This window comes from Gymnodraco acuticeps, unplaced genomic scaffold (genome assembly GCF_902827175.1).
Source record: "Gymnodraco acuticeps unplaced genomic scaffold, fGymAcu1.1, whole genome shotgun sequence".
Classification (NCBI taxonomy): Eukaryota; Metazoa; Chordata; class Actinopteri; order Perciformes; family Bathydraconidae; genus Gymnodraco; species Gymnodraco acuticeps.
Genome location: NW_022990559.1, coordinates 371,597 through 515,775, shown reverse-complemented (window position 1 = coordinate 515,775; position 144,179 = coordinate 371,597). Strand labels below are relative to the sequence as shown.

The 144,179-nt window shown below is 40.2% G+C and overlaps 5 protein-coding genes and 1 long non-coding RNA gene across 12 annotated transcripts; 3 read left to right on the top strand and 3 right to left on the bottom strand.

Moving 5' to 3' along the window:
- The first annotated feature begins 1,835 nt into the window (after positions 1–1,835).
- Positions 1,836–19,686, top strand: gpm6aa (glycoprotein M6Aa). Of its 3 annotated transcripts, none has more exons than XM_034227632.1 (8): positions 1,836–2,129; positions 2,239–2,285; positions 12,668–12,860; positions 13,034–13,190; positions 14,774–14,927; positions 15,600–15,676; positions 16,196–16,261; positions 17,656–19,686. In XM_034227632.1, the coding sequence occupies exons 2-8, from the start codon at positions 2,249–2,251 to the stop codon at positions 17,806–17,808; spliced, it is 837 nt and encodes a 278-aa protein (XP_034083523.1). In that variant the 5' UTR covers positions 1,836–2,129; positions 2,239–2,248; the 3' UTR covers positions 17,809–19,686. The 3 variants fall into 3 exon arrangements, with proteins under 3 accessions (XP_034083523.1, XP_034083522.1, XP_034083521.1); XM_034227631.1 differs by having other exon boundaries at positions 1,836–2,140; XM_034227630.1 differs by having other exon boundaries at positions 1,838–2,285.
- A 6,223-nt stretch (positions 19,687–25,909) lies between these two features.
- lrit3a (info leucine-rich repeat, immunoglobulin-like and transmembrane domains 3a) lies at positions 25,910–31,699 on the top strand. The gene is made up of 4 exons (XM_034227646.1): positions 25,910–26,163; positions 27,353–27,819; positions 29,958–30,263; positions 30,438–31,699. Exons 1-4 carry the CDS (start codon positions 26,048–26,050, stop codon positions 31,523–31,525), a joined length of 1,977 nt encoding a protein of 658 aa, XP_034083537.1. The 5' UTR covers positions 25,910–26,047; the 3' UTR covers positions 31,526–31,699.
- A 5,030-nt stretch (positions 31,700–36,729) lies between these two features.
- egf (epidermal growth factor) lies at positions 36,730–58,091 on the top strand. Its single transcript, XM_034227623.1, has 23 exons — positions 36,730–37,115; positions 39,874–40,073; positions 40,246–40,424; positions 40,566–40,793; positions 40,876–41,072; positions 41,580–41,693; positions 41,789–41,911; positions 43,230–43,349; positions 47,861–47,986; positions 48,187–48,323; positions 48,606–48,754; positions 49,078–49,182; positions 49,360–49,579; positions 50,099–50,267; positions 50,649–50,798; positions 50,955–51,119; positions 51,216–51,332; positions 51,923–52,045; positions 52,403–52,568; positions 53,659–53,823; positions 55,126–55,225; positions 55,519–55,615; positions 55,726–58,091. Exons 1-23 carry the CDS (start codon positions 36,989–36,991, stop codon positions 55,881–55,883), a joined length of 3,435 nt encoding a protein of 1,144 aa, XP_034083514.1. The 5' UTR covers positions 36,730–36,988; the 3' UTR covers positions 55,884–58,091.
- A 4,832-nt stretch (positions 58,092–62,923) lies between these two features.
- On the bottom strand, positions 62,924–83,593 carry elovl6 (ELOVL fatty acid elongase 6). Its single transcript, XM_034227643.1, has 4 exons — positions 83,508–83,593; positions 66,042–66,173; positions 65,430–65,581; positions 62,924–64,723 (listed from the first exon to the last, which is right to left on the bottom strand). Exons 1-4 carry the CDS (start codon positions 83,591–83,593, stop codon positions 64,281–64,283), a joined length of 813 nt encoding a protein of 270 aa, XP_034083534.1. The 3' UTR covers positions 62,924–64,280.
- Positions 83,594–92,127: 8,534 nt separating this feature from the next.
- LOC117553621 lies at positions 92,128–98,659 on the bottom strand. 3 transcript variants are annotated; one of them, XR_004570171.1, is made up of 5 exons: positions 98,597–98,659; positions 94,178–94,268; positions 93,356–93,429; positions 92,972–93,171; positions 92,128–92,885 (listed from the first exon to the last, which is right to left on the bottom strand). It is a non-coding gene; the product is annotated as an uncharacterized LOC117553621 (long non-coding RNA). The 3 variants fall into 3 exon arrangements; XR_004570170.1 differs by adding an exon at positions 95,582–95,661 and having other exon boundaries at positions 92,128–93,171; positions 98,597–98,645; XR_004570169.1 differs by having other exon boundaries at positions 92,128–93,171.
- Positions 98,660–99,702: 1,043 nt separating this feature from the next.
- On the bottom strand, positions 99,703–109,873 carry pitx2 (paired-like homeodomain 2). 3 transcript variants are annotated; one of them, XM_034227649.1, is made up of 4 exons: positions 109,464–109,873; positions 107,017–107,086; positions 102,491–102,687; positions 99,703–101,643 (listed from the first exon to the last, which is right to left on the bottom strand). In XM_034227649.1, exons 2-4 carry the CDS (start codon positions 107,060–107,062, stop codon positions 101,092–101,094), a joined length of 795 nt encoding a protein of 264 aa, XP_034083540.1. In that variant the 5' UTR covers positions 107,063–107,086; positions 109,464–109,873; the 3' UTR covers positions 99,703–101,091. The 3 variants fall into 3 exon arrangements, with proteins under 3 accessions (XP_034083540.1, XP_034083538.1, XP_034083539.1); XM_034227647.1 differs by lacking the exons at positions 107,017–107,086; positions 109,464–109,873 and adding an exon at positions 103,101–104,479; XM_034227648.1 differs by lacking the exons at positions 107,017–107,086; positions 109,464–109,873 and adding an exon at positions 103,173–103,741.
- Between the last annotated feature and the right edge of the window lie 34,306 nt (positions 109,874–144,179).

The following is a 144,179-nucleotide window of genomic DNA, read 5'->3' as shown; positions in this document are numbered from 1 at the left end:
TGATACTTATTTAGAGCCATCATTTATGCCATTGTACTAGTTGTGTATGCTTCTTCTTTTTTAAAGGGATAGTGGAAATCCGCGAATTTTGGGTTTAACTTATGTATTTGTATTAAAAATAAGCATAATAAACAATTTTTTTAAATTTCATGCGCCTAGTTTCATTTTATTTTCAATTTTACTGCGCCCTCTCAATGAAACGAAATACTTCGGGAATCGTCGGGAATCTTCGGATGATGACGAGAGCAGAGGAAGACGGGCACAAACAATGGCGGACATTCAATAGCATTTGCATGTGAATAGCCGACCTTTATTATGGTGAATAGATGTGTTTTGTATGGCTGTAGTGCGACAGCAAATGCAGAGAATGGCGTATCGACTCATGCGTTTCCAAGAAACCCAGCCATTCGTCGTCAGTGGGTGAAATTTGTTCAGAAATTTTCACTATAGGTAATACTATAAGACTGTAAGACGGCAATACTTTATACCGAGTATATTGCCATAAATATGATGATTGATTATCAGTAAAAAATTCTACGTGACACAACGACATTGGCTCAATATTGTCACCATCGTCGCTTACTGAACCGGATTCAGATTCAGTTCCTAAAACGACATTTTCGTAGGAAAGCCGAGAGGATGTTTCTGACTCGCTATCATCACTGGATACCTCGTACAATCCTTCTTCTTTGTCTGGTATATTTGCCCTTCCACGTTCATTCTGCATAGACGCCATAGTTTGTTATCGTATCGTCTTCCTGAGTTTTCGTCACTTCCGGTTTGGCTGAGTCGAACATTTCGTTTCTAAAAAACTTCGGGGAAGCTGCAATAAAGTGCTTCTAACATGCGTAAGGCAATTATTATATTTTTTTAATCAGGTGTGATTGTTTTGGTACGTAATTATGCTTGTATATAAGTTAAAACGACACTATTTGAGGTTCCATTTCCACTATCCCTTTAAGCATCATAAGGAATCTGATATTTGGGGAATTTTAGGGAGACAATAGTAAGAGTGAAAAGAGAGGATGTAAAAGTTGTTGTATATTTAGTTTGATCGTTGGATAGAGAGAAAAATAACTGAACAATCCAAATGATTTGATCCTACATAAGATTGGTTTCCAGGCGACTCGGCTGATCTGATTTTGAGATTTTACTTTTTAGATTGACGACAGATAGACCACTATACTGACATTTTGCATTTCATACAAACGAGCTGTGAACGAGCTCTGAAGCTGTCCTACTGTTTGCTGCTCAAGAAACTTCTACATACAGGAGATTATATTCAATTTGGAATGTAACATGGAAGACTTCTTGTACAGTGTAAACATTTTGCAGGTCTATAATCGAGGATTGTACCTCCCATAAATGGCATGTTTTTAGGAATTAGGAAAAGTAGTACTTCATTGGCTGTCCAAGGAGTTACATAACCATGAGCTGTAAAACCTCAACCCAGTGTACATCACATAATCCTTGAGTTTGAATCTTCAAATCACCCAAAATGGGCAACTTCTTTCTTAGCGTCTGTGAACACATTAACGGGATAGGAATCCAGAGACACCTCCTTGGCGATCGTATAATTGAATCTGTACGACTAATACGATTAGGAGAATCCCATTTCAAAATCAGATGTCCCCCCTCTTTTATTTAAGGGGAGTTAATGCTGTAGAGTCACTGCCGCAGGGGGGGGGACATGGGTTTACACATTATGTCCGAGAACGAGGGGTGTTTAGGGTGGGCAGCACAATAAGTAATGACCCACAGTGGTGAACACCCCTGTCTAAACATGGCTCAGTCAGAAGGTCTCAAATCACAGCTCAGTTTCTAATCCAAAGTTGTGCTCTGTGTTCTAGATTTGACATTTTCCACACACCTGCCTCTTAATCAGCACCCCCCGTCACACATGCGCTTTCCTGCCTACCATAGAGACCACCCTCTGCTCCATCTAGCCCCCCTGCCCCCCTCCTCCTCCACCAGGGACCAAGGAGGGTTTTAGCACTTGCCACGGCAGCTCGCAATGGACAGCATCACAAAGACTCAGTGATTCATCGCATCGCCCCGGACGCTTGACAGAAACCACAACTGACAGGCAATCTCGGTCTTCAGTAGGGACATCTAGAGAAAGTGGAAAAGTGAGACAGAGGCAAGGAGAGTGAAGTGCTTTGTGGACTATACCCCTTAAAAACAAATAAGGCTTTAAACCTGCCTATTTTCTTTTACTTTTGTTGATTTGCAAAACAGAATCAGCACAATGGAAGAAGACATGGATGAGGGGCAGACCCAGAAAGGTAAGAAAGTGTTTCTTTGGAGATGTTCTTAAATTAAACTGACTTAGGTGTTTTTTCAGTGGTGCCTCTGCAGAGCCAAATGTTAGCCTTTCCCTTTATGAATAGGGAGAGCAGCTGTTTGTGTTAATTCCTTTGTCCATTGAGTGGCAGCCCTCCACTGAAGAGTGCACGTCTATATGTGCTGTTGGGGTAGTGAGAGGGGTGTGAACCGCCTCAGCGAGGGTTGCACAGTCTTTGTTTGCTTGATAAGGCTTTCATGCTTGTCGTGATGACTGAGGGAAACACAGAGAACCAAACCGAGCTCCTGCACTCATTAATCCATCAGCGTTCACTCCTGTCCTTTGTGTACAAACACACAGACATCCTGCAGCAGTGTTTTGCCACATTCAGTGTGCATTTGATGCAGGGCTTTCCTTTCGCCATTCGTGTTTTCTTTGTGCAATTGCTATTTTTACTTCACACACCCACCACCACCACCTTGTCTCTGCATGAATGACTTAGAGTATGGTTGAAAGCCACAAAAGTAAGAGAATATTATCGTTTTCATGTGGGCGGCAACATTTTCATTATTGCTTCTATAGCTACCCCAGACAGGATGCTGTTGTCATGTTTTGTGGATCACACCTTTGTCTCTGCCCACTCCCTCTCAGGTTCACTTCATGTGACAGGCATGGCTTCACATGTGTGTGTTGCTCTTCCCTCCCGCCTCTCTCCCTCCCCCCCCAAACCTCACAGGCGTAACACACACATGAGCTGGAACAGTTGCCATGGCAGTGGCCAAGTGTAGTCATTATTTATTCTCTCTCTCTTCTCTCCCACTCCTGCTGATGACATTTCAGTAACACAGGAATAGAGGAATAGTTCACTGTGTCTGAGAGTGTAGGAGGAAGACACAGAAAGAGGTACAGAGGACGAGTCTAATTCCTAAGTGGAGAGATAATAATATGTGATAATATGTTAGTTGTTCCCATTGATTAATACGCTTTAAAATATTGCTGCATGATCATTGATGACGTCGCTGTGACAATGTGTGATGTTTGGCATATGCACCGCCAGCCTTACAGATTTTCATCTAGTACGCTACTTCTTGGTCGCCATTACTAGGTGTGTTCTCAGGCATTACTGTTCAGAAAGCAAAATCTGTCAGTCTTGGCCACTAACACAAATGCTCAGCCAACTGAAAGATGCAGCCATGCAAGCTGTGCATGCATTTCTCTTTGCCATGTCCATTTATTGAGGCCACGCTCAGGTTTGTAAAGAGTTAGTGCGCACTCATACACGGCGAGCTCTGTCGTTGGAAATCATTTTTCTTTTGAATATCTAGAAGGTTGCACAGGGCTGTAGATTTATAGTTGGTCGGCAGGAACCATTTCAGAGATGCAAAAGAGAAACGTCATTGTTTTTCTGTCACTTGATAAACTATTATTGATAGGAAGGTACGCTTGGAGATTTTAACTTAAACAGAGAAAAAAGGTTTAGAGTAAAATGTCAGATGTTTACAGAAAAAAAAGAAAAATAACCAAATACATATAATAATGCTTCTGTGTAAAACATCATTGACAAAGTTTGTTAAAAAGGAAAATCACCTTGTTAGCTCAGAAACGTCCTCAGAAATGTATGCCTACATGTTAGGACAATTCTTTATTTGTTTTCTTGAGTAACTTAAGTGACTTGCATCCAACTTTTTCTATAATATCGTTGACATACATACTATTGTGTAAACAATTCAAAACTTCAGAAAGGACCGGTTAAAATAATTGTTTTATTTTGAATAATTAATCAAATATTCTGACTTACAATGTGTAATATGCTTAAAGAAACATCCCAACGTTGAACTAATTCAAATGTTCATAACGCCAGCTAAAACCGTAGATGACACAGTGAGATACATACTCCATTTTAGATAACATTTAAAGTTTGTTTCTCGGCACTTAAAGTATGCAAATATCTAACTCAACATAAACAACAACAAAAAAGACTTTGGGACAATTAGATTTGCAAAATATATTTAAAATCTGACAAGATTTCACTGGGTTTTGGGCGTCATGCTTTTTGTTCCTGTGGGTGAAAAATGAGGGCTATTAGTAGATTTATAGACAGGGCCTCATTTTGTACCAGGAAACAATACGATCATGACATTTCCGGAGATCTTTTTGGTCGATAAAGCATGGCTCAATGAGAGACAGATATGTTCGAACAAGGCACCAGGGCTCACTGATCACCTAACCATGTGGGACTTGAAAACCGTCAGCTCCGTTCCTGGTAACTGAAGACAACAGATGATTGAAATGATTGCTCAGATGAAGCATGATGAACAATAAAGCCACCCTGTCAGGCTTCGTTCCATGTCACTATGATTTAATGCCAATCATCCAATCGTTTGTAGGGATCACTACTCATTATAAGGAGAGGTTAACCAGCTTTAAAAGTCACATAATTAACAGGAACATAAACAAGTGAAGCAATATTTTAAAGTATGAGAAAACAGGAACAAAATGATGTTGCTTTGATGAAGGCCCAAAGAAAGTCCATCGAAAAGCAAGTCAAAAGGTTGGACATTCAAGCGAACATTGCTCACAGCAAAACATCTCTCAAACACAAGCACTATAACAATATTGGTTGTTCAGCCATTACAAATTGAAAAGCTTATAAAAGTCACGCAACATTGTTTACCTAAGAGAGGGCCATTGTCCCTTGACATTTACCGGGGGCTTTATTGCCAATTATGTAGTGGGTTTACAATATATTAGACATTTATGCCACTGTGAAAAGAAAATGTAGTATTTTGTTAGTCAAAATGAACGGTAAATAAACTGCAAATAGATCACTTCAACACAAAAAAGGCGTAGGTGTCAATGAGTGCACTCGCAGCACGCTGATGCCATTCTGAGGCTGCAAATCTCAGATTATGAGTCAGATGCACCAGGTGGGCACTGCTCACTTCAGCTGCTCGCCAAGTGTAGCTGTGCACACTGTGTGCCACAGGGGCTTAATCAGCAACAGGAAGCAAACCAACACCCTATGGTGGGAAAAGGCACGCTTCCATTACTATACACACTGAGCTGAATTGACTGTCCGAGTCACTCTGCAAATAATCTCAAATTCGATAATACCTTTTAGGAATAAACCACGAACATTCTGGAGATTGTTCACGCTGGTGTTGTGAATTGTCGCTGAGTGGAAACACTGGGAATGGCGCACCTGTTAGCGTTTCCTGCGCCAAGAATCTACTCTGCAAGGCTCTGCTTGTCCTTCTGTTTGATCAGTTTGATCAGGATATTAACTTGGCAAGATGACGAGAAGTTATTAACAGAAATGTTCAAACAACATGGCCTGAACACAGCAGCAGAATGATATTACAGAAGTTGTTTCAGTTACGCTGCAATTATTAATGGTTCACCGAGTTTCATGCACTTTGAATTAAAAGCTCCAATTGTAAATGTCACATTTGCATTGAGATTAAAGCAGAGTGAATTCTCCTGAGGCTGCTTAGAATATAGCTGCTGTGGCTAGACTGTATAAAGGACTACTCTTGATTCTTTATTTAACGGGATAAAAGGGAAAATAATAAGGTATATCATTCATTATTTTTGTATTAACAACATTCATGAATGAATTCCTTCATTTCCAAATGTCTTCTTGTCAGTGGGGTGTTCATCTCGCTTTAAAAAGCTTCTCACACTGGAGAATGAAATTGGCAAACACTTCAATAGAGAGTGTCTCTCGATGGCCTGAATGCTGTTTGCCCAGGCTACACCACTCTGACATCATATCAACTCACAGTGCAGTATCATTGCTCAGTGAGTGTGTCATGCTACAGTACCTAATAGTTCCCATCTCCCTCCCTCCCCCACGCATTGTTTTGAATCCTAACCTTACCCGACCCCGAAGAATTCCAGGGAAATCCACCAATTGTTCCTATAAAATGAGTTGGAGCTATTAGTGGAAACCTTTGAGGGGTTTTTCCTAATCGTTTTCAAGCATGCTGTCAAAAGAATACATTTTGACAGCATGCTTGATGAGCTCTACTGGCTTCTTACAATGATGATATACTAAAGTCAAAGCGATATGATAAAGATATGTTGAGGAATGGTTTAGCCAATAATTTTTGTTGTCATTGTTTACTATAGGAAAGACACAAAATATGAAAAAAGAGAAAGACATGTGGATCAAGCTTAGATATTTAGGTTGCTCAAAGTAAAATGCATTTAGTTGTTTTCTTGTGTTTTAATCATGAACCAAAGACAAGCTATTAATATGTTCTTTTGTTTAGGAGTCAGGACTTAAATCCCAACCACCCATTGGTGCTTACTGTCTAAAATGTAGGCAATCAAAACAAGCTGAATTCACCCAGCTTTAAATGTCGAAACTCAAAGCAAAAAAAACACCCCTCGCCTCTTCTCTAGACTTTTTGACATTTGCCCCTCAGTTCCTGGAGTCAGCCCAGACAAAAGACTCCTCGCTGCTCTGCAGTCACGCAGGCTCTCCATCTCTGAGGGAAAAAGAAAGAGCGGAAATCAGTGGTGGAGCTTTTAGACCTGGCCCGCAACGTCCTTTCACCCAGAGGGGTTATCTGTGTAATGTGTCTCAGTCACTATTGTCCCACTGAATTTGTTGACATACAGTAACTGGGTCATAGCTCTGAAGTACCCGGTATATTCCCAGATTTTGCGCTGCGGTTGACATGGCAACCATACTGGTTGATTAAACATGCGCAGAGGAGATGGGGGCGTGCGGGAGCTGGAAAGAAAACCTGCTCGCTCCAGGGGAAGGGGGGGCTGCGCATTAAATATAGGAAAGCAACGAGACATGTATTCACCCATTACTCTCAGACTAACACAGACACACCATCCCCCCTCTGAGATCTTTACCCCCCCCCGCCCCTCCCTCGCTCTCTCTCTCTAGGTCCAGGCTCACTGCCACCCCACCCCCATTCAAAACTCCTCTGGTTACAATGAACTAATAACTGCTAGTTAAATGCGCAAAAATGGAGTCTGATTAGATGTAATGTATATAGAATATTAGATCACTTTTTTCATTTCCTCCTCTAACGCAGCAGCTTATGTATTGTCTCTGTGGCTTTAACTACATCAAAATACAGCATATGTTCTATGAAAAGGAAAGATCTATTTTAATTAGGGATGCATCAACAAAGACATATGGGACAATAGCATCTTTAAAATGCAATTATTATTATTAGTTCATTCTACTCACTGCAGAATAGCACTTATGTCAAGGGATATATCTGTCAAATTATTAAAAGAAAATAAATGATAAGGATAATAAATAATACTAAATTAAAAACACATGGGTAATCCAAGTCAGAAAGTATTATTGCATTTAATCAGGTCCTAATCTCAGCCTGCGGGGGGATGAAAAGTGACAGTTCTAGGAATATTAAGCGTATAGGTACAGTATAGTGAAAATCACTTTTGTTACTTAACTCAGTTACAGCAACTGAAAAACTGTGTCTGCTTTTGGCAGTCTGTCATTTTAATCTCCACTGCTGTGTCACACATAAACTATTAAAGAGTCATTTAGGATTAACAAAATACTGATAGGCCAAAAAGTGTTATTAACTGACGCTGTATGTATACAGTACATCATTGAAATAGCAATGATTGAACATGAAATGTCTCATAGGTAACGAATTGTGAAGATGAATTACTGATGTGTGAAAACCAAAAAATTACAATAACTATATTGACTGCTTAAATCCGTAGACACTTAACCAGACCTGCAGTCCATTTTTTGTTTTGTTTTCATTTATTTGTTGTTTTGTCTTTTTATCCTGTCGGACTCGAACCACATTGTTGTCATCTAATTTGTTTGCCAACTGCTGTCTGGCTGTTTATAAAAAAATAAAATAAATGTTTTGTTTTTTTTAAAACCAGACCTGCTTGGTAAAAAGCTCAGGAAACGTACACATCTAAGGCAACTGATTACTTTTAGTAAAATGTGGAAAGAAAATCTAGCAACATATTGCAATTATTAATACAAACAAACATATTTATTTGGGCAGGACGTCCTCCGTTAATTAACCCCAACTGTCTCCCGGATGTTAGTCATGTTTTCTTTGGAGCACGTCATAAAGCTCCAAGTGTTATTTAAGGATAACCTCATGCCTCATGCGTTGCCTGGGTCAGTGAGAGTGTGTGTGTGTGTGTGTTTGTGTGTGTGTGTGTGTGTATCCCTTTTGCCTGTCGGATATGACACTGACAGATGGAGGAGAAGTTGGGGGTGGGAGGGGCCTCGGGAGGGGTCCATCCTTTCCCTTTGTATTAGGGAGATGCCTTATGTTGATTGGACCTCTGTGTTTGGGGTCGTGTAGGCTTTTTTCCTTTTTTTGTATATGTAGGATAACATATCTAAAACCTAATAAGCAATTTGCCTATTCTGCAATGAAAACATGTATTAATAACAAAATACTATAATCCTACCTGACCCAAACACACATACAATCCTCAATTCTTTCTACTATTTTATTTCAATAAGCTTAACCAAAGTCAATCACGCCAAATACCCAACTTGACTTGCAGTGTGTCAGGTCTCTAAAAGACAAGCAGTACTACACCTGTGATCTGGATCAATTGAAATACATGCAACTCCTCTTCAAGCAGGCGTTCTTTTATTTCCATGGCAGGTAATGTTGGGCTAAGCAGAAGGCATGAATAATGAATGTGCTCTGCTGCACTGTGCCGCTTCTAAATTATGGATCAAGCATCTCCAAGCTCTCCGACTCGCCATCGCACCATCACTCGCAGACTTCCACAGGCTTGATCTGCAGACAGTTAAGATCAATGGAGAGTTACGGGGAGGAAATGAGAGGATGTGCTGGTATGAGAGGAGGCTGATACAAGTCCTCGCTGCATTAATCAGACACTATCATAACAGTCATAAAGCAATTATAGCATGGTCCCGTTTTAATTATCCTCCAATAATTGTGAAACAGAGAACACCATACTGAAGCCTTGAGTGAATATCCAACTCTAGACTCTATATGTCTTTCCCCTAGACCATAATATAATATTTACTATTCAGAAGTAAGGCATTTCTTTCCAAATACACTTCTCTCCATCGGATCCGAGAAGTTCCCCCCACCAAATTAAAAGCAGACAATCAATAAAACATAACTCTTGTTACATCCACTCACTTCTACTCCCATCACACCCTGTAACTTCAACTGTTTCCATGGAAACAACACTTCCTTTCAGTAAATTCACAAGATTACTTATGTTGTTGTTGCTCGCAAACTATTGTTAATGCATCTGACAGACAATTCATTTGATTGCCGCTGCTGTACATCAGGGAGAAGTATAATATATATTTAAAATACAGAACAGCAAATGCCAGCTTCAAATGGTTTAATTTGTCTGCCCAAATGTAAATAATGCAGACGTAATAAACCTTGATTGAGGTCACGATATAAATCATTCATATTACTCCTCAGCTTCCTCCATGCACAGGCTCCGAACATCTACAGCATCAAATGTAACCAGCATGACTCAAGATGGGGTGATAACAAATGATAACAGCTTGCTTACAAAGCAATGTTGTATTAACTGATGCGACTTTAGGTGATTTGTAAAAGAAAATGTATCTTATTTAATTCATAATAATTCCTTACATTTATTATAGCGCTTTTTCAATGACTCAAAGCGCTTTACATATACACACATTAGACATATATCATACATGCAATGGTCAGATACTGTGGACAATACCCACAGGAGCAAGTTCAGGTGAAGTGTCTTGCACAAGGACACACAACAACAACCCCTAACCCTAAAACCACCAGTTATTGCTTCCATTTGACATTAAGGAATACATATCTGCCACCCTTCAGTATATAATCATCCAGTCACTTGTCTGTTGTGCCCAGTATTTATGAGTGGACAGTTTGATCTTTCACACTTGCTTAAACAGGCACACTGACCCAGAGCATTGTGGGTAAATGTGACACTCTCTCTTATCTTGTCAGAAAACAACACCGCATCAATAAATCCTGTCACTGCCTGTTCCCGGAATTGATACGGCAACTCGAGATAATGAGTGAGGGAAGGACTAATGACAGAATCACTTTTAGTCTTGACATATTGAAAAAATAGCTATTGGTACTGTATCATGCATCTGGATTCAGTATTTCAATGGAACAGGGTTGTCTTTGAATGGGAAAGACAACAGTACATTTTCAATATAAATATGAGTACAAAAATTCACCAACTATGACAACAGATCAGAAAGCAATGCATCTAAAAGAGATTGTTAATAAAGAAGATCATAGTCAGTCCTAACGCTACTGCTGAATGACAACACCTGTAAGCAATGTAAGTAAATCAACCTTTGATTAAAGCGAAATGTAAACAAATGTTTTAGGAAACATCTACAAACTGGGCAGACAAGGCAAGTATGAGATAAATGTACGACAATACATTGGGGGATTTATAATTGTCCTTTTAACTTCTGACTATTACAATTACACTAGCCGTTGGTCTAAAATGTGTGAATTCATTGGCTGGCAAGAGTGGCTGATAGGAATCCCTGCCGTTCAAACCTACTGCAGGTCGTCACATGACTTAAGGTGTGAATTGGTGTGATGGCGCCTGAGAATGGATGTCAAGATGGCCCCCTCAGAACCTGATAGTGTGAAAGCCTTCACTAGGTGAGGTGTCTCCTGAACTTGATGTCCCTTGCCAGGTGATGTTCCGTCCCCAGGGTTAGGGGAGTGGGTGTGATGGAGAAATACCAAGGCAGTGATGATACCAAAACGGTGCAAACAGTTGTCGTCACAGCAACCCTTTTACTTAGAAAAGCACATACAAAAAAACAACTATCCAGGTGTGTTCCCCCTGTTTTAAACTATCCACTCAGCATAAATTGGGTATATTTCCTACTCTGCACAACTGAGGCCAGAACACCCCAGAAATAGACACTAAAAACAGTGGACAGAATATGTTTTGAATATAACTATTCAACTGTGGTATTTATTCAAACTGTAGCTGAGCAGGGAGGAATCTAATTGTCGAGGTTATTATCATATACATATATACTTTCTCAGCAAAGCTTTCCTGGACAAAAGAGGTAGAAAATAGAGCGGGGAGGAGGAATAGACATGCTACAGTCTGGCAGTGGATTACATCAGTGAGGATGCAGAAAATCTAGGCGAGTCTGGGCGAGGGAGCTGCACCAAGCTTCAGAGAGCGAGTGCAGCCCAGCAGGCGGACGAGCTACTTGGTATTCCACTCAGGTTCGGATCAGAGTCAGAAGCAGAGAGTTGAGGACGAGAAGGAGAGAGGGAGGGGGAGGGGGGCGGTATTTGATCAGGCTCTTGCTTTGTAACTCAGGCGAAGACAGCAGGATAACCATAAAAGAGATGATGCTAAAAACATCCCTGGTGTATGATCCTTAAATATCACCTCTACAACAACGACGATGAAAACTGAATGTGCCGTCATGGCGTCTCTTTAATAAACGAGGATAGTCGTGCAAAAGCAGATTAATGATATCACGCGCCAATTTTAAGAACATGTATTGAATGCATTGACTTAGGCTTCAGATTGTGCATTTTTAGGATGAAGCTCTCCATTGTACAGCTTTAAATTAATTATTACAAATTGATTCAAAATAGTCTGGGCTTTGTAACAAATGTGTTTGTGTGGTTAATATACTGCCATGCACAGCAAGAGCCAGTAAAGTCTGGTTTTGTAGGGTGCTTCCACACGAAAATAAAATCCACTAATGTTGTTGTTACTGGCGAATGGTGGCCCCAGTGCCCCGAAACACACACACTAATACACACAAACACACAGGCGCAACAGGGAGACTCATACATCTAAGCAATTCATACAGACACACTCGCATGCACTAGTATTTACAGACTCAGCTTCTCTGTGAGCAATCTGTGCGACAGGAGATTGAAGTTGGGGCCGAGCAGCGATTAGTCACCTTAAGGGCCCCCGGGGACAGGAAGCTTGGTCAAAAGAAGAATGGAGTTAAAGGTCAGGTCTATGTACAACGCAGGCAGAGGTTTGGGTTGTGAATAAATGTCAGCATCCTCTGTAGGGCTGAACAACTGACAGAACGTATCTGCTGCAAAAATACATGGGCAAATGTGAAGATCACGGCATAGATACAGTAGACGTGGCCAATAAAGTCTTTCTCCATTTTGTGGCTTGAATATTTAAGATTTCCAAAAAGTAAATGGCAGAACAGTGTACTTGCCCACCAGAAAAGGTATTATTGAATTATTAAAATTCATCAAGCCTGTCTTTGTGTGTGTCACTGCACAGAAATGTCCACTCATCCCTGTATTTTATTTAACGGCCCTTTTCAGTATTTTCTGACTAAAAGTGGATTTTTTGTGTTTCTCTCTGTGTTTATAGGATGCCTTGAATGCTGCATCAAATGCCTGGGTGGGATCCCGTACCCATCTCTCATAGCCACCATCTTGCTGTACGCGGGCGTGGCTCTGTTCTGCGGCTGCGGACATGAGGCCCTGTCCGGCACCGTCACCATCCTCCAGAACTACTTTGAGGTGGTGCGGAGCCCTGTGGATGCACTGGATGTCTTCACCATGTAAGTGGGAAAAGAACTTCCTGGACTTAGGTGTTAAAGAAAAACAACTCGCCCTGCACTACACTTTCCACACCCTACCAAGTCTCCAAATTCAGACATCTTATGTAGTCATTATCAAAATGTAACATTGTGTTGTTGTGGATGTTTTCAGTGCTTCTCTGTTCATTCTCCAGGATTGACATTATCAAGTATGTGATCTACGGCATTGCTTCGGCTTTCTTCGTCTACGGCATCCTGCTGATGGTGGAAGGCTTCTTCACCAGTGGAGCCATCAAAGACCTGTATGGAGACTTCAAGATCACCACCTGTGGACGCTGTGTCAGCGCTTGGGTAAGACTTTCAGGGTCAATTAAGAGTTATTTTGTTTCTGCAGTTAGTTGCTATAATAATGTCTTTTTTTGTACATAAGCTTCTATTTCAAGGAATCACTTAAGTAATCTTAACTAATGTCAGGCAGAGATGGCAAAAGTACACACATCATTTGCTCAAGTAGAAGTACAGATACTCGTGTTTAAAAATACTCTGGTAAAAGTAGAAGTACTGACTAAACTTCTTTACTCAAGTAAAAGTAAAGAAGTACGTACTGCCTTCGAAATGTAGTTAAGTAAAAAGTACCCATAGCTACCAGCTGTTTTAAAGAGTAACTGACCTCCCTTTATATTAATAGAACAATAATGTCATTGTTAGCTAATGAACGTTTCCATTGGTCCCTCTTCTTTAGAGAAGACCAGGAAATGATGGATACTCGGATCGTGTTCAAATCAATAGGCACGCAATGACTCTAAATAATAATGATCACGCCACCAAACAGACATTCAAACTAAAGTAACCAGTTTTGAAAATGTAAGAAGTAGAAAGTACACGTATTTGTGTTAAAAATGTAAGGAGTAAAAGTAAAAAGTCGTCAGAAAAATAAGTAGTGGATTAAAGTGCTGATACCAGAAACATTTACTTAAGTACAGTTACAAAGTATTTGTACTCCATTACTTCCCACCTCTGATGTCAGGTCACATCCAGGGAGTAATACTTGAAGTAGGTCTTTATCTATCGTGGCAAACACAATGCTATTTGTCCTGCTATTTTTGTATTGGTTAGAAACAAATCAATTTAGCCATACACTGGTATTTTTAATCAAAAGTAGAGCAATATTTAACAGAACCCAGTATAGGCATTGTTATTGGGTAACGTGAAATGTTAATTAATTATAATGGATTTTTAGCTCATTTCAAGTCAAGTTTATTTGTAGAAAATGTAGGAATTTAGCTGTCTTGTAAAGCAGCAAATATATTGTAGGCTAAAGCGTCTGTGCATTAAATAATGTGTTAATTTGCATGTGCCTATGTAGATCATTTCAAAGAATAAATTATGAATACCCATAATGTGTCACATGCCGGTGAACTGCTCTGAAATTATACAAAAAAAAGTTTATCAAAGTAATTGTAATATACTGACATGACAATAAAACATTTGAAACATTCTTATATGGCGTATTAGAGAGCCTGCAGCAATCCTAATAAGATTATCTTTGGGATGTAATTGCTTCTTAAATCTGACGCTCCACAGGGAGGCAGAGGAAATGAGCCATGCTGGGGTATTTGTGGTCACTGCGGTCATTAACTTTGTATTCACTAATCTTTTGCCCATGGAAATGCCAAAAAGAAAATAACACTAGTTGGATGAAATGAGCAAGTGGCGGCTTGGGAACACCTTATAACCCAAAAGCTGACAGGATCACAACAAATTATTGAAATCCCCCAAAATGTCCTGGAACCAATTGTGCAATATAGGCGACATCGGACTCATTTGAAACCATTTCACTTACAAATATAGAATGTTAAATCTAGGATATATTACATTCAAGTAGTTGAAAACAGTACCTAAAAGTGACGTGTGCTCCTCTGTTGCCATTGCAGTTCATCATGCTGACATACATCTTCATGCTGGCTTGGCTCGGAGTGACTGCTTTCACCTCCCTCCCAGTCTTTATTTATTTCAACATCTGGAATATTTGCCAAAATGCTACCACGCTGGAGGGGGCCACACTCTGCCTGGACCCACGCCAGTATGGTAAGGATGAATATTCTGTCTCCATTTCTTCACCTCCACTGCTGACCACCTCTTTTCTGTGTTGTATACTGTCTGAATTGCTGCGATTATTTCAGCTTCTCAGGGACGTTTTTCTTTCCCAACTCTTTTTCTAGACGTTAACGCTTATTTAACGTGAAGTATTCCCCATAGTTGTTTCATCTCCTTTTCAAATGTAGTGTGGATAATTTAACTTTTAAGACTCTGGATAATTGAAATGAAAAACTGTAAATGACCCAATCCTAAGATTACGACCCCATTTTTAAATCTACATTATGTTGGACCCAGTGTTACTGCACAAATTACTATCCTGTAAACTTTAATGATCCAGAATAACATTATGTTAAGCTGGGATGAAGGACCATCACATCAGTAGCTTATATGGCTGTCTCATTATTTTTAATTAGTGCCACATTTTTCAGCCCATTAGCCACTGGCTGATACTAACACGCCTCTGTGTCAACAACCATTTCAGCTGCCACCATCAGAATATAGGCCTGTGCTTTGCCTGTGTGGGACATTGACTGCATTATGTCTTTCTTATGAGTTCATCATATGAACATTTTGGCACTTCTTGCACCTGTTGTTGTTGACTGTTCTTTTTTTCCACTAGTAGCACACTAGTTTCCATGTATGCTTTGTTTCTTATTTCAGGTATTGTGCCAATTAATGAGGCGAAAACTGTGTGTGCTGGATCTGAGAAATTCTACAAGATGTGTGAATCAAATGAGGTAAAGTATACATATACAAATATCTAAAACTGTTGGATATTACTTGTGATAACATACATTTAAAATGATGGTAATACATGATTGATAAATAGGCCTACTGTAAGATGTCATAAACATTAGACAAGTGATAATGAGCAGTATGCCAGTTTGAATACAAACAACAGCCGAACAGTTGGGCAGTAATCAAAACATCTGCTGCTCCCCACACTGACACATTAAGCACACACTAATTCACACACAAAAAACACTGCCAATTTGCCCTTGAACAAGGCACTTTATGTCTCTACTCTGGAGGAGCTGCTCAGAGGCAGATAGTAAAAGATGCACCAAAGGAGCCGTTTCCTTGCCTGTAGTAACACGTGCATATTGAATTGTAAATCTTTAATAATCACATGTTTGTGGATAGAAAACAGAATTAAGTGAACGTTTACGAGCACAATTACATAGATGATTTTCATTGGCTGACACGTTCAGTAATGCTTGAAGAGTAATATGTGCTGTGATTTGTTTTTGCTACAGCTGGACATGACTTTCCACCTGTTCATCTGCGCCCTCGCTGGAGCAGGAGCGGCTGTTATTGCTATGGTGAGACACCCGTATCTCTCAAGGGATGAAAAATACGAAACGCAATTCAAAACATCTTAAATCTTTAAAATCAGCCACATAAAATAATACATTCTGTGAAATATATTTTTAAATGCGTAAGCCAAAGCTTGTACCTTGGCTTTTTTTCATATATTTTGAAAATAATGTAGCACTTATAATCCTATTTGGTGTCAGCATGTCATTTCGACAGGCGTAGGAGTTAACTGTTTTTTGAATTGTGGGGAAATGATGAGGCTGTGTTTTGTTGTGGCTGCCTGGTGGCGCGCCTGTGTTGTGTTTGCCTGAGAGAGAATAGCTGTAGATGGGAGAGAAGGCATTTTGGCGCAGTGAAAAAGACAGGGTTTGTCTCCCTCCCTCTTTCAGAGGCGCCAGGCATGTCATGGCCGTTGTCATGGAAACAAGGAGAAGAAAGGCTTTGAGATAGTTGCAAACATCACTCAGTAATTTGTGAGGAGCCATTTTCTGAGAAACAGAAAGCGTTTGTTATTCGCGGATGATGCTGCAAATTGTGGCACGACCATTTTCTGTACAAACTAGTTTTTTTCCCAATCTGAGGACAATGATGAGAAAATCCATCTCGACAGACACGCCGACACATTGGAAGAATGAGCTGCCCTCAAAACAGCTTCAAAGCCAAAAACACAATCAGTGATGAAAACATAACAAGTGTTTTAATCTTGCTAAATGGTCGCAAACAAAGCAGAGCAGCTATAAAACTGTCATTGCTTGTGAAAAGGAAATCTGTGTTACAACCTCGGTCATTAAAGCACAATACATTCATTATATTCTTAGCTGCCATGGTAACAAGTCCAAGACATTTTGCATTATGCTGCCACCTGCTGGATCTTTGGAAACGTTCTCCTTAACTTTGACACGCATTCCAAAACAAGCTTCACAATCATATTCATTGCATTTTAAATTACCATAAAAGTAGTCGGACTATTGAGAAAATGTATAAATTATATTTTGATTAGAAACTATGGAATAAATAACATTACATTGTGTCATTAACGTACATCATGTGAGCCAGTATTGCTCATTTGAATACAGTATACCTTGGATATTTGCACATTTCTGCAAAGGTGTACACATGTTTTCAGGAATAATTGGACATATTGTCCTAGTACTTAGTTTTGTGTATATTTATATTCTTGCAAACATTTATTTGTATTTTATGATAGTTATTATTTTCATAATTGTTCTATATGTGTTCCTCTTTCATAACTCTTACTCTGCCTATGTATGCACCATTATATACGGAAACAAATTCCTTGTATGTGTGAACCTACAAAGCATAAAAGGCAGATCTTCTGGGATTTTCAAAAATGTGTTTTGCATTCGTGTCACGCTTCATCCTTTTCAACACCTCACAGATCCACTACTTGATGGTGCTGTCTGCCAACTGGGCCTACGTGAAGGACGCCTGCCGAATGCAGAAGTACGAGGACATCAAGTCGAAGGAGGAGCAGGAGCTCCACGACATCCACTCCACGCGCTCCAAGGAGCGTCTGAACGCCTACACATAAAGACCAGCGTGAGGCCTGGCCCTGCCACTCCGGCCTCTCTCCCTCTCTCTCTCCTCTGTCTTTCTATCTGTCTCTCTCTACCATCCCCTCCCGAGGGGGGGCGGATGGTGCCTAGGGCCCTCGCCACTGCTGATGTCACTGGTGCGTCATATGACAATGTGGTCTGGGGGGAAACGTCACACAAACCTCCCCAGTCACAAACAGCATTTCAGATGAAAAAAAAGCCCCTTTACCTCTCTCATGGATGGTGTTATGATTATCATTATGGCAGTTATATAATTCTTGATAGAAGTTGTTTAGTGCTGATAGTAACTATAGTGTAGTTTGTAGAATCAGAGTTAGATAGCAGTAGTATTTCTTTCTTTTTTACTTTGAATAATTTGCGTACAGTTGTTTTATTTTTCTTATTTTTTTATTTGATGCTACGTGTCATTTTGCTCTCATGCATAATTTATTTTTGCTTATTTTCGAGGGGGTCAACAGGGGCTTATAAGGGTTTTCAAGCACATTTCTCGTGTCGTGTGTCTGGAGATTTCATGTTCAAAAACAATGTACTGTATGTGAATGGGTGGTTAGTTTTGGAAATGTTTTAAATGTCACAACGCAACCATAAAGCATCATAAGCCTTTGTATTCCCAGGGATCAAAACCACTTTAACATGAAAGTAATTCAATCAGTTTTTCTATTTGAAGTTATACCATAACAAGACAACACAAGAATAAATACCAAATCTCGAGAAAAGCAAGTAGTTGCTAGATGTGCCAATCCTGTTAAACAGGAAACAATGACTTTAATTGATATCAAAGAAGTGATAAGTCAATTAAGATAAATAATTGGTAATTTTATTATAATCTTGCCAATTCAATGTATTTTAGGACTGTGAAGGATTCCATTGTGTCGTATCACGAGCCACAAAAGCACATGCAAACATACTTTCATAAGCCCTATTTTATTTCTTTAAAGTGGAACTTTATGAATACAAAACTCCTGCAGAACTCTGCAATGTATATACTAATATATCAAATCATTCCTATATGTTAAGCACTGACATTTAAGGACAATTCATGTGAGAATATGGAGGTCACTGTGGGTCATTCCACTCTGCATCTTTCTGTCTCAATAGAAAATAAACACTGACAGTTGTTGGTGTAATGGCACTCCTTGGTGAATCGTCAGACGTGAGAAAAGTGTGTGTCACAGTAATTGTGTTCATGATAGTAACTATTGCTTACACATCCTGATGCCATACCACTGCAAAGGTGGCTTGTCAGTTCATCGCCTGGCAAAACCTGTTTTTGTCGGTATTCCTTAAAGCTAGTTTCATGCACTTATTTGACCATTTCTGTGCTCTCTCTAGATGTAAGCGCATTGGTGTTCAACTCAAAGTTGGATAACTGTACTGTTAGTAAAGACTGTGAATTTAGATGTTTTTCGTGGCATGGACATGCATTAATATAGTCTTAATGACTCAAAAGTGACTTTACTCCGCTTCTTTATTTTTACACTTATGACTGTCTTGCTGGATCAACCCTTTGTTTATATGTGCAGTACTAAACTTCCCACGCTTACCGCGTTATGTTACTGATATTAGAGACTGTAGTCTTTGAGTTGTGTCTATTTAGTTTGTGATGAGCTCTCAACCATGTCTTAAAACTAATACTTGTACCAACATTGCTTACTCTGTAATGATCTGATAAATGCTTTCAGCTTTCTCCTCGTATTAGTCTTTTGTACTTTCACTACGAATACTTAGTAGCAAGCTTTAAATTGAATATGTTTTGTACATTCATGTGCCATCAGCTTGAAGTGGCTTATTTGACCTGTATGATCAAATTTGCTTGCATTAATAAAACTCACTTGTGTACTTGTTGATAAATACTCGTGTCTTGGGTCCATTTTGTGTTATGTTTAGGTTACAATCACTTAGTAGTCCTGGTAGTAGAGTTTTGTAATAGCAACCATATGAGCCATATATCACTGTTATTACCTGTCCGATGAAATCCTCTGAGTCAATTACAATAAAGCGTTGGCAGCCAAAAGGGAAGACTGAGAGATGAGTATGATTATAAAAAGGCACATTAGTATATTATTTTGTAATGATACAGAAATAATATGGTCCTTTTATAATTGACGTGATACATTTTTGCGAATAATTATTTACTTGTGTTTTGTTATTAATATGGAGGTTTAAAAAACAATATTGTACTGCAAGTCAGGAAGTCAGTAAAAGCACAATAATCAATGGACGTACAATAAGAAGTCAAAGAAAATAATCTTACTAGTCTAATAAAATCAACTTTACTGTAAATAATGTGCTTAATGACTGTCCACACTGCACAGTTTCTAAGTTCACAGATGTGGTGGTGTGTTATTCTCAGGTTATACTCAATGTCTATAGGTTACTTGCGTAACCCCAGTTCTCAGAGTAACATGAAGTGAGATGTCTCACTATGGGATGCGCCTCATCGCGGAGCAAACAGAAGCATCAATCTCATTACGCCAATCCTGATTGGCTGGAGATCTTGACGTCAGCGTCAGGGAAATCACCCCCTATAAGTAGCTTGCGCCACAACGCATGCGCCATTCAAAATAAGCACCTCTTCTCGCTTCACCATAGCAAGGAGGGCCGTCTGGTGAGACATCTCACTTCATGTTACTCTGAGAACTGGGGTTACGCAAGTAACCTATAGTTCTCATTCATAACACTCCGTTCGATGTCTCACTATGGGAAATTGTTGCTCCCGTATTGCCAGACGAGCTTATCTCGAAAATCACCAAACCAACCAGAACTTAACAGGTAGAGCTCTGACTCAACCAGGTGCCCAGCACTGCTTGAGTCACACTGGGAGCAGAACGTCCAGCCTGTTAGGAGGCAGACAAAAGTGAGCGGCGAGGACCAGCTCGCCGCTGCACCAATGTCTTTGATGGGAGACATCCTGAACAGAGTCCAGAATGCAGCCAGACTCTGAGTCGAAAGAGCTCGCGGACCCGAGGGTGCCTGCGAACTCTGACTCGTATGAGCCCCAAAGCAATTGCTTCCACAGACCAGTGGGAGAGCCGTTGCTTAGTAACAGGCTTGCCCTTATAAGGGTTAGCCCAGGACACAAGGGGTTGGTCATTATGACAAAGCACCCTTGATCTGTCCCTGTACGTGCGTGAAGCACGGGCTGGACACGGCAAATCCGGCCGCTGTTCCCCGGAGGAATACAGTGGCGGGGAGGATGCCTTAATGTCAAATGTGGTACCCGAACCGACCGCCTTAAGATAAAGGCAGGGTTGGGCTTCAACCACACTCTGTTTGCCCTGGGGCAAACTGAGTGCATGAAAACTGTACAGATAGTGCATGAGTGCCACTGGCTCGCTTGGCAGCCGCCAGGGTCAGCGTCATGTCACACTGTATTTAGATTGAACCACTCACGGGCCAGGCCCATAGAGCCAAGCGCTCTGGGTGTGGGTGAAAGATCGCCCCCCCCGCTTGGGACAGTATGTCCCTGCGTAGTGGGAGCTGCCATGGCTGCCCGCACAGCAGCTGATATATCTCCGCTAGCCAGTACATAGCTGGCCAGTGCGGAGCTATCAGGATAAGTGTGTGGCGTTGCTCTCTCACTCTGGCCAGAGTTGGGGGTATCAGAGCCAGGGGTGGGAACGCGTACAGAAGGCCCGGGGGCCAATTGTGCGGTGGTGCTTTTTAAAACCCCAGCCGGCACTGCGCATGCGCGTGACGGTGGTGCCTTCACAGACCCGCCTGTAATCCGCCTTTTGAGAGATGCCGTAGCTGCTCTCAGAAGGGGAACAGTTGACGGGCTGTTTATTGGTTTTATTGTTTTTCTTATCATTTTTTTTTAGCTGCGCCCTCGGCCTGAAGCCTGGATGCGTCAGCGGCAAATGTTTAATGACAGAGGAACAAACAGATTTGTGACATGTGTTTTTGCGGACTTGAGGATGGTGTTGAGGCATCTCTCGAGGCGGCGGGAACACATTTAGAGCTGGGGAACCGTGGACTTCCAGCTCTGTCACAGAGGGGAGAAGGAGGGGCTGTCACGCCGCTCGCTTCTTCTTCCTCGCCTGCTGGCCGAAATTCTGGGTTGGCTGCGCCTGAGCTGCAGCCGGAACCGGAGATTTTCTGGGCCAGCTCGCCCTCGTCTCCAGCCTGGGCTGGGGACTCGGGGCGGGCTGCGACCTCTGCGTTTTCGGTGTTTTAAACCGAGCAGGGTTCAAGGCAGCTTGGGCGAAGGACTGCTGCTGCGAAGGCAGCGGCTGGACCCTTCGAGGGAGGCAGAGGTGGAGTGCCTCGTCCTCCCTCTTTTTCGACTCACACCTCCTTTGCATGGAAGCAAGAGCGGAGCCGAAAATTCCCTCGGGAACGATGGGCATATCCAGCACATCCTCCTTTTCCCGGTCTGGGAGGTTGGTGAGGTTGAGCCATCTCGCTCTTTCCTGCACCACCATGATCCCCATTGCCTTACCCGTGGCCTGGACGGCGCAGCGTTGGACACGGAGACAGATGTCTGTGACCGCCGCCATCTCGTCCAGAGTGGCTGCACCCGGGTTACCCGACAGGTCCTCGCAGAGCTCCGCTTGGTAAGCGGTTAGCAGCGAGGCCCCATTCAGGGCCCTGGCGGACAACGCTGCGGCTTTGTAGGACCGTTCAGTCATTGTCGACTGAAATCGGTCCGACTTTGCCGGCAGCGTGGGGTTCCTGCTTGGTGACGGGCCCATCCTCGGTAGGAGGTGGGCTGCTACCAGCGGTTCCATGGGCGGTATGCGGAGCAGGCCGAGCTTCTCCATTCCGTCACAGTCTAGGGAGGAGGCACCCTGGATTGGGACCTTGTTGCTGAAGGGCCGGTCTCTCCACGAGACCGACACCATCATCCAACATCTCCGGGAAGACCGGAAGGAGTTGTCTCTTTGTCCGCGCTGCTTGGGGAAAATGTTTCCCTTCGTAGCGGGACCTGGAGGTCTCCTTGGCCATTTCAGGCCACGGGATGTCGAGTCTGGCCGCAGCGCGTTTGCACACGGCCTGCAGGTCCATACTCAGACAGGGCGAAGCTGGTATGCTATCGTCTGGGAGAGCAGCCCTCGCTCCAGGCTTTGCAGCCTGAGCCGATGACATGAAGATGTCCTCTTCATGTTCATCCGACTCGGACAGGAGGAACACTGAGGCGTCCTCTTCGTCCTCGTCGTAATTCAGCTCGAGGACATCCTCCGCGGGTGAGACCATGGTGAGGTCTAACTGGGAGCCCCAGCTCGGTAAAGCGTGGGGTCCCGTTCCCGTGTGTCTTGCCGCCACCGGGTCCCGGCCTGCCAGGGCGCGGGAATCCGGTTCTGCGGCCATCGCAGATACTGAGCCCCAGACCGACATGGAGAGGGGTTCACTCTCTGTGGCAGATGCCCCCGCGTCTTGACTGCCGGCCGGCAGGTCAGAGGACATGGGGGGTTCCTGCTCCGACAGGCTAGCTTGGCGTGCTAGCCGTCGGCGGAGGCTCTTTACGGTGAAGCGGACACAATGTCCGCACGAGCCGGGGTTGTCGATAGCGCCTCGGGCGTGTTCCAGCCCGAGGCAGGACGAGCAGACCTGGTGTGTGTCTGTGCCCGAGATCTTCAACCCGCAGCCGCAGAGTCGAGCCACCGAGTCCCTGACTCCTCTGGTGTGAGGGAGAGGGGCGTCCATCTTGTTCGCCTCGTGGCGTGGAGAGGACCCGCTCTCAACAGGTAGGTTGGGAGAAAAAGAGGTAACCACCCTGTCCTTAATCCGGAGAAAAGGACGGTGTGGGTCTTTTATTCCCAGAGAATACTGACTGGTGTGGCAGTATGCTCCTTTTAATCCGTTCCTCCTCCGTGGGGAAGAGAAAAGAAAAGACTTCCTCGCTACCGTGGTGTCGGTAGTGAGGGAGCAAGCTAACGCTAGCTTGAAAAAATCAGACCTAGCTTACTTTCCGGGGAAAGAGAGCGGCGAGGTCGATTTCAACAATAACTAGCGTTAGTAATTACCGTCTTCCTGCGAAGAAGAAGGAGTAGCCGGCAAGCGCCCGTCGACCGAAATGGATATTTGAGTTCAGTCTGTGGACCGTGAAGCTTGTCTGGCTACCATAGAGATGTGCCCTGAAGCGAGAAGAGGTGTTTCAATGGCGCATGCGTTGTGGCGCAAGCTACTTATAGGGGGTGATTTCCCTGACGCTGACGTCAAGATCTCCAGCCAATCAGGATTGGCGTAATGAGATTGATGCTTCTGTTTGCTCCGCGATGAGGCGCATCCCATAGTGAGACATCGAACGGAGTGTTATGAATGAGAACTACCATTTTGTAGCTAAGACTAAATAAACCAGAGGCCAAATCCCAAATATTTCAAATAAAGGTTAAACAGGAATAGAGTTTCTCGCTATAGTAACAATATGGAGGATTTTCTTTCAAATGCCTTAACGTTTGCCTTTAAGGCTAAGGGTGATGTTGGATGATGTAAGTAACGTCCTGTAAACTGTACAATGCTTACATTTCTATCAACATAACCAGGGACGTGCACAGGTACGGGCCGGGCAACAGCCCGTTTGCCATTTTTGTCTGACCCGCCCCTCTGGAGAGAGCGAGAGTTTTTTTTTCTATTGTGGCCGAATCAACATGATAAACCCACAATTAATTTGTAGCGTCTCGCTGCGGGAAACACACCTTGTCAGCGCTGTCATCTGCCCCCAGTCACGTGACTTTGTTTACAATCTGACAGCTGGAAGTAAAGGAAAGCCCTCCGGCCTCATATGGCTATGGTGATCACACCAAATGCCTGCCTGGCGTTAGAGTATAGGGGACAAACCAGGGGACTTTACTTCCTCTTGACACCGTCGGTTATTTACAAAAAAACACCTACATATACATGCTTCTGTCTTTCTGTGTCTTTTACTCTGCTCCGTAAACTCCCTCAACGGGGCCGCTCTCTCTCTTCTCTTGATCGTCCTCTCACGGAGAACACTTCACTGTCCCGCTTCATTGTAGGATTTCTGCCATGTCTCTACTTTAGTTTGAGCATCTCTGTTATGAAGTTATGAAATACTAAATAAATAAATAATTAGATTCCTTACCGTTACTACGCTCATAACGAATGATAAGAATAAGAATAATATTGAACTGGTTTCATTAATTAGTAATTGTATTTAAGGTAATTAGTTAGAAGCCCTATTTTATCAGTAGCCTATGTCTGCACAGCAGTTACAATGGTCAAACTACATTAAAACAGGATTGTCCCCATTTTTTCTTTAATAGTTATAACATTAGATATTTTAATGAGATATGGACCACACAACTAAAAATGTGTCTGAATAACGAATTTAGCAGTGGACATAAAAGCCAACTGAGTATCACTTGCAATGACAGTGTTGTGTTTTTATTTTATGAACCTTTTACATTAAAAACAAGTTAGAATTTTCAAAAAAAAAAATCGGGGGGGAGGAGGCCCTTTTTCCAGTTTAGAGCAATAGCCCCTCCAAATGTCTGTGCACGTCCCTGAACATATCACTATACTAGGTAGGAGCACAAACTATGAAAGGGATACACGTCATCAGTAGACAGGTTGAGTTTGGCCCAAGCCACTGGAGCACCCAGTCAGGCAATAAATCACATCCAAGATTACACTTTGCACCATAGTGCCAGACATAACTGACTCACACATCTTATATATGGCCTCTGGCCCAATACATTTAAATTGTAGGAATGTCTAGAGAGTCAGCGGATACCTAGAATGCAATAATTGTACCCAGAAGTGTACCCAGACATTCTGGAAGAAAATAAGTGTCCCTACAAATGCAGAAGAAGATGGAGTATTTGTGTATGTGAACACAAAGTTGTAAGAGCCAGGGTAAGGACATAAACATTAGTGAGGTTGGGAACTGAATGTATTAACAAAGGCATGGCTGGATCCCCTCACGGGAAACCTCTCTCGGATTAGCTGATTAGCGACATGTTGAAGTGACTGCACCTGCGTTGTAGCCAACGTGCGTGGCCCAGTCAAACCCAAGAAATCCTCCACTAATCCCCCCCCCCCCCTCCCCCTCCAACAGTGTCAATCCGACAGGTGACCTGTTGTGTAATCAGATCCTCAGCCTGCGTACCGGTGCCTCGTATGGACTATGGAAGCTCTTTTCTTTATTCTTCATTTTTGGAAATAATTATTCTTCAGGCTCTCTATGAATCCGGATGTCTTTTTATCTGATCTCTTCTCAATGTGAGAACTGTGGGTGTTTTTGCTGAAACAATGCGTCAACTTCTATTAGTGTATGTAATCCTATGCTGCCTCAGTTTGGCTCATCCCTTCTGCCCATCCCAGTGTACCTGTGTCTTACATGGACGTACCGACGGAGCAAGAACAAGGTACAGTTAACTTTATGTCGGCTTTAATTCATGCTCTCAGTTTTTGGACACTATTTATATGCCTTCATTAAACAAATAATAGATTTCAAAACGAAATGTTCTTTACATCACTGTTAGTCTTCAACTAAGATGCTTTTTATACAATAATGACCCTTTGAATGCGCACAATAGGTATAAAGGTGACCCTTGGCAAGGTCTCATGTCATGGCCATTTTGTACTGATCATAATTCCATTGTTGAGGTATACTAGAATAGATTTACATTGTTCAATGTTCCAAAATCACATTGGTTTCTCATACAGCATCTCTGTATAGTATGTGCATTCACTCCTACACGCTTTGTTGGAGCTCCTGCACCCCCCTCCCTATGAGCCCACTGTGCTCTGATGTGTGTTTGTGTGTTACAATGGCGTTTGTTTAGCAACCAGAAAATGACACTAGTGATGACAAACAGATGAGAATGCTGCGTGGGGTCTGGGTGCCGTGTTGGCGGGACGTTGCGGGTCTCGCTGCTCCGCCCTTTGTGTGTGTGTGTGTGTGTGTGTGTGTGTGTGTGTGTGTGTGTGTGTGTGTGTGTGTGTGTGTGTGTGTGTGTGTGTGTGTGTGTGTGTGTGTGTGTGTGTGTCGTTACGTCCCTTGGTACCTGGAAGAAAACAATGGAAAAAGAGAAATCTCCAACGAGGCGGTCTGGGGCAGCATAGACAGGTATTTTCTGTGTTAGAGTTTTACTCGCTACAGGGTGTACTTTGAGGGTTTGTGACTCTGCAGACCGTTTACATGCAAACCTTCATAACACACAAGCGGGCGGGTAATAAACGGAAAAGCATGACATGGGACCTTTAAGATGATATCATATTTGTAAATAAACATCTTCATCATAGCAATTAAAACATATAAGTAATAGCTCAAAATCATGTCATTAGAAACTATCCTATTGAAAGTTATTGAAATAAATTATTGTGTTGCATATATATCTAAAAAATTGTTCCAGATATTCCAACCCCTGAAGTGGAAGTCAATCCAAATAATCACTCACTATTGAGATCTGAAAAGTGCCCTATAGTAGGACTACAGTCATGTACGACATCCATTTAATTTGAAATTGAGTATTAAATACCCTTTTAAATCAATGTTGTTATCTGGCTATACATTATGTTCAAACTATTTAACTTATGTATCTCTCGTTTCAGATCTGTGGTTTGCAATGATCCAGACATGTCTGACGTCCCAGTCAATGTCCCTGTGGACACGGTCAAACTTCGAATTGAGAAAACCATGGTACGGCGAATCCCAACAGAAGCTTTTTACTACCTGGTGGAGCTACGGTACCTGTGGATTACATACAATTCCATAACCTCAGTGGACTCTGCAGGTTTCTACAACCTCAAAGTGCTCCACGAGCTGAGGCTGGATGGAAATATGATCTCCGTATTCCCTTGGGAGTCTCTGAAAGAGATGCCAATGCTGAGGACACTGGATCTACACAACAACAGGATCACTAATGTTCCCAATGAAGCAATACCCTATCTCTTCAACATTACATACTTGGATCTATCCAGCAACAAATTAGCCACCCTGCCCTCTGATCTAATGGATATCTGGCCGCCCTTCAATGGAGCACCCATCTTTGCTAACGCCTCCCAGAAAGTTGTATTAGGTAAGGATAAAAAGGCTGTGCCAGGATGACTTGTATAGGATATACAGGGCAGGACACTTTTGGGGATGTTGATAATTACCTCAGGAACTCCCTTTCATCCCCAGCAGGTGACTACGAGGGCACTATCAAATTGGCTTATTCTAAGCAGGGCAGAGTTGACACTTGATGTAAATTATCAAATTATTGTCCCAATTAACTGTTAAATGTTTAACACACGCAGTCTGGGCAATCCAAGAGAGGATAAAGTTAGCAAAACAAAACAAAGAAACAGCATGTGCATCGTATTTCGACTACCCATGCAGTGTATTAAATGTACATAATGAAAAACATATTCATTGACGTATATTGCTCAAAACAGGATGATCTGTAATGTTTTGATAAAACATTCATCTCAATTTAAACGGTTGGTTGCTTAATTTCTGCTATTCTGACATCTCAAATTCCACTATAAGGTTTCATAGTTTTTTTCTCTAGCCAAAGTCAAGTGCATTGCCAAAATGAAGTCTTTGCTAGATATCGTTATACAAATGTCTTGGCCATCATTGTGGTAAAATAAACCGTAAATCACGGTATAAACATCGAGAACAAATGTGCATTTGTTGGCTAGCTTTCTGTTGCAAGACATTGTTTATATTGTTATAATAGTGCCATTCCTAAAAACTTTAGTGAGGATTGTAAGAAGCATATTTACATTATTTGGGTTATTTAGAGTAAACTTACATTGATACATCTTCTATTCAAAATAAGATAAAATGGGTTTAGACAATAACAAATGTTAAAGGTTTTCTCTATTTCACTTAAATTAATCTGTGTTTGCATCTTCAGAGGATAGCAGACAGCTAATAACAGAGAAGTGTTCCCTACTTGAATTTGCAGTATTTACATGTATGAGCAGATTTGTCAGTAAACATGTATTATTGACTTGGATCAAAGGAATAGATTACACGGATCAAAAACTGCAAGAAACAATACGTGTTTGTTTTTGGCATGTACAAACATGTGTTGGCATTGTCACTGACATAGCTTGTACCCAAGGACAATTACTACTTTAAGGGTTAGGGTTAGGCTACTGTAAGTACTATATTGATAGCAAAATATCAAGTTAGAGGTAAAGACGGAGGAAATATGCAGATGGGAATTTTAAGATGTTGTTTTAAAGCAGGGCAGAATGTTAAAGATAGTTTCAAATCCATAAATCAGAGCTTGTCATTATAGGAAGTATGCCAGTGTGTTGCGTGAAGGCACAGTAAAACATTAAATGTTAATATTACGTTATTGTAGAGTTAAACCAAAATGTTTGGAATATGATGGGCCCAGCGTAAACAATAATGTATGTTTGTTTATAGTGTCTGTGTTGCAAGGACAGTGGGAGGGATATTATTAATAGGCTACGTAAGGGCAAGCTAGCTTATCCGTGCGAAAAGAGCTGGCAGTGTGCTGTGGTTCACCTGAAGGAGGAACAGGATTAAGAAAAAATAACATTTGTGTGATGGAAAATCACACAAAAGCTTCTTTAAGGTAGCCTAAAAGCAGATAATGTTAGTTTTATAAGAGTGATATGCTCAACTTAACAGCTTTAATTAACATTATGTATTCTCTTTTTTGATGATACAGAACATTAAATAGGGGTTTGGACTTACAACAAAAATTCCAGGGACCACTTCAGACATGCAGAATTAAGGGTTAAAGTTGTCAGTGATGTGTTGACATATCCGCCAACAGAAAGGCTAATGGAAAGAGAGTGTTGCCGCAAACTGGATGGAGGCCAAAGTAGGCTTACTGTAGGTGCTTTGCAACGGGTTAGGACAAACTAATCGGATTAAAGGGTTTTAATATGCACAAGTACATGTGCTTACCTATTGTGTGCACAAGGGGTTTACAGCTATTTGTAAGGGAGTATATATAGGTTACGATGTGTTCATTTAAACATGCATTTCATTGTCATGTTCATTCATTTACAAAACACAAAGAGAGTTTCCGCTTAAACTGAATGTCAGTGAGACATATTTCACATGTGTTGTGTATTTCTACCTGTATCATCTTTCATTTCCAAAATAACTCAAAATGCTTTAAAGTACTGCACTGCTGTCAAACAGCAATACATTACTGTAATGGATCTTATCTGTTTTTGTCTTCAGGGCTCCAAGATAACCCCTGGTTCTGTGACTGTAAAATTTCCAAGCTGATTGAGCTTTCAAAAATGTCTGGGACGCCAGTTGTTTTGATGGACCTGTTCATGGCCTGCAGTGGACCAGAGAATCTGGCTGGTTTCCCTTTTCAGCGTGCTGAACTTGACAATTGTGTAAAACCATCCATTATGTCTTCAGCAACCAAGATCACATCTGATTTGGGAAGCAATGTTATCCTGCGATGTGATGCCACAGGGTTTCCAACACCAAGTCTTTCCTGGGCTAGTTCTGATGGCTCACCCGTCGACAACACAGGTATAATATGCTTGCTTTGAAATAAAATGTAAAGTATTTTATTAAGGGAAAACAATAGCGTTTTCAAATTAATTGCATTGAACCGTTGATATTGTTGCCAATAATTCATAATCCATTGGAAAAAAGCTTTGTAAAACTGTATCCATGTTCTTTTGTGTTCTTGTTCCACTCTAGTCCAGGAGTCACCTGGAGACGGCATCAGATGGTCCATCATGAGTTTGCACGGAATTTCGTTTGAAGACGCGGGGAACTACAATTGCAAAGCTAAGAATTATGCCGGCAATGCAGAAGCCACCATATCGGTCTCAGTTGCAGGTGACATCAGTACCACCATCGTTCCACTAAGGCTTATCAACAAAACTGAACCAACTAAACAAGTCACAACAGTTATTCCCCCAACGGACACTCCCATCTCAACCACTATGATGACAACAGCTATCCCAACAACGTCAACAACGTCAACAACGTCAACAACGGCAACAACGGCAACAACGTCAACAACGGCAACAACGTCAACAACTTCTGCGGCCCCCAAGAGGCCAAAAACGACCACAAGCAAGAATCTACAAAAAGGCCCATTGAAACAAGCAAAACCCCAGCCAGGAGGCGATGGGAGAAAGCTTGCAGCAGATGAAAAGAGCAAGATAATCGACAAATCAAAGTCTGTCAAAGACATTAAGATTGTAGAGGAAACATCTGACACTGCAGTGTTGCTCTGGAGAGCAGATGGGTTACCAAATGATGCCCCACTTACAGTGGTATACTCACCCTATGATGAGGATGACATGAAAAGGACGGTGGAGACTAAAGCTGGCAGTGGAAAAGTGCTCCTGGAGGGATTATCATCTGGGATGAGGTACTCAGTTTGCCTCATAGTAAAAGGTAGTGCGGCTGGAAAAGATCCTTGCACTGAATTCTACACATTGGACGATGTAGAGGATGGTGACAAGCTTTTCATTTTTATAAGCGGCATTGCCTGTATTTTGGTTATGTCTCTCATTGCCCTTTTATTGTACAACATTATTGATTTGTACTACAAGGGACACAACACAGAATATGACGAAGAGGAGCTTGAAAAAGACAGCTATGTCAAATTTGAGACAATTTCAATGAAACAAAGGACTTTAAATGGTCAACCAACGCAACTTTGGGCAAGTAGAGCAACTCACGAATCAGAGCGAATGCTCCTGTGCTCCAGGTCGAGCAATGACTCCCAAATTACCTCCAAGAGTGACAGTTCCCGGTGTGAGTATCTTTGCTGATGCCAGGAATCCATGGTGATTCTTGAAACGCCATGCTCGTAACAACTTATATAAAACTCTCTTTATATGCCTTATTCAATCCAGATCAAGGTTATGATATGAAATCATTAGGTAACAAGAAAACACATCAGAACAGTCAATAACCACCTTCTATACTTATTCTTGTCCTTATTAAAATGGGGCCTTATATTTGATTTTTGAAGACATTTGAATGATTTGTCACTACCGCACGGCACCTTGGAAGATATACATAGTAATACCATACAAAGAGCCTGTCTGTTAGCTGTGGGATTTTATTTGACACCCAATGCCAAAGTCTCAGATGTGAATAGTATGTGGTGGTGTCAAAGAATATCCATTATCCACTTCCCATCACATTGACAATATTATTAATATTATTATTATTATTATTATTATGTTAAGCATCAAGCTAATTGTTGCCTTAATGGACAAGTAAGTCTGGTCATTGTGTTTATTAGAATATGTGTCTCTGATAAACATTGCCAGTTCCTATGACTTGATGTATATGTGTCTATTGATGGAGATTTACATTTGTTTTTAATAAACTAAACAATTGATGAATTATATTCATGTTGTGTTGCATGCCTTATAAGAGTAGATACATAAAATAGGTTGTAGGTATTTAATGGGCACATATTTCTATATCAAATAGAAAGCCTTTAATGTCATCAAAAGCATGAATCTCAGTAAATGCAACTCAGTTGTCAAAAGACCACCCCTCTCTGGCTTTCATTGATGAACATTTAAAATCTATGTTTTTCAGAACTTTGCCCAAATGTTATTTCTCGGATAATCCCTCAGGATTTCAGCAACAGATTGTATGTCTTTTCACCTGGTGAAATCAAATCCCTGTACAGTGTTTCCCACAGAATTTGATTCTATTTGTGGGGGCACCGCACCCCACACCCCCCCCCCCCCCCCCGGCAAGAAAAGCCAAAGGCCCCTTAACCTGTTCGGGTGGCCCACGCATCCACCCCCCCTCAAATAAGAAAATACATGCGAGTTCATGGCCACTGTAGACAACGTTGTTGTTGCTCTGTGTTGCGTTGTTAATGAGTGAGACACACCGGAGTTGAGGATCTGTGGGGTTTGTTCTCCCAAAAATATAATTTACAATTTAGGCATTTAGCAGACGCCTTATTCCAAAGCGACTTACAATGACCAATTACAGGGACATTCTCCCTGAGTAACTGAGGGCTAAGTGACTTACTCAAGGGCACACTAGTAATGGTGTTCCAGGAGGGATTTGAACTCACAACCTTCCGATCATCAGCCCAACTCACTATCCATAAGACCAACAAACAAAAAACAACAAAATAAAATACTGCTGTTTTACAATCTAGACTGTAGACCATGTACTGTATAAAGTATCCACAACATGCTATCCTCATCATGTACTATTTAACATATACACCCTTCATTTATGAATGTGTTGCTAGAAGACACACACAAATGCATATCATCTATTATGAACCAAACACAAAATGTAATTCAGTAGAAATATAGATGTAGAGACAGATAACGTATTTTTGTTATGAGCCAGAACAGACATGTTCATCCTGAAAATCAATGGGTCACAGTTGTCACGCTCTCTTAACATCTTAACCGCACTGACATAAATCCTGCTCAGATTATGTGTGGACCTGGGAAACTGTTCCCATGGATACCTCTGTGCAACCAGCTGTATAACCCTTCGTTACTAAGTAATATATAATACCAGCTGTGGTGTTATTATGCAAACATTCAGATGAACAGCCTGTAGACAAGGGCTGGGCTGTTAGTGGAAGAAAAACGTTGAAAAGATAGGATGGGTTAGTAGATAGATGGAAAGATGGATACTTTTCAGAGAAACAAGGGCTGGCAGGATGGTGAGTGTGAAAAAAGAGAGAACAACACATCAATGTACAGACTGATATAAATAGATACGATCCATTTCCTCTTTAATTATTGCTACCAGGCTGTGGTCCATCCTGTAATAGCAACAATCCAGATAGGGCCACTTGAAGTGATATACTTCACTTCACAAGGGGCTGTTCAGTCACACTACAAATCTCCTGGCAACCATGACTTGGCACCATTACATCAGTCCAGTAGAAAATTGGCCACATGTAAGTATTGACAGAATATGTAACAGCAAGGCTAGAAAAAACTCATTGCTCAAAGATTGCAGTGGTTGTTGAACCATTTTGAACTCAAGGTTGTGTCTTCCTGGTCGAATGTACTTATTGTAAGTCGCTTTGGATAAAAGCGTCAGCTAAATGCAATGTAATGTCATTTTGTAACATAACAATGTCCCAAAGGTCTAAGTTTCAAAGATTTGCTTTATTGAATCAAACATTAGTTTTATAAATAGTTATTATTTACTGAAATCATAAAACAAATGGTCTGGTCTGACATGTGAGCTGAAAAACCAAATAAACAGATTTGGACAACAACATAGTAAAATAATGTTTTGTTAAATACAGACGACAGATTTTAGACATGAGTAAATATTGAGTACGGAGCCCCCTAGGGCAGTGGTTCCCAACCTGGGAATTATTATTATTATTTTTATACATATAATTGTAAAAGGCCTTGTCTCACATTACAATAAAATATAAAAAATAATTGATTGATTCATTTGAATAAAAATTCAAGTTAGTAGCTATTAAAGGCATACAAAGACAGAAATGTATAATTGTTTCTTTAATAGAAATGTTTCTTTAATAGAAATGTTTCTTCCGGTCTCAGTGGACTTCACAGTTTGTACAAAATATCAGAATGACAATACGACACCCTCTGTCCTTAGACCCCACATCGTACAAGGAAAAACTTCCGAAGAAAACCCACAGTTTTAAAGGGAAAAATGGGAGAAACCTCAGGGAGAGCAACAGAGGAGGGATCCCTCTCCCAGGACGGACAGACGTGCAATAGATGCCGTGTGTAATAGATGCCGTGTGTAATAGATGCCGTGTGTAATAGATGCCGTGTGTACATTTTTAAAACATAGTCATTGTCCATGCTGGTTTCAGTTGGATTATTTGTCAGTTGCTCCGATCAGATCGGTCTCCTCCATTTTGTAGATTATTTACGACTTTTGAATCCACATAAACACAACGGCAAAATCCGGCTTACTTTGAGCATGTGTTTTAACAGTTTAATCCCTTTGTGAATTGTTTCCACTTCCGCACCTTGATTAATTTCTTCATTCAGCTGGAATCCAAATGAATTCATCCTGAGTCCAATAACCATCAAAGTCACTCCAATAGTGCTCCTTAATTACGCTTTCATCCTCCTTTAACAAAATACTTCACATTCACCCAGTTTGTGACAGTAGTTGTAGCATTTTTGAGACTTTTAAACTTTAATTACCGCTGTTGCGTGCGCCCGCCCCCCCTGTACTATAATAATAATAATGTGGGGGGGGGGCGCAACTTCCAACAGGAGTCATCTGGGGGGGCCCTTGGGAAAAAAGGTTGGGCTATAGGGGACATGGAGAAGAACAAAAAAAAATGTGAACCAAAAAAAATGGTTTGCAAACCTTTGCGAGATCTCGCAATACTTTTGCGAGATATTGCAAAACACCTTTGCGAGATCTCGCAATACTTTTCATTTAGTACTTCCTGGTCAGTTCGGCTGCTACGGCAACACAGAAACCACAACAATGGAGTGGTTCATCGATTTTACTTTGAGCTTGGCCTTAAATATAAAGATATAACATCAGTGCTTGGCAATAGGCACGGGTTTCACACATAGACTGTATAAAGGGTTTCACATAAGTGAAGACACCTCAAGAGAACACTCAGAGCGAGGGGACATGCACGTCCCTCTGAGCTGAGTTATTGACAGATTCGAATTTCGCGGATCAATAACTCATGAACATAACGTTGTAAAAATACAAACAACTTGACTTTACAATCATAGCAAGGTAGACAACGAGCTACATAGTCGTTTTTATCAGAACAGTTCGATACGCGCCGTCATCCGAGCTAAACATCAATAATTGGTCACAATCTGCAGCTGGAGGAGGGAGAGGAGTGCTTAGGGACCGTCTACAAACTGCAACGGGGTTTTGCGAGATCTCGCAAAAGTATTGCGAGATCTCGCAAAACATTTTATTTTTATTCAAATACTTTTTTTTTTCTTCTCCATGTCCCCTAGGGGGCTCCGTAATTGAGTAATGATTTGGCATCATGACATTATTTAAATCAAGAGTTCATATTCTAAAATGCTTAGGCTTTTCCATATGCAACAAGGAGTGGAACTATTGTACAAAAGCACAGACTCTAGATGGCATTTAATACGGCAGCAATACTTAGAAATCGCTGTTTCCAAGTAACGAATGGTACCTAAAGGGTCAAACCCATGTGTGATTGGTATTCAGCACAGTGGTCACATGATGGGAAATTATAGACATTAACATGTGCATTGTTATCTGCCAGGGGCTGAAATCGTGGGAAAAGGTCACTGCCCTTCAGACTGCTCACATTAGTCTGGAGACAAGGCAACTTTCTCAGCCATGTAAATCGTCTCCTGCCCCTCTATAAGCTTACTGGTGACAATTTAGCTGACAATATCCTACTCATGGAGAGTATGAATAGAGGTTTTGGTTCCTGCAGTCTGTTAGTTGTTCTCCTGGGTAAAATTAGGACAAACTATGTGATGATTATTTACTTGTCTCCTTCATTCTCTATAAATTAATCATTCTACCGATTCGCCCTGAGAGCCAGAGGAACTTAAACAGGCGGCAATAGAGACATGGCCTTGGCGTTTTTGTCTGTTAAACTGTATGTGGCATGAGTAAAAAACAATCATGCTGTAAGTGAATGTTCATATATGAATGCTGGTATTGTTTGAAAAAAGATGGGTAATTTTTTTCCCCCAACAAACATTATATGTGTTCAGCCTAATATGCAATGTTGTTTTTGTTTGTCTTCTAGACACAAAAACTCAGTCGTTCCAGACAGACGCATCAATCATGGGTCAGGGGGTGGGGTGAAGGATAGATGTTTTTATTAAGTGGGACCTTTCTTCAGCTCTGCCTCATTTCTTGAATATTCCACATTCTGCTTGAGACACTGAGTGCAGCCTAAAGAAGATCTTGCTCCAATGCTGGACTAGCATGTGCAAAATTTACCACGGGGGTGTCAGGAATTTCAATCTTTGCTTCCAAAACAGACTGGCAGCTTTGGGGCCGAAGCGGGGAGTGAGCAGGATCCCACACCCTCTTCATTCGGAGTACTCCATCGTTTCAGTGGAGTTTTGCTTGGTTTTTAGCGCGACGTATTTTGGTATGTAAAGAACACCGACTCTTTAGGTTGAAGACTTCGACAAGGATGCCAACAGTCCATAAACAAATGTTGCTTATCTTTGGGGAATTCTTGTGTGCCACTGCTAATAGTGGAAATGCCTGAGAAAAAGTGAACGAGTGCAGCTACCAAGGCAGGGACGGAGTGCAGGATTATGTTGGCTGCAACGATCACAGCAGCGCTAATCTATTTTTTGGTTCAACGCTCTGGAGCCTTGGCCCTTGGTACAGCATGTTGGGACGAACGGCTTTCGCGATCAGGAAAAAACAACAGCTGTGTGGGTGAGTTTGGTTGACACCACTCCTGTCTAGACTGATGCTCCCTTATGGTATTAATAAAGGAGATGTTAAAACCACTGAAAGCCACTGAATACTCTGCTGTATAAGAGGTTATTTTGATCTTAGACCATGTCTGTCAAGCACTGGCTTAGCAAAGAAAAAAGTTAAGATGAGAATCATAACAATCAAAAACAGTATCTCCTGGGTTTAGTTAGTACTTCTGATACCATTTCAAAGGTTTGCAAGATTACATTATAGGGCAGGTTGGCCATGGAACTACTTCCACAAGGCACACTGGTTAAAAGTGATGATGCTTAATACTGTATATGGCAAAACACATGCAAAGCGCCACATTGCCCAGGCAGTGATTAAAATTGTTGATGTACAATCCTAAAGCAAAACAGTGTTTGTTCACGGTAACATTTTTTATGTTATCAGTCTTCTGTAACAATTGCAAGTGAATAAGTAGAGTTCAAACTTTACTGTATGTAGGGATATCTACATTCTTTATTTCAACATACCATTTTTATTTGGTGAAAAAAATATATATGATTTGCTCGGTTGGTAGAAACCCCCATGTGCACAAATTGTAGCTTTTATGTTCATGTAGTTATACAACATAATAGACATAAAAGTACAAAGTACGAAAACAACAAGTGCTATAACTCCTATTCAGTCATGGGTTTGTGATCAGTATTGAAAAAAAGCTGCAATCAAGTGAAATTCAAAAAATTAAAAGGTTGCTCACCCACTCCCAATCTAAAATAAAAGCAGAGCAACAGGTCAGTGGTAAAGTGAACTTGGCTTAGCAGACAATAACAAGCACTGTAGCAGAGGTGCAGTTAACTGCTCTGTGCTCGAGTGGGTGTATCTCAAACTGAGCCCAAGTTTTTTGAGGGATGCCACAAGGACATCAGTTAAAGCTTTCAGATGCTGATCGCTGGTGTCCAAAACATTTTGGAATGACTGCTGTCATGCAATATTGGCAAAGTTTAGATTTATCCCATTAAAACATAAATTATAATGTTTAAAACTGAATTGTACTAATGTGAAACTTTCCAATCCCCTTTGAAAAGTTCCCGTTAGCTTTCAGTGTCTTACGCACAGAGGTCAAAGGTCATGGTCAGCTACATAACATCTTCCTTTGGAGGGATTTAGTTTACTCTCCACTTTAGTAAAGCAAGACCTGAAGCTTTATGAAAAAGGTAAATTACTTGGACACACTTGGATAAATTGGTATACCTATATGTTGGTACTGTATAAATGCCAAAACATTGTCCCATTGCCAATCCCGTTTCTGTCAATATACCTTTACGGGTTTGAAAATGTATCCACAGCTGAAATACTCAAGCAGTTGCATCTTTGATCAAACAGCCCTAAATAATGTTACCACAATGTAAAATGGGAAATTAATCTCTATTTTGGTTCTAGCTGTGCATTGGGAGCAATTGTATGTATGGCTATGACTCTTCAGACTCATCTGTATTAAAAAAAAATGAACATTTTGACTGAGCTCACTAGGTCAAGAATCATGCTGACCACCATGTGAACTTGTCAATGATTCATCAGGACGCCTCCTAGCAACTCAGCAACAGCAGCCATCTTAGAGATCTCACTCCAGACATTTCTTTATATTATTTGTCTGGTGTTTCTCATTGTTTTCTTCATTCCACAGAGTTAAGAGCAGTATCCATGGTTGCACATGGCAGGGCTATTACCAAGATTGATAAGCCCACCTTCTATCTCTAATCAACCAGACAGCTAACAGAGATTGTGTTTGTGTGTTTATCATGACCAAGATAAGTCATGAAGCAAACTACATCAAAGTATTATAAAATCTAACTAACCGTTTCCAACAACATACCATTTGTGAAGGACGTCAATTCATGCCATTTATAAATGTGGAATGGTTGCCATTTATTTGCTGCTTATTTAGAAGCTTATCGTATAAATGTGGTGTACTAAATTATAGTGAGAGAAAACACTTCAGCCTTTAATTTCATGCAGAGTATTGTCAGAGTGAAAAAATAGTGCAGGAGTGATTTGTTGCGCAGGGATCATGTTGTATCCAGAAGCAGTTGAGCCCGCCTTGAACTCATTTGACAAATGTCTCTGCAACTGCAGAGTGACACAAAGAGGCAAAGAGACGCTATTGAGATGTTAAATGCTGCCGGGGTTACCTTCCTGTCCCTGGGATAACTTAGTTAAACTTTAAAAACTCTAAACTAAAAGAGGACCGAATATTTCACAAACAATAACCTGCACCTACTCAAATGTAAAAACACGATGTTGTAAATGTGGGGTTAAAAAAGGGTTATTTTACAACAGCAACCTCTTCCAAGCAGTTTAATAATATCAGTTATTTAAAGCAAATAGGCCAAGCATTCTTTATTCTCAATGTCCTCTTGTAAACTGAAAGGAGTTGCTGCTTTTCTTTGTTATAGGACAGTAAACTGAATACATGTTGAGTTTTGGACAGTTAGTCAATTTGAGTTAATGTGAAATCTTGACAAATCCTGATAAATATAAACCTAATATTAACCTCAATTATAGCTTATAGCATGGTAGCTCATTCACTGTTAAAAATGAGCTAGAAGCTTTAGGTATAAACCTAGCATGAATCAATAAGCATGCATCAATTACAAGGTTTTGGCTAGTGAAAAAAAAGCCATACATAATTTGTCATTTGCTGTTTTAAGACCCTAAAAATAATGGAATTTTTACAATTTATGAAACACATGTCATGTTTGTTTACTTAAAGCCTCACAGCCTTTCCTGATATTCGGCCATGGGAAAGCTATTCATCGGATGGACCTCGATGGGAAGAACCAGAGGAGGATTCTGGCTGGGGTGGGAAGACCGATCCTGCTCGACTTTCATTATAGAGAGGAGAGAGTTTACTGGGCTGACAAACACAGTGGGGTCATTTACAAAGCATCAGCGGGTGGAGCCCACAGACAGGTGAATGTGTAACTATTACAATGTGTAACAGCTGGCACATAGATTCCAGTCCCTTGCATGAAATGTATTTAAATTCAATGACATTTAATGAAATCTTAAGTTTTATTTTTCTTAAGACTGTACAATTATGTTTTGGTCTTGCGTTTAACTTGTTATAACATTTGTTTTTCAGAAACTTTCATCTGACAAACATATCTCCGGCCTCGCAGTTGACTGGATTTGGAACAGAGTATATTGGACAAGTGAAGAAAAGGGAAAAATCAAGGCATTGGATATAAACGGGAAAAATGAAAGGACTCTTTTAAGACACTTGACCAAACCAAGTAACATAAACGTTGACCCTACTAACAGGTATTACATTCTTACAATTTATTAAATAATACTAGATCAAAAAAGCAAAACAAATATTTGAACAACAACTGATTTGGGTGCATTTATATTAGTATTCATTTGTAAAAAAAAGTGTGCTTCCTCGGTTTGAATATTTTGCAGGTTTCTTTTTTGGCTCTCTGGTGGGATGACTCCGAGTATCCAGCGGAGTGATGTGACAGGACAGACGAAAACTACACTTATAAAGATAGCAGAAAAACTGGAAGCATTGTCCATTGACCGAGAGGAAAAAAGACTGTTCTGGGTTCAGTTTGGTCTACAAGGAAAAAGCGCCATTGCTTCTTGTGATTACGACGGGAACGTTCTGCACATCATAGATCAGCCTCTTAGGTGAGCAAATTGTATTTCCATTGTCTATTTATCACTTTATTTTTGTTGGCAAACTTGGATACAAACACTCTCTTCTGTTCAGGTCTCAGTCAATGGGGATATCAGTTTTTCTGGAGCACTTGTACTACACTGATGCTGCTACTCGGCTTATAAAACAAGTAAACAAATACACTGGCGGAGCACCACTGAACTTAAAACAAACTGCAAAACCCCCAGGTGCTATCAAGGTGGTACACCCCCTCAACCAGCCAATGACAGACTACCAATCATCATTCCCAGGTTAATGCTCAACTCTGAAACTGAAATTTCTCAATAGCACATTGCATTCAATAACTTATATCTTAAAGGTGGGGGTAATTTTGAGAAACCGGCTCGAGTGGCTAGAATTTGAAAATACACAGCCGGAAGAAATCTGCCACTTCCTTACAGAGCCCCTCCTCCAACAAACACGAACGCGCACATGACCAATGAGGGCACGAGATAAGTTTGTGCACAGATGGAAGGCTGACAGGCAGGTAGGCCATCCAGTTATTTTAGCCGGGCCGGTGAAAATGATTGGTCGTGCTTTTTACAGTACCACGGCTTCCACAGATGACATTTTGTTATGGATTTTTTGTCAAAGCACTTAAGATATTCATTGCTATCGGGATGTTAAGAGCATTCCATGGAATATAACAAAAAGTGTATCTCGAGCCGGTTTCTCAAACTTACCTACCCAACCTTTAAGTAAATCTGTCTGAAATGACCATGTTTGAATAATCTATTGCTGTTAATTCTTTCAAACAGGTTGTGACGAACAGAGTGGAAATTGCATGAATGTTTGTTCCAGTATAGTCGAGAAAGGGATCTGCCAGTGCAGTGAAGGCTTTGCTCTAAATAAGCAAGGCACTCATTGTGAAGGTTGGTATCCATGCCATGAAACCAAATTATCCAGGTAGTTTAGATATTAAGGCAGGTCACAGCAATCATTCATTGTTCGTTTGTGTGTGCCATAGACGTGAATGAATGTGCCCGTTGGAACCACGGCTGCTCTCTTGGTTGTGAAAACATCCCAGGGTCCTATTTCTGTAGCTGCCCTAAAGGATACGCTCTCCTACCGGACAGGAAGACATGTGGAGGTACAGTGGAAACATATGTTTTATTGTAGTATTCAATAATACAATGTGACATTTTTGTCCTTAATGTGAAGCTTTGCCAAGTTTAGTGCAAAGGACTTTGTAGTACAATGAAGAAAAACAATTAACCGAGTTGCTGGTGCCGGTTTTGCAGAATCCCTGAGTGGAATAACACCACGTTTTATTTATAATGTTGTGACACTTGCTCTTTGTTTTGGTCAGCATAATGAAAGCAGCTCTGGTTCACATTAGACCCTCTTCTTTTTGTGGTTGTGTGAAAGGTGGCATTTGTCCCCCAGACACTCCTTTGACCCTGCAGAGCCAATAAAAAGGCCGGGTCACGTGCTAGACGAGACATATATGTGAGCTGCCAATTGTGTGTTACTTCGTTCCAAACACTGACATTTTTTGTCACTAAAGGTCTAGTTGTGCTGAGATTGAGGGGCTGTTTCAGGTGGATGGAAGCAGATATTATAAAGAGAGTAGATCATTGTTTTCTAGGATTATACTAATAAATATGTTTGCTCTGCTCATTTAAAACCAAACAGCCAATGTTCTGGTAAAAAGTAGTATACTCAAAAGTTTGTTATTTGGAGGCCTATCTGTCTGAACAGATTCCTCATGAAATCTAATTTTTGGCACAGAAATATGCATTGCAATCATTGTTGATCAGTTATAGTTGTTCTGTTGTTATCCCTGATACGGTAGTGTTTACACAGAGATTAACTTTACAACCTTGTTAAACACATTATGGCAACGTCTTAATCTCTTTTTAGCTAACAGCTATGAAGCCACGAGAACAAGGAAGGTTCACAATGAGGTTAGATGATGACGTGACATACAGTACCTGGTCAGCAGCTTTAATGTCAAAGCAGTCTCACAGACATCCTTAACCAAGGTCGAGGAAAGAACAAACATGCGGCCAAATGGCAGGCTAGACAATGGAGCCGACAACAGAGATTACACACTGATTACAAAGCCGGGGAACTTTCGTCTAATTTGTTATCATTTACTTAGTGACAGAATACATTATGAGCAAATAGGCCTTAAGATCTCCATTGGGTATACAAATGATAAAATAATGAGACACATATTTCTATATCTTCTTCTTAGTTCATTTGGGTTATTTCTTCTCCCTGCTGAGCCCCAAAATAATCTGGAAATGTTTTAAAGCATTTATTTGATCTGTTTCATACAACCCTAAATTAATGGTGGTATTTTATGACACTATTTTTACTAACTTTGATTTAGCTGTTTTTTGCCAGATTATTGTTTTGAAATAAATAAAATGTGTTTGAAGAGATTTTGTTTCCTCAATCAGAGATCACCCCATGCAGAGGGAATATCACGTGTGGCCATGGATGCCTGTCAACAGACGAGGGGGATGTGTGTGTGTGTCCAGAGGGATCGTCCCTGCAGGAGGATGGACAAGCCTGTACTGGTATGGATCACAGTTTAATCTGTAACAATAAATATAACCTTCACAACTCTATGTAATGACCCATTCCTAATATATCCATCTTTATCTTATTTGAAAGGAAATTATTTGTAATGTAGTGTTTAAGTTTTCATAAATGTAAACCAGTACAAACTCCCAGTGACCATCAACTGGCGGCCCGCGGGCCTAATCTGGCATGCCAGACATTCTCATCCGGCACGCACTGCGGCGCTGGCGGAGTGGTTAGTGCGTTCACCCCCCACTAAAAAATGTTTTACAACGGCCCAATCCCAAACCACGCCCTACACCCTACCCCTACACACTCCCCCTCCGTGACGGAGTGAACTCTGTGGAGTGACACATGAGGCTCCCTCCTGTCAGATGGAGGGAGTAAATCAGCGGCAAGCTTTGGGACGGCCTCCCCTCTCTCCGGCAGGAACAGGAAATGCCGTAACTGTCTGTAACAACGGTTTCAAATCAGCATCTCTTTGACAAAAAATATAAATTAATAACTCAAATAAAACTCTAGACATCTTTAATTGTGTCTTTTAGTTTGAAACCTGATGTTTATAAGCTTCTTAGTTTTTGCAACAGTCTGTAAATATACAGAACTTTATAATAAAATGCACACATTTAACTTTTTCTAGACTAAACACAGGTATGATCCTAAGTTAAATAAATATGAGGTTATCAGGAGGTTGTTAACATCGCAATTTATCAGTGGATGTTCGCTGGGACTACTTGCTAACAGCGTGTTTCCTGGCGGACACACACAGCGTTGAGTCCGGTCAGGTAGAGACCGGTCTCAAGTCAGCACCGATGCAGACTCGCTGTTTTTTGATAGCCCACTCCCCCTCCTCACCGCTCCACACTCGTTGGTTTGGAACAGCACTTAATGTGGAGGACCCTCCGCACGAACGCGCAAACGGAGGGGTATTGTGTAGGGGTAGGGTGTAGGGGGCGGTTTGGGATTGGGCCAACGTAATGTGCAGTACTGGAGTCCAACAGAGAGGCAGCAGCTGTGGGACAGTAGCCTGCGTACTGTGTAGCCTTCCCTGCCCTGAAGAAGAAGTGATCCTTCGTTGGCGTGAAGTAGGGTTGCTAACTTCCAGAAATGGAAAAACGGGACACAGGCATGTGTCCCCCGCGCGTGAGCGCACGAAGATTTTCGGGTTTCTGGCGGATTTAGTTACTTTTTTTTGTTACTTTATTTCGGTTTTAGGGTTATGTTATTTAATTATTTTGGGGGAGCCAGCCCCCTAGGGTTCATGGGGTCAAACCCCCCAAAACCCTCAAAATGCATAGAAAACTATGCATACCTATAACACAATACAAACACAATGGTCTTACACCTGCATTAGGCTACTACATCACATTGTACATCAGCATGTTCAAATCGGATAGGTGGGCACTAGGGACATCTGGGCACCTCGATGTACAATTGGCTGTTTTGTCCAAAATGTTAAAAAATAAATATTTGAAAAATGGTATTAAGTAATGCAAAGTATACATGATGTGAACATGCACGGTACATCATTATTAGACTTAATGTTATCCTTCAACCAACCATTTTCCCATCAATCAGCTGACACACACACACACACACACACACACACACACACACACACACACACGCAGAAGACCCGAGACAGATCTCGACTCACGGGCTTTACCCAACTGTGTTTTTCTTCCACTGTTTGTTGTAAGACACAAGTCTTTTCTTTTTAGAAGGGCCAGGGCCCAGAACCACATCCTCTCTCTCTTCTCCTCTTTCATCATCACCTCCTCCACCGGCAGCGCTCATTTTCCCACACGACCACACAAACAGTGATGCCGCGCCCGCGGCCCACCGGAGAAAATCTCACACACACACGTGCGAGCATTGTGCCTGCCCTGTCAACTGAGCGGTCCTAGTGCCCTTCGGATACAGCACACAAACACACAGGCACGCAGCCAGACACACTGCATTGCGCGCAAACAGAAACATATATTTTATTTTTCCCTTTACACGGGAATCCGGGACCCCCGTACGGGACACGCCCCTTTTGGCTCAAATACGGTTGGCAACCCTAGCGTGAAGAGTCTGCTTTATGCGCTCCGCAGTAGCCCCCGCTACCACTATGGCACTTCCCCCCCCCCCCCCCCAGGGATATATATATATTAGGGCTGTCAAGTTAACGCGTTAATAACGCGTTAACGCAACAAAAAAATGAATTATTTTAACGCGATTAACGCATGTGTATTTTTTTCCTCGGCCGCCCCGTAGTTTCAGAGCGCATCGAGTTTAAAATACCATCTACAAGCTGATGGTGACAGCCCCGCTCCTGCCGCCCGCTTGTGGCAGACCACACTTCCACGCTCACCGGCAGGCACCGACTGGCTGTTGGGAGGACCGGGAGGGTGTGTGTCTGTGTGGCTCGAGAGAGAGAGAGAGAGACCTTACGTGCATTGTTGTTGTTAGCATCTGGTGCTAGCTAGCTGCGCTAACAGATATAAGGAGCTGCTTAAATGAAAACAGAGGAGCGACATTTCGCCGACAACTGCGCCGAGCACTTGACTTTATGCAGGAAGCCAGACAGTGGGACATTGTACGAGAAGTCAGCACACTCAGCACGGATAGTGCAACATGATTGCAGCGTCCAGGTAGCTCCCGTTCGAGCATATGCCTTGAGTTGCACATAGCTCCAACGATCCATCTCTCACACACACATACACACCATTTTTATTGTATTAGGTTCCAGGTTGAATTGAGGCAAATATGTGTAATGTTCAGAGGTTGTTGTGTTTAATATTCATGAGAATATTTGTCATTGTTCAAATGATAATAAACATTAGCATAAAGCATATTTGTCCACTCATATGTTGATAAGAGTATTAAAAACTTGAAAAATATTCCTCTAAGGTACATTTAGAACAGATCAAAAATGTGCGATTAATTTGCGATTAACTATGGACAATCATGCGATTAATCGCGATTAAATATTTTAATCGACTGACAGCCCTAATACATATATATATATAAATCGCTGGCTCCCGAAAGTGTCTCTAATAATGTTGGCCCTTGGACAAATGTAGTTGGTGATGATCCCTGCTCTATGTAACCGGTCTGGTTTGACGCCACGTGTGATCTCTGCGTTGTGTTATGTTGTGTAAATGAGAACGACTTATTTCTTGCCAACCAGGATTTATTCTCTGTGCAAAACAGAATATAATAATTAAAGCAGGAAATGGCTTCATCAGCTTTCTAACTTCACACTTCTCCTCAGTGGGGCCTGAAGCTAACTCAGGAAAGTATACAGAGTTCTAAATAATACAAACAGATATACATCTATCCATGGTGGCAAACCAGTTTTTCCTTGTAAACCAATATACACAAATATAACCATTAATTTACACTTACATAACAAACAATACAATTTACAGTTACAAAATACAAAAAGAATACCCACATACCTGTGCAAAACAGAATATAATAATTAAAGCAGGAAATGGCTTCATCAGCTTTCTAACTTCACACCTTCAGTGGAAGAAAACACGCACATGTTAGGTTAGCATATAGCTAAACTTTAGAAAGCTCCCAAACACTGTTTGAAGCGCTGCACATTATATAAACTACAGTCACACACGGCAAAATATAGATATTAACTGCAAATAGGTTTGGCTTGTGTGAAGTGTAACATTAAACAATCTATTAACATATAAAATACAACATTTATGACACCACTCGTTCCACTTAATTCTCCTCAGTGGGGCCTGAAGCTAACTGAGGAAAGTAGCGCGAGTCTGCAGAAATGTGCCGGTGCCAAGAGTACCAAAATAAAACGTACTTTTCAAAATAAAAGCATCTAAAAAATAAAGTGACAGTGACAAGTTTTACAAATAAAGTATGGACAATGATTTTACTGAAATATAAACAAGTGAAGTTATACATTGGTTACATACACCCCTCCTATATTTCGCAAAAATCCATTATACATTGGTTACATCTACACTATGGTATTTATAGCGATGGTTAGATACAAATATTTGAGTTGAATCATCAAAGCAGTCATAATGAGGTCAGATGGATCAAACGTCAGGCACAGCAGCACAGTAACCAGGACACTTTGCATTACTTTTCAACAGATGATAATGAAATGGATTGAATCAATTTAGAATAATACATAATTTATGAAGAGTCAGGTTTTATTCAATGTTTTAAATTGCCAGCCAATATATACTAATATGGTACAGGGGACAGCTCCCTAGTTTCTACTGTATTAAGCCTAACTGAATAAGAAAGAAAAACATAGCCTCAGTCTTACTGTCTCCTAAAAGAAGCAGGTACAATTAGGAAAAAGCACATTCATGCCACATACAAATGTTGGTGTGTTCACAGTGATATGACAAGATATGTGATGTAGGATTAAATCAATATGCTGTATGAGTCATGGTCAAATAAAATGGGGCCTCTATGTGAGGAACACAAAGCTTATCTGTGCGAGGATGTGTAACACAGTTTGTCGGCGTTGCAGGCTGCTTGTCTGCAGACAGAGGGGGGTGCAGTCAGCTCTGCACTCCTGTCACTCCTGCTAGGTGGCAGTGTGGATGTCTGCCGGGATACCAGCTCCACCAAGACGGCAAACGCTGCATCGCCACTGGTGAGTCATACTACGGCAGAGCAGTCAACTGAGACGGATAAACCCACTCAGATAAACACTGTGTCTAATCCTGCAGTGTGTTCTACCGTGAATCTTTCATGAACACATTGTATTTTTACATTAAGTACAAAATAAGCTGAGGTGCAAATGACAAGTTTAGTAAATATACACTAACTCCTTTTTTTTTTGTAATCCTTCAGGTCCACCACAATATCTACTAGTTGCTAATTTTGACAACGTACGGCAAATTGATCCTGATGGCTCTGGTGATCAAACAGTTGTGGAAGAGCCCAGAGGAGCAATCATAGCTTTGGACTATGACCCTGTCCAGCAAAATGTAAGATGAAAACTCCTTAGTAGAAAAGGTCTTAATATACAATCATATAGGCACTCTGGATTGACAGAATTTAGGGAGGCCAGATTCAGACTTTGTTGCAGACATCTAGTGACACCTAGTGGACAGAGAATGTCATTTGATTTCCAATAGGGTTCACCCATGTTAAATAAAAAAACCATATTTCTACTTTTTTTTATAGTTGCCTACAGAACATACTTTTTACTGCCCACATATTTCCTATAATGACTCTATTTCTTTATATATTTTTGTATGCATTTCAAGGTGTACTTTGCTAGTACAAGCCAGAAGACAATTGAGAGTGTTAATTTGAACAGTGGATCGAGAGACATTCTTGTCTCTGATGGTTTGGACTCTCCAGAAGGACTGGCGATAGACTGGATCCACCGCAGGATGTATTGGACCGACACAAGGTGTGTGGTGTTGCAGAGAACATGTGCTCATGAAATATGTTCCTTACCTTCTGGTGATGACGATTTATACATCAGATATTCGCTTTTGAATGTATTTTATGTAAGACAACACCTCATTGAGCTTTTGATACTTAGGTCATATTGTATTTAGTTAATCTTTTTATTTAACATCAAATAAAATATATATTTGTATGTAATATTTACATTGAGATTTCCTTAAACAGCTTTATTTGTATAGTATGTTTAAATAACAGGTATGAGGCTAAAAGTGATCAGATTATTGATGTTTTATTAAAACACTTCTGTATATTGTTGTCCCCCAGCCAGTCAACTATTGACTGCAGTAACTTGGTTGGACTGAACAGAGAAACCATTGTAAGCAAAGGGCTGGAAAAACCAAGAGGAATTGCAGTTCATCCTTTGGCAAAGTGAGTGTGGCTGTATGTGTATGATAGTTTCAGGAATTAAAATTATAAACTAACTGCAACTAACCTTAAAGGATGTCATCTTAAATCAATAAGCAGCAGTGTATATAGCACCTAGATGCTGTGAGCAATATATACATCTGCTATGACTAATTTTCAATTCTCTTTTTCATTTTTGAGGAAGTTATTCTGGACTGACATAGGGGCTGTGCCTGTCGTGGAAAGTTCCTCTTTGAAAGGGAAGCACCGTGTTGTCATTGCTAGCACTAACCTTGTGTCACCAAGCGGCCTGACCATCGATTTCCCGGAGGATCGTCTGTTCTGGTGCGACCAGAGCACGGGCCTGGTGGAGACGGCTGCTCTGGACGGTTCAGATCGACAAGTCCTGGTAGAGAACCAAGTAGGTGAGGCTTGTGTGACACATACACACACATATACTGCATATTAAGCTGCTGTCTAGGCCAGTTTGCCTTGTAAGACATTTTGAATCTTTATGAATAAAATAAGGGTTTATTAAAAAAGAAAAACACATACAATAGCAATGTGTTTGCTTGTCAATATGTGCAAACTTTCAAAAAACACATCTGAAGTTGATGAACTACAGCCTAGATCAGTAGACGCTGTCATGAGTCCGTGAAGGTGACTAAAATAGAGCGGAGACTGAAAAAGTAAAGCTAAACCTGACAAACTGAGCTTGTAATTTACGAAAGAGGCTGTATAAAAAAGGAATACAAATATATCTGCACTCATAATTCATTCAGTTATGTCCCCACTTAACATCTATTTCCTGGAAACATAATTAAAATATCTTGAAATTGTTCTTTAACCTGCGTCCTTCACATTATTCCCTTAGATCATACGAAAAAATATATATAATAGTTCTCACCTTGTGTCTTTCCCTCTATTCTGATTCCTGCAGGCCCGACCTTTTGACCTTGCCGTATTTGAGGACAGGTTGTGGATATCCGATCGGGAGCACCAGCAGCTGAGGAGCGTACACAAGCGCACTGGGAGAAAACTGCAACGTATCCATGGGAACATGGTCCAACCAGCATCCATTGTGGTGGTTCATCCCCTTGCTAAACCAGGTACAGAGAGGCAACAGAGAGTTATATTAGATTTGATAAGAAGTTACATACTGAGGTTAAAGACACTACATGAAGCAACTCCTGAATCTTCATCCTAAAATGATTTGCCAAGCAGCAACAAATCTTATTAGGGAGGCTGTGGCTCAGTGGATAGTGTGCTGGACTTCGTTTAAGGGGGTAGCAAGTTTGAGTCCCACTACAGTCAGCATGTCGTTGTGTCCCTGGGCAAGACACTTCACCCCAAATTGCTCCTGTGGGGATTGTCCACAGTATTGAGTATGTAAGTCGCTTTGGATAAAAGCGTCTAACAAACGACATGTAATGTAATATTAAAAATTAATGATTGAGACTCAAATTGTCATTTTGCCTCCTCCTCTTCAGGGGCAGATGTTTGCCTTCACCTGAACGGAGGTTGTGCCCAGGTGTGTAAAAGCAAACTGGGATTGGCGCACTGCTCCTGTCTGCCGCGCTACATCCTATCATCTGACGGGAAAAGCTGCCTGCCTGAGGATGCAACTAACGGAACAGCAGGTGATTTGTTTTAAGCTATCTTACTTGATACACTTGTATTTAAGAGAAGCCTTTATTGAGCTCCACAACATCTAGGTATATGTGTTCATAATGTATAAGCTCTGAAGCAAAACTAAATTGTGAATGCCTATTTAACTTTATGAATTCATTGTGTAGAATCTGGAGACAGTGAGTCATCAGATTTAACGTCTCTCAAAAACAAAACCTTCAACGATGAGGGCACCCCCTTGACCCCGGAGCTGTCAGCGGATAAAGCCCAGGATGATCTAGACTCTGAAGAAGACAACGATCCAACTCGCTTTACAGACAAGATGGTTTCCGGTAACAGCACAGCAGTGAAACTTTATCATAGTTGTTCCTACTTAAGATCTTACTCTAACTTAATGTTATGCTTCCATGTGTTCCCTTCTCCGTCAGACCAGCATGAGTGTTACTCTCTTCGCTGTGATGTTAATGCAGAGTGCCTGCTGAGTGCTGGCAGCCCGACCTGTCTCTGTCTAGAAGGTTTTACAGGTGATGGACAGGTCTGTGCTGGTGAGTATGTCTGTTCCTGTTCTGTGAATGTGCCTCAGGATGAAGTTACACATCCTGAGGAAAGCTTATGGATTACATTAGATACAGAGTCACTTATCTCACTTACAGAAGCAGTGGTTTGAATTGTACATTTGGCGTAGGTGCCAGTAGGCATAAAAGGGCAGTAAGACAGCACTGGAAGCTAAGTATATTTCAGAGGCAGAGCTGCTCTGGAAGCAAAGATAATCACAATATTTTATATAAACAGGCGCTAAAGCCAGAAGGCACGTCTAAAAAGGAAGCTCTTCCAATAATTCATAATATTTAAAATATAAATTAAAAGGTTAAGGTCTTAAAAGGTTGGCACCTTTCAAATCTGTATGCAGCAGACAGAGGCCATGTGCCAACTCATTTGATGGATAAAACAAAACGTTCACCCATGTATCTGATAAGTGCAGTCCTAGTTAAAGAGAAATTGTCCATTATAATCATTTTTTGTTTTACCATAACGCTTATAAATAATAATACATTCTCATTTAGATGAGCTGTTAAGTGAATTATTTTTGTTTTACGATTAATACTTATGTACCTCTCTTTTTAATTTGTTGTAGATATTGATGAGTGCAAACAGGAAACGCACAAATGTGACAAAAATGCAGAATGCCAAAATGCCATGGGAAATTATCTCTGCAAGTGCCAGGCTGGATATTATGGCAACGGGAAGACATGTCAAGGTGCGTCTCAATTATTTGCATATACAATTTCTATTGTAGAATATTAGAAAAATATTAGTGTTCAACAGGATTAGTCTATTTTGGCTTGCTACTGATCATCAGGCGTACTATTGAAAGTATTAAAACAGTAGAGTTTTGTATCCAGTATGACACAATATAAATAACACTAGTACATATATCATTACTGGGCTGTAATATAATCCCTTTTATCATACATATGATATTATGTTTACACGAGTCACCTAGAAGGAGGACTAGTATTCTGGAGCAGACTATGATTAAAGCTCTAAGAGGGGAAACAGTGCCATACTGTATAGTTGTCCAATTAACGTGATTATTTCCCTAAATCCTCTCAAGAGTTGGAGACCACGACACCATGGCTGATGACCGGTAGTCCAGCTGATGTCACCACCGGGCACCACGACAGTAACTCAGTAGAGAGTTGCCCCTCCTCCTATGAGTCCTACTGTCTGTACCAGGGTGTCTGCGTCTACTTCCCTGAAATGGAGGCCTATGCTTGCAAGTAAATAACCTCTCTTTACCCTCAGTATGACCCCTGATCTACAAGTTTAACAGCTTACTGACATATTGTCTACACAAACAATGCTCGCTTTCCTAAACTGAAATCCTTTGATCATCTTCTGTAGTAGATGAGTTCTGGTTTAAAGGTGGGGTAGGTAAGTTTCAGAAACCGGCTCGAGTGCACTAAAATGTGAAAGTACACAGCCGAAAAGAATCCGCCCCTTCCTTCAGACTTCCTTACAGAGCACCTCCTCCAACACACATGAACGCGCGCATGACGTCAGCAGACTGGTGAAAGTGGCCGCCTGTTGCCTCTCGAGTCATTGAAGTACTGCTGCAATGCACGCCCAATGACGGCACGCCCAATGAGGGCACGAGATACATTTGTGCGTGCACGAGATGGAAGGCTGACAGACAGGGCGGCAACGGCTAAACGGATTGGCCGTTGCCGCCAGTTTACAGTACTACGGGTTCCACAGATGCAATTTTTTTATGGATTTTTTGTCAAAGCACTTAAGATATTCATTGCTATCGGGATGTTAAGAGAATTCCATGGAATATAACAAAAAGTGCATCTCGAGCCGGTTTCTGAAACTTACCTATCCCACCTTTAAGCTTTTTTTATATATTGTAATTGCACTCTAAAATATGCAGTTACTCAAAAGTAATCAGGGTCATATTAAGCTGATTGCTTAAAAGTATTTTTCTTTTCAAACAACATTATACAAACGCATTGGAATTGCACATTTTGCAGGACCTTTTGCGTCGTATTTCTCATATAATTTACTACACATGACAACCCGTAGGTGTCACTGTTGTTTCATGATTAAAGCCATTGCCTCAACACAAAGTGGCTATAGGACAGACAATTCAGAATGTAACTGTTTCTTATTGAAACACGTATACAAGTATCTACAAACACATTTTTGAAAACCTAAATGTATTTAACATTTGTGTTTTTAAATAAATGTTGCATTGCGGTATATTAATCGTGTCATATGTACGTGTGGAAGTTAAACTCTTCCACACTCACTTTATAATAGATTGTGCAAATGGACTACACACTCATGCTGTCTTCTCTCCTGCTCTAGTTGTGCACCAGGCTATATGGGGGAGCGTTGTCAGTTCAGTGACCTGGAGTGGTGGGAGCTTCAGCAGGCCGAGGAGGAGAAGAGGAGGAACGTGGTGATCGCGGCCTGCATGGTGCTCCTTGTCTCCCTGCTCTCCATCGCTGCTTGCGCCACCTACTGCTACGGGTGAGAGAGGGGTGGGGAGGGGGAGGAAAGACTACTTTAAAACTGTGAGGATGAAAGCAGGGAGAGAAGATAAAGCCTGATAAAAAGCCATAATAAAAGGAAAGGTTGGGAACAGAACAAGAAAGGGCAAGAACATCAAAGCAAAAAAGTTCAAAGGAAAATGGGACAAAAAAAGATTAAGTCAAAGAAAGAAAAAGACGGCAACAAAAAAAACATAGTGGTGACAATGGCTGGAAGAAAAGGCAGTGGAGACGGAGTTTAGCTGCAGAAGAATATAGCAAGATGATGAAGGAGTCGTGTTATGGTTTTGATAGTTCTTTCAATGATAATGGTTAAAGCAAAATAAAAAATCTGCACATATTTAATGTCAGAAGCATTGCTGTATGATTGTATATAATAAGCATTGTTGTGGTGAGTCTTCTGGACACTGAAAGCCCAGAGCAGCGCAGAGGGGGAGGAGCTGCTCCAGTGATGAATGAGCTGACAGCATTTAGAGATGTCTATCAAACCCAGGATGGCATGAGCCGTGTAATGTAGGAGTCTCCGTCTGACAGCAGGGGGTCACATGTGGAACGAATGGCAGCAGGCAACCCTGGTTAGTGGAGAGGGGAGCATACGCAAACTACACACTGCCACCCCTCCTCCCTGTTATTTCCACCTGAGCTGTCTCTAAGTAGCTGATTTGTTTTACGGTTGTTTCGCTGGCTTATGGACAAGGCCGTTGGCATTCTCCACTCCTTTGAATCACAAAGCACACCCCTCCCCTCCACCTACGACATCTCAACGTTTGCACTCTTGGTTCCCCTGTGGAAGTGGCACGCTTTCAATTACATGCTTGGTTTAGCTTGTTCTACAGCAATTACACATAAAAATAGGTCATTTCTCAGCTACAGAATGGAGCCGCTGAGGTATGACCCCAGAGGAAACGCTACATGGCCGCCAATAGCTCTTCTTCAAATTGCCTTCTGCACTTGACTGCAAGTGTGCATGCAGAGGAAACTAAACCAGCTCAACTCAAACACTGTGCAACACATACACACAAATAATATATCATACAGTACACAGTGATGTAAAAAAGCAGCTTGTTTCTTTTGCTGTTTTTTTTTTTCAGTTGAAAATTCTAATAAATCCACTTAAAGTATAGACATAAATGTTGAATTTAAACATAATTTCCCTATACAAAGGCACGTTTTTCAATTGATAACCATGTAAACACCATGCAAGTCTGTGAATATTTTTGTACATGCTTAAAAAATTATAATTTACAATACTGCATGTTTGCTTTCTCTTTCTTCAATGCAGAACTAGAACATTCTTCCACAAACAGCCCTCAGGGGATAATGTGAGTGAGAACAGCGTGACAGATGAGAGCATGTCAGAGAACACCACCAGCATGCCTCGGGTAAGACCATCATCACAAGATCTGTGCTAAATACATCTTTAAGTAAAGAAAGTCATCTAATGCAACAGACATAAGTCAAAGTAGAGCCATCATGGTCTTCATGATATCATATTTTAAAGCTCACTTTAAAGAAAATACAAACCCCAGTTAAGTTAAATCCAACTTAACATATAAATACTAGCGAGCAAGATGTCAGAATAAGACTCAAATAAACAACACAAGAAATGGAAATATAGTTCTAAGACGTTTATAAAAACTCATACATTTTGACGAATACCTGTATGTATCTGCAGTTCTACATGGTGGCAGCAAACGGCATGATGGGAAAGATCATCCCTGCCATGGGCTGTCCCAGAAGAGCCGTCTGTCCATCCTGCTCTTCAGAAACAGGTACCTGAAACTAATCAAAAACACCTTGGTGTTAATCTTTGCACACAAGGACGTTAGTAAATGTTCTTGTTAGCTATTTAATATCTTAATGATTATGTTTTTTTGGCCAGGTGACAACCCTGTGTCTGAAGGGTCGGGAACATTGTCCCAACACAACAGAGGGTACGAGTGTTCCATGGTGTCTGCTGTTGCCATGGAGACCACGCATCCACATGTCCATCACTCAAGTCAATCACCGTCAAGCTCATACCGAGTGGTGCAGGGATGAAGGTGTTACGTAAGCCGACCAAGAAGTTAGAATTTGGAGGAGCTCCCTCGAAAAGCCATTGGATTTTCTAATGGATTTTAGATAATTGCAGAAAATAAGCTCAGTGACAAATCAATGTCTATGATACGTAAGGATAATCTCCACTTATTAACCCTGCTTTCATAATTGTTGTAAATGCAATTGCTACAAGTAGAAGCTAACGTTAGGCTATGAAGGAAGTGCATCACAGTCGCATGGCTTCACGTCACCACTGCTAAGCTAAAGGCGGACTGGAGTTCGGATTGTTAACGTTAAATTGTTTCATTTAGTCAGCAACCTCCATTTTACAATGCATAGAGACTCGCCAGTATGTTGCAGAACAAATGTGAAACACTCTTAAGCTTTGGGTAACCACAAACTATGCTAACCAAAAACCCATTCAAAAAAACTGATAAAATGTGAAATAATTTCCTGGATACAGGACTCATTCCTGCACCACCCGATCCCTTTATTTCTTTAAGGTTTTATAAAAATAAAACCTCACAAATGAAAGAAATGTCATGGAAGATGTTACTTAGTACCTAACCCTATAACCTAAATATATCTGCCGATTTCTTTAACATTCACATTTTAATAATGCCATGCCAGTTTATTAAACCATGACATCAAGTCAAATTCCTAGTAGCCTATGTGCGAACCTACCTGGCAATAAATCTGATTCTGATTATATTGTAGACACATTTAAATGGAAGCACCAGATTAAAAAAGGTTGATTGACATACATTGTTTTAATATTACAAGATGTAGTGACGGCAGTTTGTTTGACCAGTAAATCAAACTGGACGTAAAGTTATGCAAGTTTGAAGGAAACGATATGGCACTAGACTGAGCAATACAAATGTATTCTATAATGCCCCGTTTTCTGAAATAATGTATTCAAAAATGAAACCTTCTCTGCTCTAGCATTTAGGTCATACTAATAATGTGGCTGAAAATAGCGTCATGTAAAAAAAACATGGTCTATGCCTTTATCAAAAAAGCTCCAAAGTAGATCAAAAGTATGTTATCATATTATCAAGTGTTATAACTGGGCAACATCTTGTTATACATTTCCGCCTACTTTTTGAAATAAATCAAAGAATAAAGCTTATGGCACAACAAGCTGTTTTTTTTTTTTTAGATGGACCCATCAGAAAAACAGCGTATTTGTGTTTGTGAAGCATAAAGCAAAAATACTGACAAAAAAATTCACGGGAATTTTGTTTTATAGCTCGAAAGCAAAGTTTTGCCTCATGTGTTTTCCATGTTTCTTTTACCACACAAGTAAACAGTACGGGATGGCCTACAAAAACGTTGTAGTGCAAGGTTTGTTGGGATATTTGTATGCATTTCAGCTTCCAGTGAATAATTGACGTTGGTTGCCATCTCTAAGAAGGATCTCAAGTCTCCCATCAAATAGTGCAAAATGTTTGTGCAGCCTTCTCAATAACGCAATGTGTTGTGTTTCTGGCGTGAGCAAGTCAACAGGTTTAATAATAACTTTGAGCTACAATTAAAACGTATCTTCCCCAATAACAAATAACTGCTTCTGTTATAAAAAGGGATGCATTTAGTTTTAGTGTTTGGAAATCCCCAATGTTTGCCCATGTGTTCTTTATTTCATGGATTAGTTTCATGTAAGACGGTTTTCCTTTAAGGCTGTTCTACTTTAAACTCCATGATATGTTAGATCCAGTTTGAGATTGTATCATCAAGCTGTGTGAAAGAATGTTTTTCTCATCTTGTCAATCAGATGTTGTAAAAATATAAAAACGACTGAAAATCTACTATATAGCAACTTGATCATAGTTAGCCAAGTATGACAGCTAGCACATCAGAGCCTTAGCTCAACTAAGCTAACACGACTAACCTGACAACTGTGATATTGTTAACAATTGTATATTTTTATTTTTATACAAAAGATCTGTGTTAACGTGTGTCAAAGCAAAATGTATATGTACACATTAAAAAAAACAAGGTAGGAGAACACTGAGCTGGATAGCCGTTTAGTTGAGGACTGAATGTGATAGCTTGGTTTCAAAGGGAGGGAACTTGTAGTTGATTTCCGTTTCATTTCTTTGAAGGTTTTTAAATCTAGACAAGCAAAACTGTGGTAATATTATTATTTTTTAAACACAGCCACCTTCAAGAGAGTTGATTCACACTGTATTCTATTATATTTGTTTCAGCCCCTACAGTATGTGCTATAACTGGAATTACGAAATTGCAAGATTGCCATTTTATCCATCAATAAAACTATATTCACCAAAATGGGCTTTGTTAATAACTGCAAAAATGTTTGCGTCAACCCAAGTTAACTGTACACACAAAACTATTTTCATTACTAATGTTTGCCGTTCTTTTATCATATCCTTTCCATAGTATCATACCATTTCTAATTATATTATTTGTTCTTATAATTGGAAGATTATTTTGGCCATTCACCGCTCGTCTCAATTGCACTTCACCACGCTCTTCTCAAGCTCTTGCCCCTGCTCCACTGATGATGCGTTTCTATCCTCCACCAAATCTAACGCTCTAGTGATGTTGGTACCGGAGCTGCAGCCCTTCACTCCCACCACCCCATCTGTCACTTTCTATTTCTATCTGTGACTGCCTGTGACTCTGTCTCAAGGTTGACTGAGGATTGTTAATAGAAGTACCCATGGCCTCTTTGTTTCGAGGCGATGGCAGAAAACAAAGCACTTTAACGCAAAAACCATCAGGGGCCACATCGATATTGATTTTCCTGGCAAGACACACTTATCTATATATTGGCCTCCATTAGGGCTAACTGATAGGTTAGGCAGGCACCACTCTAAAACAGCGGCAGCTCAGCCTTCAAGTGAAGATAAAATTGGGCCCAGTGTCAATTTATCTTGTATTACTCCTCAATTGGGGCAACAGGGGGCAATAGAGTCACATATGGTGTAAATAACAGAGGCCTTAAAAGGTACTCAGTGTTGTATCAATCTTCTTGTTTAAATGCTTTCATAAATATACACTTACATCATTAGGGTAACCTAGATACAATTCATGCAGTCTAAAACAAGAGTTTTGGAATACATTGGGAAGAAAGAAAAAGCTCACTTTACGTATAATGCAAAACACAATACATCCTCAAAAATAATGTTATGAAGTATAGTTCCAACAAAAACTAAAACTAGCTGTAGCTAGGCATTCTACTTATTTGCAACTGATATTAGAGCTGACATTTACCGTCGCTTTTAGTAAAAAAGGGAAGGTTCTTGCATCAGATCAGAGAGCTTGCGGCTACCAGATGTAATTCAAAGCTCACACACACCTCATAATGCATACATTAAACTTGAATATAATAGAAATTAGGTGTTCAAATCAAAAAACGTTTTGGTTTTAGTTGTTGCTTCATACTTTAAATATCAAATAAGAGGGGTGTTGTGAAGGGTTGAATGGATCAATGGATATCTGGTAGAAAAACAGCAAGAAAAAGGCAACAAATTATTATAATATAAAAGGTAATAAAAGTAAGTTTAATGTGCATATTTAAAAACTAGTGTTTTCTAACAACACAAAAACGCATATGTAACTACTACAGTAGTTTCAAATCGTCACTATTTGCTAATTGTGTATTTTCCTGCCAGATGGGGCAAGCTTTGCTTCATCGCTCACGCCTCCATCCCAGCCCGGAGGACAGCTGATGAGGGCTAAAGAAGGAATTAGCTACCCACTCAAAGGCTTTGCTCTGATCCTTCAGGTCAGTGTTTGCTCCCTCCAGCTCTTGAGCAGGACAGAGTAACACTAGTTTGCAAGGATTTGGGAAGATTTAAAATCAAAATGGGGGGGGGGGGGGGTCTAATGCATGTATTGGACTCAGACACATGAGCCAGAATCTATGGATGCACCACAGAGGAGGAAAAGTCCCAAATCTGGGAGCTCTCTCAGTTGTGTGTCTCCTGGGGGGTAATTGGAGGTAACATTTTGAGTTTTAAAGCCTAAAGTATACTGTCCCTCAAGTGACAGCTAATCCCAAGATAATGTATATCAATTAACTTTTCCTTTATAGCAACTTCAAAACATAGCTTTAAAATGTTGATTTCCAAATATCCAGAAGATAAAAGGCTGTATTTGAGGCATTTGTGTGCAGTCAGAACTTACATTTATAAATGTTTTTATCCTAAAACCCCGAATAAGATTCACAACTCTTATTCACATGTTTTATGTTTATTGTGTATAAATAGATATTCCCATGCAAACTTTAAAAAGGATAAACAAAAAAAAAAACATTTTCGGCAGGTTAAAGAGATTTTAAACATTTTAAGACATCGGACTGTAAACTCCCAGCTAAAACCAATGCTCACCATCTCAGTTCTTTTGAGCAGGTGATGCATTCAGGGTGACACCGAGCCTTGTTTTCATTATTCTGGTCAAATAACAATCATCCTTGTTACTCTAAAATAAATGACAATGACTAGCGAGACAAGCCATAATCTGATGTTTTTGGTCCAATGGGTGTTTCTGAAATGGGTGTAAAACAAAGTTGCTCTTGCAGTTTACATACTCATTCTAAGAGCTGGTCTTACAGCCAGGACACAAAAAAACAAGACAAAAAGTCAAAACATGAGAATTTTAGAGTGAAATCATACAAGTAATGGTGGCGTGTGGTGCAGTGGGTCGTGCGTTGGTGTTCGGATCAGGGGGTCACAGGTTCAAACCCCACTGCAGTCAGCATGTCGTTGTGCCCTGGGCAAGACACTTCACCCCAAATTGCTCCTGTGGGGATTCACAGTATTGAGTAAGTAAGTCACTTTGGATAAAAGCGTCTAACAAGTGACATGTAATGTAAAAAGTAATTGCAATTGGATTCCACCAGGAATACTCAAAGGAAAATAGGTCTGGGAATACATATGTGTCATGGCCATTTTGTGCCAGCAGATGGTAATAGTGCACAGTGAAAAAAAGTCAACTTTCAGAAACTGTGACAGGAATATTTATATTATCAGTTGAAGTTGTAGTAGTTTCCAGTTTGAACTGTTTAAAAGTGATTGCTTGGTCAGTAACTCATTGGGGGGAAAGAATCCTAGGACAAAATCCTTAAGTTCCATGTAAATGGCCGTTGCCTACTGTTGCCTTTAATGTGCAAGCAAGTCTGACAGGACTGAACTGTTTGAGTGTAGATTTATAAAAACAGTGATGTTAGTTGAATCACTCATAATATGGCTAATATGGCTGTTCTGCACATCTCAGCACAGTAAACTAGAGTGTAGCTGTGGATGGGATTACCAGGGCGTTAACCATTTTCTGGCATAGAGCAGCTCTATTATGGCTGTCAGTTTTAATATACATATTCTGTTGTATGAAACAGGGTCAGGTCCTCATGAGATTTGTTATTTAATTTTCTGAGACTTTTTTTCTCAGAATTCTGACTTTTACGAAAAAATGTAATTGTGCAAAGCTGAATATGAAATATGACAGAAATGTTTTCTTAATAGTCCATAGTTTGCAGACTAATATGCCTGACATGTCATTTCAAAAGCTTCTAGTGAGTCAGACCCATAACATTTGAATTATTTTCTTTTTCAAAGTTCACAGCAACGTGCACTTTATGTACTTCAAACTGAACTAGTTGACTGATACTGAACAGAATGTAAAGCCTCCAAGTGTTCATATCCTTTGCACCCTGCACAACAACATTCACTATATTATGAATGAATATGAATAAAGTAGGCTATACTATCTCTGTATTACATGCTTTGTCTACTAGAGTTAATGGTTTCGATAATGCCATTGCAACACTCACTATTTACACACATGTTGAGCTGGAAGAGCACAGGTGTATACAGATATCATTAATTATAGCAGTCATGAGTGTCATTATACACAGTACGCCTGTGCTAGTTACGAATTCAAGAGCCTTAAAAATAGTTTGCTCATAACCCCTAAAATAATGCACTTGAAGCTGGAGTTAATGGCAGTATTTCAAATTATGTAAAACTCATATCACTAATGTTCTGAGTTGTACATTGTTAATGTGATATTGAGCTCACCTCGTCTTTTTGAAGCATGTTTAATTTTTCCCAACAAGAAAGTTCGTTCAACTGAGGCTAGCTAAAACATTAGCATTAGCCACATCTGTGACTTCACCATCACAGTCCCACATTCGACAAACTGTGGGAAAAAAATATTTCTCCTTGAGCTATTTCCTAGCAGCGGATTATATTTTAAATACTTGTTTGCGATGTCATAATATACGATATGCGGTCAAAATTGGGACTAATGGCAGTAACAGTTAGCTAAACCTGTTTCTTGAAGATGCATTAAATTCATCGTTTGAATTACCATGCAGGTCGTTTGACAACACTTACCGATTATAGAATACATGTCTCAGACTTTTTTCCAGTGAAATAAATAATGCCGTTTGCAGCACAATACATAAGGGTTTTAACTCAATCACAAATGTGAAGTCTTTACGAACCGAATAAAAGCTGTAGCCGGAAATGACGTGTTTTATAATGTGAGGGCGAGAAGAAACTGAGACTTCCGGCTACCATGTTTACTTCTCTTGTTCATCAAATAAACATTAGTTTGCTGAACAAGCCACAAGGAAACAAATGTGGCTAATTTTTTTTTTTGTTAGAGTAAAGCTTTAGCTCAAAGGTGTGTCTCTAATGTGAAAACAAGTAAGGGTGATTTGCTTATGTTTAAATCTCAAACAATTCATCACAGGAAATGATTTAACAATATGCTGTTGATCAAGATACCCAGATTAAGTTTTCTTGCACAATATGCAAAACTAGGGATTGTTCAGGTACAGCGGATGTGGACACTCTTGAATACATGAGTAATTGGGGAATTGTTAATTGGTAGAGCACCTCAATTACTCAGGTCATGTAGGCTGTTTATACCTGACACCAGCCAATGTAATCCAGCTTTAACACATATTGACTTGTGAAACCAGAACAAGTCATCCTTAATATGCTTAAGAGCTAATAGCAGACACAACGAACTTAGTGTGCCTCAGTGTATGCAATGACTGCTACATATGATCCACTGGATCAAGCATGCAAGCTTACACTTTATTCAACATATTTAAAAGTAATAATCATCCTCTAACCTTTCTAAATATTGCCGTTTATAAATCTGCAATGTAAGCCCTAAACAGGCTTTTCAGGTTGAGCACCTAAAATATTAAGAATGACCAAGATGCCACAGATGTGACAACAAAAAAAAACAGAGGCATTTCATATTTTTTCACTCTTTGTTCTTACGTTAAGTTTTTCAGCAACAATTGTTTTTGACATTGATCCAGTGCAAATGCACAATAGCACAACAGACACCATCAGGATACATACTAATTTCAAAGTCAATACAGCAGATTTTGACAATTTGCATGTTGTTGTTTTTTCTTCTGCTAAACATAAATTTGTTTGTTCTTCATTTAGGCCTTCAATGTCCAAAATACACAATTTCATCACTGGTAGGGACCATTCAACACAGAGTAGCATTTGGAAATCAATGGCAAGTCATTTCCCAAACGTGGCCAGCAACTTCTGCATTTGGTGAAGCAGGGCACTGTTAGCATCTGTTTCCCCCTCATGCCCAGGAGTAGAGTGATCATCTGAGTCATTACGTTCAATCAGCTTCATTCATATTTGTTTCAAGCAAACTGAAGTCATTTTTGCCATACTGTAAACCATTGCTGATTTTAAACATGTCTACTTTGTCTTGATATGCATATTATATTAAGAAAGAGATAACCTAAGACCTGAGAAAATATCGCATTTCGCAATGTAAGACACAGAAGATACAGTGCCGTTCACCCCATCAGTTCACAACCACCAACACTTACCAGTGTTTCAAACTTTTTCTTTGACAGATCAAAACAAAACAAAAAACATTGACAACAGACGGACAAGACACACTCAGATGTCCCAAGGTAACAAACCTATACATCTTCATTATGTACCAATTAATATATGTATTTAATATCAAGTAAACATATGCTTGTGGCATTTTTCTGTATCTGGTTATGTTGTACTTTAGGTAAATTTAAGATTTTAAAAACTGTTCATCATGAATTTAAAAAAGGACTTTTAAACACCAGGTGGACATGTTGCAATGGCTCTGATCATGGCAATGCTGCTTTCTCAGTATCCCTCAACTACATCCAATGAGGGCTTTTAGATCTGCACATTAGTAGTAATGCTCAAGCACAAACAGTAGTCATCTCTTGACTCTCCCACCACTACCCCAACCCTACAGTATGCCTGCTCCGCATCAACCATCTTTCTTTCCAACAAACTTTACACCAAACAGATTATCTCAAGTCACTGGTCCCTGCTCTTCATTCCCAATTACCTTTTTCATCATTATCTCCCTTCTTCCCGTACTTATGGCACTTGTTTATTCGCTCTTCTTGGCGACAGTTGTTGCCGATGATTTGGACTTGCCAAAGTAGGCCTCAATAAAGAACTGGATAAAGAGCACAAAGTAGCTTAGGTACATGAGGGAAGACCACACAATGTTCTGCATGTGGGACGGACACTCCTGGCCCTGCTGCATCCACGAGTACACAAGGTAGTTGACCACACAGCCCATCAGCATCTGGGTGATCTGGGTCAGTGTGATAAACATGGCAAACTTGCGTGACACTTTGAAACCAGCTGCACGCAAGGCATAGTAAGAGTACATGACGGCGTGGACCAAGTAGTTCATGGTCATGAACCATCCACCGCCGGCCACCATGTCCTTGTAGGAGTACCAGGAGTAGAGCAGCACGGTGATGTGGTGGTACCAGTGGAGGAAGATGAGCTTCTGTTTCCTCAGGACAATGAAGAGGGTGTCACCTGCGGAAATTATAGAGAAAGTAAGGTTGTCGAAAATAAGCTGGAGTTTTGTAGAGAGCATGTACATTAGTAGATAAACACCTGCTTGAAATGGTTAGAGAATTACCATTTATGCCAGTCCTGACTCACTCTTTTACCACTTTGTGCATGTGGTAAAACAGTCACCAGGAGCTTCCATTTGTAAGGTTACACTCATAGCATACTATAGGCCTGTTTGTAATGCCTAACAACCGTAATGACAAAGCCTCTGCCCAAACCATCTCTTCCCTTGTCATTAACGCTTAAAAACTCCTAAGAGCATAAACAACATTATACTACAAGACACTGCAAATCCTGTCCTTGGCAGGGTCAAACTGTCCAGTTATGGTCTTAACAACAAATATTGTTTTATGGTCATATCTAACGACAGCTGTGGTTGAAGCCAAAGCAAAAAGAGACAGCCTGCCTTATACCAGTAGATACAGCTCTCTCAAGGCTGTTTGCCTGAGCTTGGAGAGAGGAGTGAAAAAATAGGTAAAAGCTAAGATGATTAAAAATAAAACTAAGGGTCCTATGAGTAATTCCCTCTCAATTATGGCAAAAACATGATACCAAAACTAAACCTTACTTGGTGGCCTGTTAATTTACATAGCAAGATGGTTTACGCACAAGCAAAAATGATGCCCAGTGGACAGACACTATAAGACATGAAAAGGTCTCGACTTACCAAGTTCTGGTGCTTTACTAAGTACAAAGGCGTAGGCCCAGAACTTGCTGACAGGGCCGTTGTAAAAGCTCTGGTCACAAACTGACTGTTTAAGCCCTTTGGTCATCAGGATGTACATCATGTAACTTCCAGTACGGATGGCACCAAATATACTACAAAGACAGTGAGAAAAAGCAAACATAAGAAATACTTGAAGTAGAAAAATGTGTGGTAGAAAAATGTGTGGTTTATTTTGTGACTGTAATTGATATGTGAAGTATATTCCATGTGAATGAAACCTACTTTTGTTGGTTTTTAATGTTTTTTTTTAATGAATTTAATGTTACAAACATTATTATAATTATAAAGTCATTACACACTGTATTTATATGTACATAAAGGCAAAAAAGTCAGCACTGATTTACTGGTCAAACTAAGTAAGACTATTGCGGATGCAAACGCCACTGCAAACATTGCAAAACATAGATAATGAATCCACTGTCTGTCTACTGTGCACCTTGATGACTTGTGAAAACTATGGTACACCAACTGAAAACATAGTTTTTATTATTTTAAATAATGATTACAATTTATATTTATTTAATCATATTAATAATATCAGTGCTGTCTCACCTGAACACAGCAAGTGTGAGCGACCATAGCACCAGTGGCTTCCTCAACTCAAACTTCTCCCTCGGTTTCATGACATGGCGGCCGCCGAGGATAACGGCAACGTATAGTGCAGCGAAGAGAAAAGACTTCTTCCTGCAAACACAAAAAAAACAAGATTAACAATAGCCTTTTTATTACATTTCATTGAGTTAACATAGCATATTTTTGTTAACTGCATAAGCAACCTCTTGCAACAAATCAGAGGAGTCAAGCAGATAAAATAGCATGTTTTCAAAGGAACTTTTCCTTAATGGATTTCAGTTAAAAACATCCCAATGGTTACTAAGGGAATATAGTGTGACTGGCACTTTTAAACCCTTCATTTCTAGGTTTGAAAAGAAATGTATTAAACCAAAATGATGCTTCTCTTCCAACAGCGCCACTATAATAAGTACAGACAAAATCAATAGCTGTGCCAATGTCATAAGGAATGATTCAACAATTACAAAGCGCAGGTGGTAAGTCTTGACGGACTGGGCGCTGAGTGAGACCAACAGACGATGTGTGCATGCTGCCTAAATCTAGAGCAGCTATGTCCAAAACAAACAAAAGCTTTGGTCTATTGGATAGGAAGCAGAGGAATAGTTTGGATCAACATTAGCAAAAAAAGTTAGATAAATTAAACTTATATTGGTAAGGTTTCAATGAGCAAGGCCTAACACCTGCAATGAATTTGCCTCCTTTTTCACTGACAAAATTCAGAAAATCAGACAAGCAGTCAGTGCCTCTGCATCAGGAACAGCAAATGTTTCGTCTCTGTGTCCACCTAACATCAATTCAGACATCATGACACAATTCCATCAGATTAATGATAAAAACCTAGAGGACATTATTCAACTTCTGAAATCTTCCTCTTGCTGCCTTGATATTATTCCAACAGGATTTTTCAAAAATGTTTTTCATTGCATGGCCTCAGATCTACTTCACATAGTAAACAAGTCTCTTCACTCAGGTGTTTTTCCACAGGCCCTGAAAACTGCAGTCATTAAACCGCTCTTAAAAAAGCATAATCTAGACGCTTCAGTAATGAACAATTACAGGCCAATATCAAACCTCCCATTTCTAGGTAAAATCATTGAAAAAGTAGTATTTCAACAGTTGAGTAATTTCTTGCATTTAAATAGCTGTTTCGATGTGTTCCAGTCAGGATTTTGTCCAAACCACAGCACTGAGACTGCTCTTGTAAAGGTCTTCAATGACATCCACTTAAACACAGACAGTGGCAGAACTTCAGTGTTAGTATTATTAGATCTCAGTGCTGCGTTTGACACTGTTGACCACAGCATATTACTAGACCGACTGGAGAACTGGGTGGGACTTTCGGAAACAGTTCTAAAATTGGTTTGAATCCTACTTAAAGGACAGAAACAACTTTGTTTCTATAGGTAAATACAAATCTGAGTTGACAAATATGACATGTGGGGTTCCTCAAGGCTCCATCTTGGGGCCTCTTCTCTTTAACATCTACATGCTACCACTGGCTCAGATAATGAAAAACAGCAAAATAAGTTACCATAGCTATGCAGATGACACACAAATTTACATAACCATTTCACCAGGAGACTATGCTCCAATTCAAACACTGAGTAAGTGCATTGAACAAATCAATGACTGGATGTGTCAGAACTTTCTCCAATTAAACAAAGATAAAACTGAGGTAATGGTTTTTGGAGCCAAGTCAGAACGTATAAAAGCCAGCGCTGAGCTTCAGTCGGCAATGTTCAAAACAACAGATAAAGCCAGAAATCTAGGTGTAGTCATGGACTCTGACCTGAGTTTCAACAGTCACATTAAAACAATTACTAAATCAGCCTACTATCACCTAAAGAATATATCTAGGATTAAAAGACTAATGTCACAGCAGGATTTGGAAAAACTTGTCCATGCTTTTATCTTCAGTAGACTCGACTACTGCAATGGTGTCTTCACAGGTCTCACTAAAAAATATATTAGGAAGCTTCAGCTGATTCAGAACGCCGCTGCTCGAGTCCTCACTAACACTAAGAAAGTGGATCACATCACTCCTGTTCTGAAGTCTTTACACTGGCTTCCTGTGTGTCAAAGAATAGATTTCAAAATACTGCTGCTGGTTTATAAAGCACTGAATGGTTTAGGCCCAAAATATATTTCTGACCTCCTGCTAAATTATGAACCATCCAGATCTCTCAGGTCTTCAGGGACTGGTCAGCTTTCTGTCCCCAGAGTCAGAACTAAACATGGTAAAGCAGCGTTCAGTTATTATGCTCCAAATATCTGGAACAAACTCCCAGAAACCTGCAGGTCCGCTGCAACTCTTACTACTTTTAAATCCAGGCTGAAGACATATCTTTTTGTCGCTGCTTTTAATTTAAACTGAGCCGTTGTGTTCATCAGTAAAGTGGAACTTCTGTGTGAACTATTCATATTTTAAACTGCACTGTAACTTTTATTCATGTACTTTTTATTCATGTATTTTTTCTTTTAATGTTTATTTTATTATCTTTTACTGTTTTTAAAATGCCTTTGTCTGAATGTCTTTCATTTTTGTAAAGCACCTTGAATTGCCTTGTGTTGAAAGGTGCGACTGTGGCTGCGAGGGAGTGCGGTCGTCTTTCAACCAGAAGGTTGTGGGTTCGATCCCAGCCCGTGCAGTCAACATGTCGATGTATCCTTGGGCAAGATACTTAACCCTGAGTTGCTCCCGATGGCATGGCCAACGGTGTGTGAATGTGTGTGAATGTTAGGTCCTAGAGCAAGTGGTACCACTCTGTATGAATGGGTGTGAATGGGTGAATGACATGTAGTATGTAAAGCGCTTTGAGGGGTCGTAAAGACTGGATAAAGCGCTATATAAGTACAGTCCATTTACCATTTACCATTTATATAAATAAACTTGCCTTGCCTTGCCTTGCCTTGCCTTGCCTTGCCTTGCCTTGCCTTGCCTTGCCTTGCCTTGCCTTGCCTTGCCTTGCCTTGCCTTGCCTTGCCTGCCTGCCTTGCCTTGGCCTTGCCTGCCTTGCCTTGCCTTGCCTTGCCTTGCCTGCCTTGCCTTGCCTTGCCTTGCCTTGCCTTGCCTTGCCTTGCCTTGCCTTGCCTTGCCTTGCCTTGCCTTGCCTTGCCTTGCCTTGCCTTGCCTTGCCTTGCCTTGCCTTGCCTTGCCTTGCCTTGCCTTGCCTTGCCTTGCCTTGCCTTGCCTTGCCTTGCCTTGCCTTGCCTTGCCTGCCTTGCCTTGCCTTGCTTCCTTGCCTTGCCTTGCCTTGCCTTGCCTTGCCTTGCCTTGCCTTGCCTTGCCTTGCCTTGCCTTGCCTTGCCTTGCCTTGCCTTGCCTTGCCTTGCCTTGCCCCATAACCCACCCCTTACCCACATCGATTCCTGTCTGACCTATTAAAACTTGGATGCAACATAACCTCCTCAAACTGAACAGCAACAAAACAGAACTCCTCCTAATCGGCTCCAAATCCACCCTCAGCAAGGTCACTAACATAACTCTCACCATCGATGGCACCATTGTTTCCCCCTCCAATCAGGCACGCAACCTTGGCGTAATCTTTGACCCCACCCTCTCCCTCGAACCTCACATCCGCCAAACAGTCAAAACCTCATTTTTCCACCTCCGCAATATTGCAAAAATCCTACCCTCTCTCACCCACCCCGCAGCCGAACGACTAATCCATGCCTTCATTTCCTCCCGCCTTGACTACTGCAACTCACTTCTTTACGGGATCAGCACTACATCCCGCAACAGACTCCAACGGGTTCAAAATGCAGCTGCACGTCTCCTCACGCATACCAAATCATGGCATCACATCACCCCAGTCCTCAAAGACCTCCACTGGCTTCCTGTCTCCCATCGCATCAACTACACAATTCTGGTCCTCACCTACAAAGCACTCCACCATCTGGCCCCCCCTTATCTCACAAACCTTCTCACTCCTCATCAACCCCCACGGTCCCTCAGATCCACCGCAGCCGGACTCCTATCCATTCCCACATCTACACTCTGCAGCTTTGGGGACAGAGCCTTCTCAGTGGCAGCTCCTAGGCTCTGGAATTCCCTACCCCAAGATCTCCGTGACTCTGAGTCCCTCACAGTCTTTCAGTCCCGCCTCAAAACACATCTTTTCAACTCTGTCTACCCATAAGCCCCCCCCCCCCCTCTCAATCAACTTCCTCTTGACTGCCTTTTTATTTTTTACATACTTGTTTGCCTGTCCTTGTTTGTCTACCCTCCCTCATACTGTAAAGCGTCTTTGAGTTGTGAAAAGCGCTATATAAATAAAATGCATCATCATCATCATCATATGATTTCATAGTTTGTGACCAAATAAGAATGTGAAACTCACACTAAAAACGCAATCATTTCTCACAGAACCGTGACATAATTCACCTGAAACAGCAAAACATCCTACTACATTTGCAGCCTCAGCAGAGCACAGCACAAACAGCACTTTATTTTACTTATCAGGTGTTTAACTAGGCTAAGAAACAGAGGGAAAATGTGCATTCTGCTTAGGCAGTTAAAAAAACATGATACATGTGAAACATATATAAGGAACCCTTTGATTAGTACAATTTAGAAGTTAAGTCTTAGCAAATGTCAATTCATTAAAAAAATGTACCCGTAATGCAGACTATTTTGGGGCATTTCTGACCTGTCTTTAAAATACATTTAAAAACTATTACCAGCTGTATGATTTGAGAACTTAAGTCACCATCACAGTGAACAGGCTGAACTGATCAACTCTGATGCTTAAACTATTGTTATCTAAGTCAATAAAGATAGGAACAACAGTACAATAACAGTGACAGTTGTTGAACACAATCGACTTGATTGTTCGTCAGTATTACAAGAATGACAGATGCCAATTTTCTGTTCTAGCAGGAAGCCCACAAACTGATCCAGGCCACCTCCACAGAACAAAGGACAAAGCAGCCCAGTCGAAGTGGAAAGGACCATCTTTCACAGAATGACAACAGGGGCGGACTGCAGAAGGACATCACTGTTTCTCAACTACACATGGAGGAGGACAGAAGAGAGCAACACAGACCACATTGTGGCCTACATACTGTAGAGAGGCCGGCTGGATAGAAGAGGAGCAACAATTTCAGCATTCCCTTTCTGTGTACTGCCATAGAAGTTAAAGGGTCAAAGGTCAAAGTGATGTCTGGCTTGAGCTACGATTCTGAGGATCCAGTACACTTTATACTTGGAATTCACTCAGACATAACACATGTTGTGTAGGACAAACAGGCCAATCCCCAGAAACTGTGTCATTACTTTCTTTGACAACTTGAACAAATTAATGTATCTATAATGAGAAAAGCTAAGTTGTATCCCTATTGTTGAATACTAACAGTGTTTGCCTGTAGCACTATCATTAAAGATACAATTAATTATGTATTGTTGTCATAACTATTCACATTAGTAATTATGACCTCATTGCCCTTATGGAAATGTACCAACAAATCTCACCTATGGTATTCTACATGTAAGCCACTATCAGGACGAAGATCATTTCAAAAAGTACCCATGATTGTTGCAGATAAGAATGTTTTGAATGCCCCGGCCCAAGCATAAAGATGTGGAGAAATGTCCCTGTCTTGTTCTCTGTGTTTTATCATCACCAAGTACAAGCAGACCTAGCCAAAGGTTAAGATGTGCTCGGCCTACTGTGTTATGTTTAGAAGATGGAGTACACTGTCTGAAAAAAGAAATAAAGGGTAGAGAAAGCCGAGGGCATGGTCAAAGCTGACAAGTTGGTGAAGGGTGGGGCCGCTGCTGTTGTCTTTGCAAAGGCTGTGAAGTGCCAGCTGCAGCAAAGCTATGTCTGCTGTCAGGAATCTATTTGAGACATCAGTGTGAATTCACATCATCCCTTCATGCGCCCTGGTGCCTCTACAGTTGTACTCCTGCCCTGGGATATCATTGCATTTTTTCAAACAAGCTGCACTTGCCAATGTGCAAGTGAAATAATTGTAATGACCCAAGGGACAAAAGAAATATAATGACTGCTTTGACAAACTGACAAATGATAGTGAGTCATGTTTGTCAACAGTCAGTTTGTTTTAAGAAGAGCTACAAAGCTTAAAGTTTGATTTGTAGACAAGATCTGCTAGCAACTCTGTCTGGCTGTGGTTGGGATAATCCCTGTGGGTTTTGTCATGGGCTAACAGTTTGATCAGTTTTTTACTTCCTTCAAATGCTTCAAAAATAATGCCAACAACTCATCTGAGAAACTATTTTAGAAAGCACAATCTTGAGATGAAACAAGATGGAGTACTAATTTTGAATGAATACATATAAAGAAGCCTATGGAATACAGTTTCACTCACAACATTTCAATGACAAACCAGAAATAACGCAAAGTAAACACAGCCACTAGTTCCGAATTCTGTCTACACAGGATAATACTGTATAGGAGAGGGCAGTGTTTGTCAAAGTGGGCCGAGGCAGCACAAATTGGAAAACTCCATCATCAGAGCTCTTTCAGGGAGGATCAGCATGGAGCAGTTACAGAATCAGCAGAGATTTCATGCTTGCTGCAAGGTTGGAAATCAGCTGCGTCTCTCCAGCCGAGATTTCCTCCAAATAACAGTCACAGCAGTGGCTTCATTTTTAAAAAGCAAGGTGTCCCAGATAAAGTTAAAAACTAAATATTTGTTAACATGAGTACAATTGTGTACCAAAAGCTTAATATACTGTCAAATATTTGAAATGTCTGTAGCTACAGAAAGTCAATAGGGTCAAAACAATAATAGTACACTGTGTAAACTTGTTTTGGTCAAATAAGATATTCATTAATTTGATAGAAAAGGATTTAAAGAAAACATTATGTGTGATATGTCTAACCAGGACAATATGCCAGAACTATGAATGTATCATGAAAGCTTCTCAGTTGGGTAGGCATGGCATCTCCGGCCTCTCTTTATCCCATGTGTGATTGTTAAGGCCCTAGGCATGGCACTGTTTGATATATTGCCAAATCAAGCTGAAATCTGAGATAAAAAAAAAGAAGAAATAATCTAAACTCAAGTGATGCTTGTTGCGAGTCTAGATCAACAAAAGAGTCCAGAGAATTTTTTTTAACATGAGCGTTTCACTGGTATGTTATTTAGCAGGCTGCTAAGGCATGTTACTTTAACTCATCCAAACAACTGCCACTGAGAAAATATATACACCATTGTAAAGTAACTAACGGTTAAATACATAATCGTTATGATAGACACATAGTCTGTGTACCTGCATGCAGTCTATGTTGTACAGTTTGTAATATAATGAGGATGTGCAGCCCCTCCCCCACTTGCGGTGTTTTATAAACCTGCTGGATAACCTGCTGGGAAACCTGGACCTGTATTACCTGGAGGAGCAGGAGATTTCAGCCGTTCTGTAACCCTGAGGTTGCAGTCTAATGACTCTGCAGGTCTGTGCCACTGAGCTGATGTCAAATTGTCTCACCAAACTGTGTGCTTACAGTGTTAAATATGCATCTGCAACTGTGTTAAGAGTGTGAATCGAAGTGTTCAAAAGCACACAAAGCACTCAGGGGGTGCAGCTTATTGGGCACAGTCTGTATCTATAAATGTAAAAAAGGCAATCAGAGTTGCTGTGCCAATGTGTAGGATGATCAGCAAAACTCTAAATAAGTCAAATGAGGCGCTGCAAGTAAGATATCTATTACAAAATAGGAGCACCCATTTATCCAGTTATGACAACCACACACACGTGCAAGTAACTGCATGCACTTTCTAATTGAACTTAAAAATAACCAGGCTAGAAAAACCCTACCACGAATTGATTTAGTAAATCCTGCATGTCCTGCCCACAAGAAGGGACAAGGTTTCTATTGAGGAAACAACAGTTATTTATGACGCATTTACACTACAGCGCGGAGCTCGCTTTAACCGTGCCGTGCCCGGCCCGTTTTTGGTTGCGTTTCCACTTGGCGTAGTTCCGGCTAGCGGGTACTATTTCACAGTTTTTCTGGCCCCATACAATCGAGGTAATTTCCGGGCCAACAACCAGGCTGAGTCGGGCTGAGTATGCTAAACTAGAGGGAGACTCGCTGGCAAGGGGGCTACAACAACAACAAGATGAACATATTTGACCGTGATTTAATTGTAATACACGTTTCAAAATGATGCCAAAGTAACAACATACTGATACCGGTTAGCAGTGTTACCCCTACCATTGTCTTCAATGGAGCACCGCACCCCCCCTGAAATTCAAGGTGTTTAAAAAAATGTTTATATAAATATATATATATATATATATGCATCAGTGTTTTCTTAGGATCAAAAACACTAAACTCACAACTTGAAATGAAAGCGGTTGGCGGTCGGTTGGTTGGTGCTATATATATATATAGCACCAAATTGCAACTAATCTATATTTACTGTCCACATTGAACATGTGCTCTTTTATTAAATAAACTAGACGCTTTCATTTTAAGTTGTGAGTTGAGTGTTTTTGACCCTAAGAAACACTGATGCATTAATCAATAACAATAATCCACAGCTCCTCTCTCTGCTCCAGAGGATTTAAAAAATATATATCCCAATGCCACCCCCCCCCCCCCCCCCCCCCACTCAGGCAGCACCCCCCCAAAGCAGTAAACCTAGGGGAAGCACTGGGTTAGTAAAAACCATGAATTAATGCTTTGACAAGTCTGCAGACAGACAAAACACCTTTTAAAATGTGTGTTTTCTGAATGGAGATCGGCTAAGCTAACGCAGTATATGCTCTGACCGTCCACACTCACAACAACGGCCTATACAGACATACATATAAAGCAGCGACTGTATTCGCCATGACACAGACAGTCTGTGGTTTGTACTTGTTTAACTTTTGTCTAGTTTCTGAACAGATATGAGGAGCAGTGAGCTTGAGTGCTAACAGCTAACGGCTGATGTTGTTTTTCTGTGGTTCACATTGAAGATGACGTCACGGCTCCGCTTACACTGCGTTACTATAGTTACTGCCCCAGCTACTAAACTGTAATGGAAACGCAGCATAAAGTGAGCCAGTCCTAACAAGGCCTAACGAGGCCTAGCCATACCGAGCGAGGCCCTTTAGTGGAAATGCGCCATTAGATCTGTGTTACTTATTTTAGACTGTTAAGTGCTTAATAACATCCAGAGCCATGCTTAGTTAAAGCAATACCGTTAACAGTGTAAGGACAATGCCACGCACCTAATTTCATCTCTATACAACCCACTTATTGTATCAAATGTTGGACTCCTTTTCAAAGTGACAGAACTACTATCAGTGACTAAACTTTAAAGCTATCGATCAAGCCGTGTCTGTCTGTTCGACCAATATGTCCTCACAGTAAAAAATGGTAAACCTTTATTGTTTTGAGGAGGGCGTGCCCAACTATTTATTCTATTGGCTCAATTAGCACTAAATAATGAAACGCATGTACACAACAAGAAATCCAATACACATTCTTGGAACGGCAGAAAGAAGACGTAATGCAATTATGAACTGCATGCAAGGCATGCTATTCCACTGATGGAAAGTTGATGGAGATAACGTGCTAAGAAAAGATGCAATGTACTGCCTAGGCAAGGAAGAAGGCCGCTATTCAAAGTAAGCGAGGAAGGTTTAAAAAATAAACCATACAACAAACTGCTCTTTAAATGTGATTTCACCTAAGCGTTTCCTTGACAGCTTGATAAAGTCTAAAAAGGTAAAACCAGACGAAGCAACACTCAAGGCAGACCTTAATTCCTGAGGAGCCATCCCACATCTTCATCTCACCAGTCGTGAGAAGGAGAGCAGCCCAGCGAGCAGCCCAGCGAACATCAAGCCTCGAGCGGACGCTGGGTCAACAGTCGGAAATGATCAGCGTCATCGTGTGCTACTCTCTTTAAAATGGCACCAAGAAGCAAGACCATGTAATATTAACTTCAACAGCATCAAAGGAACATTTAGAATTGCACTGGGAAATACATTTTGTTGTTTTGTTTTGGGTTGTCCCATTTTGAAAATTGCTTTAAATTACCTATGACCACTTCTTCTAAATCTTCTTCACTGTATACATTTAGACATTTATTATTTCTGTTGAATGCAAGCAATATTGGAAAACATCATTATCCAAGTTCTTCAAACTAAAAAAGTAAGTTACAAACATCCTTTAACCAAATATTCATTAAGAGAAGAGAGAACAAGCTCTGTAAGAATAGGAAGGATGCCTTGATTCTACATTTAAGATGGGGGTATCCATTAGGGCTGTACCCGAATATCTGTTCGTTGGAGTACTATTCGGGTTTCAATTTCGCTATTCGTTTTTATTTTATTTATTGAAAACTCCAATATCAACGTAAGAGCTTGTGCCTCTTCGGGGGGTGCTAACACTTAACCATAAACGTTATCGTTTACTTTCTCCATCTATATATGTAGATATTACTTTTTCTCCGTTAATCTCCGTCACGTTGTTTCCATAGGAACAACTTCCTGTCAGCAGCGCTAACTCTCCTTCAAAATAAAAGCATGTCCATACAAAATAGGAAGCCAAGCCAAATTACACTTAAGACATACACAACTGCAACAAAAGTAACAAACACAATGCAATATCCTTTTCAATTTCAAAAAACACAAATTGGGTTGGATACATTAACAAATAACTATAAAACAACAATACTGTAGAATAACAAAATTAATGCCGTGAATAAACCGAAATACACGTGTTGAAGCGATTCGCTGCTAATTACTATGCACCCCCCCCCCCCCCCTGCGCGCGGGCCGAATATCCGAATATTCACTGCTGATTACTATAGAATATCCGGAGCCCGAATAATGGTATTCGGGACAGCCCTACTGTATACATTTTGACATTTATTATTTCTGTTGAATGCAAGCAATATTGGAAAACGTCATTATCCAAGTTCTTCAAACAAAAAAGGTAAGTTACAAACATCCTTTAAGAGAGGAGAGAACAAGCTCTGTAAGGATAGGAAGGATGCCTTGATTCTACATTTAAGATGGGGGGTATCTATTGGTCTCATCTATCCAAACTCTGTGACAATAGGCTGGATAGATTTTGGAACTGAATAAGTAACATGAGACTTGGAAGGAAGACACTTATCTCCTTTACTCATCTAGTACCATAGGAACCTGACATTCAAGACAAGTCAAAGGGCGGTGATACTTCTGAACAACATTGTTACATCCCTAGGGCAGGTAGATTATATGTGAATAAACATTAACTGACGAAACAGTGCACAACAAACACGTCATTATGCATTCTCACTGGTGCATCCATTGTTATCATTCCAAGGCTAAAACAATCATAAATCCATCAGAATTGCAGAGACCCACAGCGATGCTATCTTCCCCAGCAGCTTCTCAATAAACAGAGAACGCAACCTGCATGGCGATGGGAAATGGTGACGTTTGTGGGAGTACAGAGTGATTCAGCAAGATGTGTGTATAACAGAGGCTAACAGCTCTCCTTTAGATGGCAAGGTACACTATCAACAAATAACAGGCTGGTTTGAATTGCCAGTTGTTTAACCATCACATAGAATCCCAGCCAATGCATTTATTACTATAAGGAAATAAAACACATACCAAATGCATCTATTCTACAAAAAAGCAAATGCTCATGCACAGCAGTGTGAAATGCTGTCTGAACATTCCATTTGAATATTTACCGTGACATCAGTTTGTTAAACTAAGTCAGGGGTCGGCAACCCGCGGGCCACGGACCGCATGCGGCCCTTTAAGCCCTCTGCTCTGGCTCCCTTGAGCTTAGACAAAAATAAGAAGGAAATAAAATAAAAGTATTTGTCTATTTATATTTTGTTGCATGGTTGAAAATGTTTCGTATCTTGTATTTTGAGGTGATACTGTGACACATAAATAAAAAACAAAACGGTTTTAATTAGGTCAACTAAAATATGCGTCACATCCTGCTACGGTCCCACGCAAGCGCCTTTTCTTGGAGGCGAATAACCTGACCCCCGGCTCGATGAGCGAACTATGGATAAATCAAAGAAAAGTACCGGAGGAACACAGGATTTAATTCTGTGTGGACAGAGTTATATGCTTTCACAGCAAACGATGCTGGTTTACCGGTATGTTTGATATGTAGAGAGAAGTTGTCAACGGTGGTGCAGCCTTTACGTATCGAGGAACAACACGGGAGAGGAAGACAGCTGACGATCTTCAGTCATAATTCAATGGGGTATGTAATTTATTTCAGAAAACACTTTTTGTTATATTCCATGGAATGCTCTTAACATCCCGATAGCAATGAATATATTAAATGCTTTGACAATAAATACATACAAAAATTAATCTCTGGAAGCCGTAGCGCTGTAAAAAGCACGACCAATCATCTGAGCCGGCCCGGATAAAATAACTGGATGGCCTACCTGCCTGTCAGCCTTCCATCTGTGCACAAACTTATCTCGTGCCCTCATTGGTCATGTGCGCGTTCGTGTGTGTTGGAGGAGGGACTCTGTAAGAAATTCTGAAGGAAGAGGCATATTTTTTCCGGTTGTGTATTTTCAAATTCTAGCGCACTCGAGCTGGTTTCTCCATTCTTACCTACCCTACCTTTAACTCTTTTTAGGGTGCAGCTATATGTTTTATTTATTTCAAAGTGGGCCCATTTTAATAATATATTTGTTTCCTTCAAATGTGCAGAGGACTCCCCAAGTGCTGTGTTTAATTTATTTTAAAGTAGGCCTGTGTATTATTTTTAATTCTCCTTATAGGAGTTATTTGTTTATTATTAGAGGGTAACAGTTTTATATAATGTAATAAATAGCCCAATAAATGCAAAAAAACTGTAGTTTTTGTCTGATATAACAATAAAAAACTATGAAATATGTTTTGCGGCTCCAGACAAAAAAATGTTTTGGAAAAAGGAGCAAAATGGCTCTTTTGGTCAAAAAGGTTGCAGACCCCTGAACTATGTGATGTAGAAAATAAAAGTGTACTATATGCATGGCCATTATATTTTTCTGCATCTCCACTAGATCTCGAGTCCATTGTATTTTTATTGTGTTTGATATAGGATGGAAAGAGGATGAACCTGTTGTCGCTATATTACATCATCTGTGTCCCTGTCCACTCCTTACTTTTCCTTTTCCCAGCCATCTGACGAATGGTTACTCAATCACAATGCTGAGCTGTCTGCTGCCGGTCTCAAGGGAACCAATCAGATCAGTGTACCAGTCTCCAGTTTTCACTTCAGAACAATGATATAGGCTGCATACAGTATTTAGAGATGTCTCAACATGTCTGTTTTGAAACACATGTATTACTGTAGCTTAAAACTAACATAAAAGTATGTTGCAATTCGGGCCTAACCTCAGTGATGTCACAGGAGGCATTTTCAACAGCAGTCAAACGGTAACACACATGAGTGTTATGCAGCAGTAGTTCAGACCTACTCAACCTTGGCCTACATCGGTGCACACTAGGGCTGAACGATATACCGTGTCATGGCGATAACCGCGGTATGCGCATGCGCGGTATTCACACCGCAGGGACGTGCGGTTTTATTCTTTTTTTTAAAAAATGCTAACGCACTTTAGCACAGAATTCAAAAATAAAGATACCCTTATTACTTATCGAAACTGCACATACAATATATCCGATTAAAGCTGAGACTCCACAGATTATTTAAGTATCTAAGCGATCCGATCTCGCAACAGGGGAAGCAAACACAGACATCACAACACGTACCTTTTACGGAGCTTTTACGGGAGATCGTCTCACCGTAGCTGTCAATCTGATCAAAAGACGTGTTCAATGGCATTAAAATGAGAAAGAAAAAACGCGGCTGAATCGGTTGATCCATAGGTTGATAATGTATCTGTGGCTTTGAAGCAATTGTTTATAATCCATAATTCCATTTTTATGTAAAAATCGGATCACAAAAGTTAGCTGCTAATGGTAGCCACCTTGGTGGTATGCAGCTTCCGGTTTTGACTACGCGTCGTCACTCTCACTCCTTATTTGTTCATGTGTTGGTGTGTGTAGAACTTCCCCTGATATTTGACCTTTTTAGACAGATTTAGCACAAAAAAAAAACTCTTTTGGGGCCATTTGGGTGGATTTTCTATATCTCTGGCCCACCTTGCTGGATTTTGACATGTGACATCTCTTTCTGACCGTCAGAGCCAATGGAATCGAGGGGAAATCACACAGTCCTTATTTGGTAATATGTGTGTGAGAGACTTCCGCATAGCCAAGACCGGAAGCAGCAGCCACTATGGTGGCTACCATTAGTAGCTAACTTTTGCTCTGCGATATTTACATAAAAATGGAATTATGGATTATAAATTAAATAATTTTTTTATACAGAGACGTTAAAAACCTATGGATTAACCGATTCAGCCGCGTTTTTTCTTTCTCGTTTTAATGCCATTGAACACGTCTTTTGATCAGATTGACAGCTACGGTGAGACATCTCCCCTCGAAGCTACGTAAAGGTACGTGTTGTGATGTCTGTGTTTGCTTCCCCTGTCCGAGTTCAGATCACTCAGTGATGATACTATATACCTAAATAATCTGTGGAACCTCAGCTTTAATCTGATATCTTGTAAGTGCAGCTACGATAAGTAATAAGGGTACTTTTATCTTGAATTCTGTGCCAAAATGCGTTAGCATTTTTCGCTCAGGTGTCATTTAGATGCTTCTTATGAGACTTGTGTTTTGTTTTGGTATAAAATGGTCTGTATCGTCAGTTAGCTGAGATTATTTCCGTTAATCTGGTATAACACATTAATAGGTTCTTAAATATTACGATCCCCTGAGACACTGTCGTGAAAAAAAAAAGTAAAGTACCCGCCGGGACTTTGGGGTTTAACAGGTTAAAAAAAACGCAATATATACCGCAGGGGGGGGGGGAAACCGCGATGTCAGTTTTTTTCAATACCGTGCAGCCCTAGTGCACACTGGTGTTTAAAGTGTAATGGACTTTCGAAAGTGTGTAAATTAGCCCTAAATGAATGTGTGTGTTGCCATTTATTACTGTAAAACTGTTAATGGCCTAAATCTTCGGAAATATTTTTGTTTAAATGTGACAACAACTGCACCCGAACTGGAATTTAAAAAGAGAATCAGAAACAATGACATCTTAACAAACAGTCTTGCTTAGCAGCCCTTTGTCATCCAAAAAGTAAAATAATTATTTGCTTTTGGCTTAGCCTAGTTGAAAGAGCAAGTCAGTTTGTATTTCATTATCATACTGAATTAAAGCTGGTTTTTTACGCTTGCTTTTAAAACTTATTTATTCTTGTTTGTTTTTGTTCCTTTCTCTGTCTCACCCATAAGCAATACAAAACATGTCATGCTTAATCAGTAGCTTCCTGAACCTTTAAAATGCAATAAACAACCTATCAAATCCTATTTTCTGTGGTTGTTCCCCTTCAGCCATGTGCACTGGCCTAGTCTGACATCCTCCACTATATGAGCAGCTGCAGAGAAGTCAGCACAGATCAGCTGCAACCTGATTGGCTAATTCTCCGTCAGCCGACATCAGAAGACTAACGTGATTGGTCAGTTGTCAGTACCAGGGTATGGACAGCTCCCTCACACTGCTCCCACACAGTTCCCCTCTCTCTCTCTCTCTCTCTTACATACACACACCCAGACTGCATTCCAATGAATAAGAAAAAAACTGTTCCAAGAATGGCTCTGAATTTGTGGCAAAAATTATATTCTAACAATGACTCTTTTCTACACGCAATTTAAACGGATGATAGAAGCCAGATGAATGCCTCCTGCTCACCGTATGCTGCTTTATACAAACTCAGTGCCACTGAATGCTTAATGAAGCCCATCGCTATCTTAACGCATGACTCATTTTGTTTTGCATTAGTACCATTTATTTGCTCAACCTATAGACCTGGATAATAATGACCATTAAGTTTGTTCATGCAAAGGATGTTTGGATGGACCAGCACATGACCTAAATATGAAATACATCAATGGTCACAACCACAAAGCAATATTTAAGATAAGATAAGTTGGTACTTTATTGATCCCAATTTGGGGGGAAATTGGTGTTGCAGCAGCATAAAAGACAAGGCATTTTACAATAAAACAAAACGTAACCTTACTTAACCCTAGTAGCCACTAACATTTCATTCCCTGATATTGTTGTGTACAGTCTTGCAGACACTGCCCTGAGCAAACAGGGCACTTGTACATAATCATTTCCCCTCTTCTACTGAATGGTTTAATGCACAGTTCAACACCCATCTCTTTCACTTTATTTTGCTCTGAAATTAACTTAAATTGTCAAATTGTTGATTTTATCTCAGAATGGTTTTAAGCATGTTTTTTTGGTTGTCTGCTCTGTTTACCTGCTGTATTTTGCACACGTATGTGGAGAACTTTGGTCAGTGGATACTGTTTTATTGTGCTTTAAATTGATATTTAAAGAAGGTCTCTTGAAATACACTGCATGTAACTCTGTTGCAGTGTGTCTAGTGTCGTTTTGCCGAAAACATCTCATTAATAAAGCTGGTCTGTAAATCAATAAGTCAATGGACAGCAAACACTCTCTGATTCCAGACATGCTAATGAGTGGATTTGCTACTTTTCACCATTTCATATCAATGCCATTAGAATATTGTTTACATTTTGGACTGTTTGTTCGAGCAAACAAACCTTTGGAAGACCTTAGACTCTAGAGTCTGGCATCGTGTAGTTTCTAATCTTATGGTTCATTAAAGACTATCGATGGATTCATGAACAATACAAATATGTTTTAATTGGAGCCCTTAACATATGTATACAGAAAATTAACATAAACTATTGATAATGGAATTTTGAGTGACTTGTATTAAGATGTGTTCATTCTCAGTTAGACTACATCACTATAATTATACAGTGATATCCTTTCAATGTACAGTACATTAAGTTACTTTTACAAAAAATCATGACCATGACCATGAGCACTTCATGTTGAGGAGAACACCAAGAGGTAGTTTACCCTCCTATGGTTCAATATGGAATGGTTCAATATGCCATTGGGGTAGTTACTAACTAAATGAATCAGGCAGCTAGAGTCATGACCTTTATAGGGGAATGGCGGTAGCTGATGCCGGAAGAATAAATCACAGGAAATCAAATAGAAACCCCATGAGGATACCCATAAAAAGATGCACAAAGCATTATCGGAGAGCCATGTAGGAAGTCACTAGTTCAGACAAACTTGAAGTGTGGCAGAGCATCGCTTTCACACGCTGCTGAAGGCCTCCATGAATTTGTTCATTTCATGAAGCAGAAGCAACAATTTGCGGATGATGACAGTGGCTCTGATATAATAGGATATGGCTAGGTTTAATCCCGGTGAGCGAGGCGGATGCATGTGCACGGCTACAGCCTCCAATTCACTTTAAGCACGTACTTATGCAGAGTTTTGCAGAGGAATACTGTATTGTGGGATTAAAAAACGAGGCGCTATCACAATGTAGCCTTACCAGTTCTCCTGCATCCATCGGATGGCTTCGTCCTCGTTGAACTGTCTCTCGAATTCATACTCGTGCAGAGCTAATTGCACCGACATGCTCACTGTGCAGTGTTTGTGTAATCGTTGCTAAAACAAGACGATGAGGTCGAGGTGTTTCTGTTTGTTAGTTTGTTTCCTCGCAACACTTTACTTGCATCGCTCGTGAAGCTGTCTGGACCTCGCGGTTGTGCGCGCGGGCATCTAGGCGTTCTCTGCACCTTCCTCTACCGGCAGACAGAGCCTACGCCCTCCTCCTCAGGAAAGCGGACTCCAGGTCCTAACGCTAACCATTTTACTTTGCTCTCTAGATCTAGAATACTTTACATATTGAGTTGAGTTCAATTGTATTTTACAGTTTGTTTCAATTGCTAAAACACGTTTTTTGAAAGCAGGGCTTATTTTCTCAAAACACTTAACACAATTCACAAAACCACACACATAAAGTGCAAAACACCGAATATATATTGCAAAATGAAGCACTGTCTGAACTCAAAACGATATAAACACTTACCAAAACCAAACTTTTGCACCAAATGGCACACACTTCCCTTATAGTAGCTACAAGACACTTTGTCCAACCAACTACACACTGCGGTGCTCAATCTAAAGCACACACATTTGTATGTTCTGTATGTAGAGAATTCTGCATATAAAGATTGTTCAAGTCTACAAAAATATGTACAGAAACACAAATATACTTTGTGTAAAGAAAACTGATGCCTCTGTCAAATACAGGAAATAGAAAGGAAAACTTTTGTGAAAATATTTTTACAAAAAACAGAGGAAAGAAATTTGCTGAGGCTGCCTGCATCTCGCCACCTAGCTGGGTCTGGCCACAGCGCCTCATCACATGCAGAAGAAGCATGCATCCATTGACCTGACGGTCACACAGTTTCAACCGTTATGCTGCAAATAATTTTTATTGCATTTGCTTAATTTTATTGAATATTCTTTAGAAACTGTTTTTTTTTTTTTTGTCCCTCTGAGGTAGGGGGTGAACTAAAAAGTCATTCACTTAATTCACGTTTTTTAAGGTTACAAGGCGACACAAATATATTGTTAGAGAACATTTGTTTGAACTCATCGCCAGAAGTAACCATCAATTTTTCACATTTGATCCAGAAAAACTCAAGGCTAGGAGTGTGGAGCCGGGTTTCCTGAATATGTCCTTTTGAAAAAACTGGACTTAAGCCTCTGTTTCTTTCTAACTTTACCAAACTTCAGCTTTTTTTCCCATTTAAAAAAAAAGTTATGTCGATTGGGACATTCTGGCTATGAGTTGATCATTTCTGAACAACAGCCCATAATTCAGCTATGGCTGAGAGGAAAAGCTGTTGTCAGAAGGTGGTGTGTTCAATCCTAGCCAATGGGTTCAATCCTAGCCCTGCTTATCATGTTGATTTATCCAAGAGTGTATTGTGCTGCTTGTTACAGTTTGTATCAACACACTAAAATGACACATAAAGCAAAAAATGTGTTTTAGCAATTGAAAAAAACATAGGATACTATATAAATGATAAAAGTGTGCAAAGTAGTTGCAGTTTTCTCAAATGTGAAATGTAAATGAGGTGTGTCAGTGTGAGTACAATATGTGAGAAATGGTAAAGAGTAAAACAATACATTTTGGTACAAAAATAAACGTTGAAGCTGCGAGTTCTCTGCTCGCCAGTGGTGAGGTGTTGCACAGAGTTATCGCTTTTGGCAGGAAGGATGTCCTGTATCGGTCCTTGTGACAATTAAGCTGAATCAGGCTGTTCGAAAAAGAGGTCTGCTCTCTGTCCAGTAGCTGTGGAGGATGCACTTTATGCATCTCTTGTATCTTCTCTTGCACTTAATATGTCGCTGCTGCTATAGTGTACTGCCATGTGGTAAATACTTGTGTGTGCTGCTCTTTCCCTTTTGCATATCATGTATTTATTTTTTGTTATGTTTACAAATGTCATGTTCTTATATGTTGTATGTCAGGGACTACGGATGGAAATTAGCACAAAGCTAAAATCCGGCATATTTACACTTGAAGCATTATTTGTCTAAAGTGTTCATTAATGTGTTGTATGTTTTGTAATAATGGACCAAGAGTCTCTTTAAATAAAGATGATGATGATTAATGTGCATTGTCCCTATTCAAATAAACGATTAATTGAAAAAAAAAGAAGAGGTGCAATTCTAGAACTGTTGTGGAATGATGAACGATATTTCAGGTCTTCCTTCTTCTAAAGCATTTAAAAAACATGTTATAATGCAAAAATATTTAACAAACACTTAAGCTGCATGGCCTGACTGTGGTTGTCCAATACTGCAATAAAAAACCTTGGACAATTAAAAGTGCATGATGTGGCATTTTGTTTTACAATCAATATAATCCAAATTGTTTAAATACAATGTATCAACCTGTACAGGTTGGACCTATTTCTACATCTGGCAAAAAGACAAATAAGTGTGGTGCGCCCTATTTTCACTGCCTCAATGAACCTTTACCTACTCTTGATATGCCTGCAGGCAAACACACATTCACTCAAACACGCACACACCATGCTCTTTCCTTATTTGTAAGTTTTCACCACTGAGTTGCATGCTGTGCTCTCTGGCAAACTCAAATCTAGATAGTGGGCTGATAATATTGAAACTTGAAATGGAGTTTAAGCACATTTATCCATTTTCTAATACACCCATGCAATTGGCAAAGTGTATTGTTGGTTCATCAAGAGTAGAAGATGTAAGCATTTCCTTGTTTTGTAACCCTTAATCTTGCCACACTGCCATTTGTCAATGAACAGTCACTTGTATTGCATCACTGTGGGCATGGTTAAGGTCAAAGAGAGACTGGTTGGCAAGTGTTCAAGGAAAGTGGTTTTACACTAGTAGTAGTTTTCACATCACACCGTCTTGCTTTCCATATAGCACCATCTCTTACACTTTGCCATGCTGTGTAAGATATGGTGCTATATTAGGGTTATAATTAGGGTTACATGGGGACAACAAGATATTGTTAAAGAACATTTGTCTGAACTCATCACAGTGAATGATCAGCACATCTGGAGCATGTCAATAGAATAAACTGGACTTCAGCCTCCGTTGCTTTCACACTGACTTTCCATTTCTGTTTTTTACACCACAATTACCACAGCCTTGTTAGTTCCATAAGATATGACATCCATTTACCCCGTTACAACTTCTTAACTGCGAACTGAAGAGGCAAAGCAAACCCGCACATATATAAAACATGTCTCTCCGAAATTCACTTTGCAATGCTGGGAATCAAACCACAAACCTTCTGACTCGTAGACATCCACTTACCCTTTGAGTCAAAGCATCCTGGACATGTTTTTGTATAATTTTACCAGCTGCTATTCTACGGATATTATGGGTTAGGGTTATAAGAGAACTTGGAGATATTGTAAAATAAAAATAAAATTAATGGCACATGGCCTTCTGTGGTAAGTTTTTGGGTGGTAGGAGTTTATAATTGGCAGTCCACAGTTTGTGCTATGCAGAATGAAAGGCATATTGTTGCAGAACTTGGTTAGCAATTGTTCTTTGTTCGCATTGATTGATCTGCTCAACCTGAGCTGAACTGCTCTCATGTTCCTCCTCACTCTTGCTCTTTTTCTCCCTTGTTACCTAATTATGCTCCCAAAATATCTAGCTTTTACACTTCATCATTGCATCATTAGTTTCCCACAAGTCTCTGGGGTGTGATTCTGCGGAAGAATGAAAGGTGTGACCTTTGACCTTTCAGTCTAAACATATCTTCTTAAATTCTCCCAGTGGGTTATCTGCCTCTGAGGGTGGCTGTACTACAGGAGAATCAGCTGGGATTTCATCATCTCAGTTGGTTCTCTCTGCATCAAAAACACCTCAAGTGTTATTGTGGAAGCATGTGAGGGCCATGTGAATGTATGTGTGTCTTCATACACGCTCCCCTGCATTCCTGTATGTTTACGTTGCTTAGTGATTGCACCTGTGTATAGGATCTGCACTCTCGGGAGAAGTGTTGGCAGGCTTGTCAGGTATCTGGAGCCGGGTTACAGAGAGTTCTTGCTTTCATAAGTTGTGTGCTTTTTTGATCCAGGTACTCACTCATGTGAACATGTATAGAGTATCTGTCCATGTGCCTGCACTCTGCATGGTATTCAGATTTCAAGAGATGTGTTGAGGCAAAACACCTTTAGTTCTGATTGTGCCTTTTGTTCTTGTTGTTTCAATATTAGGACATATGCTTTTGGTTTGTGCAAAATAAAAGTGAAAGCTTTTTGACTGGGCATAACGAAAGAAAGAAACACTAATATTTCCCTCACAACACATTTATGTTTACTTGGAGATTTGAATATCTTCTGCAAAGTTTCTTCTAAGCACAAAGAGATCTTTCTCTGGATTGCGTTAACCCACTGGGAGAAAATAAGTCACTGAAGCAATAGGAACAATCAGGATAAAAATGGTATCTTTCAGACTGCAAACGAGAAACAAAATGTGGGGCGAGAGTAAAAGAGGAAGGCTGATTAAATAAAAGGAGAAGGAAGGGATCGGAAACTAAACTTATTATTACTTTTTCTGTCAGTGAAACGTTACCTAAGCTGTAAAATGAAAGTACAGTGAACATTGAGATAATTCAATCGTGTTTAGGTCTAACATTGTTTAAATGGTTTATTTGTAATGAGTGGAAATAGATGTATGAGTTTGCAGGGGTTATTCAATGGCTATTCAAATGTTCCTCAAGTGTGTGTATTTTAAAGATATATATTTGTATACAACCTTAACCTAGTACCTTTACCTTGCTGTAAGAATAATAAGACTGAAAGTGTCATTTCCATTTGATCCGACATTATCTTATAGATTTGTATTGTGCCTTGCATATACCAGGGATGAAAAGACACTTGTTCTGTATCTTTTTAATAGTTACACTGCATGTATTTTACTAGCAAAATATATAACACTGCATGGTGCCATGTTAAAAACAAAAGGACACCTTGAACCGTAGCTAGAGCTATCGTTTTAAACCAAAACATGGATTGGTTTTAGTTTGATAGAATCACAAAACAAATACTTCTGTTTTCGCTCGATATCAGGGGACGTCACTAGTGAAGAGCAGAGATACCAGTTACAGTTCATCTCATAACACATGACCATCAAATGACCTTGACACTGTCCTGTGCTTTAATTGGCTGATGTGTATCTAGGTAGAAATGCAGTAAGAGGAATGCTTACTCCCTTTTGAATGTGTTATCTCCTGTAGGGTTTTCCTCTAAAAAAGACTGTTCTCCTATCACCACTAATCATACATCATGACGCAAACTCCCTCTTCATATCCCCGACCTTTGCGTTCGTAGAATCAGCACTTGCTACTGCAACATAACACCATGTTATAATGTTTTTGCTCCGTGTACTTTAAATATGCTGTGTCCGTGAGGCAAAGAACACATCTGTTCTGAAACACAAGGTTTGTTAACACATTTCTCTGGCCATCTGGATGCACTGAGGTGCGAACATGGGTTTCATTGTAGTTGTGTATGTGCAGAAATGCATTGTGGTAAAACACTTTCTTGAGTAATACTTGCAACAATAGTCATCTATCAAATAAAATGCAATTATTGCTTTTTGATTGTAAGAATTTGCAGCTTCTCTCTATTTTATAATATGTTATTGTAAATGGAAGAGTTTGGGGTTTTGGACTGGTGGTTGAACAAAATAAAACATTTGAAGATGAATGTCACCTTACTCTCAGTGCTTGTGAGGGCCTGTTTGTTTTAATAAGGTTCATTGGGTTAATTATTTTTGATTTAACTAACAATGTATCCAATAATCAGAGAAAAGTTGACTTATTTAATAACAACAATAATTATAAGTTGTAGATCTACTGTTTTCAGAAAAGAAATCAACAAATAATAAATGAATACACAATGAACTGTTCTCTCTAGACACGTGTGTGACGGTGACTTTCACTTTCAGCGCACATGCTTTTTTAAACTGCTAAAGTGTTAAATCAGTTGCCATCAATACAACCTGTCATTGTGAAAGTTGTCTTAGCTGATATTATCCCTCGAAGCCTACAGGAAGTCACTACTTTTTGAAAAAGAAGAATTGAAAGATTCTGTACCGACTGGTAGTGTCAGTATTTCTGAACAGTTGTAGTCTGATGCAATAACCCTGCACAGCTTATGGCTTTAGATAGTTAGTTGATACTGATCTGAACAGAAATGTTTGTTTGCTGACTGTATTTCATTGTGGTGTCGCAGAGAATGAAGGTGTGTCTAATAGCAAAGCCCTCACCATAGCTCATATACAATGCAGGGTCAAGATAACATTAACACCTCACAATGTAATATACATGTATGTGGGATTGCATCATCCACAATACGGCTTCAACAAATCAGATCAGAGATTAATCAACACCTTTTAGACACAGCAAAGAATATTATAAATTCACAACGTTTAGATTTACTGAATTTACATAGAATAGGTATTCTATACGTTTAATACATCGTAGTATTTGCCATTTTCAGGGATATTGCAATCATACTCAGATTGTATTTCAATAGCAAAGTAGGGTTTGCATTGCTTTTTATTTTCATAAAGAATGCCCCATATTCTAAAAAAACATTCAATCTTGCTTCAGTGGAGCAAATCTTCATTTTGTCCACCATGCTGCCATCTAGTGGTCTCAGTGTGACTATCCAACCGAGTAGATGTGTGTTTTCTGATCTGGGCCAAACAAATTGGATTCATAATGTATGGCTTACATTACATACCGTTTATATCATATCTGAGGCTGAGGACGAACCCTTGCAGTAAATCTATTCTGTAATATCTCCTAGCCCTCTGTGTGACATTGCCAATAAGATGGAGAATTGGTGATCTGATGTATGAGTGGCAAAGGTGAATGTATTGTTTTAACCAAGAGGGCACAGCTGCAGTCACAGAGTTGTGGCGTGGAAAGTGGAAATGTGACCTATTGGTTTAGAGCGGATAAAAACACATTCCCCCTGACCTTTCCGCTTCATTACCCGCCATGATACCTCATAAATTGAAGGGAATACAGTGCTGGTGTCACGACAGAAGCACGGAGGCTTTTTCTCTCCATTTCTCTCTCACTTGTGTGAGTGTGGTTGACTTTTTGTTGAATGTGTTTCGTGACATTGTAGATGTGTAGACCACATTTTAAATCACCATTATCTTAAATGACATGGGTGATAACTAAAGTATATAAGTAATACCCTAAATAAAAAAAACAATTGTCCATGGCTATATAACAATGATATACAATATGTGAATATGATGAAATATATTCCAATTAACAAAAAAAAGAAAGGCCATTTAATACTAAAACTATGAGGTTTAAGTCAGAATGGGGAACAGGCTTGCTGAAAAGAATATCTTGTGAATTTTGTTTTTCACGAGTCAAATCTTGAAATACTGACTACATGCTGTTTAAATAGATGTAATTATATGTGGTGCCCTCTGCTGGTTAGTTGGGTGAGACACACACACTGACAAACTGATACAGTTCAGGCAGATGATTGTGCACCAGCTCACAAACCGAATCATCAAGAATAAAACATTCAAACATTAAAATTGTCATTGTTAATTGATCAGCTTTTGGAGTCATGTCACAACATTTTGAAGAATAGGCTAAATATTTCAATTCTTACTTGTTTGTGAATTAGTGGACAAGTGCACTATTACAAATATGTAGACGTATATACACTATTTTAAGAGAGGTCATGAGTAGACTATTCCTGCCATAGGAGGCCATAAGAAATACATAAAGCATCCAACGGTGGTTTTTGCAGAGACAACATCATTACACAGAACTAAGCAAACAGCATTAGACCGCACAGCAGTGTACTACACAATATATAAATAACATTATCAACAACAAATAAAAGAAGTCATGCCTATAAATAACTACAGAGGATATATCTGAGCCGACATAGCATCTCCTGCTGAGATATATAAACCTTAATCTGTAGTCTACAAAATGCTGCTGCAACCATTAATCTCTCTCAGTCTGTGGATGTACATATGTGTGTGTGTGGGGTGTATATCTTCTGTTTCATTAACGACAGTATATGGTGACGCCTTCCAGCAGGGATTACCACACCGTGCGCTCTGGCTCTCCCGCCGTGCGCAGTAATGAAGGAGGGCCGTGGAGACTGGAGGCACAGGCGGCAGGTCTGTTTCCACCGGAGTTTACACGGCAGATGACAAATCTAGACGTGACTGTCTTACCAGAGATTAAAACTGTCTGAGAGAGAGAGGGTTGGCAGGCTTTATGCACTTGTTCCATCTACCTGCTTGTGCAATTTAACACAACAGCGCTGGCTAACAGTCCAGGAAATGAAAGAAGACTGAAGAAATTGGGTGTTTTACAGGTGTCACGCCCGTCTTCAACTATAGGGCATTTGCGAAACAAGCACCCAAAGCTGAGCAGTTAAATAGATGCTGTTTACACCCAATATTTGGAGGACCATTCTTTATCAATTTCATAGCTTTATCCAACAAAAACTGTAATTTTGAGATGATCTATCACAACCAGAAACATTAATTTATCATCTAACTTCTTTTTTTGAGATATCAAGACAACAAAACAGTGGTTCATGTAAATGAAGTTCTTTATTAATATGATGATAATTATCTTGTAGCATTTTCAAAGCAACACAGAGATACTGAAGCAGATTGGACAGGTACAGAAAATGTCAATTGCACAAACAATTTAGCGTTTGTGTCTATGATAAACAAATTAATACGATTATAAGTCTTAATGGAATCAGATATATGCTATTAAAATTGCCATTCTTTAGCAAGGCAGAAAAAGCATTTTGGATTTGCATGCATTTGTAGCTCAGGTGTGTTTTAATATCTAGTTGCAGAATGCCAGTTTAGAAATGAACAACTTAGATCTTATAGAGATCCCACAATGTGTAACTTCCACTTACAGGAGTAATAATCAAGGTTCTTGTTTTTCATTTTGCTGACATCTTTGACGCAAACTGATTATTACTGTTGTGGTTTTGGTCTTAATCCACCCATAGATCTGTTGCCAAGCGAACAGTGAGTCAACAGTGAGTTTCCTTGGATTGTTTTGTTGGTGCATTTGCTGTAGGTGGTAGATGTAGTTCTTCTGTTCAGACCTGGTTGCTAAAGCTACTAATGCTAACAGCCTTTAAAAGCATTTGAAAACACAACATGAGCAAGAAATGTGAAGCTGGCTATATGTCGAATAGTAACACTGCATGTATTGAAAGATGGTGGAGATGCTGTGTGAAAATGTTCCATAGCATTACCTTTACTCTACTGGTTAAAGGTAGACCTGCGGCCCGCTCCCCTCCAGCTCTCTGCGGATGTTCAGATCCTGTGGAGATCAGGCAGAGAGAGCAGATCTTAGAAAGATCAATACTCCTTAGTGGATTTCCTATATCAACCACAGTGAAATCCTACCATCTGTGACATATAGGTTGAGCGTATAAGTCACTGCTGGGTGGGATCCAATCCAATAAATCGCTCCCCACACCGTCTGTTCTGGTTGGGTTGGAAATGCTGTAGGCTGGGAGAGGTGGTGGAGCTACCTGCGACACCAGGTGGAGTGCTCACTTTCCTTCACCAGTCAGTTGTTTATCTCTCTGTTCACTGCTGTTCGTCTAGACAGATCAAACACAAATGTATGATTCATTTGTCATCTTATTTAAACATTATACAGATATACGCAGCAAGAAGTAACCGGGAGCAAACAATGACGACATTGTTTGAGTATCAGAGCTTCTTCCTAATTATCTAAAAACTGCAAAAGTAAAAACATCAAGTTATATTTGATCAAGTACTTACTAGCTGTCATTATTTAGCTTCCTGGAGGAATGAGGCTGGCAGGAAACAGCTAGGACTCCAGGAAGTTACTGCACCTGGCAGAAAACAATAATGTTTTATGTATAGATTTGGATTTTGCTCGAACTAAGCAAATAAGACATAAGATGTTGATACATGAGGCTTTTAGGTGGATTGCATAGCTTTGGACGGATCCAATTGAACTGTTTTCACCCGTAGCTATGCTAGCTAAGTAAAGTTCACGTTTATATTGAAAAGAAAGCAAAGTGCAAAAATGGTTCAATTACAAACTTTCTCCCTGAATTTTTTTTAAAGAAAATAATATTTTGCATTCTACATTAGTTTACATCTTCTTAGTACTTTTATTCTGAAAATGGGCATCACTTTTCAAACCCTGGCACTCAATGAAGTAAATAAGATGCAAAAGGAATGCATTAAAACAATAACATATTTATAAAAAGATGGAAAATCACTTGAAAAGCTAAACATGCAGAAAGGAGAAGATCGACAACACTGGGAAAAATAAAGAAAACCAATTAATATTAGTGTTATTACAACCGCAGACATTTGTGTGTAGTTTACATTTGTCTGTATATAATGGGTCCTTGTTTCCAAACAGCTGCTCACATTCAAAAAATAAACCTGTGCATCCCTTTTTGACCAGAGAGATGGAAAACTGAATGCCAGAATTTGAAAAACCGACTCCATATTTGCACCAGAGAAAATGGAAATTGCAACATCTGGCTTTAATAGGAGAGCATCCCAAATAAATATTTTCAGGAGGAGTAAACATGTGATCAGTGTGCCGAGAACAGAGTGACTTACAGTGGCTGAAGCTTTGATGGATACCCTGGATGATGGGAGGTGTAGGCCTGTAACCACTGCTGCTCCGATTGGAGACGAACAGCCACTGGATCTGAAAGTAGTGAACAAAAACCTGTTGATTTGCTGTCCAATAGGAAGGAAGATTTGTTTAATCAGGTCATTTATCTGTGTGAGAAATACCTCTTTGTAGGCAATACAAGCTGACAATGGTTTATTAACGAGCTGATGCTACTCCGCTTGTTTTTTTAGCAGGATGAACAAATTCAGCATGACTAAAAAAGTACAGTGAACTGGAATTGGCTGCATGCATAGAAAGCCCCATTTTAACATGCATACACTTGCTAAATTGTTACTTATTTATTTTTGTCTTGAGAGCCAAAAGCCCTTTAGTAAAGGGTTGCCAAAAGTTAGTGGGTGTAAAATGAGCTATACTTTCTATTTGCATTCACCATTTTGCAACCACAACAGTACTTATTTCAGAAACTGGGTTCAGGGCAGGAAATGAAGACTGGAAATAATAGAGTTGGAAATTCAATATGTCTTTGGTTCACTGCTCTCTTTTTAGTCCAAGTGTCATGGTGCCAGAATTTCCTTTTAGCGAAACTACAATGCAGTACTGTTGTGCATCGGAAGTCCACCACAGTACCATGATGATGAGTCTACTTTTAATATTGCTATAGACATTCAAAAATAGTTTACTATTTCACATGTCCATACATCTTACATAAGGTACATTATTTTACATGATGTATGAATTACATTTCAATCATTCGTTCTTCAATAACTACCAAATAAAAGCACATTTCATTACTCTACTTCCTGACTTCTAGCTTTGAAGTCAACGTGGCATAAGGCCAAATAAATGAAGTAACGCTTCTTCCTAAGTGGCCCTCTCCATAATATTGTGCATTTAATGCCCAAGATGCCATGTTTGTACGGCTGACATCATCATCATCATCATCATCATCATCATCAGCGTGTAAAGTATGACACTAGTGGGCGCTAAAGGTTTTGTTTTCACTGGTGATACAAAAACAGCCTACTTTAAACTTTGGTGTATGTTTTGCATGATTTGACCTTCTTTCTCAAATCTCTAATCTTACCTAACATAGCAGTTTGGGATGTATGCCACACAAAAAGGTCTTCATGCGTGCAGATGGGATTAAGATGGAAATCTTTCCATAGTTTGCTTCTGTATTTGGAGAATGTGCTGTCATCTGATGTTTGATTTTCTAGAAAAGTTAAGATGGACAGCCAGGATTTCACTTATACCACTGAACTAACATGACCCAAGTGTTAGGTAGAAGTTACACACCGTGACCATTTCTGCAGCATTTTTTTTGATTCACCCTGCCTGTGAAGGGAGCATTGTACAACTTGAAATGAAGATACACAAAAACAAACCTTAACGCTCAGGTGTAATTGTCTAACTGAGGTTGGAGCCTGGGAAAGTAGAGCCGGGTTGCTCGTCAGACTCCTGGCGGCTGACAACGGCGAACAGAGGTAAACGTCAATTAAGCCGTTACAGTAGATGACAGGCCTAAAGAAAACAGCGCTGAGAGATGCCATCTGGGGAAGCCTGTGTAAACGGAAGGTGTCTGAACACGATGCTTCAGATATTGCTCAAATGTTAGCAGCTTTAGACTTGTCAGCTTAACATGAAGAGGCATGAGGAAGACTTTAGGTAGCCTGTATGTAACCTATAGGCTTGCCTATTTATGAAATAGATGTATTATTTGTATTATCTCTCCACATTTCTTGTTGTAGTGGATTTTAAGGCATACCGGTTTCATGTGGCCAACATGCAGGCTTGGAGGTGTTTCTTACAGCTTGGTAGGTCTACTGTATTTAGCCCTAATGCCTAATCATGCCACTTGAATGGCATTTTTATCCAGGTAGTTTGAGTTTACAAGCTCTTATTCTGCAGCAGCCCACCACACAGAAACCTAGCTCCAGTAGTGGATTGATTTTACTGCAGAGTGCATTTTCACAGCTTTTGTTTCTGTTTGAAATGCTTTATGTAATCCAGTAATGGACCTCAGAGTGCAAAATGGCAAGAGATGCCTCCAAACATTTACATTTCAGTTCTTCAACAGGCGCTACAGATCATGACCTACAAAGGGTTCAGTAGTAGAAAGTACAACAAGCTGACAGATAAACTGTATTCTTTAGAGATTTTATATATTTTAAGATACGGGTCTTCTACCCAATAAATGCATAGGTCTCTCCTGGCAGATCATACCTCACTTCAAATTTCAAGGTCCATGAGATTGTGCTACTGATCTTTTCAGCATGCTTAATGTGTAGAAATTGATTTGGAAGGAGAACATCTCTGATCTGTGGTTTTTTTCATCCTTCTTTAATAGAACTTCAGAGAGCAGGAAGTGTGTGCGTCATGAAATCCGCCCTGGTTATCTGCTTTCACACGCTCTGGCCAGCCGCCTGCCCTCAAACAGCACCAAGCCTCCAGTATGAGAGGGACTGACACAACTTCATAAAAGTAGATCCACCCACATCATATGTGCAACAGACACCAGTGATGAGCCTGTTTGAATGTCTCTTTTCGCCTATTCTTCAGCATGCAGACAAAAATGAACACAATCAAGTCAATGTTCTCACACAGCCTGAGACAAATGCATATACTTCTTCACACTTTGCTCCGTGCAAACACGTGAATACAATTGCAGTGTATCAAAAGTCAATAAATGTACTTGGCATCATTTTTCTGACCCACACAGATGTTTTTAAGCTGATGTGAGGTGTTTAGAGCTCAGCTGAGATGGACGGTGGTGCATCTTGTTATGCAGAACTTCTCGGGCCTTAGGTGAGGGTGAGAATGTGTGAGGTCACACCATGTGACCTTTAGCTGAAGCCGCTGGGCCGCCATTGGTCCAGAGCCAAACCCCCAAACCCTCAAGCACCCCCCTCCCCCAGACCCACAGCAGCACTAAGAGCTCAGACAAGTTGTGTGTTTGCAAGTAGACTCTTCTCTATCCTACATGTATTCTAATCGCATATATCGTGTTTAGTAGAATAACATGACATACACTGCTCAAAGCATATGTTAGAAATAACAGAGCAAGTACAAGGTGTTTTCTTTAGACATGCAGATAATTAAAAAGCAAATATACCTGCCTGTGTCACAGACTGTCTTATAGATACAATTGTTGCTTAGCAACCTAAACATTACTGAATTTCCCTTTTCTATATAAATAAAGTTTGATTTTATTTCTAGTCAGTCAGGATCTTTCCATTTTGAAAGCTGCCTGGTCTTAACCCCTAAGTCCTGCTGTGATTTAATTGTGGCTGTTGCATCACTGAAAAACTATTGATCAGAACCACCATGCATACTCTGAAAAATCCGAAATCTGTCTTCCTTTCCGATAACCATAACACACAGCTCACACACTTTCTGCTGCACATCTTGAGATACAAACACGACCAAATACTAAACTCGTTTTAATAAAAGCTTGTTTAATATCCTCTTTAGAAGTTAATTCTGGATTTGCATAGTCTTGAAGAGCACGCATGCAAAACAACACGTTTTCATATAGCTGATATATGCAATTATAAATTAGGTAATTATAAATGAAGCTTAAATAATGTTCGTGTGTGAATTACATGCAATGACTTACTGTTTACCTGCTAAATTAATTACCCTGCATTTGGTTTTAAAACAATTATTAAGAAGTATCCCACTTTTCGTTAATATTCTGTTCCCCCTTGGTTGAAATGCTGCAATGAAACATGCAAACAAACGTGTTTATTTTTCATAAGAAATGCAATATTTGATTTTCTGGCCTCATTAGAAAACACGCTCCCTGAAAGCTCGCAGCAGCGTTATTACCAAACTCCCAGCCTGCGCTGCATGCATATTGAGAGACTGTTAATTATTTAGATTGGAGGTGTAGCGATCCATGTTTGGATATTTGCACTTGCTCGCTTTCTATTTGAATTCCCACAGGAGAGCTGTGTCTCCTCGGTGTGTTACTCCGCATTCGGATTGTTTTCTCAGCTGGCGGAACGAATCTCACATTAAGATGTAGTAGTGTGCTTTTAGGTGTCCGAAAACGGAAGCAGGGAAAATATGATTTTAGCTCAAACGGAGATTGTTTGTTGAAATATGAACTACATATTTGTTAAGTTCATTCACTATATTTCTCAGCTAATATTATGCATGGTTATTATTAATTTTTTCCTGCTTTAAAATGAGTTTGGTTTGACGCATAAATGACACTGCAGCGTCTGAATTTAGAATATTACTTTCAACTAAAAACGTGAGCAGAATTTAAGTAGCCATGGTGTAAAACAATGCCGATTTTGTGACATTTCTCTGCGAAAATCTATAACATAAGTGAACATGCAGCTGTAAAGCTAAAAAGCATGCTGTTTTCCATGTCAACTTGAATACGCTCTTACCTTGTGCAGGCTGGAGAGAGGCTAAAGGTCTGCTGTCCTGCGCGCCGTTTCAGCCAAATGAACACTTCCCTCCTCTCTTCAGGTCATCCTCTGTCCACATGTTGATTGTGTGGATGTGTATTAGGAATGCAGACTTGCGTATTCGTCTCAGCAGCAGCCGAGACTTATCCCCTTCAGCTGATTATTACTCCTCGTCAGCGACTCCATCAAAAGGTGACACTTATTTTTTAGCGAGAAAGTCTAATTGTGTAGTTAGAGTTCAATAGTTCAGGCTGCAGGATGTGCACTGCAGCTCGGATTTATTTGTATTAATGGATGTAAAATCCATGAAGAATGCTCTTGTGTTTATTTATTCTTTTGTTGCAAAAACATTTGGACTGATTTATATCTACTAATAATAACCTTCCCTTGGGAGATGAATAAAGGCCTCTTTAAGCATGATATTAAATCAGCTCCTTTACCAACGGCCAGGTTTTTTCTTAAATATCATAGTTTATATGGTATTGAATGATTTAATAGAATACCAACAAAGATCAATGAGGATGAAATATTACCGAAACTCACCCGGCAAACCAAAAAGCGTAGGCTACTTTTGTATTTGTGTGTTTTCTTTGGGGATTGGAACGGTGTCTCCTGCTTAGCCACGAATCTGAACCCGTCCCCCGCCTGCCCAACATACCTCTTTATCGGTGTGTCTGTGTGTGTGTGTGTGTGTGTGTGTGTGTGTGTGTGTGTGTGTGTGTGTGTGTGTGTGTGTGTGTGTGTGGTGTGTGTGTGTGTGTGTGTGTGTGTGTTTGTTTCAGTGTCTGTGCGAGTGTTTGCTTAAGCTTGTAATTCATCGTTGTCCTAGACCGTAGCTTTGCTTTGGCTCATTTGCGCACTATAGCCTAAAGCATGATTTAAAAAGTGCCCAATTACAAAGAGAGGGACAATTCAAACGCAAACAGATAGTGTGAGTCAGTAGGCTGCATAAGGATAATTAAAAAGGGAGCAACACTTATTATAAACACAACTTCTAAACAATATATGTTTGAGTTATTTATATTTCACACATTTTTATAGATCATCTTCATGGATTAATATGAATTTATTAATGAATCCAATAATTTATTTAAAGCTGTTTATTGTGAACGTTTCCATAATAATCCCCTTAAGGGAACTACAATCTCTCCTGAGTTCAAACACTGGAAGAAATAACAAACCCTAATGGACTGTTGTCGCCATTGTGTGGTCTCCCTCCTGTTTGTTGATTCCCGTGTTATTTCAAGCACCAGTGCCCAGTTTGGCTGGGCAGGCAGACATGTATTCAGCAGTTAATCTGACGGAGCATCTCGCTGCTATGTGTATTGGAGCGGCTATTGTTTTCCTCTATAGATTAGCCGCACAAGCACCTCACATAATCGAAAGGCTATAGACAGACTGTCATTGCTTTACACTCCACTAACAGACTACCAACACAAAGATTCAATAACATCAGAATGTTTTTGAACAATATATTTACTTCCATTAAATAAAACACAATCGTTTTTTTGGATGTTGAAAAAAAAAAAACATAATTCCGTACCAAATAGTATACACAGAGCAAAAAAACAAATAATTTTGTCGCAGGAACATTTTTGATGCTTCTTTTTTTTTTATCCAGAATTGCTATTCTAAGTCGATATTCACACAGACATTAATAATAAATTTATAATATGTTAGAAACACACAACTGGTGCGTTTTAGTATGTACATTCCCTTTTTGTTTGCAAGCAAAACATGATTCCTTTTTAGGATTTTTTTTTTTTTTCACATGCGTTGATAAATTGAACCTGGAGAGGACTGGAGGGTTATAGCGCATTCGCTTCAACAAACAGGAGATGATAATTCAAATATATATACAACCTTTTCAGTCAACAATAAACGTCCAAAATCCACCAGAAAAAAACCCCTCACGAAGAGCTATGAAGAATAAAACAGGCCTTTTGTTTACTGTGGTGCAGTTTGAAGCAGGCCTGGACTCATCAAAGGGGAATAAACCTAAAATCTCCCGTTTCAGTTTTGACTCCGACCTGGAGTTTAACTTGTTTCAGTGGTTCAGTCTTCTAGTGCCCTTTTTTGAAAAATGAAAAAGTAGTTGTAGTAGTCTCTTGTTCCTGTGGCCGGCTGTTTGTGATTACCCACACACTGCAAAAAATGACCCCCATAACAAACCAATAGGTATTGTAATCACCCTAAAAATCTAATGCGTTCCCCAAAAAATAAACGGATGGAATAGTCTCACTTGTTTCTTTAAGGAGTGTGGGGATGTTCAAGAAACAAGTGGCAACAACTTGATGGAAAAAGTGAGAATAATGCAAGTCACAATCCAAAAAAATCAAGAAATGTCCTGAAACACGTGTAAAAAGTACAATTATTTCACTGCCAGACTCCCTTTAGAGAAAAACAACACTTATAGCGTCACTACACCTATAATGACTTGCGAAGGGGGTCATTGTTTGCTGTGCAGGTAGGTATTAGACTGGTCTGTCCACGGCGTACTGGCAGGCGCTCAGATTAGCGGCCGGATTCTGCACGTATCCAAAACTCGAGTGCTGCTTGGCTTTCAGTCTCAGGCTGGCCAGGCTGGAGTTACAAGTGTCCCTGTACACATAAGGGGGGGTCGGAGGCGCGTAGGGGCACGCCGACGTGGGCACCCCCGAGTTGAGGGACGGGTTACTGAGGTTGTTCAAGTTATTCAGGCTGTTGAGGCTGGAGCCCGGCACTCCGGTCACCGCCGAAGGAACCATGCTGGAAGTCATGGAGGATATGGAGTTGGGCGGCGAGAACATGTTCTGCGAGGATAGGGGGTTGACATTCATGGAGTTGAAGAAAGGGAAGCTTTTGGTAGATAAAGACGCCGACGTGAGGCCCTTGGCGGCCCAGTTGTTGTACGTGTAGCTCGGGTACATGTCTTCGTAGGGCTGCATGAGTCCATTGAACTGCGGGCCGAAGCCGCTTTTGCAGAGCTCGGCTTGTTGGTTTCTTTCCCGTTTCCTCCACTTGGCTCGCCGGTTCTTGAACCAAACCTAGAGCGAAAGAAATTAGAGAAGGTTAGAAAATATATATTTTTGAAATACTTAATTTACTAGCCTCTATATTTATTGAAATAGCCAATATGAGTTCTACATGTAGCTAACATGTGACATATGTTGGTGCTAGTGTTTAATTTAAATCTACACGAAGCGTATATTAGTACATAATATTATGTCTGTAAATCCTAAAAAAGATATATGTCTTTGTTTTCCTGTGCAGACAATTCTGCCTTGATTCATTGTTTATCTTCGCAGAATACACACTGCTCTCACTGCAACATCCTAATGTGTATTCCTCTGCAGCCTGAAAACACTCTGACCTTAATCACACAGCACCAGGGCGACAATCGCAAAATACAAGCTTTGCACCTCTTTCACACGAACAGGAGAACACGACTGGTATCTGCCCCCGACAAATGTCAACAACCTTAACTGTTAACCACCTCTTAGCATGTAATTACACTTAATAGGCAAATAACAATTCATTAGCTGATGTTATAAGTTACTATGAAATGACTGAACTGATTCAAATGTGCCCAGAAACACAAATAATTTGAAAATGCTTATTTTGCATTATGTGATTAGAATTATATGGACAAAGATATACAATCTAATTAAATTGAGCTCATACCAGGAGTTTATTTAAACAAGAGTCTGATTATTTGTTTCCCAGCTCAAAACTATGTCCTACATTATTTTCGAGAAATTCAGCCGTGCGTAAAGTTTGGTGTCAGTGCGTAAAAATAAGGAATCGTATTGGGAGGTTAACCGGGCACTTGGCACAAATTACCCAAAATTACACACACGGATTATTTTTATTTGTACCCAAGGGAGTACTCACCCTGACCCGGGCCTCTGTGAGGTTGGTCCACACGGCTATCTCCTCCCTCGTGCTCATGTCCGGGTAGCGATTCCGCTGGAAGGTGGCCTCGAGCTCCTGCAGCTGCTGGCTGGTAAAGTGAGTCCTCTGCCGCCGCTGCCGCTTCTTTTTTGGGTCATCTGAAGAGTCGTCGTTTTTATTTTGGTTCTTTTCTTTTTCTGTCAAGAGGAAGTAAATTGATTTAGCCTGGGTCAGGCGGATTAAGGCCTGTATGCTATAGAGGAGGGGGGGGGGGGGGGGGGGGGGGGGACAATCCTGAATCCATGACAGTGTTGGAGGAAATGCTCTGATGCACATTATAAACAGTTTTTTGTTTTGATTTTTTACTTCGCTACATTTTATTTTATTTGAATTCATAATGTTAGATTATTATTTAATAGGCACGGATCATATCTATTAATGTCAGGGTAATTTCAGTTGCACAACAAAAGCTCTCTTTACTTTGCATAACACAGAACTTTTCACACCAGATACAAGTGTCAAAACTAATTACGTGTTGGTGTAATGACAACGATAATCGCCGTTTTTGCATGCACAATAAACTCCCTATACATTGATAAATATGAGCCACCTTTTGTTTGATATCGAGATGACATCTGCGGCGCCTTGCTGCAAACATCTGCCCCCCCCAAGCGGTTCTTACCGACAGACTCCGGACTGGACGTGTCCGACACTGTGTGCACCTCTAACCGGTGTTTAGAGTCCACAGACCGCTGCAGCGGCTGTAAAGTAGAGGCCATCGCCAGAGCCGTGTGGTGCGTGGAGGCAAGTTTATTCCCTGTGAGGTGGTGATGGTCAGTGTTTAAAGGATCCCTCATAGAGTTCATTGGCGGAAGATCGCAAAACTGGCTGTCAAAAGCAGAGTAAGTCCCTCTAGTACAGCAAGGATAAGCGGAAAGTCCGTCTGCGGAATTTGTTCGATTCTCCAAAAAACGCGCACCAGAGCAGTCCCTCTTGCGGTTGAGATAAAACCTTCTTTCTGTTAAAACTGGAAAATGCTTTACAATAGGCCATTGAGTGCTGCCATACTAGCTCCGGCAGGAAACAGTGGCTACCTCGGCTGACTATCAGAGTGACAAGGACAGGTAGGTGATATTAGATCCAGAGGCATACACTACACTGCTCTCTCTTCATTTCAGCTGTGCCTCTCTCCACAGCTCCACGTCACCGAGTTGCGCCCGCCCCCTCTCTGACAGGCACACGCATGTGCATATGACGGTGTGCCTAACCAACCGGAGCTCGCAGAAACGAGATCTGTGTGCCAATGTGTTTATGCCGGAGCTGGCGCTTATTTTTCATTTCCAAATAAAAGCATGTAAAGAGAGATGGGACGCACGGTGTACCCACGGTGCTCCGTTGCGCAGCAGCCCAAGACCAAATACAAATGAAAATAACACAGTTTGGCCTCATTTTATGAGATGGGTCCAGTGGCCCAGTAAAACGATGCAGTTCTATTGATACCCAAGATGAGCCGCAGGCTCTGTCACTGCAGTTTACTCAGGGACTCTTTGTGGATAAAGCGAGCCACCGAGCCGATTGTATTGAAAGCCGCATAAAGAAAAGCGGCACACTGAATATCAAACAACAGACTACTACAGCACAATGATCCTGTCAAAATACACGCTGTTTAAAATATGTCTAAACAGTGCTATGCCAAACGTTAGAGCAAGATAACGGTACGTTACTTGTGTCAGTATTACCGAAAGGCAAACAAATGCATTGAATGTAAGCATTATCTGTATAATCTTCATAATCTTACTTGAATATAAAGTACAACGTTCTGTGATATCCACTTAGGAAAAGCATTGTCATACTACTTGTCAAATGAGACGATCCTCTGGCCCTCCCCAGAGTTGACGTTCAAATATCCATTAAATGAACCCCACCGGAGCGCAGTTAACCACCAGACTCAGGTTGTTGACGGCGGATTACTTTATCTGGGTGCTTAACTGGATCTCTCTCCCCACTTTGCGTTTGGACCCCTCAGTCTTTCCCAGCCAGCACTCTTGTAGTGTTTTTTCTTCTAATCTGATAAGACTCTCATTTGCCTAAGAATTTCTGAAGGAGGACTTTTAATGAGTTTGAGTATATATGCCAGCACATTTCTTTAACCTATAACTCCCCAAGGATTTAATGCGTAAAGGCAAAGTAAACGCGTCTCATCAAACACATGCGGGTTTAATTTTCAAGGTGGGAGATTCAATCAATCAAATCAATCACATTTTATTTATACAACCCAGTATCCCAAATTATAAATTGGCCTTCGGGGACTTTACAATACAGCATGTCCGTAGACCCTTGCAGGGAAAACCGGTGGATGAGAGAGATATGTCAGCTGCATAACAGGTGATGGAGAGAGGACACGTCCACGCCAATTAGTGCGGTCAATTCCACTGGTAATGAAAAATGACTTTTTCCTTTTTCCTTTTTCATCTTTCATCTTTTTCTAATTCCATTTCACGATTGCTTGATCACCCTCCTCACTAACACACTTCCCATCTCCACGTGTCCAGGCGGACGCCCATTCAGCCAGCATTTGGACTTGGCGCTGTTAAGAAGTTATGGGCTAATCCCGTGAAAGCCCCTGATGTATAAATACCAGCAGACCATAGACTGAATTCAACATACACACAGACACACACATACGCACAAGCGTATACTCTGCCGTATGAGACATTATTAAAACATATGGTAGCCAAAAGCGTCTGAAAGTGTATTGTAACCTTGTTTGGAGGACTACATACTTTGGATTTTAACTCATAATCATCATATGCAATGTTGTTGTCATTATTTATATAGGTAAATAATACACAACGTTTCTAAAAATTAACCAAAAGGTGTTTTTAAAATGAGTATTTGTATATTCAAATATTATCAGGGCTATTTTATTATGAATAATGTTGTGCATTAGATATATTTGATTCTAAAAATAAAACATTTTACATTTCAAAATAAAGCTGTTTGATAAAAAACATAACAATACTAGACACATATTTTCCTTGTTTTATTTTCGGCCCAGCAGCGAACACTGTGTTGCTCCTTTTTTCCTTTACGCCGTATTGTAATACTACATTTGAAGTGGATTATCGGTTTCCTCTTCATTCCTACCTTCTGAATGCTTTATCTCTCTTCTGCGGATTACTGCGCGCAATAGGCCTCCGCCATTGAGGGCCATTAATTAGCAATTCAGTCAATATAGGGGGAGTCGACAAGGCTTTTTACATAGGATTAAGGGGACATCAGATTCCTCCATTAGTATATTCCTCCTCACGGATGGGCTTTCATTATACATTTAGTTTCCCCCGGAGTCAATCCAACAAGCGCTGCATATATTACAGCAAAACAGTTGGCGCTGGTGTGTCTTTATCTGTGAGCATCCCTCCCCTCCGTGTAATTCTGTTTTTATTTTAGTTATCCTATTATTCCTAATCGATGGTTGTTCACATTGTGCAGCCGAGGAGCTATGATCATCCTGCCCTCTGCCACATACAGCCCCATCAATGTCGGCTAAATGAGACGCAATGAGGCGTATTGGTTATTCGTTTAAGACCCTAACAAGACCTGATGTAATTTCCCTTTCCACATTGGAGAATAATTAATAAATCCCAGACTTTGTCGAGCATGGGATTTAAGCTTTTGTTGAGTCTCTTTTTTTATATTTGTAGTTGTTTCTGGTAATATAATGAAAAATACTAATCCACATTGTTTGTCATTGTGGACAAGCACAGCCTTCCTGTGCCTAATGCAAGTACATGTTTAATTTAAATGGTCTACTACATTTAGTGAGAGGTCATTATGACAATATTCATTTTCCAATAACTAACGTGGCTGCAGAGCTGCATCCTGATCAAATAATCGGATGATGCTCTGAAGCTGCAGCTCCACTTTCTAGCACCAGGTGTCCCTCTAACACAGCACACACCACGGACTCACACAACTTCTCACACCGACAAGCAAAAGAGGCCAGAATAGTACCAATCATTTTTGGAACAAACTAGTAACATCCATTACAAAAAGTCTAAATAAAACAGCATTTTATCATCATCTTAGAGAACTGCGGGTTGAAAATGGGATATTATTTTGTGAGACATTAACGTTATTTTGCCTTTTTAATTTAAGATAGTAAGGTTTTTTTAAGAAACCTCGAAAAACTAGCTCACCAAATGCTAAAACAGAACAGCTCAGGTTTTAGGAAGCATATATATCCGTGTTTAGGCCACTTTTGAATTAGGCAAATGAAAAAGAATGATGTTGATGAAAAAATATATTAGCTGTAAATAATAAGTGAAAATCAGCACACACGTTGACCTTTAGCCTGCATTATTATCAACAGCACCGTTCTGTCTAAATAGGATGACATAAACAACAAATAAAATACTTGTATGTAAAATGCAAAAGATAATAGGTCTATTTTACTAATTACCAAACACGTTTTATTTTTACTTCGATCTGTTGGAATTGTGATGGGTGATGGATCAGATACTCACCTATTTGCGCGCAGGTGGTGGCCAGTTTGCGGCTGTGAGAGTCCATTATGGCAATTTAAGGAAACCGCTTCTGGAACAACAGACAAAAGAGACATAATTAGCCTTTAAGTCTGGTAAACAACCCCGCTGTGTTGGTCACTGACATCCAACTCTACTTCTGCAGTCAATACTTTCTGGAGTCAACAGAAGACTAAAAGGAATAGTGGTGTGCTCAAAGGATAAATATCAGATTACAAGACAAAAGCGATGGTGGTCTTGAAGAAATATTTCAAATGGATGGAGAGAAAAAAACGAGGCAGTGATTCACCTATTTAAAGTTTAATTAACACGAGTCAGGAAATAACTGCCAATATTAGAATATATAGCAGAGAGTGACTTAGAAATTATCTCTGAATAAGTAAATGCAATCATTTGTGTAAGATAACAAATAATATTTGTTTTATTTGATTTAGGAAAAATAGGAGTCAAACATTCCTATTTATTGCATGTTATGTATTATTATTTTTTTCCAGCGTCAGATTTATTTTTCGTGCAGTCTGAAAATATAAAACTTTCCGTGTTGTGCATGAGCCGGGTCTTGTGTTTTGGTGCAGCCTGCAGAGGAGAATGAAGTGATTCCGCAGTAAAATCACGGGATTACAGTCTGATTGAGATGTCTGTCGCTGGGATATTACAAAATTCATTATCGCAGCCCTCATACTACCTCGATATGAAGTTACACAGATGGGGTTTTATTAGTCCAGGCTCACACTGTTTGCTTATGATAATTCAACTCGGGGGGAATTTGCATGAAGTCATGCTGTTAACCATTTTCCTCAGCTCTTCCCTTCACCTGCTCTACATCCTCTGCGAGCCTTTTTTTCTCCTATTCAGAAGATGCAGATATTGGAGGTTAAGTTTTACTGCGTGTACCTGCACAACCTTTCTTCTCATCCATCCTCTACATCCCTACTGCAAAATGAAATAGTGGGGGTCAGCCTGTAAGGTGTAAGGTTATTGCACGCGGCTCAGTGTTATCTAATCAGTGAGATTTAATGAGGGGCTCCTTCCAATATTTCAGCCTGCTGGCTGCTCCGCGGCCTCTGAAACCACAGCCGGTGTTATTTATACATTTCACTGTATTTTATTATTACTGTGTAAAAAAGAATGGTGTAAAAAAAAAATATCGACTTATTTTCTACATTGATTTATTCCCTATTTATTTCACGTATCTCTTATTTTTGCAGATTTGAAATTAAAGGCATGTATTTCGTTAACATGTACATACTGTACAATTGACCATTTTAAAAAGAAAAAAAAAGAGTTGTCTATATTATGAAATGCATTTACATGTTAGTAAAAAATCATATGTTGTTTGTTTAAAAACGCATATGGGGCAAATATACTTAATGCCTTAACACAGCTTTTAATAGAATTGAGGCCTACAACTTTTATAATAATAACACAATAATTTCAGGAAATGAATCCTCATTATACATATTTAGTGCTGTTTTTATTACTTTACCACATTGAAGTATGAGCGTTTTAAAGAAATAGCTGCGTTCATTTCATAATTACTCCTATTAATCCCGTTCTTCCATTCATTCTCACTGCACCGACCTCAGCACCAACAGTTGATGTGAATCAGTGACTCACGTGGCACGCGGTCCAGTGCAGACAGAAAGCTGGCATTGCCTCGCACTGGCTTTACTTCTGAAATTAACACCGTGCAGCATGAGGGAGCAGCCTTTACCGGGAGAAGCCCTCCACCATATGGTCCCATATTAATTAAAGAAGTGAGACCGTGTACGTCGCCTCTTTTTTACCCAAATGCTTTTCTTCCTGTAATGCAACACAATTCAAAGGAGGGTCAGACTAATCTGAACTCATGATACTCCTTTCGATTAACAGGGTTACTCACCATTTTATTTAGGCCAGTGAAGGAGAGTTAATACTTTTTGTTGTTAGGTTCACCCACACTTTTACGCATGTGTGCGTGAATTTACGCACACGTTATTAATAACTTTAGAGCAACACACTGAACTGAGACTGAGTCAGGCACGAAATATACTTTCAATTGACATTATTTCGTACACAATGTTGCTAATCAGAAGATTAAACTACGTGACCATTTTACGAAATGCTCAAATGTCTATTTCTTTCAGATTTTTTTATTTACTTATGAATATCCCAAACGGTAATAAATACAGTTTTGCATGATTCCGTTTATTTTATTTCCGCGCACTCCATCACCGCTAATGATACATCATTATCATCTGGCGACCTGTAAGGCGAACCCTGCCCTCACAGCACTTCATGCTGCTTTCTGTTACAGCCATGGCTTTGACATTCCGACAGAAACACGCCGAGCAGGCACAACACGAAGTGGAACAAATCCATTCACTTGCATTAACTCACAACTTGTTTATTGTAGGCTAGTGCCTCTGCTCCTCCTCTGCTGCACTTACCAGTTGTAGACACCGGTGGGGTTGTCTGTCCCAACCGTCGGCGTTTTATTCTATATGGAGATAATTCCACCGTCCAAACACACTCGGACACCAGGAATTGTGTTTATAGCGAAAATACAGGAAACTTCAAGGTCCAGAATAGCTTAAATCTAAGTTTCTGTCCGGAAATGTGAGTCTGGCGTGGATGTGGCTCCCCGCTATGTTATCCAAAAAAAAGACGCAGTGATACCTTTTAGGATAGTTTCATTTATGCGCATAAATAACCATCTATTTACGGTGCGAGTAGAAATAGCGAAGGAGGTGCTTTCATCCGAGTCTCCCCTTGGTGCGTCCTCTTCTGTCTTCCTTAACTTTTCCCCCCTTGAAAGACGCTCCAGTGGCGCATTTTTTTCCTCCTTCTTTTGAGCTCAGAGGGACCCCGCGTGTGTGTGTGCCTTTTTAAAGGGGTGTGTTTGTGTATGTATGCGCCTGTGTAGTCTAGCAGAGGGCAAACTTGGAGCTTCTCAACTTTCAACAACAATCAAACAAAAATTCCGGATGGCATCTTTAAAAAGCACACGCATGTTAAAGACAAATAAACAAAACACTGATATTCCTGTCAGCCCTCCCTGCTGCGTTTACTGTAACATTACACCATGTGAGGTGCAGGCATGCAACACATAATGCTTCAATCTACCTCAACCCAGCCCGCAATTTGCAACAAGCAACTAAAATGCTTATTATCTAAACTCAGCGTGCGCAAAATAAACAACCTTCATAAACACGAATTCATGACTAACCACTTACTGGCAGTCAATTTAAAGAAATGCTGTATTTAAAGTCACAGCTACGGATTCCTAGGCAGGCTATTATGTAATCAGCGAATTAGAATCCAATTAATGCTCAATTAGGATATTGTTTGCACTAATTTAACACATTTTTAGAAACGCAATATTTAGGATATTGAGAGTAAAACAGAAACGTATAGGCTATTTAAATGTCTGCATTATAGGCTCCTACAGGGCCAGACATAGCCCTATCGTGTTGCGGATTTATGTGCAGATGAAGTGAACAGCTGGCTCGGATGCAAATGTTCTTTATAGATCCGTTTCGTTGGATACAGACTGATTTTCCATTTCGCATTTTAAGTGAGGCAAGCAGACCGGACGTAGGCCCGCGTTCCCTGCGCCTAATCCGTCTTTTACATTTTTAGTCATACTCCCATTAAACCAGTAATTAATGCGCACGTACACACGGGAATTTGCAGGCAATATGGGACACTGAAGCAAAGCAAGCGCATCATCCAAACCTCCACCCCCCGAACTAAATTAGGTGTATGTTTGGATCCTTGTATCCCAAACAATGTGGTGATATAATAAATGCTTACTGCTGCCTTTTAAATACTTATAAAGGAGGAATTACAAAAGTAAATGTATGTTTTAATAGCTGCTCAGGTTAGGTTTATTTAGTCAAGAGTACAGATATTAAATACAATCAGTTTAAGCACGGATACAATCCTCTACAAAGGCCCACTAAGGCCATATTTGATTAATTTTCGACTTTCGTAAGCACACGTGTGGAGAGAGGCAGCGAGAGAGCGTTGGGTCAAATGCAAACCAATATAGGAACAAATAAATAAAAATGTCATATTTGCCAAAACAGCTCGCTTAGTGCTTCAATTTCTGACCCGTGTCTCCTCATATTAGATGTTGTGATACGGCACACAAACATGTGCACAAGCAAACACAACGCAAGTAAACGACCCCCTTAGCCCGTGCAGAAAACATCCAACCTGCACCATGCATATGTTCACACAGCCCCGCCTTCCCGGGATGAAAGGAGGCTGAGCGGCGTCTGGAGAGGCGTGATGCTTCGGCTGTATTCTCCTCTTACCTTCTTATACAAAGAAAAAAAAATCCGTCAAGAGCCTCCTCTTTCTCACGCAGAAAGGTGCAGAGGAATGCCTGAAGTTCAGAGAAGGCTGGCGGGTATGCAATCTTTCGCCTCGGGGGCAAACCGGCGGCTTCTTTTCATTTCAAGCGCTTATCGATTCTCCGTTGTCATCTTTGGCGACGCAGAAGGACACTTGAAAGAATTTCTGATGGGGCTGTGATGTGAGAAACGGGGTGACCTGCTCTGCTCGTGCTCTCTCCTGCCTCTTAACGAGCACATCAATACAGTTGGACATTTCAACTTTCCCCCCTGCTGCACTGGAGAATACTTTAAAACACTCTTTGCTGTTTTCCGTGTGTATCAGCACGAAATCAAGAGTCCACTTTAAAGAGGAGAGGTGATAGATTGCCCTCCAACAACAACAACAACTCCAACAACTCCAACAACTCCAACAACAACAACAACTCCAACAACAACAACTACAACAACAACAACAACAACAACAACACACATACACAATCTAAAACTGATACCATTGAAGTTATTTTTTGTGATAACTTTTTTAATCTAGAATGAATTAGCTTTTTTTGCTAATAATTTTCTCTGATTGATTCACCCCTGCAGACTTCAGATCATCTTATGCATATTATTGCTCAGGCCAAGATCTGTTAGGCCGAACATATCTAATAGTTTAAGCAACTAAATGTAAAACACGTATTCCTCACTATAACCTGGAATGCATTCTCTGAATAAAGCCGTATATCTCCATGAGTGATGTTTTGAGACATTTTAATATTTTTAATATGGGCTCTGTTGTGTGCCAAATGTCACTTCAACTCATTAGTATCATTGTGAAATTAGGGCCTATTTATTTCCTAAGATGTAGTATAAGTTCTTTTTTTATGCAGCCTTCATGCAATTAGGAATCAATGAAATCAGACAGAAACAAAATTATTTAAATGAGCATGTCTCAGATTTTTCCCCTCATACCCTGACATTCAAATAAATGTCTATAGGCTGTCATTAGATATGAATCTTAACCTTTTTCCCAGTGCATTACATACACACATCCTGTCATCTCGATGCACATGGGCAGCTTGAGTAATACAAATGTGAAGTGGTTCCATTATTCAGGGCCGCTCTTTCACTGAGAAACCATGCAGCCTTTTTCTTTTTTTCTTCAGTTGAAGCCTCAAACCACATACGATTGTCGCCTAGTGTTCTGTCTGGCCAACACTCTGTGGCCATGTAATACAATTTGGAGTCGAATTGGTGTTTCCAAAGCCACAAATCTTTAAACAAATCAGTTTATGTACTGCTAATACGTTAGAAATATAGTAATGGCTTGGAATGTAGTTTTATTGTGGGGTGTGACTCCACTACGAATGAAAGGAGGATGAAAATGGAGGAAAAGAGTGGAGATGAAGAGAGGAGAGACAAAACATTAGATAAGTCTTTCTCCGTCGAGACAGAAATATCCTGTGTGTATTTCAATTTGTCAAGTATCACTCCAAGAACGTTATTAGCGAAAAAGCTGCCTGTAAATTAACCAAATTAAAAGGGTGGCTCTTTGATGGCTCTTGAGCTTGTTGAGCGGCTTTATGCCTGATCCTTACTATTCCAGCTCTGTCACAGTACCAAAGGGAGAGAAGCTACACCAACGCTAAGCACTCCAACTCAACAACATGGCTTTGTGGTTTCCAACGTTATACGCAAGGCCAGTAAAAGACTTAGACTATACCTCACTTCTCCCAACATGCTCGGCTAACATGGTGTATATTTAAAAAGTACTCAGCTCCTCGTCTGTGTCCTCTTCTGTAATTATCCTATCCTTGGCTTCCAAAGAAAATACTCAGCTGATGTCATTGTGGTTTTGGCCCCCCGACTGCTCTAATATTAATCCCGTGCATGAAGCGGCTTCAAATAAGGATTACTTTGAATGAAACTCTGGTTCATGTTTTCATGTGAACACATTAACTCCTGTCATTGCTGGTCAGTCAGACTGCCTCCAGTCCTCTTGACTTTGGACATGACATGGCTTTGGTCAAGCGTGATTAAAATTGTCCCTGAGACTCGGACGGCATTCATTACTCTGACAGCCGCAGACGGGCAGCACAGCAGCGCGTTTATGGCACGTGGTTGATCTTGGGGAAAGTAATAGTCGGTGCATGCATAAACACATGCGGCCTCAGCCTTAATCACAGGTGCGAGCGGGCCAATAAATTGCTCAAGCAGGTCTCTGATCAATTACATGAAAAATCAATGGGAAGCTGCCACTAACCTGCCTAAGGGGAAATCGTCCAAGAATGAAATTGGTGTGATAAAATGACTATGATGCCTCTCTCCCCGTCGATAACATGTAAAACAGTTCAGCTACATGTTAACTCTCCTGTCAGCAGACCCGAGGAGGACCCAAAGGTCACAACTGGAACCAGCTTAGTCCTAATTGGTCTACTGTGGCAGAGAGAGGGGGCATGAGGAGAGGGAAGGGAAGGAGCTGGAGAAATATGGAGGCTGATTGAGACAGTGGAGAGTATAGGTTGGGGAAAATGTGGGTAATAAACCTTCAAAATGTATGTGCTTAAAATATATATAAAACATTATTGTAGAACCAGTTCATTCACTTTTTCTGGTGCGTTCAACCCTGTTGTATACTCTTCTTTAGTGCATGGAGTTGGCTTGGTTATGGCTCAGTTGATCCACACCTCATAAACAAATCTGTTAATGTTCACACAATCAAAATTCAGTACTTGGGTCACGTGATGACAACAAGTCATGGAAAATAAGAAACATCTATCAGATGATACAGAATTTGAGATGAGGTTGAGAGCTCCTCAAAAATCTTATAACGGGACTCTGAGTTAAGATTTGTTTGTTTAAATACATATATCGATATCTAAAATGGAAACATTCCCAAATTGGCAATCTTGCACTTCAATTTTTGCAGGATGGCGAGCTGTCACACGATGTCTAATAACTGAAGACAACATCAAATAACGACAAATATTGAACTAGAACAATATTTTTAGTCTGTTACTGCCTTTGACAATTCACGTGGACTAAACACCTGATTGAAGTAACTTGGAGAAACTAACATGAACAGAGAATTTCTGAAACATGATACAAAAATATAGACATAAAAGGTAGTGAAAGGAAGAGATGCATTTGAAAAGATTGAGATTAAAATCAAGCAAAGGCGAGATAATAATATGGATGATCCGGAGATGTGTTTGAAAAAAACAGCAACATGCATATCAAAAAGACCCCCCCCCAAAAGGTATAAAGGGTGACAATAAAGAGAGGCAGAGAAATATAGATGGAGGGAGGGAGGGTGGCTAATCTGAAATCAGGATGCTGGTCCCATGTCTCGTGTTCTGATTAGTTCCAGTGTTTCATGCTTGCCTCCGCTTTTCATGGAGCCTCATCGCCTGGCTGAACTCTACGGTCTATGAGTGTTTCACTACAACACAATGACCAACCCCATGCCATCACTAGACGAGAAGTGACACATGCAAAGCTCAGGAAGACACAGGGTCAACATCCACTCGTGCTGTAAGCATGCGTTCCATATCTCTGTGTCATATCCCTCTTTATCTGTGGCTGATTTTAAGAAGCAGCCGTCCTTACTTGAAAGACTGTGTAGAACAGTTTCACATCCAGACCCCAACAGCCCCTTTGGCCTTTTCCTTCAAATCAGTACTTCAGATTCACTAGGTGGATATTTGTACACTCATAATAACTCCTCATGCTGGATGCAAGATGTGCTATGTTATCGTGTGTGTGTGTGTGTGTGTGTGTGTGTGTGTGTGTGTGTGTGTGTGTGTGTGTGTGTGCCTGCGAGTGCAGGAGTTTCTGTGTAAGAGAGAAAGAAAGAAAACGAGAGCGAGGCCGTGTGCGAATGAGGAGGCTGAGGTGGGGGTGTCTAATCCAGTGCCAGTGTGAAACTGTTGACATTTGTGCTTTTTTTCCCTTCATTATGTGACTGGGGCTGTTTTGTGCTGGATTAGCTACAAATCTCCCATGCAGCACATTCAGCATGCCACTAGTAGTTTAACTTCATTAATAATGGATGAAGAGATTGTAATCCAGGAGTAAGAGAGCATGGAGGAGCACCATGCACGGAGAGGGTGGGGGGGGATTTGGAATCAGGATTTGTTTCTCCAAGACAATCGTGTGACGCCGACCACATCACCTGTTATTGCTTCCCACATGTAATATTGCATCAATACCTTTGTCTCGGGTTGTAATTTGCCTGGGATCCACAAAAGTAGGGGTGTGTAATCAAATACGTGGAGGGCTGAATAAAAGGGGGGGGACTTCGGAAGTCTCGGCGGTGCATATGCTAGTATCCATTGATTGTGTTTACTCAAGCTTCTCATTGCAGACTATTATAGAAGACCGGGGGACACACCCTGGCCTAACAGCAGGATAAGGGGGATTAAAGGTGAACGTATTCACTATTCCTCTGTCCACTGACATATTTTTGATTTCTGTCAACACAATGGAGATGCAAGCCTAGCAAAATAAGGGCCAGTGGCATGAATGTGTATTGAGATTCAGGATACAGTCACATTTTTACAAGATTGGAAAGAAGAAAACCTGTTCGTACAAATGATGGGCAATTGAAGTCTGGTCATGAGACATAGTGTTGGTAAGAGTAATCTCTATATGATTGTATTCATGGTATCGAGTACATATTTTACAATGGCATGGATAGAGGAACAACTTTTATTTATGAAAAACGGTCAAAGGGCTACTCATGATCATAAACTGATACAAGATAAAGTGATTCATGTATTTCAATTTCAGTAAAGCTTTTACGTTATTTATTTTAAACAGTGAGTGTATGGTAGACACTTCTAGGAATAGATTCCCTCAGTATAGGAAGTAATGCAGTTTACATTATATTAAATAGCTTTTAAAATAAAATATTTAAGGATATTTCGATGTGCAACTTGATGACATTACAGTAATGGCTGCATTGTATCATTTATTTAAATAAGTAGATACAAAGGGGAAAAAACCTCGCGGAAAAGGATGGTTACAATCATCAACAATAACTGTTTACCTTTCGCCTAGTGGTTAAAAAGAAAGGCCTGAAATCCGTATGAGTACATCACAACCAATTAGGTTGTTATGTGACATTATGCTGAAGTTCAATTATTCAAGTCAAAGAAAGATAAAAGGAAAGAAGAATAATGGAGCGAAGATTGGGACTTTGATGTTTTGCAGTTACTGCTTCCCAGCGCACAGCCACAGAAAGCTCGAGGCACATCATGTGGTAGATGTGATTGTTCTGGTTTCTACTTGATCATTTATTTTGATTTTTAGCTTTAAAAATGGGCAAATAACAATGAATGACTTTGAAATGCTCCTCCTTAGCCTTTCACCAGTAGCATTTTGTTTTGAATGGACACTGAGCAATGTTCAAACAAAAACCGGCTGAGGCATTTAACAGGTTGATTGAGTGCAGAGCATTTCAACATATTTGATATACTGCTATTTACCCATTGACCTTTTACAAAGAAGTGGAAACTAATAAAGTCAATCAAACCTCTTTATTTGCAGACTTTTGACTCCTATAAGAAGACATATGATATCAATACAAATGTAACCTCATGAAGTCCAGTTTAAACATTTACAAAAGGTAATGATCCTTTTCATGCTATTATTTCAAGTAAAAAAGGACTCAAATTATTCAATTTCACAAGGAGGCCATGTTCTTTTATGTGGCCGTTGTGTAACTGATATGAGCATTTTTACAGAGAAAGATGTCAAACCAAAGACTGCCAACTTAATTCAGCACAAAACACCTCGTAGCTTCAGGGCTATTTCTAACATGTGATAGATGTTTTTATTTGAATGCTCTTACATTTCATTTGTTTAGTATATTATACCACAACAACTGTATCCTTCTTATGTGGTCAAATAAACCAGGTGCTAAAACCTCTCAACTGCCACAGGTGGAGATATTTCCTTGCACGTTAGGAGGATGAAACACCTGAAGAGTTTTACGAAGCCACCTGTTGGTGAACTTCCTGTTTCAGTTAATCAGAAACCTTGTTTGTTCTTGTCAGTGTGAAAGGACCTGGATCGCTCCAGGACGGCTTCCTCTCCCATTTGAATGTAAATTAACTCACGGCTGGATATCAAAACAAGACAACTAATGTTTAGTCACATCTGAAAATCAAAGTGATGGTATAATTAGAAAATAACAACTGTATTGATCCCAGAGGGCAAACGTGGGTATCGTGTCAAAGTGTGATATCTGATCAATGCTCATAGGGGGAATTATTGTATTGTAGTTCATTATTTTACTATCTAGTTAACTAAGACCTTGTTCTGACATGCTATTACTGGGAGTCTTTTTGTGATCTATTACATTGTGGAAAGCTTATGTCTGTTCACACATGGCATCAAAAAGCGTGTCCACAATCGTCTCAAGTGACCACTGGTGATCAGCTCTCGCTTCCCGGGTCTGTTTGCAAACAAATAAGTTGACTATCATCTCCGTTTGCATACACAAAACACCTTTTTTATTGAAAGAAAGTTATTTTTATTATTTGTCAGTTTTAAGTAAACATTTCTGTTGTTATTCTCACATAAATCACATCCAAGGAACGTGCGATGACTAATGAGAAAGCGCTGCAAACTTTCTTTGTCTGCGTGCCAATGGCGTCGTTTTTTTTGCCCGAAGGCGATATGTGTATTACTCGTTCGAATGTGGTTATAGTCTATTGTCGGTTTCCTCGTCCTCCATGCCAACGACACATGAGGCAACTAAAGCAAAGCTAATCACCTGTCACAAGTTGTTCAATTCACGATAGGTGTCATATCAGTTTAACAATCTAAATGATCCTCCCCACATTATATCCTAAGTTTTGGTTTATGTTTGCCCAGTTTGCACATTGTTGGCCAATAAGCAGCTACTGGCTCAGTTGTGGGTTTAGCACTTTGCTCAAGGGCACAGCAGCTGTTGTTGTCGAGGTGACGGCAAACAAGTTTACTGTCCCAGCAGCGAGCATCCAGTCACAACCTTCCTTGTGTAACTATCAGATCATGTAATTAGCCGCAGGCTTTCGGAGGCGCAGGGAATACCGGGCGGACAGCTTTGATGTGTGAGGTGCCACATTACTGCAAATAAATGCTTAATGGGCAAAGCTTAGGTGTTGTCATAGTTCATTGTAATGGCAGTTGCCAGCCTCATAAATAATGCTTAAGATTGTTTCCAAGTACGTCTTTTGACTGACATGTCAGTTTGCTTCAGGCTGGCACCGCTGACCCCTGGCATGCTGTGAATGTCACAGGGCAGTTTCCATTGTAATGAACTGACCGGACAGACGCACAGTGGCTTGACTCTCATTACCAAATGAGTTTTCCAACAGAAAAAATACCTTATAAGTAGTAGTAGTGGGGTTTTGTCATTGTCAAAATGAAAATATCTCTATAGTTTCATATAGATAGCTAATTTCAGAACTGTACATCATTTGTCTCTCCAACATGGACGCATGGCATACAGTCGTCACAACAGATTCACCCCAGGCACACACATTAACCGTAGAGAAGGAGTCACAAGATGAATGCCAGCCTAAACCCTTACAGATGGATACACTTTGAGAAAATACAATTTTCAAGACAAGAAAGGAATTTACTGACTCTTATTACAGAGAAGGCTTTCAGTGTGTAGTTTTAAAACGTTAAGAGTAAAAGGCTAACTATCCACACATCATGATGTGAATTAAACACACAAAAGCTGGGACAAATTAGGTGAAAGACGTTTATAAACAAAATGTCATTTACTGTGAGTGTGTCATTAATGTTGCAACTGACAATAACTGGAAGTCTTTTGGTGTAACTACTCATTATGAAGAATAATGACACCATCAGTGCTTAGAGTAGTTTCCTGTAAGTCTGCTTTCACTTTGCCATTCGGTTTGCCACTAGTTACGATCTTTGGAAAAGGAACTGCATTACCCAGTGCACAAACAACACCAGAAGATGTCAGCGCTCTTTCCCCCCCCTGGTAGCTATCCCAAGTTATCAAGTTATTTGCCATTACAGTAGCTAAAATGACTGAAGATGGATTAACCAAAGTATCTGTAGAAAACAAAATGCATTGTGGGTACTTTCTAGGCACTGAGGCATACCGGAAATCAATCCAGCTGTCTTTGTGATAGCGGCGCCAACAATAATACCACTTGGGAACAAGTTGAATAGTTTTGTGAATTCACTTTAGGGATCAAACTGGTGATTGTTTTGATCACGGATAAATCGTTTGCTCTATAAATTGTCAAAATTAATCAAAAACGGCTGTTCAAAATACCCAAGAACTCAAAAACAAACGATCAAAAATGTCAAAGATATTTAATTTCAAAGATATTAAACAAAGGCAATCCTCATTGTTTTGCCAAACATTTTGTATCTTGTTAAATGGCGTTAACTTTGACAAGACCAATTGAGAGAATTTGTTGCCAAGAGTTCAACGGTTTAAACTAATAAAAGAAATAATTAGAAATACACCGTGGGCTCAGAGTCGTTTTGAAGGACGCATAAACCAAGGCTGCAATCTAACCTCTAATCCTCCGGCTTCAGCACGGTCTCTCTTATCACACAAGCCCATCCCGCCACTCCTTACTTTGTTCCCACTTTCCATACTTCACCCTTTCACCTATACATCTATATCCATATAGCAAGTCAATAACTCATACTTGTACCCAAAAGTACATTGCGGGGTCTTTCATCTCTAATACTGTCTCAAGAGCAGCCCTTCTAAAATAATACACATCAGAGCTATAACCTTGACACGTATGGGACATTAACTTGCCGGCTTCCTCTACATGATACAAGTGCTAATGCTGAGTACAAAGTTCCATCTGGTTCCCCCTGACTGGGAGGAAAGCTTGCCTGCTGACACTGAGGCTAGGCTAAGCTCCCGCTGGATAGCTTGCGCTTTCCGTGTCTATTGGGGGCTGCAGTGCATGCAACGCTTCAGCCAAGGCCACACGAGCCCCAGAGCATTCACCCCTTTCTCTGATGTTTCAATTAATTGCTGGGCTGTCACGAACGGTGTACTGCTAACAGGAAACACATTGGCTTTGACGTGAAAGCCCCGATTGTTGATGGATGTCATTAGAAGTGTTAAATCTCGTTCTAGATAGTTTCACACAACTGCGCCCCCCTCCCTCTGCCTCTCTTCACAATACATGTTTGGCTAACAGGTTTTTTTTCAAAGGACCATAACTGTTCTTTAATGTACAAACCACAGCGAACATCCTCTTGGTGACACATTTCCCAATACAGCAAATAAGTTAATTGTTATTTAGGAATTCCAAAATAATTTCACTTCAGGTGAAAAAAGGTTACAAACCATGCTGAACAGCCAATGAGAGCCAATGAGAGCGCTCTGTTTTGCTCAAGGGCACTTTGATGGAGGTCATCATGTATTCATTCAGCTCCCCCAGCCAGGTTTTCATAGCAAATCTGGCCGATTCAGACTGTATGACCTTCCGGTCACAGAAAAGCTTCTCTAACCTTCAGGCTACGCCAGTGTTGGAATACTTGTGTAATGAAAAAGGGATGAGATAGTTTATTATTTGGAAGAAAATGTCTTGAGGAGTGTCAGAGAAAGGAAAGAATGGGAGTGGAACCAAAGCCTTCATTATATGACTGATAATGCCTGGTGTGATGGATCACGCAACGCTGTGCATCGCTGGTGGAGCACATGACTTCACATTGCATGTGTGGGGGGACAAACATTCACTGCAGTCAATTTGAAGGCTACCTCATTGCTTTTGCAGCATATTCACACATGTTACCTTAATACATATGGCACAAGGAATAGTTCATTATCACAATGAATTGGTGTGTTGTTGGATCACATTCCATTTTTGTGAGATTTTGCTGTGGACAACTGTTTTAAATTGCCTTGTATCTTGACAAAGTAATAGGAAATTCACCGTCATAAATATATTAAGTATGATTATTATTATTATTATTAGGTAAAACAAAGAGCAGTAATGTAGCTGATAAATAGGACTTAAGAGATGTGTCTATGAAACCTCAAAGGTGCTCGATCACATTAAGCAGCAGTTGTTTAGGTTGGACTTTGTCCTATGTCATTGAAGGAAAAGTGATAATGTTCTATTTCTAGGAGACAGATTGATTATAAGAGTGTTGAACTCTGCTCTGATTGGCAGACTTAAAGGAAATAACTTCGACTGAAATGATTCAACCAAACCTGTTTCCGTTATGGTATTAATCCAAAATATAATTGAGGCCATGTTATCATTATCAGGAAACAGATACAGATGTTACAAAAGCACGTGTCTGAGCAACACTCAAAGATACGGCATACTGTCGTTATGAAATTAAACGTGATGTAAACATAACATGACACATCTAACATGCAAACTCATACTGTTGCTCTTAAAGTCTGTGATATTTTAATTGAACATATTGCAGACCTTAGGATGACTACAAGCAGTAGCACAGCTTGACATTGTGGCCTTGGTAAGAGGTCATTTGGCTGTCAAAATAACAATAAAGGCACTAAGCACAAAGACTTTGAAGGCAGCCTTGTTTTGTTATGCCAGTGAATGAAAACGGACTTTATTGAACGTTTTTTCTTCCAACAAAAAGCACTTTCTGAACCTGTTTGTTCTTTCTTTTGAACCCTCAGATGATTGTGTGACATGTCAAAGAGGTAGCCAACTAATACACTTTAAAAGCATTTCTGTACAGACATGTAGTAGTAGTTATTCATGAATGAAAATAGTCTTGGAATAGATTTACATTTTGATTGCCTCAACTAAATTGAATTATTAAATAGTTAAGTCATTCAAACAATTATCTTTATACTTGACTACTCTTGGAATCTGTCTTAAAAAATCTAATTCATTAAAAAGTGTTAGAAACGTTTTGATATGAATGATGCCTTATCTACTGTAATAATTGATAGAAAAACCAAGACAGTTTTCTAAAGGATAGCCATGTTTGCGAAGAAGATAAAATGCTTACAGACCGGATTTGCTGCCCTTGAATGGTGGGCTTCAGGTAATGATTGATTGCTATTTTTCATTGGCCGGTGAGACATGAATTCAGCCAAGGTTGACAGGTTATAGGTCCATGATCCCCGCAAAGAGAACTGCAGATCCTTTAGTATGTTGAAGGCTTGGCCCTTGCTGACCAACCGAGTCTTAACCCCCTCTCTGGTGCTCATGGTTATAACACAGAGCATTCTGATCACTGGACTTGAAGGGCAGTTCAAATACCGGCAGGTCATCGGGGCCCATATTAACAGAACCAAGGCTTTGTCACCAAGCCCACTCAACTTCAAGGATCTTTAGGGGAAACAAATCGATCAACTCCTGACTCCTTAACTGGTCTATGGCCACAGAGAAGAAAAATAAAATGAAACATTTTTTTTCAAGCACTCTTGAGCAGAAACTCAATGGTATACTTGAAACAACATTAACTTGGGTATACAATTAGATATAAATAATTAGCTTGAAATACACTGGCATTAAAGGTAGGGTAAGATTGAGAAACCGGCTCGAGATACACTTTTTGTTATATTCCATGGAATGCTCTTAACACCCCGATAGCAATGAATATCTTAAGTGCTTTGACAAAAAATCCATGAAAACATTTCATCTGTGGAAGCTGTAGTACTGTAAAATGCACGACCAATCATTTTAGCCGGCCCGGCTAAAATAACTGGATGGCCTACCTGCCTGTCAGCCTTCCATCTGTGTACAAACTTATCTCGTGCCCTCATTGGTCATGTGCGCGTTCGTGTGTGTTGGAGGAGGGGCTCTATAAGGAAGTAGCAGATTTTCTCCGGTCGTGTATTTTCAAATTCTAGTGATCTCGAGCCGGTTTCTCAAACTTACATACCCTACCTTTAAATGAGCAAAATGTTTGTCAACTGTGGCCGTGAACAACATCTTGCCTGATTGATTCTCTTATTTTAAAGACAAAGAAGTTGCACATTTGACATCAAACTAAAGAGCAGGCAAGAAAATGTCTCCTTTCTCCCCAACCCAGTCTCACAAAAAAACGTGTAATAACTACGTTGGTCCACAACGTAGGACGTAGTATTTCTACAAAAACGCCTCTGAAATGGTAAGATCCCTACATTTTTTTTCACCATTCATTCCAATGGCTGGCGTCTATGTCACGTGATCTTCACATTTCTCCCTGCAGAAAAAATCGATATTGATATCGATAGCAGCGTCCCTAGCAACCACCTTGGTAACAATGAAAACGTTGTATAGACACAATTTCCTGAAGTAATCTTCGTAATAACTAGCAAACTAAAGATCATGTACATCCACTGCACACATAATCTGAAATAACAACTCATATTTCTCGCATCTAATGACATCAAAACGCATTTTAATGGCCAAACGAACCTTAAAATAGGCATTTTCCACCGAGAATAAAACGAATGTCGGCCATGTTTTTTGTTCTGCAGGGAGAAATGTGAAGATCACGTGACATAGACGCCAGCCATTAGAATGAATGGTGAAAAAAAATGTAGGGATCCTACAATTTCAGAGGCGTTTTTGTAGAAATACTACGTCCTACGTTGTGGACCAACGTAGTTATTACACGTTTTTTTACGAGACTGGGTTGTTCTCCCCCCTCTGACAAACAAGTGAAATGTTCTGAGCGTGCCCACCTGCTCCTTTCTCTCCTGACACCCAATTAGGTATCAGTCCAATTATCTCGGCATACAAACCACAGATCCCTTTATCTTTTGAACTCGAGCAGCCAAATCAAAGAATGAGTGTGAATCAGAGCAGTCTCCCCAGCTCTAGTGAGTCAATAGTGATGCATGACATGAGAGAAGTCATTCTTTCACCAAGTCTAATATTCCCTGTGGCTTTTGGAGAAATGTCAGGTTGGAGGCTGACTCTCAGATTAAGCTACCACCGTTATCACCTTCACTCACTATAAAAAGGCCTGTGTATAGTCATTATAAAAAAGCCTATATTGTGTATTTCTACCAAATATATCCTGCAGATGTATTAAACCAAAATGTCAACATCTACCTCAACCTTTTTAAATTGTCATTTTCACTTGATAAATAAAATAACATGATACTTAAGCTAAAGGATTGAAACAAATGATTTAGCTACTTATTTTTTGGTTTCTTCTGATGCAATATGGGACGGCAGCAGTGCAGTAAAGGGCAGATAGCTATTGGTGTCTCAGAAGGTCACGGATAAGGCTTTCATGTCTTTCCTTACTCTGTCGGCATGCTGTGGAGTTCCCTGCTCCTCCAGATAGGCTGCCCCCCTGCTGGGACACAAAGCAACTCTGTCCTGGCCACAAAGCAGGAACTCGGAAAGCAAAGGCGTCAGATATGCAGCGCCCAGCAGGAACAGTGGAGCTGTGAAATGGGCCGGCGGGGTGGAGGAATGAGTGCCACCTGTTCACCTCAGCTAAACATTTAACCTAGAGCAAATTGAAGGAGAGAAAGGGTATTTCCGTTTTAACACGGAAACAATTATGGTTTTTACAGCCCTCATAGGGCACGATGTCCAGAGTGATGGTTGAGGATTAACACCAAGGGCTTAAATATAACTTCATATGAGACTCCTGTCTTACCTGTTAGGCCCCGAGCCTGTTTTTCAGGTTTCAGGCTCGAAAATGACATTCCCAGAACAAATGACCATATCTTCCCTTCCAAAAGGGTTAAATTAATAATCTTTTTTCTCAAAGTAATGATAAACCTGTGAGTTGGATGTAGAAAAGTCAGAATCAATATAGATGTTTTTATTTTAAAGAAAATTCAGATTGAACATGGTAAAAAACTGTAAATGATAGTGTCCGTCCAAAAAATATTTTGTATACTTATAGTGAAAACTAACCTTGGATGATGGGTTAGTAGACTAAAAGCTTTAGCAATCCAAAGTACAACATATAATAAGTACCCTGTATCAAGATTGATGCAAAACCTTTTTAGACAGATTTAGCAAAAAAAACCTCTTCTGGGGCCATTTGGGTGCATTTTCCTTATCTCTGGCCCCCCTTCTTCGATTTTGACATGTGACATCTCTTTCTGACCGTTAGAGCCAATAGAATCGAAGGGGAATCTCCCCACACACACATGGCAAAACGAAAAGGTGGGGGCTTTGCGCACACAGTTTGGATTATTAGAAATCATTCAAAGTGACACAGACACATTGGATTAACCAATGGATTAACTTCAGCATCGTTGTTATCGTCGTAATGCCATTGAAGACCACTTTTGACCAGACTACCACACAGGTGAGCCATTTTGCCGTTTTTAGCTAACTAGCTCCATATATTTAGATGTACGTTTTTGTTGATAACGTCGCGAGTTTGTATCTTTCAGTGTTGAGGCGGGCACCGTTAGATTCTGTGTCTCCTTGCGATCATAAACAATGTGTTGGATGTGCACCTAGGATAAGTAATAAGGGAGCTAGGAGTGATTATCGGTGCAGTAATAGGTTAGCATTTTTCGCTCAGGGGTCATTTAGATGCTTCTTATGAGACTTGTGTTTTGTTTTGGTAAAAATGGTTTGTATAGTCAGTTAGCTGAAATTATTCCCGTTAATCTGGTATAACACATTAATAGGTTCTTAAATATTAAGATCCCCTGAGACACAGTGTCGTGATAAAAAAACAACAAGGGTACCCGCCGGCGGGGACCTTGGGGCTTAACAGGTTTTAAAGTACACACTTACGGCCCGTCTACACTACAGGCGTCAAAAAATGCTTTCAACGCTTCGCCCATTCATTTGAATGGGGTGACGTAGGATATTTTCAAACTTCACCGAACTGCATTGTGGGTAGCATGGCAAGGCGTTGCAAGTATCGCGAGCGTCTTTCGGCGTCAAAAGTTGAACAATGTTCAACTTTTGAGGCTCGATGCTTGCTCGAAGCTGGCGTCAGCCAATCAAATCCCGTTTTTGCAATTCCCGCCAGTACAAGCGCTAGCCAATCAAACCGCGTGCAAGCTGGGAGAGCCGGACCGCAGTTCATTTCCTCATATGCCAAACGAGAAATTACGGTAGCAAATCACCCGGTTCTTTCCGACCAGAACTATTTACCGGGATACAAACCGGAGGAACCAGGCATGGAGGTTTTCGCCTGTTTGGGGAGTTTATATCCAGTTTACTTCGTTTTAACATTGCTATTGCTTTGTATGTCGGGGGCGGGAGATTAATGTGATTGGTTGTTGGTCGCGTTGCTCGCAAAAAATCGCCAAGCTTCAGACACGCCCAGCTTCAAGCTTTTTCGATGCCTGTAGTGTAGACGGGCCGTTACACATACTTTTTTTAACAATGTCACTCCATACTCTCCAATGAACACAATGAAGGACAGTAGTACGAGCAGAGATCAGGATTGCCGATGCAAAGTACTAGCATAGCATTGTGTCGCTGCTCGGGGAACACAGATTTTCCCACACCATCATCATTACAATGGCATAAAGCCGGTTGAAAATCTGCAAATTAATACATTGATTGTAGTATGGTTGGATCTCAGGGCCGTCAATATTTTTCTGAACTTGTGTCTGTATCAAAAGGACATTAGTCAGTGCTTTTCAAAAATGTTTAAAAAGCATAGTTAATGGGGTAAGATAATGAGACTGTTTTCTTTAACTTAGTAAGGGTTTGGGAAAGATAATGGTTTGGAATAAAAAGACTACTTGGTTATTGTTATTGTTAGAGAAAGCCATTCATGTTTTAAAGAAAGCCACATTGACAGTTGTTTGAAAACTGGTAGCAAACTCTGGTCCCCTGTGTCGTACGCAAACACTTTTTTAACAATCCTTCTTCCTCTACAGACTTTGTGGATCTATTATGTCAATTAATCTTCCTTTGCTCCTTATCAGAATAAAGTCTTGTCTTGTTTCAAGATTTAACTAAGGTTACGCTGCTGTTCTTCAAAAGATTGAGTTTGTAGTTTGAGGATTTCTAAGATTTCTAAGGTTCTAACAATAGGATACCTTTTTTGTTGCAGATTATAGTATAATTGTCACAGCAGGATTTGGAAAAACTTGTCCATGCTTTTATCTTCAGTAGATCGACTACTGTAATGGTGTCTTTACAGGTCTCACTAAAACATCTATTAGAAAGCTGCAGCTGATTCAGAACGCTGCTGCTCGAGTCCTCACTAACACTAAGAAAGTGGATCACATCACTCCTGTTCTGAAGTCTTTACACTGGCTTCCTGTGTGTCAAAGAATAGATTTCAAAATACTGCTGCTGGTTTATAAAGCACTGAATGGTTTAGGCCCAAAATACATTTCTGACCTCCTGCTAAATTATGAACCATCCAGATCTCTCAGGTCTTCAGGGACTGGTCAGCTTTCTGTCCCCAGAGTCAGAACTAAACATGGAGAAGCAGCGTTCAGTTATTATGCTCCAAATATCTGGAACAAACTCCCAGAAACCTGAAGGTCCACTGCAACTCTTACTACTTTTAAATCCAGGCTGAAGACTTTTATTTTTGTCGCTGCTTTTAATTGAACTATTCATATCTTAGACTGCACTGTAACTTTTATCCATGTATTTTTTCTTTTAATGTTTATTTTATTAGCTTTTCTTTTTAATGACTGATTTTAAATGTCATTTCTTAATGTCTTTCATTTTTTGTAAAGCACTTTGAATTGCCTTGTGTTGAAAAGTGCTATATAAATAAACTTGCCTTGCCTTGCCTTGCCTTGCATTGCCTATAATATACTTTTTTGGGGGAAATGTCAGTTGGTATAATCAATCAATCAATCAATCAATCAATCAACAACTTTATTAATCCTGCAAGGGGCAATTGGTTATGAGCAGCAGCTTATGTCATGTACACAGGCAGGAACATACAAGAAGAAAACACACAGATACACCCGGGAGCGGGTTGAATAATATTGAACTTCGCAACTATCCAAGTAGTTGCGAACACATACTGCTCAAAGTGACTTGTGAGCATCTCTGGATTGCTGTGCATAAAAGACAGCTGCTTCCAAAAATCTTCACATTTAACGAGTTATAGTAGCCACATCAATGTTTGGTCTCGTAAAAACAATGCTAGTGTTATTAAACTTCAAGAGCAGTCATCTTTACTCTATCCGACTGCATTGGAATGAGAAATGTCCAGTCTAACCCTTGAAGTTCTCCCACTCAACCACTTTTCACACTTACCATTGTCCACTTCCAGCCCTGCGCCCTCATTCATCCCAAAGCTCCCCTTAAAGCACTTTTACAAGGTGAGAAGTGCCAGATCCAAGAACAATTGGAAACAGAGCTGGTGTATCAGCTGTAGCCATCAATCATAGTTCGATCAATCACTGTCACCTGGCCCCGCGCCAACCTCACACCAGTCTCTCTGCCGCGCCCTCGGCATGTAGCCCTGAGGAATGCTGGGTAATGAGGGATGGCAAGGGGCATCCAGGCATCCGATTACGAGCCATGTTGGGAAGAAAGGAAAGATGTGTCATGTGAGGGGGTGTGAGCTTGTTTACGTTTCCGTGTAAGGTATTTAGCTTCTACTTTCAACCTGCGGAAAGTGGGATGAACTTCCAGCATGGCACACATTGTAAGGAGAGGAAAAGGTCAGGACAATGAGGTGGTGAATGGAAGATGTTTACGACGGGGAAGAGAGAGGATTGTTGACATGTTGGGTGATAAGAATACAGCGCTATGGTGTGAGGCAGCGTTGACTGAAAAGTACTGATTACAGATCATAAGCTCTGTAACTATGTACCATGTTCACATACCACATCACTGTTTAAAATAGAGGTGTCTTAATTTAAGCCAGCGGCATGGCTCTATGGATGTTAATGTCAGTTGGTAGTTGCCCATCACTCTAGTCCAAACTGGAATTTCTTCACCACTACTGGATAGGGGGCCGTGGCAATTTTTTAAGACATCCCTGTTCTCCCTATGACGAATGAATTAAGTGAGAAGCTGACTTTTTCTCTATAGTACCACCAGCAGATCAACATTTTAACCTTTCCTGTGATACATCTCACCATCACGATGAATTGGTCGATGATTCATTTCATATTCACACGGCTAATGAGTTCTGTTGAGTTTGCTGATCCCCTGGCTTTTTTTCATTGAAGGCAACCATCAGCTTCACATTTATTGTTTTAAGTAATAATAATAATAATAATCCTTACATTTATTATAGCGCTTTATCAAAGACTCTCAAAGCGCTTTAATACACATTACACAGATCATACATGTAATGGTCATCTACTGTGGACAATACCCACAGGAGCAAATTCGGGTGAAGTGTCTTGCCCAACGACAGAACGGCCTGACGCAGTGGGGTGGGAGCGGGTTTCGAACTGGAGTTCCCCAACGCCCCCTTGATCTGATGGTCAAACGCACAGACCACTGGGCCACCCGTCCCAAGTCGAGTATTCCAACCAAAATTGATGGATTGAAATTTGGTATATCCTTTCATGTCTCCTCAAGACCATGATGCCCCCATCATTCAGAATTCATACTTTGGTTTATGACCTAATAGCTTTAAATCACCCTTTGTTGTGTCATATGCTGTTCTCCTCAGAGTAACATTTATATTCAAATACGTAATTTAATAGATAGTTGGTGGTAACAACAAACACAAGTTACATTTTACACTCCATCTGACCAAAAGTTATGCATTGCATTTCTTGCAAGTCATTTGAACTTTGATTATGAACTTCATAATTCATGTTATGGATAATGTCCAAATGAATAACGTGGTTCCTCACCTATTTGTACTATCGTATTGCAATGAGAAAAGTTAGTACATCTTCCCAAACCAGGCACACAGACTTAAAATAAGACATCATAGGATTTAGACTTATACAGATGTAATATTCGGGAGTTTATTTACGGTGGATTAATAGATTTAATGCTTTTCCAATATTTATTCCAGAGATAGTCTCTATAATTCAGCTTGAACATCTACGATTTGAGTCCTATGACTAATAAGTATATTTTAAATGGCTGTAAATATCACATCATGCCATGGAAGAGATGGAGATCTTGCCGTTAATCTGTGCTACAAACAGCAACTGTTGGAGGGGCACGGCAAGGTATTAGGCGTAAATCCTCTCTCCTAAAAATTGTTCACAGCGTAAATGGAAATTCCATCAGAAAATTCAGACTCATTTATTATTCATCGTCACCCCCTCGCCAATGCCTCACTAGAGGTGATGAGAAACGATGGCGGATACGCAAGTATATCATGTGGGAATCTAATATATTGCTATCAAAAGCAGTGAACTGGAAAAGACAGGATTTAATATGGTATCACCTCCTAAGTCCCTACTAATTCAATAACATTATGCCAAAGATTTATTAGGCATCCCATTTCCCATAAACACATCTGTTCGCTGAGTTTGATGGAACCCGTGCCGCAATATGTAAAGTAGTTCAGAGCTGTTTGCTCGGGGACACACTGAAACATATTGTGCTGAATATATCTTTTAAAGTGGAAACGTGAGCCTCCAGTTTTCCACTTTACCTCCACTTTTAATCTTATAATCGTAATTAGAATAAATATCAAAATCACTTTATTTATCCTGGTTGACAATTGGGTTTCTTGTTCCATTTTAAAATAAAATATAAAAATATTATCAGTGAGCGTGCAATACAATTTAATAAATTAAGACACTATATTAACACAAGTTTAAATATAAATGTCTAATACATATAAAAGAAAACATTCTTATATAAATATAAAAAATGAAGTATATATATATATATATGTATATATATATGTATTGAATATTAAATGAATGCAATATTGTGAATAGTGTTTTTAATTTAATGTATTTTGGCCATTTAACATTTGAAACATGGATCACAGACACAACACACACAACACACACACACACACACACACACACACACACACACACACACACACACACACACACACACACACACACACACACACACACACACACACACACACACACACACACACACACTCACTCACACACACACACACAACCTGTTTTTTAAATGTTGTACCTGATGTTACAAGATTGTCGCAGAGACAGTCGTATCATCCTCCTTCACCTATCAGACCAGAACTAACGTCATTACAGAGGAATGTCTCTAACTCATGCACACTGAAGCCTCTTCCTCTCCACAATATACCTCAGTGACAGGATATGCTACTTGTTTATCCCAGTTGAAGAGCAAATATATAACTAAATAGAAATAAAATCCTCTCATCTTTTCTAACATCTTGAATTTGCCCTCTGTTTACGTAAAGCTGTAACGTTGAATGCATGGGAGAGACACGTGATAGTGGAGAGCCATCCCCTCCTCTGGAACCCATTAAGAGATGTATAAAAGGCCTTCCTATCGGTTTGATTTGTAGTTAGAGGGTTAACCCCTCAAAATGTCTGTCCGTGGTTCTTGAGAATTTGAAACCCCAGTAGTGAGTGATTGTTTCAATGTAAATGGGGCATGAAAGCCCCTCTATAACTTTTCTTTTGGGTCCTGTCATGCTCAATTATAAATCCCACAATGTACTTTTCATGTAGCCATTTTGCAGCTTCAAAGCAAAGTGATATTCCTTTTTAGATATATGTTCCTGAAAAGGGGGAAACAACAAATCAAACCATTGATTCAGGACTCTTGTAGAAACAGTGGTGAGATGAAGGAGAACCCGTGTGTATATGATATCTGCTTGTTGTGACAGTGCTGCGTGCACAAACACATGGTGGGGTTTTGTGGGGAGGTATAACTGAGGCTGCCTCGGTGTTGACACCTCCAGCTGTCTCCAGGGTTGGAATAAAGATCTGACACCCGCAGCGGTCCAGCGTAGACACCAGCTGGGCCTGGAGCCAGAGAAAATGTCTTTCACCTCCTCTATCAACACCACCATTCTCTCTCCCTCAGAACCACAAGTCTCTTTTCACCGTCCTCCACTCCCTATAACTTTGCTTTTATCTCTTAATTTTGCTTTATTCATCCAACCTTTTCCCCTCACCCTCCTTTACTCTCTCTCCTTCTTCCGCTCCAGCCTGAGTTCCTCCCTCCCTACTTCCCTCCGTTCTCCCTCCTCCCACTTGCAAATCCTTTCCAGTGACACAACAGTGATTTTCTGCCAACTTTTCTTCCCTCCTTGAGCATCAGTCTCTGTGGCACAGTAGCTCTTGACTTTTGTGATGACTTCATACCGCCTCACTTGGCTTGGGTGGTGGTCAACTCAAGCGGAGAATGAGGACTCTCGAGAGTCACAAGTGCTTTCTGTCACAAGTAGTGCAGAAGATGCAACAGTAGGACAATCAGTCACTCGTAGTACATTTGAAATATATTCAGTATTCTTTACTCTCCTCAAACGGAAATGACTGCAATACTTGGCTGCATTGGGTGCAGAGAAGTGGTGTGTGCTTGGTTATATTAAACAGTAATATATTTTTGAATCTTTCGCGTGCAGTAGGGGAACAAATGTAACGGTTTGGATCATGAGTCATTCTGCAATCCTTTTTTAATATAACATCTCATCAGAATCACAGATAAACCTGGTATGTAAAGCTTATGAAATGCATATTTTTCTGATTACAAGAAATCAACCATGACAGATTATTTGTTAAATATCTTTCAAAGCCTTCACAGCACTCCCAAAGATTTAGAAAAATACCTTTTCATTGTCATCTTCCATATGGTCATCATTCCTTTGTGGGTTCAGAGTGAAGTTAATTTAAATGAATCTGTTCCTTCAAGTATATTTATGTTAAATGTTTTCATAGATTCTTGGCTTTGATGCACCATCTATATTGTATAACATGACCCTTCTTTGAGTATACACTGCCTCACAAAAGAGGAAGGGTTTATGCTTTGGTTATCACTTGAATAAGTTTTGTGTACATGTTATACCCCTAGCAATAGAGTAAACTACATGTTTCTGGCTGGCTAGCTTGTCTGCCGTTCGCTATGTAATCAGGTTTGACACCTTGTGTTGTGACCAGCGATCAACACCTGTATGTATTTACCGTTTATCACCATCCTGTTTTAAAATAAATCATCTGAATCAAATGTATCTTTCTAATAATGACTTAGGCAGAGGTTTAGATTTCTTAAAAGGCAAAAAGCAAACATATGCAAACCATTCTGCAAAATTACAATTCCAGTTCTTGAGATCCTGCCTCATCTTATAGCACACACTGAGAGCTTAATACTTCTGAACATTTCCTAAATTGCAGGAGTTGCACTTTGAAGACAGCATGGGATGGCTACACCATTATTTAAACTTAATATGTCAATCATTTCAGCAATGAGTAGTTCTGTGGCTTACGTTGTGTAACCACAAGATATCAGCCAACGCCAGTGCATATTTATGTTCCAGCTTAGAAATTGCCTCACTGTGTTCTGCAGATCTGAAATATCAAGGAACATTACTTTAGGCACAGTGCACAAACTGTACTTAGAGTCAAATGATATGCCCATGTAACATAGAAAAATAAACCAAAATATATTTTTACCCGTCATCTATTCTATACCAGTCAAAACGCATAAAAAGTAGATTATATTTTTCAACTGGAAGTTATATTATCATCATGATAGGTTATGATAGGTTAGATACAAAACGTACCTTCCAACTAAGCAGAACCTCATCTTAAATTGTTATGCACAATTTGAAAATAAACCCCGGTTGGGAAGAGACCAAGGGGTAGACCTAGGACCAGGTGGAGGGATTATATCTCTTCGCTGGCCTGGGAGCGCCTTGGGATCCCCCAGTCAGAGCTGGTTGATGTCGCCAGGGAAAATAAAGTTTGGGGCTCTCTGCTGGAACTGCTACCTCCGCGACCCGACCACGGATAAGCGGGAGAAGATGGATGGATGGATGGACCCCGGTTGTACACATATTAAGTTCAATTCTTATAATCTATAGTCATCAATCATTTTTCTAGAAGAATATAGTATGATACTCTGTCAGATTTCCTTCCCATTTTCTCTTATATTGTAGCAAACTGTTCAAAAAGTCTAGATGTAGAAGTAGCGCAGCAATACAATGTAGTTGGTAATAAATGTTATCTTTAAAGGTCCCATGTCATGGCCATTTCTACTGATCATAATTCCATTGTTGAGGTCTAATAGATTGGTTTCTCATACAGCATCTCTGTATAGTATGTGTATTCACTCTCTGTCCTAAACGGCTTGTTGGAGCTCCTGCCCCCCCCCCCTCCATGTGAGCCCACTGTCCTCTGATTGGTCAGCTCGCCCACTCTGTTCTGATGAGTCCACCACCGTTACAGCGGAACATCAGTGATTATGTGTTACAATGGCGTTAGCAACCAGAAAATGACACCAGTAAGGACAAGCAGATGAGAATGCTGCGTGGGGTCTGGGTGCCGTGTTGGCGGGACGTTGCGCGGCTCGCTGCTGCGAGGAGCGGACAGTGTGAGCTGGGTTAATTTCCTGCTTGCTGCGTGGGGTCTGCGAGACAGCACGAATGGAGTCAATGGACGCGGGAAGGGGGGGGGGTGCTGAGTGGGCTGCAGCACCCCCATCTGCGAGGCTCCACTAGTTTTATAAAAACCTTCATAACACAAGGGGACGGGTAATAACCGGAAAAGCATGACATGGGACCTTTAAAATAAGTTCATTTGAACTTATCTTATGATAAATATATGACCTTATGAACTTGTCATTTGAAAGCAAACCAAATACCTCCAACTTTAGCTGTCAAATTGTCCCTCAACTTGTATCCATGTCATGCTCTTCATCTCTCTATCTGGCTATGTTGTAAATATATTGAATTGGATTAAAATGTATCAACTGCTGAGGTACATGTCTTGTAGCAGGAGAGAAAACCACATTGGGTCTGATTAGGGCTCTGCAAAGGGTGCGGAAAGAGAAAGGAATGCCTTTACATTTCATTTGGAGGAGAAATGCTGATGCGGTGGTAAACGAATGCAGACGAAAAGCCGGAGAAAAGAGTGAAATAATGATCACAGTCTTGACGTGGTTCACAGACAGATTTTTGTGGTCACCCAGCAGCGTTACAGAAGTAATTCCCAGTTTCGGCTCCTTTGCCCAAATGTTTTCCTATCACCGCTCTTACACTTGCATTTTATAGGGCTCCTATTCTGTGGCCCTGGCTTGTGTTTAATTCCTTTAAATGGGCTGATGTAGAGGAAATTATTTAAATGAACTGGAAACAGGTTGATCAATGTTTAGAGCTTTGCATATTCGTTTTTTGTGATAATGAGGCTAATAAACAAACACACTCTTTAGTGATGAGGCGATTTACGATTATTTGACTGCAGCGCTATGGGGACATAGCGAAACAAATTGTGCTGAAATAAAATTGTGCTTTTTTAAAAAAAAAGAGTTAACGTGAGGCTTCAGTTTTCCAATTGACTTTCTTTTTTACTAATTTATTAGATGAATGCAATATTGTATAATTTGTAAACCTGAGGTAATGATGGTAGTTAATCCTAGTAATGACAGGCTCTTTAGTGATTTAGCAATTTAAGGTTATATGACTGATTTTAAGATAAGAAAAGGTGCCAACTAAGGAAACTAGCCCTCAGAGAGCATTACCACTCCCAGTACAAATAGTGGACTATAAAATCAGTACCTCATATGCTATGTAAATAATTTGAAACCTTTTGAACGGCTTGGTTTTATACGAACGAGGGAAAGATTCTTTGCTTTAAGCCTCTTAATGACAGCAACTCCGGGCCTTGAGCCAAAAGTTATGACTGATGGAGAGGGTTGTCTCTTCAGCTGCCCCTGTACCCACTGAGAGAACAAGCTAAAGAAGTAGTGGCCAAATATAGAAGGTTATTTCTCACCCTAGGTTGATGGATTACTCTAAAAGCCAAACTATGTACGGTGCCCAAAGGGGTAACAATGTATTCATGGCATAGGTATCTGTTGTCATACCCAGTAACTGCACCTTTTTTCACCTTTTTATCTTGGCACGTCGCATTGCAATACTTTTCTTCTGCACATGGAGATCATTGTGAGACTCTCAGTTCTGGAAATGAATAAGACCTGGAGCAAATTGTGTCAGAAGCCAACAAAGCTGGTGGCGTTTGTTTTGAAGGCTGTCTGCTCCCAACTCATGCAGTCCGCTTAGCTGGGTTTTGTGTTCTTTGGATCCAAGTCCAACCAGATGTTTCTCTTTGAGCCACTGAAACTGATAGCTCATGACGCAGTGTCATTTTTCACCGCCGTATCTCTCCGCTCCACTCAACACCCACATAATGCCTCATTTCTGCAAGCGGAATCAATACGCATTTTAAAGTAATATTCTCCGAGAATAATTTTTCGGTGTGCGGCTGACATCTTTAAACTGTCTGAAAGAGATCTTTCAAAAGCAAAGCCTGTGTGGGAGGATTTGGCAGTGAGTGGGGAAAATGAGAATCAAAAGGAGCAGAGATCAATATGATTTTGAATCAAACAACATAACAGTAATTCCTGCTTGTCTGTTTGCAGCAAACTCAAAACTGAACGGCTTGTGTGGGGGAGGTCTTTTTCTCTCTTTATATTCCCTATAGCTCCACAATTCATAATATGAAACACTGGTGCTAAGATATTGTTCACACAGTTTGAGGTAACGATTGACCTTGTTAATTAAATGAGAACAGCCACTATTGCATGGCATTGACCTGTTAAAGATTGCATACAAAGTTACACATTGAACCACAAAAATCAATACTCGGCCGAGAGGAAGATCAAAAATTGCTTGATGAAACGGTTTTGTTTGGTTTCCTATCCACAACTTCCCACTCCCACTGTTGAGTGGCCACAATGGTATGTTTGTCTCTCTTTTCAACACTATGGATTAGGGATGCACGATATTGGTTTTTTGAAACCGATACCGATACCGATAACTTCCTGTTTCTCAAGACCGATACCGATACCGATAATAAAAAATGTTTTACGCCACTAATTATTTTAACGCGATTAACGCATGTGTATTTTTTTTCCTCGGCCGCCCCGTAGTTTCAGAGCGCATCTAGTTTAAAATACCATCTACAAGCTGATGCTGACAGCCCCGCTCCTGCCGCCTGCTTGTGGCAGACCACACTTCCACGCTCACCGGCAGGCACCGACTGGCCATCTGGAGGACCGGGAGGGTGTGTGTATGTGTGGCCCGAGCGAGCGAGAGAGAGACCTTACGTGCATTGTTGTTGTTAGAAATCTGGTGCTAGCTAGCTGCGCTAAACGGATATAAGGAGCTGTTTCAATGAAACAGAGGAGCGACATTTCGCCACAACTGCGCCGAGCACTTGACTTTATGCAGGAAGCCAGACAGTGGGACATTGTACGAAAAGTCAGCACACTCAGCACGGATAGTGCGCAACATGATTGCAGCGTCCAGGCAGCTCCGGTTCGAGCATATGCCTTGAGTTGCACATAGCTCCAACGCCCATACCACCGACGACATGTTTGTTTACTGTCCTGGCTTCACGGCCGCACACCATTTACGTCACAGCCAGGCATCAGTTAGGGAGCGCTGGATTTGTGAAGAACTCCCCTCTTCCTAAACCACTAATACCACAGTACTGGCAAAACGGGAGGAGCCGAGTGAAAAACAAGCGCCCCCCCTCATCCCAATCCACCCACATTTTTTTCTTTTTTTTTACCCAAAAAATATATTGTATATTATCGGGGCTATTAATACTGGTATCGGGTTTATCAGGATGACGTCATCGGACCGATAATTATCGTGCATCCCTACTATGGATATATAGATGCCTCGGCATTGTAAATCATCCTGGAAATTAAGCATCCGCATGCTCGGTATCTCCCACTGCGGCCAGAAATACCTCCGCTTTTTCCAGAAAACGTTGTTGTCCAGCGTTTAATCAAGAAGCTTGTCTGATCAGACTGAAGTTCAAAGCCGTGCTCACCACAACAATACACAGAGTTAAAGGTCCCAACAGATGCTGCCTCTCTTCTGAACAACAAGACAAAAACATTGACACAAGTGACCCGTGTATATACTCTATTAGGACCTTTTGAAATAGTTGGTATAGCTTTCTAAAAATAAATGACATGGATATCCTTTAAACAATGCTGCACAAGTGGCTCCTATCTGCCTGTTGATCAGAGTAGGTTTCATTCTCCCATCAATTCTTGTCAAGTCCAGTTTCTTTTACAGGACCACAGCTGTGGACTTGTTTCAGTCAAAAACAAATCCAGGAAACAAAATAAATAAAACTCAAAAGCACCTCGACATACACTCTAAAATAAGCAAACATTTTCTAATACCTGAAATGATGTTATCAATGCTAATAGTCACTGTTGTTAAAAATGATGTGACCTCTGTTCCATTATGGTGTTTTAATGTTTTCTCATCTGATATAATTAGAATCAGAAATCCTATATTGGTCCCACAGCGGGGACCTTTACGTAACTTGTTACAGCAAAGAGGACAGTGCATGTTAGGACATAGTACATACTAAAAGAGTAGACATAAAGAGGCTCGCAAATTGTTGATCAAATAAAAATACCAAGTAGGACACGATAAGTAGCAGCATTATAAAAACAAGTGGACATATATCTGTAATTAAGTAGGAACCAGTAATAACCCAAGTAAATGGTAAGACATTTTTTTTAATTTTTTTTTTTAAAGCAACGCTCTTCCAGTATAAGTAGTGCAACAAAATAAGCAACCAGTAGTAATAAGAGATGGCAAAAGGAAAATAGGGAAAAAGGTTGAACAGACTATGTTTTGTCGTAACACTAGAACATTGTTGGCTCCGCCCCCTCCCATTGGGTCAAGTTCATGCCTCAGCACTTGTCGACGTCTTGGTGCGCCGTCTGTCTGAAGGTGTCAAGGTCAAGATGGTGTCTGGGCCCAGAGAGCATTTAACAAGGAGACAGTACTTACAGGACCATGCCACTACTGCTAATGTTAACAGCAGATGTTTTACGGTCCAAGTGAACTGCTTCATGTAAACAGGCACAGCACAGACTGAGAACAGGTGATATATAAAACATACAGTTCTTTAATGTCTGATCTGTATTCCCCGACTTCAAACAAATGGATAAACTTTTCTGACTGAGTGGTTTAACTGAAACAACATCTGAATATCTGACACATGTTTAATCCTCTGTCTTTTGCCTTCACAGTGACTTTGTAAACTTCAAGGTTTGTACGGGTGCTGGACATCCTTGAAAATGCTTGAAATTGTACGAGGTGTTTTCAAGGTTTGAAAAGTGCTTGCATTTTGGGAATGATGCTTGAATTTGGGATAAAGTGCTTGAAATTGTAAATGCTTTACTTCGCTTTTTAGATTAAAAGAAAATAAAGAAGTCGGAGCGCGCTTAATTGCTTCGCTTTTACATAAAACATCTCTGCTCCGGCCTTCCCGGCAAGTGTTTTTGTTACGTGTGACCTGGGCATTCTGATGAGAGTGATAGATGACAGTTCGTTGCAGTTTCAACGAGCGTTGGCTAGCAGAAGACAAATACAAGCCATGGCTAAGACCAGGGTCAAGCCCACAAGTAGCCTCCTGCAAAGTTTGCAAAAATAAGGATGCGGGAATCTGCGCTGACGAACCACATGAAAGGTACGCCATAGTAGAGCATTTTAGATTAGGCTAATGTTGCATGTTACGTGTGTTTAAGCTAACGTTAGCAAGCTGAATAGCGAACTCGATGAGGGATAATAATAATTGCAGGGGACAATCATTTCAGAGGAGCGTACCTATGTTACGTCAGTCGCCATCGTGTGGTGTTCAGAGGATGAAGCACTCACTGTTGTAATTCAACCCAGTCTCACGGCATTTCGTGTTATAGTCACGAAATATAATCTATTGATTCGACACAGAGCGATTTTAAAAGCAATGTATTTCTACTGGTAGTATGTTTCGTGCCTAAACCAAATGTGACTTGCTCTATCGAAATCAGTCACATTGCCCCGAAGACACATTTTCGTTTGTATTACTGGTCTGGGGGAAGCTCGCGAGTGTGTTTGTGTATTTTTGCGTTTGTGTACCGGGGAAACACTCACAAGAAACACCGGCTATTGTTATGCTTGCTGTGACGTTACATTACTCCGTTCTCCGCTTGTAATTATGCCGAAGCTTCAAAGTTGTATTTATCATCTGAATTTGCCAAAACAAGTTTAATATTCTGAAAGCCAATACTTTGTTTATTTGAAAACAGATGAATACAAACTGTCTTTTATATAAAATTGAAGTATTATACAAGTAAAACTCCATTTTGCTTTAATCCCATGTAAAATTAGAAGAAACAGTCTTCCTTTGAAGATGTATAAGTCAGGTGTCTTGAGTAGTCAAAATTACCTACAAATCATTGTACACATTTGTAAATATTATTTTCCACTTGTTACCATTGTGGGTCTATTTTTATGCAGCTCTGCATGATTTTGTGGCTACAATTCAGGATAATACGCTACCAGAGGTGGAATAAGTACTCAGATCTTGTACTTGAGTAAAAGTAGAAGTACTCAGATCTTGTACTTGAGTAAAAGTAGAAGTACTCAGATCTTGTACTTGAGTAAAAGTAGAAGTACCAGAGTGTAGGAATACTCTGTTACAGTAAAAGTCCTGCATTAAAAATGTTCCTCAAGTAAAAGTAGAAAAGTGTTATCATCAAAATATAGTTGAAGTAGCGACAGTAAAATTAGTCATTGTGCAGATTGGTCCATTTCAGAATAATATATATATGATGTTTTATAATGATTGATCATTAAAGTGTTCTCAAAGCTGGTAAAGATGCAGCTAGTTTGAATGACTTTGTATACTGCAGGGTAGCTGGTGAATTTACTCCAGGTGGAACTAAAGTCTGATTTAACACTTGATTAGATTTCACATCATTCATCCACATATGTAAAGTAACTAAATGTATTAAATACATGTAGTGGAGTCAAAGTACACCATTTACCTCTGACTTATGTTTACTGCTAACCTAAAAGTACCTCAAAAATAGTAATCAATAATGTATTGAAAAGTTATTTGGCTGATTATTTTATATTGGCTCAGCCAGGTTATATGGAATGCCCAGTCTACGTACAGATGGGTCACTCATTTTGAAATTTTAGTTTTCTTAAATGTTTCATCCTCATGTAAAATGATATCACGAAACACACATTTGGTTGTTTATAGCAGGGGTTCCCAACCTTTTTTCCCAAGAGCCCCCCCAAATGACTCCTGTTGGAAGTTGTGCCCCCCCCCCACACACACACATTGGGGGGCGCAACAGCAGTAATTAAAGTTTAAAAGTCTCAAAAATGCTACAACTACTCTCACAAACTGGATGAATGTGAAGTATTTTGTTAAAGGAGGATGAAAGCGTAATTAAGGAGCACTATTGGAGTGACTTTGATGATTATTGGACTCAGGATTCATTCATTTGGATTCCCGCTGAATGAAGAAATTAAATGCCGGTGCAAGTGGAAACAATTCACAAAGGGATTAAACTGTTAAAACATGCTCAAAGTAAACTGGATTTTGCTGATGTGTTTATGTGGATTCAAAAGTCTTAAATAATCTACAAAATGGAGGAGACCGATCTGATCGGAGCAACTGTGACAAATAATCCAACTGAAACCGGCATGGACAATGACTATTTTTTTAAAAATGCGCTTATCCAGAAAAGCCCGGTTTGGACACTTTACGGGCAGAAGAAACATTTCTATTAAAGAAAGAATTATACATTTCTGTCTTTGTATGCCTTTAATAGCTACTAACTTGAATTTGTATTCTAATTAATCAATTATTTTTTATATTTTATTGTAATGTAGAGACAAGGCTTTTAGTGACAATCATGTATTGCGTTACAATTATAATTAAAAAAATAAATAATTAAAAAATAAAATAAAAAAGTCTAAATATGAGATTTGGCCTCAAATCATCTGAGGCCTGGCGATAATCATTTGAGTATAAGTATGTGTATATAAATATGTAATTTACAACCGCTGCAAGATGCTTGAAAAGCTTGAAAATGCACCTTGAAAATGCTTGAAAAGTGTATTTTTTAGGGCTGTCAGTCGATTAAAATAGTTAATCGCGATTAATCGCAAATTAATCGCACATTTTCTATCTGTTCTAAATGTACCTTAGAGGAATATTTTTCAAGTTTTGAATACTCTTATCAACATATGAGTGGACAAATATGCTTTATTCAAATGCTTATTATCATTTGAACAACGACAAATATCCTCATGAATATTAAACACAACAACCTCTGAACATTACACATATTCGCCTCAATTCAACCTGGAACCTCTCTCATACAATAATACAATACAAATGGTGTGGGTGTGTGTGTGTGTGTGTGTGTGTGTGTGTGTGTGTGTGTGGTGTGTGTGTGTGTGTGTGTGTGTGTGTGTGTGTGTGTGTGTGTGTGTGTGTGTGTGTGTGTGTGTGTGTGTGTGTGTGTGTGTGTGTGTGTGTGTGTGTGATGGATCGTTGGAGCTATGTGCAACTCAAGGCATATACTCAAACGGGAGCTGCCTGGACGCTGCAATCATGTTGCGCGCACTATCCGTGCTGAGTGTGCTGACTTCTCGTACAATGACCCACTGTCTGGCTTCCTGCATAAAGTCAAGTGCTCGGCACAGTTGTGGCGAAATGTCGCTCCTCTGTTTTCATTTAAACAGCTCCGTATATTAGTTAGCGCAGCTAGCTAACACCAGATGCTAACAACAACAATGCACGTAAGGTCTCTCTCTCGCTCGCTCGGGCCACACATACACACACCCTCCTGGTCCTCCAGATGGCCAGTCGGTGCCTGCCGGTGAGCGTGGAAGTGTGGTCTGCCACAAGCGGGCGGCAGGAGCGGGGCTGTCAGCATCAGCTTGTAGATGGTATTTTAAACTCGATGCGCTCTGAAACTACGGGGCGACCGAGGAAAAAAATACACATGCGTTAATCGCGTTAAAATAATTAGTGGCGTTCATTTTTTTTTAACTTGACAGCCCTAGTATTTTTTTTTTGTGGGGCTGTTTGTCACAAACAAGCTGGGGTTCTCACTTACATTATTGCATTATTTGATGACAAATCAAACATTAAACTGTTTTATAGGAATGGGTTGAATACAAGTTTTTTTTTAGTTTCTTTTTGAGGTTTGCCCCTAAATGACCCCACCCAACCCCAGGAGACCTAAACACAATCTTTGAGGACTTCAATGTTTATAAAAAAACATGCCCAAAGTGTTCCTCCCTGCGTTTTGGAACAGTTATTCAAGAAAAAGTACAAACTCAGAGATTTGTGGGGTTGTTTTGTTTTGATATGCAGTCTTTTGTAACTTTAAATATAGCCGAGCACCCAAATCCCCGACATTGTTCTATTGGCTGGCATGCTGCCATGCTTTTGGAGGCATAGGGCTCAGAGCTTCAATTTGGACTGAATCCGGTTCGAGTTCATCTCACTGTGTCATCCACCAGACACGGAGATGACTCACTGCACAACTGGAATCTAACGGGCTGCGGTGTCTGGTGTCCCATGTGTTCGAGAATATCCAATCAATGTCAGGAAAACAAAGTAAAGCACAAATTAGCCCCGAACAACTGGATCTGTGAGATGTAAGTGCAGAGAGAAATAAATGTGTGTAGGCCCCTGAGAGCGATTAACATAACTGTAAAAGAGGATTTGCCATTAACTCACATTTCCTCTGTATTATTGATTAAATACAATTAACATTAATTGCATTTTTGGTATTTATACTTAGTATGTTTCATAGATATCCTCTATGATGTTTCCATGTCAAAGGAACACAAAATCAGATGGGATATTCCTGCAGTGCCCGATACGGACAGATCTTTTAACTCTGGGCATGTCCGCGTCAACCTCCTAAAACAATAAAGGCTTGAATTACATTTGTTTTCACACATGTTAATCTCTGCTTGTAAAAGTTACACAAGTCCAAGGAG

Excerpts from the sequence above, each read along its gene's own strand:
- gpm6aa (XM_034227632.1), top strand. The coding sequence starts at position 2,249 with ATGGAAGAAGACATGGATGAGGGGCAGACCCAGAAAG. Across the intron at positions 15,677-16,195 it reads AGATGTGTGAATCAAATGAG|CTGGACATGACTTTCCACCT; the intron begins GTAAAGTATACA and ends TTTTTGCTACAG. Across the intron at positions 16,262-17,655 it reads GAGCGGCTGTTATTGCTATG|ATCCACTACTTGATGGTGCT; the intron begins GTGAGACACCCG and ends AACACCTCACAG.
- lrit3a (XM_034227646.1), top strand. The coding sequence starts at position 26,048 with ATGCGTCAACTTCTATTAGTGTATGTAATCCTATGCTGCCTCAGTTTG. Across the intron at positions 26,164-27,352 it reads ACCGACGGAGCAAGAACAAG|ATCTGTGGTTTGCAATGATC; the intron begins GTACAGTTAACT and ends CTCTCGTTTCAG. Across the intron at positions 27,820-29,957 it reads CTCCCAGAAAGTTGTATTAG|GGCTCCAAGATAACCCCTGG; the intron begins GTAAGGATAAAA and ends TTTTGTCTTCAG.
- egf (XM_034227623.1), top strand. The coding sequence starts at position 36,989 with ATGTTGGCTGCAACGATCACAGCAGCGCTAATCTATTTTTTGGTTCAA. Across the intron at positions 41,912-43,229 it reads GGACAGGAAGACATGTGGAG|AGATCACCCCATGCAGAGGG; the intron begins GTACAGTGGAAA and ends TTCCTCAATCAG. Across the intron at positions 43,350-47,860 it reads GGATGGACAAGCCTGTACTG|GCTGCTTGTCTGCAGACAGA; the intron begins GTATGGATCACA and ends TCGGCGTTGCAG.
- elovl6 (XM_034227643.1), bottom strand. The coding sequence starts at position 83,593 with ATGTCGGTGCAATTAGCTCTGCACGAGTATGAATTCGAGAGACAGTTC. Across the intron at positions 65,582-66,041 it reads CTCACACTTGCTGTGTTCAG|TATATTTGGTGCCATCCGTA; the intron begins GTGAGACAGCAC and ends CTGTCTTTGTAG. Across the intron at positions 64,724-65,429 it reads TAGTAAAGCACCAGAACTTG|GTGACACCCTCTTCATTGTC; the intron begins GTAAGTCGAGAC and ends TAATTTCCGCAG.
- pitx2 (XM_034227647.1), bottom strand. The coding sequence starts at position 103,356 with ATGAACTCTATGAGGGATCCTTTAAACACTGACCATCACCACCTCACA. Across the intron at positions 102,688-103,100 it reads ATCTCGATATCAAACAAAAG|AAAAAGAAAAGAACCAAAAT; the intron begins GTGGCTCATATT and ends TCCTCTTGACAG. Across the intron at positions 101,644-102,490 it reads TCACAGAGGCCCGGGTCAGG|GTTTGGTTCAAGAACCGGCG; the intron begins GTGAGTACTCCC and ends CTTTCGCTCTAG.